Source organism: Pelecanus crispus, chromosome 11 (genome assembly GCF_030463565.1).
Source record: "Pelecanus crispus isolate bPelCri1 chromosome 11, bPelCri1.pri, whole genome shotgun sequence".
Lineage (NCBI taxonomy): Eukaryota > Metazoa > Chordata > Aves > Pelecaniformes > Pelecanidae > Pelecanus > Pelecanus crispus.
In genome coordinates, this window is record NC_134653.1 from 25,844,588 (window position 1) to 25,988,766 (window position 144,179).

Below are 144,179 nucleotides of genomic sequence, written 5' to 3' on the forward strand. Positions count from 1 at the left end.
ACGGAGATAGCCTAGCTGTGAGGTGTAGTGAGAGCATGCAGGGTTAAAAGGGCATTGCATGAGCCGGGAGACCCCAAGTCCCCTTCCGTATAACAGGCAGCAATTTTAAGCAGTGCCAGGAGAGTTTCAGGAAATCATTTCTCCTTGAGACCTTCGGGCTCCCCTGAGGCAGGATTAGCAGCCGCAGCAGCCCCATCGCAGGGCCTGAGCCAAGCTGCAGCCAGGATGCACTCATGCCCCAGTTTGTCGCTGGGTGGACGGAGCAGCGCAGGGGGGCAGAAAGGGCCCCCCACTAATTGCCTGTTTTTCCAAGGAGCTGCAGGCAGTGGCAGGAGGGCCCTGCCTGCCTGGGCGGCCCTGGGGTTTTGTCTCCCTGCCAGGCCTGCCAGCCCAGCTGCCTGCGCAATTACTGTGTTTTGCAGGGTAACAAAGGCTTCTCCCAGCACAGGCTGAGCTGGTGCTGAGAAGTTTCTTTCTCTTACAACACCTGGGTGCTTAGAGACGCTAATTTGGGCTTAAGACTTCCCTCCCTCCCTTTTTCCATCCCCTCCCCTTCCATCCTGCATGATTATTAACGAGTTTGGGCTTAATGAGTCAAGGAGGTGTGTTGTTTAAGTGTCACAGAAGAGGGCTAAGTGGAGCCAGCATCTGCTGGGGGAGGAGCTGGGGTAGAAAGAAATGCAACCCCCCCCCCCAGCTAAAGAGTAAAGAGTTCTCTACAGCCCTCCAGTCCTGCTGGCAGCAGGTAAAGGGGCAAAGCCACAAGTGGAGTCAAGTGGCACATGGTGTTCTGGTGGAGCTGGGTGATCGCCTTAGCAAGCTGTAAACCTGTTATCTCTTGGAAAATATAGCAGCGTGGGGTCTGTTTCCACCTGGGTGGTACGAGGGGAAGTTTTGTGCCAGGGGTCCCTTTTTCCCCTGTATCCTTCCTACTGCTGGTTCCCCTTGTCCTGTGCCTTCAACCCCCAAAACACACACCACCACCACCCCTGGCTTTTCCCAGTTCTTCATCCCCTGCCTTGCTCTCCGCAGGTAATTTGAGGATGAGGGTGGCTGAGGCAGAGAGCTGGGCACTGGTATGGTTAGTGGCTTGGTGGGGACATGTGTCCGTCTCCTGGGAGGCCAATTTCTAGGACATAGAGAAAACCATTCCTGGTAGGGCTGAGCAAATGCTCTAGGGCTGTGGTTGAGGGATCAAAGATGGGGTGTTCTTGCAGTGGGGTGCCACTGCCTTCCCTCCTGTGCTGGCCCTGACAGCAGCCCCTTAGCCATCGTCTACAGTGAACTCCCTTCTCGTAAAGGGCTGAAAACCTCATGCTTCTTCCCCAAAGAGTCTCTCCTAGTTTGATGCTGAAACACCCAGTCCTTGTGCTCCTCGGGAAGACCCGAAGGCAGAGATGGGAGCCCAAACCCCAGATCTACCAGTGTTTCAAGAGTAGCCTCATGCCCCTTAACACCCCCTAACACAAACATGCATCTGTAGCAAGGAAGCAGCAAGCCGGGAGGTCAAAAACTAGGAAAGAAAAGAAGAGGGGCTTTGTGCAACTGGTGTAAACATCAAATACAACTCTGACTTGAGTTCCTCGTGGCTGGGGATGGATGGTCGAAGCACCGCATCAGGGTCAGCAGCACCCGCTGAGCGTGGGACAGGAGATGACTCCAAGGGTTGCGCAGGGCTGATGGCAGCTCTCGTAACCGTCCAGCTGATCTGTGCTTCAAGGACTGCATCCGCTTGTACAGTCCATGGCAGCTAAATGCTCCTGGGGTTTCCCGAGCAGACTTGCGTTGGAGTAAACCTCTTAAATTATTTATTTATTTATTTATTATTTTTATTATTCTGTTTTTAATTGTATGTCAGAACGGATGCAGGTGGTCACTGTTACCAGTATTTATTTATTCTATTTTTTTTAAAAACAATAACTTATTTTTGGATCTATTTGTTTGTTTGAATGTATCCATGCCGCTGTTCTCACGTAAAGGTTTACAGCACTGGCGCCTCTCAGTGAGGTGGCTGGAGGAGTGACGGTCACTCCTGCTGCTGCTGTGTCCCTTTGTCTGCGCTCTCTGGAGCAGGGCAGAGAGCACGTGACGGACAGAGGGATGCAGAGCCAAGCTGTTTGTCTGTTTTCATGTTAAAATCTAGGGTTTCTCATTAGATTTGTGCAGGAACGCAATGGATGGGACCATAGAAACGGGTCTAGGACCTCACGGAGATGATGGCGAGGGTCTGCTCGCTGGCCAGCCAAGCAATGGGGTGTTTGCAGTGCTGCAAGGCAAAGTCTCGCCCCAGTCCGTGCTCATGCCGGGCGGGTGCCAGCTGGCCGCCGCTGCTGTTTCCCTTGGCTCCACAGCCAGTGCACAACCCGAAACTGAGCTGCTCTGCACAGGCACCGCTGGTTTCCCTGGGAGGATGCCGTCGCTAGGACTCCCCTGCTGTGTTTATTGCTGCGCAGTGACCCACCCATGGAAAAACTAAAGAAATGAGACCGTGAGAGAGTGATCCATGCTGAAGATGCTTGCAAAATCCAGCCTCTGGTGACAGGACCTAACGAAGTTTCTGTGTGTACGTGTACGTATATGTGCACATGTGCATATACATAGGAGTTTCCCTCTATTGTGGTATTTATTTTTTAACTTATTTAAGATTTTTTAGTACAACCTGGAACATCACCCTCCCTGTCAGTGGACAACTGGGTTTTCCATTGGTTTGTGAGAAGCCCATGAGCTTTTCTGTCTCTGTGCCTTTTGCCAGCGGTTTTTTTTTTTCCAAATGTTGTTTTGCTCATTCATTGCTTTTACGGATTTGTGCTCCGCATCCAGCATCTCAGATTGCTGCTGGCACTCTCTGCAAAGAGCAGCGTTCACCTGGTGGAAAGGCAACTCGGTCATTTCGGTGTTGGTGAATCGCTGCTAGCCTGTGGTCGGCCACACGAGGGATGCCCAGGGCCAGTCGCAGCCTTAAGGCTTCAGGAAAAATCTCTCGGCCATTTTTTGGAGGCCCTATCTCAGAGGGTTTTGCTTTCCTCAAACATAGAGGCTCTTTCCCACCCACAATTTTGTTTCCATCCCACAAGCGCCCCAGTTGCCTTTCCCCGGCAGCATCGCAGCACCAGTTCCCAAATGTTCCCTTGACCCTGGAGTCATGCACCAGCTCTCCCCACTCCTTGGATCTGCCTTGGCTCTGGATTTGTCCAACCTCTCCCAACCCCAGCTCTGGGGCCAGGCTTCAGAAAACCCAGCACAATCTCTGCAGGTTTGCTGGAAAGCAAAGATAAGGGATGTTTCAAAGCACTGTTGTGTTCTTTCTTTTCTTCACGGGTTACAGCACTCAGTTGAGCTTTGCTTTGTGGTGACTGCAACTTTTCTCAATGTTTTTGTTGTTTTGGGGGACTGAAGTTGTACCAAACTTGTCTGCAACAGCCAATCACTGTTATTTTGCTATGCATTGTACATATATTGAACAGGCTGAGAGGACTTAGCCTCTATTTAATATTTATTTCTTCTATTTATTGAGCATTACTTTTAAAAAGCTATTTGGGTCTTGCTGTTGGGTCCATGAAGGTAGGAGCCTTTGAGGTGTTGCCATGTGCATTGGAGAGAGGTTATCAAAGAGGTGAATTACTGAGGCTGTCACCTGCCAGCACCGAGGCATCTGGCAGACAAATTAGGCTCATTTGGAGATCAACCACCAGTGATTTAGGGAGAAACCTCCTTTAGATGGAGACGAGCAAGGCAGGGGAAAATCCTCCATCTTCTTGGACCAGCTTCTATTGACAAATCACAACCCCTTGGAAAGGCGCTGGGCATTCGGAGGCAACAGGCTAGCTGTGGCAGAGAAGTAACCCTGCTCTTCGTCCTCTGCCGCATAGGGCTGCTTGGATTGCCAAAGATCCCCGGAGACCTCTGACCTCCCACCACGGACCTCTCTTGGCTCTCAGTGGTTATTGGGGGAAGGGGGGACTTGTCGCCCTTTCATCAATGTGAGGAAGGGGACAGGGTTGAAGTGACTTGCTGTGGTCTCTACCAGAAAGCAAGGATGTCCACGCTGCCTCATCCCGAGACCATCGTCCTCGTGCCACGTGCTGCTTTGCCTCCTTCCCTGAGCTTTGTGCCAGAACCAGTAGCTTTGCCTGGATGTCGTCTCCAACATGAGCCAGAGCTTGCTGCAGGCATCTACCCTAGCTTTGAAAAAAGCATGGGATGTGCTAAAAATCACAATCTGCCCCAGTGTCATTCCACCGACGCTGCAGCCATCATCCTCTTCACCCGAGTGGGAGGTGTTTGTGCTCTGTGGGTAGAGCTGCCCGGGCTGGTGGAGGGTGGATGTGGCTCCGGCATTGGCAGGCAAGTGGCCAGCACTGGGCTATTCCAGTGGAGCTGCCCAGGAGCTGTGGGGTGCTCAGCCTTGGGGCTAACATGGTATCTGTTTGAGAAAGGGATGGATTCAGGTGCCTAAGTGAAGATGTTGCCCTTTAGTGTCCAGTGGGGTTTTAGTACCTCTGTCCCAGAGCATAAATCATTCTCATGTCTTTTGCTGCTACCTGGAAGTTTGCACATGCCTGGGAGGGTCTCCGCAGCACTGGTACATCCACTGTTGTAGCAACAGCTTCATGGTCAAGCATCCCGACTTTTGGGCAATTACCTAGAGAAGAACACCCTGACCCTCACCAGCCCAGGGGCAGCTCTCCACCTTTGAAACCCAGGGAATGAGAAGATCTAGAACAAAAGCCAAGATGGGAGAAAAGCTGCAAGGGAAATGGTGTCTCTGTTTTCTTGCCTGTTGGTCGATTCCTTACCAAATGACACCGGCACATCTGTTCATTTGATTTCATTGTAAAACTCCCTTTGCTCTCCATCAAAATGCATACTGTATTCCTTAGTCTTCCTGGGGTATTTGAGTTGTTAGCCTGGTTAGAAAAAGGGTTCCAATAAAGGTTCAGACAGTATTTCCTTCTCATTGCAGCCCTGTTTGTCATGTTCCTTTTAGATCTGACTGTGCGCGGTGGGATATTTTGGGTTGTTTCAGCTGCTCCGCAGGGAAGGCCATGTGCCTCTGCACCCAGCTGCCGAGGACCAGCTCCTCGGGGCACTGGCTGAAGCAAAAAACGTTGTAGGCTAGGATTTCTGGCAGCTCTCCCTTCCTTGCTGGGCCAGGCTTTTGCTGCCCTTTGCCAGGCATTTTGGGTTCCCCCCGGCCCCATTCAGGCACCGGTAGCCCCAGCCAGAAATGCAGCCGTCTTGCCATGGAGATCAGTGTTTGGGCTCGCCAGTGCTCTTCCCTGCCTGCACAGCCCTCGCTCCAAGCCCTGCACGGTGCTCCCTCACTGCAGCGTCCCCCCGCGGTCACCTCCTTGGCCATCTCCCTGTGAGCAAGGGGGCGGTGGGGACTCTTCACCACCCCAGATGATGCCCCTCACCCTGGGATGCTCTCCCGGACTGGCCAGGAACCCCATGGGGAAGCAGTAGCACTGGTTTGGGTCCCCCTGCTGTTCCCAGTGGGGCTCAGATGGGCACCCAGGAAAGGTCTGGCTGCAGCACAGGTGGATACTGGGGACATGGGGCAGCATCCCCAGGTCACTCGGAGAAGGGAGGCCGCAAGGCTGCTGCACATTCCCCAGAGCTGATGGCTCAGTGGTGGGAGGCAGCTGGGAGACTTGGAGTGACAACAGGAGCTAAATCGGGATGGCCCGGAGAGGGCAAGAGCTGGCAGGAGGGGATGTGTGACTAATGGGGATAAACAAGGCGACAGGGAGGATTCCTGGCTGGGGAGGGAGGATGACCTGGAGCTATGCAGGGAACTGCAGGACTGGAGATGTTGAGAGGCTCCTGGAAACACGGCAGGATCGTGGGACTGCCTGAGACCTCCTTGGAGCTCGTCCCCCTCTCCCCACGGGCCAGTGTTTACCTGAGCAGGTGCAGAGCTGGGTGCTGGGGTGATCCTGCTCTCCATCCAAGGTGAGAGTTGCCCAGCTGAGCTCAGGCTTGGTGTGTGGCGATGTCCCCCGGGACACCCTACTGTCACCCCCAGGCAGCAGGAGACCCCAGCCGAGCAGGGGCAGCCTGGCAGGACAAGGCGACAGAGGGGGATGCCCTGTCCTCCTGTTGGCAGCTGCCTCCCTGCACCCAGGGGTGCTCAGCCAGCAACTGGGACCTCCCCAAGCATCTCCAGTTGTCCCCCTCAGTCCCCAGGGAGACCCCCACGATGTCCAGCTGTCCCCCCAAGCATGCGGGGCAAAGGAGCTGAGCACGGGGGAGCAGCCCTGCCCCGCACCAAGGGGCAGCTCCCTCCCTCAGCGATGCGGCATCCGTCCAGCGTGATTAATGCCATTGGAGTGACCAGCGGCTGAATTGCTGTGCGGCCTGCACTGCATTGAAGTCTTCCTGCTGTAATTAGCTCCATCAAGTCTATTAGAAAAATTGCAGATGCTGGAGAGAAGGAGCATGAGGCAGAGCCAGGAGGGAGGATGCAGCATGAGGAAGTGGTCCCATATCCGGCATGACCCTCATCGATGACATCCCATCCTCCGGCGCATCCCATTGCCCACCCAAGCCATGCCTGGACCACCTCCGTGGGGAGCTCCTCGTTGCCTCCAGGTAGTCCCACTTGCATGGTCGGGGCCGTGTCGCCCCGGGTGGATGCTTGCCGGGAGCTCTCCCACCACCGCCGCCGTGTGCCTTCCCACGGCGTGCTGCCCGCTCCCTGCTGCTGCCCTGTAATTAGCCCTGCTGCCGCGCGGCTGTGATTACCGCCTCGCCCTGCCTGCACACGGCAATTGCGGCAGTGCCGAGGCACGCTGTGGGGTGAGGAGGAGAAGGGCAAGAAGGAGGCAGGTATTGAGCAGCGCCGCGAGGACCCTGCTCACCTGCTGCCCGGGGTCCCTCTCCTTCCCGCAGTTAGGGGACAATTCTCTGGGCCCACCTGGGGAAGGCGGCCAAGGAAGCGGGGCCGGAGACGGGCATCCCTTGTCGCACGGCTTTCCTCCTGCAGCCCTGCTCGTACCCGGGCTCTGCAGGCAACCCCGGGTGGCTGAGACTCCCATGCTCCTGGCCACAAAAAGGGTCCACCCCCTGCCCCAGCATCCCCCAAATATCCACCCTCAGGATCCTGCCACCCTTGCAGCGCTGTGCCAGGGTGCCACCAGTGACCCACTTCCCCATACAGTGGGCTGCTCGGTGGCACGGGGACACGTGGCTTTACAGTGCAGGGAGCAGCTTGGCCCAGCCCCACCAAGGGGGTATTTTTAACAGGTGACACTGGGGTGAAAGCAGCCGGCCCTGAGCTTGGGAGCTATTTTGGGTGGGCAAGCTGGGCCCAGGGCAGAGGGAGGGGGTGGTGGGGGCCAGGGCAGCTGCTGAAGCACCGTGGCCCCGTGGCAGCCGGGGTCCTCGGGCCAGCGGGAGAGGTCAGCTGCCGCAGCCCAGATTCTCCACGGCTGTTTCATCCTCTCCAAAATACTCGGCTGACAGGGCAGGAATTGCAAAACACACCCCCCCTCCTCCCAAATCCATATAAATAGCGCTCGCCCAGCGGCTGGAAGGTTAGAGAAGTTTCTCGGCTCCGAGCTCAGGCATTTATTGCAGCTCTAGCCTGGGAGCAGCAGGGAAAGTCGCACATAAAGTGCTGGGGAGTGAGAGGGGAGAGATAAGCTTTTTAATCTCAGGATATTAGGTTGGGGGTTTTTTTCCCTCTCCTGAAGAGAAGTTTTATTTTCCTCTCCCCGGTCCCTGGGATCAGAGCCAGACAGGAAGCATTTTCCCGTGGCCAGAGAGCTCCCTCCGTCCTTCCTGCGCTCCTCCGGCTCCCAGTGATTCAGCTCTGAATTGATTTTCTTCATCATCCCTCGCCTGGTGCCGGGGAAGGAGGTGACCATCCCCGCAGCACCCACCCGCAGCCGCACGCCCACGTCCCGCCTGGGGTGGATGCGTCTCCTCCGGGACGGGCTCCCCGGGGAAGTTTGCAGCCAGGAGTGGCCACACAGAAGCTGAGGCTCCGTGGGAGAGCCCCCGGGACGCGCTCGGACCCCTCTGAAGGAAGCCATGGCCGACAGCCAGATGCCCTTCTCCTGCCATTACCCCGGCAGGCGCAGCATCCGCGACCCGTTCCGGGAGCCCGGCTTGACCTCGCGCCTGCTGGACGATGATTTCGGCATGTCGCCCTTCCCCGGGGACCTGACAGCGGACTGGCCTGACTGGGCTCGGCCCCGGCTCACCACCACCTGGCCAGGTCCCCTGCGCGCCGGCATGGCCCGTGCCTCCTCCATGGCTCCTGGCTACAGCACCCGCTTCGGGGGGTACCCCGAGAGCCGCAGCCCCGCACCCTTTCCCCGCGAGCCCTGGAAGGTGTGCGTCAACGTGCACAGCTTCAAGCCTGAGGAGCTGACAGTCAAAACCAAGGATGGCTACGTGGAGGTGTCAGGTGAGAGTGAAGGCACTGGGGAGGCAGATGGGACGTGAAAGCAGCGGGTCCTGCCCTACCCATGCTGTCTCAAGAAATTACAGTAAAATGCAAAAATCACCTTTATTTTAAGCCAGCAGCAGCAGCCCTGCGCCCGGGAGCAGGGCCAGGAGCGCGGCAGGGCTTTGGGGCAGCCCCATGGGCAGTTCAGGGGTGTCATGGGGGGGCCAGGCTCACAAGCCATGGTGGTTTGCTGCAAAAATGAAAAGGACAAGCCTCCTTTGGGGTGAATCTCCCCGCTTTCCACCCCGGCCGGCCAGGGAGGCACCACTGCAGGCAGTGGCACCCTGCAGCGGGCTGCCAAGAGGGGCCCCAGCTTGGCGCAGTTAATTATAGCTGGGGTGAGGCCGGCATGGAGGGAGATTCCCTTTAAAGGGGCCGAGAGAGAGGCAGCTCCGGTGCTGGGAAGCTGGGCGCAGCTGTCCCACGACCCCCACCCCAAACCAGCCCTGAAAGGCCCCAGCGTGGGGACGAGCCGTCCAGAAGCATGAGCCTAAAAATTCAATTACTGGTGGGGACAGTGGGTGCAGGGTGCACCACATCCGGGGTGCCCACGGGCACCCAGCCCTGAGCATCCCTCCAGCCCAGCACTGACATCCCACATTGCCCCCAAATGCCCTGGGCCAGGGTCCCCAGGGAGGGGCTGGGGGCTGCCACGCAGCATGGCCCTGGGTATTTATTTGGGGCTCATGGCATCACAGGGGGAAAAATGGAGGTCAGGGGGGTCCGGGCAGCTGTCAGCATGGTTTAACTTCAGAGATGCTCCAGGCACAGGGACCCCCAAGCCTGACAGTGCGGTGGAGGGGAGCCCAGCCTGTGGAGCGGGACAAGGGGGGACGCCGCCACCTCCAAAGGTTTTATTACATCTGTGGACTTTTTCTTAAGCCCCAGCCCTTGGCAACCTGCGAGACCCCAGGCTCTCGCTGGAAATACGGGTGTGCTGCGTCCAGCATCTCCTTCCCCACACAGGAGAGGCTCCCTGAGCCCTCCCCAGAGGGAAGGGTTGGCACTGGGGAAGGGAAGCAACTCCTCTGAAAACTTTCCTGTTGGGTTTTATTGTTGTTTGTTGGGGAAAAAATAATCTCCCGGTGAGGTGATGACATGGAGTGTTGCCCTTCCCTGCAGGCAAACACGAGGAGCAGCAGGTGGAAGGAGGGATCGTCTCCAAGAACTTCACCAAGAAAATCCAGTAGGTACCAGCCAGCCCCGGGGCATTCCCCTGCCAAAGGGGCTGGGGTGTGGGGGGGCTACCACGTCCCCTCGACCAGCACCCAAATGTCGCTAGCCTGCTGTGGGACCCCATCCCTGCGGTGCAGGCAGGTCGCAGGAAGCATGGGGAAGCCACCAGTGGTGAAGGGCTGAGCTTTGCCAGTCCCTGCACCCCAGCTCACACATGCAGGGACTTCTGTGCCTGTTTTCACCCCCAAATCTGCCCTTTTGCAGCGTGTGCCTGGCTGGTTCAGGCCGCATGGTGATTTCCTGAGGGAGGTAAAAGAGAACGAGGTCTTTTTCTGGGTGCTTTGTCAGTCTCCTCCAGGCTCAGGGCTGCATTTGGAGCTAGCCAGGGTGGAGGGAGCAGGAGGGGTGCAGGGAGCCACGCTCACGGTGCCAGCACATCCCCCGGGGTTCAGCAGGGCACAATGGGCTGACACCATCATCAGCCCCAAAATACATCCCTGTGTGTGAATGTATATATATCTCTCTATCTATCTGAATGATGTCAGTTAGATTGCTATCGCGTTGACTCACCGCGATGGCTCACTTTGGCAACAACAACGGCAAAGGGCAGGGAGGAAAGGCAAATCCGGAGGCAGGCGAGCCCCGACCGCGGCGCTTCGCCCATGCAGGGGGCAGACCCCTGGCCACAGGGCTCGCGGGGTTAACAGGGAGAAGCAGCAAAGCCCAGGGCATGGGAAGGGTTTCCTTGGCTGGCAGCAGCTCAGCTTTGCTTTTCCACCCTAAAGGAGCCCTGCGCATCCCAAACTCCCACGGGAAAGCTGGGGCGAGCACCATGCTCCCTCCTGCTCAGCGTGTGGCGGCCGCGGCGGCTCCTTTTACGGGCAAGGCTCGCGGCTGACGTGGGCTGCGGCAAGGCGATGATTTACTCCCGCTTTGCAGAAGCCCGGGCGGCACAAGCGGTGGGTGACATCCCGTCAAACACATCTGCCGGGGAGATTAAACAGAGCGCCCACAGGGGCCAGACCAGCCAGGAGGGTGCTTTAAATATCCCCGGCACATTCCCAGGCGCTGCAGTAATAACATAGGCTTTGCCGAGCCCCGCGCTGGGGCTGCTGGCTCGGCATTGGTGGTTCCCCACGCGCTGGGGGTCCTGCGTGGGCTTCCCAAGGGTCGATGTCCACCAGGAATGCGGCACGCTGCAAGCTGGCAGCCGCCCTGCCCCCCCGGCTCCTAAACCATCTCATCTTTCCTTCCCTCCTGCAGGCTGCCCTACGAGGTGGACCCCATCACGGTCTTCGCCTCCTTGTCACCAGAGGGGCTGCTGATCATCGAGGCGCCCCAGATCCCCCCCTACCAGCAGTACGGCGAGGGCGCCTGCGGCAGCGAGATCCCTGTTGAGAGCCAGGAGGCCACCTGTGCCTGACCGGCCACCCGCCTCCCTCCCGCACCCCAGCATCCCTCCTCTCCTCTCCTCTCCCCTCTCCCCCCGGACCCCTGATCCCCAGTCCCCTGCGGCACGGTGTCCAGACAGCCTCTGGCAAGGGTGACGGGTGCTGCTCGCAGGGACGGCAGCATCTGCCACCCCGGGAGGGGACCAGGTGAGAGCCGGGGCACGCGTGCCGGGTGCCAGGCCACCGTCCCCGAGGGCTTGTAGCGGTCTGAGGTGCCGGTAGAGATTTTGTGCCCATGGGGGCGAGCAGAACGGATGTCCTCGTTACAGTTATTTTTTGCTCCGAGTCACTCGGATGGGATATTTATAACAATAGCAAAAAAGGGCCCTTTTTTCTCTAAAGTTGATGTGGAATCCTGTAGCCCTGTGTCTTCTCCTCCTCCGTGGGTTGGTTTTTTTTACATCTCTGCAAAGGACGTGCGTCCGGCAGCGGAGCTTGATGGCATGGCCTCCATCCTGAGAAACACAAACCATCTGTGTGTTTTGAACGTTGGTTTTTGGGTTTTTTTTTTCTTTTTTTCTGAAGAGAATTTGTGCTTTTACTTGTCAGACCTGAGGAATAAAACACAGTCGATGTTCTTAGCCTCCGCTTGTCTCAGCTGAGCCCGATGGGGTGGGCACAGGGCTGCAGGAGGGCAGCAGGCAGGAGGAGGGATGCCACCATGTGCCACCTCCTCGCCCAGCACAGGGTCCTCCCCATGAGGGGAAGGACAAGAGAGATGTGTGGGGATGTTTGCACCGATGGGCGGCTGAAGCATTTGCTCGAGCCTTTTCTGCAGCTTGTGAATGCTGAGTCCCAGCTAACACTGTGCCGGGGAGGCACCGAGCCCGGCGAGAACCACAGGCTCATCCTTTCCTTACCCTCTTGAGGGGTTGAAATGTTTTTCCTGCTTGGGGATGCTAAATCAGCCTCTGAGCTGGGAAAGTCGGGTTTGCGCCATCCCTATTTCCATCTCACCCTGCCAGTTCCCCACCGGCAGCTCCATGGGGAAGCACTTCGCAGCTAATGGTTTCTGCTGGGCTGTGGCCACAGCCTTAAAGCCATTCCCAGGGGCGAAGCACTGGCTAAGATTTGTTAACATGCTGCAATGCCCAGGGTTGGCAAAGCAGAGGTGCTGATGGGTGGCAGTTTTGCTGTCGATCTGTGTGGCACCTGGACCGGGCAGCTGGTTTTCCATGTCACCAGGATCTCGGAGTTAAAAATACAACCTCACATGCTCTGCTCCGGCTCATTTGGGATGCGGTTACCCGCAACAGCCCATCACGTACTGTAAACCCTGGTCCCGGCGCTCAGGGGCCACGAGGGTACCCGCATTCCAGGTCATGGAGGGGAACCTAGGGGCTCTCGCCCCGGTTTTATATATTATATTTAATTTTCAACATTGTTACAGAGCCTGGACCCCCAGGCAGTGCACAACACCCCCCACGCCTGTCAGAGGGAGCCAGCCCCGGGCTCAGCCATGACAGCTCTGCCAGGCACGGCTGTGAGCACAGCAATTTTTATGAATAAAATATAATCCTCGAAATGTAATACCAACACCAGGATGGCAAGCAAAAACGTCACGAGTCACAGCTCCAGCCCTGTGTCCTCGTACCACTTGGAGCCGTCATGCCCCGTGAGTGACACCTCTCCAGCACAAGCTGTCCTTCATCTTCCTCACCCCTTCAAAGAATTATTTTTTTCACTCTTTCAAAAAAACATCCCCAGCCCTGCAGGCTCCCCAGGCCCAACCCCAATTTTGTCCCCAGCGCCCCATCCCCTCAATGCACTTTTCATGGGAAGGACCCCAGGGGAAGCACCTGTGTCCCTGGGGCGACCCTCAGGCTCCGGCACCCCGGAGCAAGGGGCTGGATGCGGCCCCACAGCAGCCCTGACCATGCACCCCACGAGTGGCTGACGACGGCTCCCCTGAGCAGGGCTGCAGGTGCAGGGGACCAGCGGCGGCTCTGCAGGGGGCTGCGGGGGGAATTAGCTGCAGCTGAGCCCCTCTCCCACCCCCGAGGTGTATGGGGAGGTCCCCAGGGTGCACCTGCACCAGTGCTGGGGCAAAGGGAGCCCCAGGCTCAACTTTGGGGCTGCAGCACAGGTAAGGGCTGCTGCACTCAGATGATGGCTCCCAGCTTTCTCTCCTGCTGATCCTGCAGTTTGGGGGGAAGATTTTTTTTCTTTAATCACTTTCTGTTTTATTTGGTTCTGCTTTCTGATGAATTCCTTAATAACATCTTATAAAGACTGTTGTAAGATGCATTAGCAATAATTTCTTAATGGCTGAGGTTGGCATCAGCAATTAGCACTAAGGACCTCTTACACAGGCAATGTGCTTGGACTTGTGCAGCCAGCAGCTTCTCAAGCTGTTGGATTGTCTGGAGTATCATGTACTAATGAAATAATGGTGAGTGGAGATCAGATCAGCTTTTTTTTTTTTTTTTTAAGTATGACCTGATTATTGAAGTGAAGAAGATTTTAAAAGAAGTAATCCCTACCGGTGTTTCTGCAAATGGAAAAAAAATATTTGAAACACTGGGGCATTTCTGCATCAGCATGTCCTTCTGTGTCTGAGGAGGATGGGTGGGAAACGTGTTTCTGGGGTACCAGGGTGCTGCAGAGCCAGGGCCAGCGGGGAGCAGGAGCTGTTTGCTCATCCTCAGCCTGCATGTGAGATAACGGCTTGAAGCCATTAGACCCGTAACACAATGCTATAATGGCCGATCTGCCAATTACATTACATTTCATGGGTTTATAGCAATTACACCGCATCGGGTGGTGTCATAACACATTATGGTTTATAGCTTAATATTGGCTCTAACAGGGGGATGCCGTGCGCAGGACATGGCCGCAGGCAGGCATCCTCCGGGCAGGGAGGAGCCGGCTTCCCACAGGTCCAATCCCGGGGCTGGCCAAGGGGGCTCAGGAGGGACCGAAAGCTAGGGCTGTGCATTTGGGACCCCTCTCACATGGGGGAGAAGGGGTAGGATTGTGTTTATCAGCAATTCACCTTGCATGGGGCACCCCAGACGCAGCGGTACCTCTCTGCTACCTGTCAGAATCACTCTGGGAGGCCAGTGCTCCCTTATTTCTCCTTCTGGAGCAGAGTTAAACTTATCAATATCCACATCATTCAAAGCCAAATGATTTTTATGGCTGAAGGAGGTGGAGGAGTCATCCTAATCAGGCCTTTCAAATCCTGCTCTCAGAGCAATGCTGATGCTGCTGGCATGGGGCTGTGCCCCTGGCTGGGGAGGGGAGAGGAACAGATGTTTGGAAGATTTTTTTTTTTTCTTTCTAAGAAGTCAGTTCTGATAAAATACACTACCACATCTGAAAGGGGCTGGTGTAATTAGGCAGTTGGATGCTGGGCAATTTGCATTAGGCTCTTCATTGCCAGCGGTGCCAGCGTGTGCCTCACTGCCAGGCAGCAGCCAGAGCAAAGAGCGTGAGGAGCGTGTCTGCTCCGGGAGAGGAGATGCTGGGGTTGGGGCTGAGCTTGGACATCCAGCTGCTTTTGATGCACCTCAGGACCATGAGCTTGCAAGCTCAGCTCTAAGCCCCAGCAAAGCCCTCCTGGGCAGCTGGAGGGAAACGCAGGTGGTCCATGTGGCCTTTTTGTTTTGGAAAAGATTTTTCTAGCTTCTTTGCAGTGGTGATTCCTCCTGCAGCACAAGCAGGTGATTCCCGGTGCTGCAGACACAGAGCTGGGATGGGCTGATGGGAAGGGCTCGGGCCTAGGAATGCAGTGCCAGGAGATAAGGGGGCTGCATCATGGGAAACTGGCCTCGGGGGACCTGCTGCCCAAACCACCTGCTGCAGATAGGCCACAGGATGTGAGGAGATAAGGGTAAGGTCACTGAAGGACGTGAAGAGATAACGATAAGGTCACCCTGGAAGAGCTCGCAAGGTGGCTTAGCAGCAGGAGGCTTGGTTTGCAGGAGGCTGAATAAACCTCTCAGCCGTGTCCTGCTGTCTGTCCTGAGCTGCGGAGGAAGCCACGGGGGCTCTGTGGCCACCATTGGCCCTCAGCAAGGCAGGGGCATGGGCCAGCAGGGCCAAGCAGTTCCTGAGCGCCAGTTTACACCCCACTGGGGCTGGGCTGGGTGAGCGTGTGGCTCCTTGCAGGGCACCAGCTCCCAGCCTGTCCCAGAGGATTTATTTTCCTAAAATGGAAGCAAAAGCTCAATTGATTTATTTTGGTTGGCACCATGCAGAGCAGGGTAAATAATCCACAAGAAGCTCCAGAGCTGTCCAGATACACCAGGCATCTCTAGAGGCCTGGTTTCTTCCCCTAGAAGAACCGGGTTGGTTTTATTTTCTGACTCCCTAGCTCATGCCGTGGCAGGAGCCAGCTCATGCCCGGGCAGAGCTGTGGCCAACAGCTGGCACAGCAGCTCTCAAAGCTGCATCTGGCTGTGCTCTGGGCAAGCATTGCTCTTGCACCCATGTGTGCCCATGGCTCAGGACATGCTTGCTGGCTTGCCCCGCAGAGATGCACTTGATGTCTCTTGCTTGCTCCCAGTGCACTTTTAGATCACGCTGCAGGGTCCTCGGGTGGCCACAGGTTTCTCTTTGGGAGTTTCTCTTCTGTTGGAGACTTTTCTTTATTGCGGTTTTGATCTCTACTTGCAAAGCAAATCTCATCTGCTTTATTTTGGATGTCTCCAAAGAGAAGACTTTGCCACACTATGGCTGTGGCCAGAGAAGCAAAAACTTTCTTTTTCTCTAATGAAAGAACCCAATGCCATAGAAGTAACCCACCCTGGCTGACCACATGGCCTTTCTGTCTCTTTTAAATCAAAGGCTGGGAAGTTCAGCAGGAGCTCCTGGCCATGAGCTGGCACAGCCACCCCTGGGAGCAGACCAAGAAGTTCCTGAAGCTTTGCCCATCCCAGCAGAGAGGAGGGGAGACGTCTGTAGATAAAGCAATGCTAGTGGGGCATTATGGCATCATGTTTTGGATGCTTCTGCCTGTACCCATCTTGGGAAGGGACTGGGTATGCTTTGAGGCTCAAGCCCAGTGACTCCCACCAGCAGCACGGACTCTCCGTGTGTATGACCATGGTGTTAAGCATCACTAACCCCTTCACAGAGCTGCAGCTGCCCCTGGGCACTGCAACATCTTGTAGCCATGAATTCCTCCCTCGAATAATAAGCTGTAGCTTACTGGGGGCGGGGGACGGGGGGGGGAGGAGGGCAGGCATGAGACTTTTCTCCTATTTGCTTTCTTTTGTCAATCTTTAAACCCAGTTGCAAATGCTGCTGGTATTTAAGGGCTGTCTTGTCACTGGGTGACGTGCTGAAGTGCAACCTTGTGCTCCCGGCCAGATGCTCCACAGCAAACCCATCCTGGAGGAGAGACAAATTTCGTCTTAATTTTCTTCCTTCGTATTGCAAAAAAAAGCTTCCTATCCGAGGCGGCCTTGGAAACTGTTCCTTATTAAAAGACCTTCTTGAAACGTATTACAGCAGCTGAGGAGGGTGGGTTTGAAGCACAAAAAGCCTGCAGAAGAGCTCATTAAAACAATAAATTACAACTAATTAGAATAAATCAAGCTAAATCATCTCCAGCGTGAAGGTAAAATGAGGTGCGAGTGAGTGTTTTTAATAAGGCTAGTGCTAATCCCAGGTTCCTCTTAAAGTGATGGTGAGTCCTGCTACAGAGATGAACCTGCTGCTGGGACCAGAGCAGAAAGCAGACCCAGACAAAGGTGAGGGGAAAGTGGAGCTAATGGGATTTTTAATTGTTTCCCAATCTGAGCTGCTTGTCCCTAATTGCAGTGGGTTTGAGGGTAGCACAGCATCCGCAGTGGCTCGCAGAGGGGCAGGCACAGGTCAACGTGCTTGGGTTTGCTCACTTTGGGTTTTTTTCCTCTTTAATTTGCAAAGCACAAAGAGGCTGTGGGGTTTTGTTCCTCTCTGTCATATCACTTCATCACAGGCAGCCACAGCTAAATGACTTCTCTGCATAATTAGCAGTGAGATCATCGCAACCGCCTTGGCTCAGAGTTATTTCTCCTCCGGTCTCCAGAGAACTGCTCAAAACGGGGAGAGGAGAGAGCTGTGGGGAGAGGCAGCGGGATGGGTGCCCTGCCTGCACCCAGGCAGCCCCAGAGATGGGTGCTGGAGGGGGACACCTCAGGGATACCTTGGACCCCTGCCCCGGCACCAGCTAAGGGAGGTTTGGGAGATCTTGCTTGTCCTCCTCGATGAAGTTAACACCCAAGCCAAAGGTTCCAGGGAGCAAAGACCAGAAGCACCAGCCTGACCCGACAGGGTTTGATGCTGGTGGGGCACTGGGGAAAACCTTTTTTAACGTGTTAAATGCCCATGTAGGACATCATTGACCAGAAGGTCTTTGAGCTGCCAAAGCAAAAGGTTTCCTGCTGAAATGAGTGAGTTGCTTCTGAAAGCACCTGGAAGTGGGTTCAGCTCTTGGGAATGCGGGGCCTAGAGCCAGTGTGGGCAATGGTGTTACATCTGGGGTCAGCAGAGACACTGTGGTTTGAGCCTTCCCAGCTGGTGGCATCGCTGCTGCTTCCCCCCAAGGAGGGATGAGCACTACTGCCAGTGCTGGAGAAAAGTATTGGTTTCATTAAGCTTAAACTATTAGCTCCAGGCATTGATAATGATACTTAATGGATCTAATATTTTTTTGCGATTATGCTGTTGTATACAATGGTGTATATCATTAATAACTTTCTTTAAATCTCCTTGCTTTCACTGGCACTAATTACGTTCAAGCCCTTCTTATGCCTAAGCCCAATTAGCTGCCTATAAAGAGGTTTTATCCCACGAAGAGTGCCTGGCTGTGCCGGGAGGCAGATGCTGATGTCTCGGGTTAGTGGGCAGGAGGACGATTGGATTTGGCCACAGAAGCCACGGGCCAGACCCTGCAGGGTAGTCAGGGCAGCCATGGTGGGTGCTGCTTTCTGCAGGAGATGGTGGAAAGCCTCAGGGCAGCTCTGCTCTGCTCAAAACCCCTTTCCCAGTCACCCCTTGAGTTTTGCAGGGGGGTTAACACCAGCCAGGGCCACCCCACATCCCGGGTTTCATCACCCATTGGTGTCCGAAGGGAGATGAAGTAGGTGAGGGTGGTGAAGACAAACATTGCTTGCTATTTTTCCCAGGCAGTGATAATGAATGCATCGAGTATTCACTGTTTTCTCAGGGAAGGTGTACTTAAGCCTGGGACTTGCCTGTTACTGCTAGATCAAACCTGTGTGGTCCCCATGCTGGCTGTGGCCGGGTGGAAGAAAGAGCATCACCGCCATCTCCAAATGCTCTCTGAAACTTGCTGTCACCCTTGGGAGAAGCAGCCAGGCCTGGCTGCTCCTCTGCTCCTCCCTGCCTGCGCCTCCTTCCCGTCCCCCTGTGAGCTGATTAATCCATTAGGATTAACCTCTCTTTAACTCCTTGATTAGCTGCATTTTAAAACTCCATTTGTTTTCCATTTTACATCAAGCCAGAGCCAAAAAAAGAGGCCAATTTGCAGCAATACTGATTTACTGCAATTTCTGAAAATCAGGGCGAACGCCGGGAAGGCGTGCTTGGCATTTCAACTTCTCCCCAGCAAGCTGTGAGAGGCTCCATCCAGCAGGAGCCAACATTGCGAAGAACAAAATGGAACCAGCATCCACTCAAATTCCCAGGGCTGGTTTCTGATGGTATCAGTGCAAACCTGGAAGATGCACCCTGCATTTCAAGGACTGAAAATGTCCCGCTCTGTATCTTGGGGAAACCGAGGCCCCTGTGAAGTGATGTGCGTGGGGTACCAAGGCTGATCCTCAGCCCTTAGATGCCTTTTTGGTCCCTTAGGGTCATCCGTAGCTCCACTGGAGATGTCCCTGACTTCCCTGAACTGTTCACAGTGGCAATTTCTCAAGATTGGACTTCTTGCTTTAAGATCACACAGAGCAGTAATAACACAGTTTGGACCTGATTTGCCAGGTGTAGGCCCAGTCCTGGGTTTACCAAACCTGAGTTTAGCCCATGATCTCGGTGAGCCGCCAGATCCCTCTAGAGTCTGGGGGTGTTTGATGACAAAAGCTTTGTCCTTCTGTGCCAGGAGCTTGGCTCAGCATCTGCTCTGGCTTTGCCTGTGGAGCCAGGGCAGCTGCCTTCTGCCATGCAGGAGCCACATGGGAAAAAATCATTAATAGCTTCAAAAACAAGCAAATGCGCTAGATTTAAAACAAAATCTCTACTGTTCCCAAATGCCCGTCTTCCCCTTCCCAGTGTGTCCCCTGAAACGCAGGCAGCAATGGAGATGTAGCGGGGTGGGCAGAGCTGTGTAGCCAGTAATGGTTCTGTGGTGAGGGCTGTTTGGAACTCCCCAGGGAAGGAGCAGCGCTCTCCTGCCTTTAACCCCGGCTCTGTGCCTTGCAGCTTCACCCCTTGCAGGTGAAACCGGTGCAGCTCTGCAGCAGCCCTGCCAGCACACACTGCCCGTGCATGGGGAGGGGTGGCCGGTTGCTGCGCGTCCCATCTCTTGTGGGGCACAGGTCATCCCCTTGATGAACTGGCTGCTCCAGAGTTACTCCTGCTGTACTTATGTGATCATTAAGCTTTGAGGCAACTAACACTAACCACCTGCTGACCTGCACTAAGCCTTCAATTCATTCTTCAGTCACTTCCTCTGGCTGTGAATCAATGTCTGAGCATGGGTGTTTTCGGAGCTGGTCGGTGGGGCTGGGTTTCGGCTGGCTAAGCTGGGGGGAGCAGCACGCTGGGACGTGTGGGGGCTCGGCCTCTCCCTCTTCTGAGGAAGACATGGGGCAAACTGCTTTCATAAAGCTGGAGAAATCGGCAGAGCTGTGTATCCGCTGGTCATAGGTGTTTGCCCCATGATTAGGGGATCTGCTTGTGCAGGCAGGGGTTGAGGCTCTGGCTGGTGCTCAGCAAAGCCAAGGCTTAGAGCCACAGTCTGGGGTGTCCCGCTTGCCTGGCTGATGGCTGAGGGTCTCACCTGGGGCTGGGGCACTGAAGGAGATGGCTCATGCTGGCACCAAAGCCCCTCTCCTACGGAGCTGTGTTTTGGGGTCAGCTATCTGCAAGGAGCAGCTTTCCCTGCAGCAGTTTGGGGTGTCTAAGAAGGGCTGAGTGCAGCAGGAACATCACTAGAGCCCTTCTCCTCTACCAGGCTGCCCACTTGCAGGACGTTTATGAGGACCTTTCAGATTTCTCTAAGGTTTTGGAGTAGCTCAGTGTGTTTCTAAGCTATTTTGGGGTGCATGAGTGGGAAATACAAATCATGGACACATGCACCTTTGTGCACCCATAGGCAACAGCCTGCAGCTTGAAGTGTTTAGGCAAGCAGGTTCAAAGCTGTGCAAGGGAATCCTCTTCCCATTAGTGAAGCAAAACAAGGCAAAACCAAGCAGAAATTGGTCCAAAACCAAGCAGAGGGCTTTGACTCGCGGGACTGCAGTACCTGAAGCTGGGCTCCCCTGCATGGGCGGTGTTGGAACTGGGAAAGTCTCTTGGGAGCCGTCTGTGAGCTGGCAAAATATATCATAAGCGGCAGTTTGAGTTTTAAAAAACTTCACACTGATGCACAATTTAGGGGAAGCATCTTGCGTTCCATAGCTATACAACAAGATTTTCTGAAATTGCAATGATATGAGAAAATGTCTTTTAAAGTGGCACCCAGATGGCAGGGGAAATTGTGCTGTTTGAATTCTCTTCAGATAAATTGAAGCTAAAGTGATGTTAAACATTTAATAGGCTTTTTTCCCTCCTTCCACCACCTGCTACTGAAATGACACAAGAGGAGTCATGAAACAGAGCAAGTGAGATCCTTACAGTGCACCGCTTAGGAAACGGCCTCATCTCAATCCTGCATCTGATGGCAATTAACACCGAGAGATTCCGAACCCAGCAGGGTCAGGTCTGGGCTCCTCACCCGCTCCTCTGCAAAGTTGGGATGCACATGGGGAGCAGGAGGGGTTGCAGGATTTGGGTTCCTCAGGGCCTTTGCATGACCATGGTGTGAGCCCAGGGTGATGGCGAGAGGCTGTTGGACCCAGCAGAGCAACAGGTCTGGGGGTGTGGGTGAGATGCTGCTCCTTGGAGCCAGCCCCAAAGTAAGCCTCACCATAAAATTAGAGCCCAGGTCGATGCAGGCAACTTTCATGCTAACAAACCTCCCCACCCACTTCCCGGGAAGGTCACTCTCAGGGCTGGGATTTCTGTGGTGGAGGGAGTTGCCCAAACCCATTTCTAAGCAAAGAGAAGGAGCTGTAGGCAAACCCCGGGTGTCAGGGCTCAGCCTTGGGATTTGCAGCGGCTGGAGCTGTACTTCTCCTTAGAAAGCCATAGACCCCCAAATGCAAGGATGGAGCATTTGGCTATAAATCACCCCAATGCCAGCCATCCCCAGAGCTGTGCTGCTTTAGGAACAGGCTCCATCCCCCAGCTTCAAGACAATGCTGCGGAGCCTCCCCAGCATCGCTCTGCGGGGCAACAGGTACTCCCCTCACAGTTTTTTTCCCTTTTTCCCCCTCCTTGACATTCACAAGTGAGGAGCATTTTTGCCGCTGGGCTAAATATGTCACTTTGTCTTGTAGCGGCTGCCAGGTTTTAAAATGCCAGCAACTTGGAAAGCACCGAGAGGACAAATGCCAATAGTTATGCGCCGCCGTCTTTACTCAAGGAAGAACTGGGCTTTGCGGCTTTTTGCTTTTTGTTTTGAAAGTAAAATTAGCGTGTTTACCTGGTCGTTTACTTAAGCTGTTAGTCACGGCAAAAGAAACGTGTGCAGGCTGGTTTGTCTCCTCTGACGGGTCTTGCTTCCCCAGGGTGGGCTGGGGTGCTCAGGGGAGACCATGAGCAATAGCAGCAAATACGCAAGCCTTGGTTGCATTGCCTCTCAGGAAGGTGAGCCGGGGGTGATGGGAGAGTAGCCCCAGGGCTCCTGGGAAGCCTTTCCCCACCCATACCTCCTCAGCACTTGTGCTGGCGAACACCCATGGGGCGAGCAGCCACAGTGCCCGGGCAGCACTCTGCACCCAGGGTCCTCTGACCCTCTGCTGGGTCAGAAACTGCTGCTTCAAGCCCCATCCAAGCCTGGTCCATGCGGGGCAGCTGCCCTTTCAGCCCATCCCTGGGCAAGCTTTTATACATACACATTTTTATTATTATTTCCAGTGTTGTTGGATTCATTACAGCAGATGGGTCTATCCAGCAGGCAGGGTGATGCTCCCGATGGGTGGTGAGATATCTTTGTGCTTAACACGAAATGGAGGTTGCTGGCAGGGCATGTTGCTGTGTTTTTTCCAGTGTGGCAGACCACTTCCTGTTTGGGATCTGGCTCGAGTTTTGGCAGAAGAGATGCTGGGCGAGGTCCCAGCAGTGATTTCAATGGACCAAGCCCACAGGGAGCACCTGCTCGCCAGCAGCATGGGCTTTCCAACAGCCAGCAGCGCTGCAGAAAGCCATGAGGTCTGGGGCTAGGCATTTTTAAACAACCTTGGCCGGGCAGGCTTTGCCAGAGCGCTGCCTTTTCTTGTTATCTCTTCCTGCAATTACAGAATGATTCAGTGACAGCTATCCTGCGGTTAAATGCAAGAAGCTTCATGCAGGTATGGTGTGTGTAACACACAGCAATGCTTTCTGGTACGACACGGTACTGTCTCATTTTATCACAGCTTGAGGTGTTCAGCAAATAATTGGAATCTGTCCTTCAAACGCCAGGTTATTTTGGAGGGGGGTAGTCATATTATCTATTACACTTGCAAAAACAGATAATAATAGTAATACCATTTGGTGGAGCGCTGTTAATGCAACAAGGCTGTCACTTGTCACCAAGAATGCTGTGTGTGGCAGCCTGTTAAAAAGAAAGTCAAAACAAGGCTGGCAGCAGCCAGCCCGAGCTCATCGCGGTTGCTGCCGGGGCTCTGTGAGCGCGATCGTGTTTCCCCAGCGCCAGAGCCAGCGAGGATGTTCTGTACTGCTGAGCTATGTCGGCTTGGCTGGTGCAGCCCATGACGTGCTCACCAGCAGGGCAGCGGTGACGTCCTGGCGTGCTGTGGCTTGTAGAGACACTGATAGCACTGCCCCAGGTCTCGTGTTTGAGAGTTGTCTTGTTTTTGGCAGAGATGCTCACCCTGAGCTGGGCTGAGTATGCCCCTGCCGCCTGCCTGCCTCGCTGCCTGAGCTCCCTTCCAAATCCACGCACTGCTTAGAGGCCAGTCTTACCGAATGGACCCCAAATTTCTGTTGGGGTCAGTGGATGCTAAATCCATCCCATGGGATGTGCAGGGTGCAGGAGGAGTGGCGCGTGTGTGAGCCCCTTGGCTGTTCACCCTGCGGGACGGGCAGATGTGGCATCACCCTGATGCCTGGGCACAGCCGAACTCCCAGACTGGGCAGCATTGGCTTGCGGCTGGTGATACTGGGCACTCATCTTTCTCGCTTCTTCCTTTAAAAAAGACATTTCAAATGTAAAAGCAATGTGAAGACAGGCACAGCATCTGGAAATGTGTCATTAATGTAATACGGATATGAGAAGGTTTCTGTAGAAATTCATCTCCAGTGTATTTGCTCCACAGCGAGCCATAAACTTTCCAGCGTCACAAAAGTCTCTGTATTTTCTTTTCTCTTGAGGAATTTCAGCACTAACCCAGTGCACGCTTCCCCCAGCCGCCACCCTGTCTGTCGGGGGCTTCAGACCCTGCGTATAAGCAGAGCCTGCTGCGGGCAGGAGGATGCTCGCTGCATCCGCAACAAGAGCCACGGCAAAACCTCCCCGAGCCTCGACAACTTCAGCATTTTGCTTTTATAATGGAATGGAGAACAGAAAGCTCTGCAGAAGTGAAATGTCTCTCTCAAATCATCAGGTTATTTTTATGTGCATCTATATTTCATTATGTGTGTGTAAATACCTCCCCCACACACATACTTTTATCTCAAGGAGTGAAATAAAAATAGCTGGAGATTGAAAGGGGAGCAGGCGAGGGGGCGGTTGTGCTTTTTGGAAGAATCTCTTCAAGGTTCGGAAACAGCGAAGCCGTGGTGATAACATGATCTGACAAAACCTCAGCTTCTCCAGGCCTGTGAGGAATGGTGTTAATGAAAGAGATCTTAATGACTTTCCCTCTACATTTCAATTCATTCTAACAAGCCGCAGCCAGGAGCGCAGACTCAGTCTTGCACTTGAGGAAGTTTTGACAAGCTCTGAGGAGCCGGCTGCGCACGTGCCGGGAATAGCTGCTCAGGGGCTTGGAAAAATGACCCCCATCCCGCAGATGCCAGGATGGCACGGAGGGATCCCCCGCCTCTCCGGGCTGACGGCAGTGCCCGCTTTGCCCTCTCCGGCTGCGAGGCCTGGCTGCTTTCCCACACCAAGCCCCGGCCCCGCTGCTCTCCCCAACCCTCCTGCTCTGCAAGCCCAGGCTGGGCAAGTCACGGGGGAGATGCTGCGTGACACGGGAGGAGTGGAGGAATGCATTGCAGCTTGATACAGATGTTGTAGAGGCTCTTCTTTCATTTTTTTCTTCCCCTCTAAGTAGGACAGCAGCAAGGAGAGATTTCTGAGAACCCGAGCTCTGCAAAGGGGGGAGGAAATTTCCCTAGGGAATGCAAAACAGGGAGGGTTACGTGATCTGGCAAACCTGATTGTACACAACCCAGAGACCTGCGTGTCCTGCCTTAGGATCATTTATTGCCATTGCTCCTCTTTTTTTTTTTTTTTTTTAAGGATAACAAAAGAAGGATTATGAAATTCTTTGCTGTGGGAAGCAGTGTGGCTGGATGGTGGCGTGCATGGAACACAGTGATGTTTGTCTGGGCTGGGCCCCTCCGACCCTCGGCACCGAACGGCTGGAGCGTTTCTGACGGGACAGAACACATCCAGCGCCCATCGTGGCATCAGAGCTCAAACTGCAATAGCTGAACTTTGGCCGAAGCAGAAATAAAACCACCACATCTAATAATACCCGGGCTGCAACCTGCTCCCCAGTGAGCCTCTGCCAGCTGCTGCGGCCGGCTGGGGCGGAGCGGCGTCACGAGTCACCGAGACGCAGCATTGTGCAAAGTCACCGTCCCTGTCCTGACCTTGGAGGCCAGGTCCCGCGGGGCATGCAGGTCCCCTCTCTCAGCTGCTCCCTCGGGGGCCTTAGCGGGGTTGGAGTCACCGGGCTCGGCACAGGCAAAGCCTCCTCCTCCTCCACTTTGGGAAAGAGCTGGGAGGATTTCCAAATGCCTCCGCTTGGCACCTGATCCCCACCATCCCAGTAACATGCTGGAAGTCAAGGCTTGTGTCCCTATAAATCGTATTGCTGCTCGCCCTCCCTCTGTACAGCATCTCCCGGCTGCTGACGATGCCCGATCTTGTTAATTCCCAGCAAGACCAATGCTGGATGCAGGTGGGAGATGTTGTGTTGAAAATAGCTGAATACATTATCGCTATTTTTTTCCCTGTAACCTTCCTGGCTCCCACAACAGCCATGCTGCGATCTGCCATGGATAGCACAGGGACTTGGGCAACCCCCAAACGGTTTCTGCAAATATTTGAGCCTTCGGTGCTCCGTGCGTGGGCCTGTGCACTGGGGCAGTTTACAGGTAGCGTCTGACAAAGGCACATTGTTTTTAGAGCCAGCTCTGGGAGGGCTGGCAATGTTCCACGAACTTCTTGCTAAGCAAGTTCCTGGCAGCCACAGAGGCAGGACAGCACGGTGAGGTGCACCGTGGCCTTTGGTAGCAAAGCATTGCCCTGCTCTGTGTTTTGGGCACAGATTTGCTCAGTGCACTGAATGCTGTTACCAGGGCACGTCAGACCTTGGCCAAGCCACTGGGTGCAGTTTTGGTGGTAGGCTCTCCCGCTCAGCAGTCTGAGCCATTCCCTCTGTAGCAAAGCTGTTGGAAGTGCAAACTTAAGTCATTTGGGGTTTCTTCTTTTGCAAAAACTTTCTCAGCAGGGAAAAGCCCTGCCCTGGGGGCACAAAAGTGGGTGACAGGCAGGTTTCAGCTGTTTCGGTGAGCGGCAGCAGCCCCTCTCCCCTCCTCGCCCACATTGCATCAGCACCGTGAAGACACTTATCATTTAAATGGCGTGTGCCCACAGCTCCTCTGAGTCACGCTGTTAGCAGAGAGCTCGTAATTCTTCTTTTTTTTCAAGTATGAATGCTTTGAAAAAAGGCATTAAATAAAACACTTGACTGAGGTCCCAGCGGTGACTAATTCCCATGGTACACCCCGCTCCCGCATTAATCCTGCTGAGCTTACTGCATGCTGGGGGGGCTCGCACAGATCCTTACAGGTGGAGGAGCAAAGAAAAAGCTGAAGGTTGCACGAGAAGAGCTTGAAAGGGGCAGGTGTGGGATGCAGTGGTGGCACGGTGGGGACCAATGTCAGCGTGCTCCATCCTGGTGCCAGTGTTCCCTGGGGAGAGCTTCAGTGTGAGCTGTGCTCTCGGTCCAAAGCACGGGGTATATCAAAACCTAAAGCTTCTGCCCAAGAGTTGCTGGAAAGGTTTGAGGACCAGGGAAAACACTCTCCGTGGAAAAGCTGGGAGGGGATTTTTCTGCCCCAGCCGGGACAGGCTCTATCAAGGAGGTGGCAGCTCGGAGGACTCAAAAAAGGCGACTGTAAATCTGTATTAGTAAACATGCTGCCTCCCACGAAATAAAAGCTGGCAAACCTGGAGCTCTGCTGAACAATTAATGCCTCCAAGAACACCCCACAGGCGTGCTGTGAATACCGTACACCCAAACGACATGAAAACCCCTGGGATGTAGTAGCAATGCTGGGGAGAACCTGTAATGCCCCGGGACCACCACTGCCAAACCACAGCCCCCAGCAAACCTTCCCCGCGAGTCCCTCTGGACCTGGAGGAGATGGATAAGTGCAGATCTCCCCAGGGCCAGGACAGGACTGTTACTGGGACAGACCTTGCAGTGCAGCCAAGGGCTTAGCGCTGCCATTGCTCTGTGCTGGATGGCTCTGCACGGCCGCGCCAGCCACCTCCGGAAAACGACCCTGGCTTTGTTCGCTGCTTGGGTACCAGCTGAAAACACGACCCTCATAGGGGACTTTTGCAAGATGAAGCATCTCTTCCCCCCAGCTTTGCTCTACCCCTCTTTACCTCGAAAGCCCCGGGAGCTGCAGAGCAGGAGGCAGCCTGTGTGCACTGCCGACAAAACGGCTGCAGGACTGGGCATAACTAATTAGAGCCTCTATAAAATGACATCTATTTCCACAGATGGGAAGCTGCTTCCCCTTTTTATGGCTGCTTCAGTTAATTAGTTATCTCAGAGGTTGCATTTGCATTCCCGGCTTTGTGAAATACCCTTTTGTTAACTACTTTTCATATACTTTTATGAAGTCGACCACTGAAACAGGCTCATTTATCTCACCAGTGACAGGCTGAGAGGCTTGCCCAGAGCTGCATGCCAGATGCCGGGATTGTAAAATAATGTTTGGCTTGTCTGGTGTTTGGAAAGGAGACAGAAGGTGCAGGGCTGCGAGAAGAAAGTCCCAGGCTGCTAAAGCCAAAGTCTGGATCTTTACAACTTCTACAAAAATGTCCAATCTGTTGCTTTTAGGCAGCTTGCAGGAGCCAGGGGGGATGCTCTTGTCACCAGCCCTGGGCTTAGACATCTCCATCCTCATTCCCCAGGATGTGCCCACACACACGGCGTCCGAAGGGAGCAGGGTGTGAGCATCCGACCTTCTTGAGGTTTATCTGCTGCATTCCCCCTCCAGAGTGCTGGCTGCGTGCAAGTCCCCACCGGCAGGGAGGGCTCCTGGGGACACCCTGCCCACAGGGAGCCTGGGGACACCCCAAAGCTGCTGCTCCAGCTGAGCCTCCTCCAGCCACGCTGCACACTTACCCTCCATTAGCGAGATCATGAGCAACAGCAGCAATAATCGATCACTGTCATTATTGCTAGGAAAGGTTTGCAAAATCAGTGTTTCCTCTGTAGCATAAGCAATCAGGGCTTTTGCTGGTCGGCTGTTTTTCAGGCACCTTTCTGCCGTAACGAGTGGAAAATTCTGGATAACTGCAAAGTACGATGGGACAGATTTCCTTGCTCCTGGCGGCACAGCTGCCTTCGCTCCGTGCAAGGCTCTGCAAACACTCGAAGAAACCTGGCACGCTTCAGCGTGTGCTGCATACGGGGGGGAACCTTCCCAGGCCACCTGCATGTGTTTAAGGACTGTACGAGATGCCTGCAGGCATTACTGCAGGCGATATTTCCATTTGCCTTCCCCTTGCACCTACTGCTCAGGGTGCTGCTCACCTCCCCGTTGCTCCATGCCGACAATGCGTGAACATCGCTAAATGCTCAAAATGGGATAGAGGAACTGAGCGTGTGCTGCTGGCAGTGCCGGATTCGTGCTTTCAGCAGTTTTCGGTGCTTTGCGCACTGTGGTCAGCACGCCGGGGGCACAAAGCCCTACACCGAAGGGCATGGCTGTGTGGGCTTGGCTGCCCCAAGGCATTTTCCAGGGCCCCCAAGGGATGTTATGTTGAAAAAAGGGAATCCTGCCAACGGTTCAGCCATCCCTCTCTTCCAGGAGAGTTTTTTCTGGTGACAAGAAACCATACCTTTAAACTCAAACGCTGAAAATCCAGAGCACAGCCCAATGGGGCGGGGGGAGGGGGGGAATAAAGCCCAAAATACATAAATGTCTTTATTTTCTGCACCAGTGAGTTTGTATTGGCCTGTTAGTTGATGCTTCTGAAGGTATCTGCTGGGATGCAACTATTATACATCCAAACTGTCACAAATGGAAACATCGCTTTGAAAGACAAAGGGTAATTTATTGAGAAAAGGGTGTCATTTAGGTGGAAGGATGAAGAAAGAGAGACAGTCACTGCAGAACTGCCAAGAGAGAATACCGGATCCACTGATAGTCAGGGAACAGCTTTGAATTTCCAAGGCTGCCCTTGAGGGATAAGAAAATAAAAGCTAAGGACAAAAGAAAAAAAAAAAAGTCTTAAATACAGTGACAGCAGAAACCTGAAGGATCGCAGTGAAAAATGGGACCTTCTTCTCTGTAACAATAACCGAGAAAAAGATAGGAATGTAATTTGTAAAAGCTGTTAAATTGCCACCAAAAATTGTAAGCTGGATGGAGAAATGACACAGAAGGAAAAAAGAACAAATGAATACCTGTCGTTCCTGGAGTATTTCTTGAAAATGGGACTAAACAATGAACAGGGTGGAGGAGAAACGGAGCTGAGGAACGGAAGAGCTGTGAGAAGCCACCCAGCTCAGCTGGGCAACAGAGCTGGTCACCACAAAAGCTTTACCCGGGAGCCTCTGTGGGCTGCGGGAGGAAAATGGTTTTGTGTCTCCAAAAACACAACCCCATAGATCCATCTTTTTTGTTTGTTTCTGAGTAACACATCCTCCTCTGTCTCGGAGGGAGCTTATTTATATGGCAATGGCACTAAGGGGCCAGGCACAGGCAGCTTGCTCCTCTCCAAGCTTGGAGCTCCAGAGGGAACTTCTTGCCAGGAAGGAGTTTGCAGGATGGGCTCCCACTGACAGACTTTGGGGGAAACGAATTGCAAACAGCCTGGAGAAAGGTGTGATGATCTCTGCACGAGCCTTGCCCCAAGGCTTGCGCTTGCATGCTGCCCATGGGGTGCCGGTGCCTGTGCCAGTGGGACAGGGGACCCTGGCACAAACTGCAGGGTTGGGAGACCAGGAGAGACGGGGCGTCTCCAGCACCAGCAGGACATTGCCCTGCGCACATCCCCTCTGAGTCCTTCCTGGCTCCACTGGCCCCTGAGCATCCTGATGAAGCCAAACAGCACTTCGGTTATTTTAATGCCATTAAAAAATGGATCCACCAGGGAAGCAGAGTGTGGTTTGGGCACAGCTCCAAAGCATTACAGCATTCAAGCCTGCAGGGTGTGGGTGCAGGATGGCTCTCGCATGCCCACCCTGGTCCTCAGCAGCACTTGCAGCATCTGGATTGACTCAAGTTAAATAAGCAGAGGGTGCTGGGGGTTAGGTATCTCAGCCGGGGTCCTCCCGCTCTGGGACCCGAAGCCCCTGGCAGGTCTCAACCTGCTGCAGCCCAAGGTTGAGCTGAGGCTTCTTCAAATGCAAAGCAATCAGCAAAACCAATCAAGCACCATCTTCTGATGCAAAAGCATCACTGTGCGGATGTAGGAGCACATTTTTAGGCATGAAGGCTGCTTCAAAATGCCACTTTTATATTTTTCATGTTGACTAGCACATATTTCCCTTAAGTCCCCAGAGCTCAAATCCCAGTGCTAGATGAGATGTCGCCATTTGTGTTAGGGAAGTCATTGAAACGTTCTTTCTCAAATGTTTTAGTTGAAAACAGCTTGTACACCCAGGTTCAACAAAAGCAGGTGCTCAGAGGGTCGTCATTACCAAATTGTGATATTTCTCGTGGCTGTCTCGAACACTGGGTGTTGGAATATTTCTTTTCAGCTGGAAGCATCTATGATTAACCTGCAGCCAATGAGAAAAGTAGCAGAAATTGCATTTCCAGCTCCACAATTTAGCAGGTCAGTGGGTGAGCACCTCTGGCCTGGGCCACAGCGTGGATGGGAAGTTTCTCCTGAAAAACAAAGCAGCACAAGACACCAGGTTTTGGGGAACAATTCAGTCTGCAGGAAATACAAAGCCAGGGAGGAAAATGAGGCGGTGGGAACCTTCCCGGCTGCGAACATCCCCCACGTCCTCCTGCAGCCTCAGGACCGTGGAACCTCACAGCTCTGCTGCTCGGGCTGCGGCTCACCGCTTCTGCCCTCTCATATCTGGTCACATCACTCTAAATCAAAAGTTATAATAGCAAGGAGGTGTTGGACAGATTAAAATGCAGGGAAATAACACCAAGGGTGGTTTTTTTTCAGGGTTGAGAGGAAAGACAGGGAGGAGGGAGGGAGGAGGTGTTTCCAGATACCTTTAGAGAGCTCACAGGATTCAAATGGTTGGAGCGATCTTGACAGGCTAAAAACCCAATCTGCTGGAAATCATACACCTCAAATAATGTGCTATTGCTGCTGATCGTCTGTGTATTTTAGGGCTGAACAGATACAGTATTAAATTCATCTGGAGTTCTCATTTGCCACCAGTTACTGCTTGTTGGACAAGGTTTGAGTGAAGTTTGAAAGGCTTTTACTGAAAACGGTCGTAGGAGGAGTGAGGTTTGATGGGTTTTCTCAAGGGCTGAGCAGCACCTGCCTGAGGCCCCCGGGGGCTGCGGTTGCTCTGCCACGCGCCCCAAGCTGCTGCCCGGGAGAGAAGCCAAGAATGGTAATTAATTAATTGAAATACTGATGAGTATTGCTGAATTTACTGTTACAATGACACGCAGGTCTCCCACTTCACAGTGCTTTAACCGCTGAGCCTTCCAACAGAGCTCTGAAGTGATAAAGTTCTGTTTACCTACAGGCAAAAGACGTTGTTTGCGGCCCAGTCCTCCCTCAGCCACAAGCTCCGGTGTCCCTAAGCTCTGGGGGGACACCTTAGCTCGTTCGGCAGCTGAAAGGAAGGTGAAGAAACCCATCTCCACGGGCACCCTCACGCCTGGAGAAACCCTGAGCTAGCCGCTGCCTCCCGGTGACCCCCAGCCTGGGTTCCGCGGGAGGAATCCCCTCGCCACCCTCCCCGCCGGCCCCTCGGTGCTGAAGCAAGGCCCGAGCCGCAGGGCCCCGCAGCGCAGCCTCACGCCCAAGGGCGGAGCAAGGAGCCGCGGGGGGCACAGGGGACCCCGCCCCGCGCACGCGCCCCTGCGCGCCTCCGCGCTGCTCAGGGCCTCGCGCACGCTTCCGTGCGCGCCGGCCCCTGCGCGCGCCCCCCCCCTCTGCGCGTGCGCGCTCCTTGGCACGTGCGCGGGCCCCTCCGCACGTCCACGCCCCCCGTGCACCTGCGCGGCCTCGCCCGCGGTTTCCCGGGCAACCGAGTGACGCGGACGGGTGGCCGTTAACTGTCGCGCGGCGCCGCGGGCGAGAGCGGCGCCCTCTGAGGGGGCTGAGGAGGGGAGGGTCTGCCCTCACCCCCCCCCACCCCCCCCCGCGGCGCCTTGAGGGAGGAGGTGGGGCAAGTTTAGGCTGGTCCGCAGAGTTTGGGAGGTGGGGGGCCCTTGGCGTGAGGTGTAAAGGAAGTTTTATTTGTAACGAAACCCTTCGGAGGGAGGTGCTCTGGCTTTGGGTGTTCCCCAGGAGACGGGTTAGGTTTTAGGGGTCCGTGCCCCTTAGGATTTATTTCTGCTGTTTGAGGGGCCTGCTGAGGGGAATGAGAGCTCATGTAGCGTTAGTTAGCAGTAGATTCTTCTGCTGGGCTATCCTATAGAAAATTAAAAGACTTGCTTCAGAGTTTGGGTAGCAGGCATGCGTCTTCATGACTGGGGAAACCAGAATTTTTAATAACTTAGGGAGTTAAAGCCATCAAGGTTCCCCTTCTGGAACAATGCCAGCACCAGATGCACCTAAAAACCTCAGAGTTGAGGCACGTGTGGTGGCAAATGCAGAGAGTAGCAGCAGACTCAAGGCAGCTGTGGTACCAGATCCACCTAAGAGCAACAGAATCAAGGTGCTGGCAGCCACTAAAGCATTGAATCCTCGAGATTTTGTGTGTATTCAGGCTTTGCCTGGCTTTGCTCAGAAGGAAGGAAAGGTCTTGGCCAGAAGCAGAACGATTTACAGAAGCAGTGAACCTCCAAGAGAACAAGTGTTCTGGGAAAACTACTATAGGAGGCAAAAGCAATTCACTCAGGGACACTTCACCCCCCCTGGGAAGCCTTATCAGGAGCTTGGAGAGCTTCTCTACACAGATGCGAAGAAACTCACCCTCTATTCTTTGGGGCAGCTTGCACAGGTAGGCCTGACTTTCCTGGTTCTGCTTTAAATAGAAAAGGAGGAAGGCTTTTCTTCTAAGTAAATTGCAAGCCCCTGTTTCCAGGGAAAGGAATCATTATTTCTGTTTAAAGAAATGTTTGAAACAATATTCCATGCTTTCCTGTGAATAATCACAATCTAGTATAATATTTGATGATGGTACAGGACATTTGTAAATAAAGCGGGACTGCTTTGGTGTGTATATTGTGATTTGGGAACTGGCTTTTGAAACTGGTCTTTAAAGTTCTTAATGAGAGCACTTAAAATGGAGCAGAGACAATGGGCTAATAAATGAAAAGGAAAGCATGAGATAATGAGAATGTACTTAAGGGAAAATACTCAGGGAAAGGTAAAGTCTTGAAAATGGAAGGAGAGGAATCATACTGAGGGTATGAGGGTAAAGGATGGGTTAAAAGCAGGAATGATAAATGGAGGCAGTTGAGCATAAGAATAGTATAAAAAGTAAGTGTTTGTAATAAAACTTATGTAAGTAGGGATGGCGTTGCAGGTAGTGGATTAATTATTTTATATTTTACTTTGCATCTGTATTTGGGTTTCAGGAAGGTGTAAGGGGATTAGCCAGGAGCGTCTGTGACAGTTTGATTGTTTGTGTGGTTATTATCTCCTGGTCTCCTTAGTGCTGCATACCCACTAACTTGGTGGGTATTGAACTGTCTCAAGTTGCTTTTAAGTCAAGCTTGAATCATTAAGCCACAGGGACAAGAACTCCATCACTGATGCTTGACATGAGCTTGCAGTGTTCTGCCATTTCTTTTCCTCAATGCTGTTGGCTCACGCAAGGACATCTGACGTTCTCGGCGTTTTCTGTGCTGTTTTGTGCAGAGAGCAATTTTCCTTGTGGAAACAGAGTGAAGTCTTTCCAGCCTATCTGTAACATCAGTCTCTGTGACTTTGAGCCTACACTTTGCTATGTGCTTTCTAATGGAGTGCCCAGGGGATAGTCTCTGACAGCTGCAGCAGAAGTAGCATGGTTATTTTTCAGGGTAGTCAGAAAAGATTCTGTCCACCCACCACTTAATTTTCTGCTCTGATTGTGTGTGTTGCATTCAGAGCTTGAAGTTTTAGATCGAGTGTTTTAAGCTCTAAATAGACAATGGGTGGCATTCACTTTATTTTTACATACTACCTAAAGCAGCATCTTGCTGGCTGTCTTCATTCAGAGGCTTGTTTCTGTAAATTAGTCAACATCCAGCAAGTGTTGCCAGTGTTCTTGGTTGTTGTGGTTTAGCCCCAGCCAGCAACTAAGCACCACGCAGCCGCTCGCTCACACCCCATACCACGATGGGATGGGGGAGAGAATCAGAGGAGTAAGAGTGAGAAACACTCCTGGGTTGAGATAAGAACAGTTTAATAATTGAAATAAAGTAAAACAGTAATGATAAGAATAACAATATAGTAATGATAATAACAATAATAATATACAAAGCAAGTGATGCACAATGCAATTGCTCACCACCCACCAACCGATACCCAGACAGTTCCTGAGCAGCAATCGCTGCTCCCCGGCCAACCCTCCCCCAGTTTCTATACTGAGCATGATGTCATATGGTATGGAATAGCCCTTTGGTCAGTGTGGATCAACTATTCTGGCTGTGCCCCCTCCCAGTTTTTTGTGCGCCTGGCAGAGCATGGGAAGCTGAAAAGTCCTTGACTAGCATAAGCAGTACTTAGCAACAACTAAAACATCAGTGTGTTATCAACATTCTTCTCCTACTAAATCCAAAACACAGCACTATGCCTGCTACTAGGAAGAAAATTAACTCTATCCCAGCTGAAACCAGGACATTGGTTTAACCTTAACTTCTAAAACATCTTTCCGTCTGAATATTAGAAGTGGCTTTAAACATTTTTCAGTGGCAGATACACTCTTTAAAATTCTGATAATCCTGAATGAAAATGTTGGTTAGTTTGTAGTGGTTGTTGTTGTTCTCGTCTTGAAAAATTATGTCAGGATTTGATCCTTAAGGGTTCTCTGAAACCCAGTGGAACTCAGCTACTCAACTTGACCAAATTAAGAGTATACAGTTGATACAGAAAATAAACTATATGTAGGTCATTGGATGTGTGGCTGCAGCTTATGCTTTAGATTCATGAAGCTACTGGAGGGGATGTAGTCATACCTGCTGTTCCTTTTTGTGGAGAGCATAGCTAAAAGCACTACATAGTCTTGAAAAATCTCAGGCTAACCATTTTTTTCCTTTTCCTAAAAGGTAATGGTTACTAAGTCAGAAAACTAAAAAAAAAAAAACAAACAAAAAAAAACCCCAAACCTCCTGGCAATTAATCTGACATGTCCTCTGCTTTCTTCCATCCCCACAAACTGGGGAAGGCCCAGGGATTTTGTGCTGCTCATGCACCAGCTCTCACTATTTAAGCTGCCAGTGTGCTCTGCAGAAATCTATTTATGTGTTTTTCAGAGATACTAAAACAGAAACATACTCCTATTGCCTAATTTAAAAAATACTTTTCTATTACCTGTATTTTTGCTTTATATGAGTTATTTACTCTCATTGCCACCCACACCTAACAGTCCCCATAATACTTTGAATAGCTGAGAAGATTGTAGATACTGGATATGCCTAATTATAGGTGTCTGAGAGCATAACATTCCTGTAGTAAAAATCATGATCTCTGATTAATGCAGTTGCACTCCTCTCTGCCTTCTGAGTTAGCATTTCCTTCAGCCACAAGTACAGCTGATGATTTGCAGTGATGAATGACAGTAAAATTTGTAAACAGCAAGATGATGATAAAAACCCTGTGAATTCAACAGGACTTGAGTATGCTAATATCTGCTGGCAAATGCTATTTTCTAAACTGGTATTAAAAAAAATCGATTTTAAGAGCTAAAAAACATTTAGGTAAGTATGCGGGGATGGTTATACAAAATGATATGGACACAGGATATTAATATGTAATAATTGCACGTTCAGGATGCTTTTTTATATGCTTGATGGTAACAAATGTGTTCAGAAAAGCTGTATGTGGATGCTTTTTGTATTTTTAAGTAAATTTGGCATCTGAAAACGTAGAGCTGGGATTTGACTGTTCTAACTGTTGCATTGGAAATTCTGCTGTTCTGTAGTCACACAGAGAATGTGGTATCTGTCTTAGAGTGAAAACACTAAGTAAAGCTGGGTCAATGCAGTGGAAGAGTTGCATTCCACTGCAACCCACTGGAACACATTAAGTGCCTTCCAAACTATTAGCAATACCCGCAAGGGATGGGGGAAGCTCAGGAAGTGTAGCATTTGTGTTTAAAAGACAACCGAACACCACCAAAAAACCCCCCCCAAACCCCAAACAAATAACAAAAAAACACCAAACAGAAAACAAACAAAAAAAACCCCAAAACCAGCACCAAGGAGGCTTCTTTTACCCATCCTATACAGTATTATCCAAGTGTAATTGAGTGGACAGCTTTCACAACAACGTGGATTTTGTGACCCTTATGGCTTTAGATTGCCAATTACCCCAACTTCTATCCCCAGCAGTGTCTTGGTGTTTTCAGATGTGCTTTACATGTGCTGGCTTTCTACATGTGCTGTCTGCTCCCTGTCACTGTCTTTACGAGAAGAATCCGGAGAAGTTGAATGGGCCATGTATTTTAACCAGAGCAGCTACACCAAGTATCTTCCCCAATGGATTTCAGATTCTTGCCTTTTCAAAACTTGTTGGAGCGTTGGGGAAGAGACTCCCTATGGGGCTGCCTGGTTCTGTGTTGTGTTAGCACTGGAAGAGGTTGCCCAGAGAGGTAGTGGAGGCCCCATCCCTAGAAACATTCAAGGTCAGGTTGGATGGGGCTCTGAGCAACCTGATCTAGTTGAAGCTGTCCCTGCTCACTGCAGGGGGGTTGGGCTAGGTGACCTCTAAAGGTCCCTTCCAACCCAAAGCATTCTATGATTCTAGTATGAGTCCATACCCATACCGCAAGATAGAGCCCTTCCAGCTTCCATTACAAATAATTGGAAGTTACTTCATTTGGTTTGAGGTTTTTTCCCCTCTCTCTCAAAGGTCAGATGCGCATTGCAGACAGCACTGATTCATTGAAAGTCAAAGAATGTAGCTATCCAGACAGTATTTTTGATTTCCTAAGCGTTCATAGCAATGTGTTAAAGGTCTCTTTCTTATTCTTTAATGTAACAGTGCATGGTGATGTTAGTCACCTTTTATCATGTTTATATAGCTTCTTTCCCTTAATTGCTATGACAAATTCATTTGCAAAACCTCTGAGGTGGCTTCTTGACTTTTTACATGAAAGAAAGGTGGCCTTTCTGACCAAGCCCTAAAAACAATCCAAGTCCACAAAATCTTGGGTATTATTAGTGTCAAAGCTTGCTTTGTACTTGTCATAAAATTCTGTTCTGTAATTCTGTGCTTTGGGTAAATAGGTCACTAGATAAGATTGACAACAGCATCAGCAATGAAAGGTTTTAAGCTGGAAACTGGAGAAGAAAACAGAGCAATTTCTTTCAAGAGAAATTACACTGATTTTATTTGTTATTACTGCAGATAAGATCTGTCAGGGTTTCCAATTTAAAACCTTGCTTTCCAAAAGACGGACAATGTGTATTTCAAGGCAGAACTTGTAACGCAAAGAACTTTTTTCCTGTCAGCTCTCTGATGCAAAGGTCAGTCATAATTCCTTATCACTCTGTGAACAGCAGGAAAACATTAGTGGTGGGTTGTCTTCCTAGTATCTCTAAGATGGAGAAACTGGTCAGGCCAGACTACACTGGTGTGGTGACATCCCTAATGCTTTCCTAATTGAGTAACCACTATAAGGTCATTGATCAACCCCAGTCTCACACCTGCATCTAACAAGTGCTATGCCTGCGTAATTTTTTTAAAAACAAACAACTTCATTATAGATTTAGAAGAAGCTTCAAAAATACCTTGAAACTTCCTATTTGAAGAGAGTGAAATTTCAACAAAATGCTAGTGAGAAAGAGGATAGCACAACATTTCTTTCTGTTAACTACTCAACTGGCTTTGAAAGTGAAAAGCTATAAAATGCTAATACTTTCTAGAGTATTTTTTTTCCATATTGGCTATATGAGATAGAATATAAAGGTGAGTTATCACTGGGATGGCTGTTATTCCGAAGTGCCAAAGCATTGATAGAGGTGTTCAGATTCAAGTATCTCTTGGGGTATTTTGGTAGATTGTTGGCTGGTGAAATTGGACCCTTCCACATCTTGCCACTGCTTGCTAGAGGTAGTCTAAAAGTCTTTGTTGATAAACATTTGAGTATCTCTTTAACAAATAAAAAATGCATATTGGCAGCATGAAGTTGAGAATTTTGAATGTGCTTTGTTTGCAAGGGTTAATTCATATTTGATTTAAGGCTGGGTTGTTTTTTTTTTTCCTGATTGTATTATTTTGCCAGGCTCCTCTTGTCATGACAGTCTGTCAGCTCAGGAATTACAATGTTTATAAGGGCTGGTGTTTTGGACAGAAGGAAGGGAACAAGCAAGAAACAGGGAGAGTACAGAAGAGGTTGTAGCAGTGAGTCATGCTTTCAGCTTCTCCAGTGATCTGAATTTATTATGTTTGTCCTTCTGCATTTCTGATGGAAAAATTGGGAATTAAGATGAGAAACACAAAATTATGCCCAAGTTCTTTTTTCTTTTTTTGAAGCTGTGACGGTAGTGCATGCCCCCCCATACGAAAATCAGTGTGAAAACTAAAAGCATCTGCAAAACCACAAAATTATGCCCAAGTTCTTTTTTCTTTTTTTGAAGCTGTGACGGTAGTGCATGCCCCCCCATACGAAAATCAGTGTGAAAACTAAAAGCATCTGCAAAACCAGGTTTGTCTTTACCCTTCCATTGCAATAGCTACATAGATTGTGTCATGGCTTGCATAATCTTGGTTATCTGTTGCAGATCATGAACAAAATAAATTTCCTGAGTGCAACACAGTTAATATGGGGAAACTTCTAATTTTCAAGAAATTACTTTCTTTTTTTTTTTTCCTTGCTTTCTAAAGTCACAACATTTTACAGCAGGCCATAAGCCTACATGCTCTACATGCTAGAAATGCTCCAGGACAGAAGAGAGAGAAATAGGTTTTGCAAGAAAAGTCACTAGTTGGAAAACTGCCATTTGTCAATTGACTGCAGTTTATCACCTTGCTATTGCCAAAACATATCGGTGATGTTAAGTACAGATCATGTAAAACAAAACAAAAAAGCCAGTGCAAGCACATTGACACTGTGATTACAATTTCAGAGTTCATAGCGTCACGTTGTAAGAAAGATTCTACTGCTTGTTACGGAAATGAAAGGGTGCGTCATTTTATGCCTCTGAGAGACCTGGCTGAATGTACATTAAAGAATGTCTGAAAGACATTGTCATCAGTATGTGATGCTTCCATTTGAAAGCTTACCATACAATGGGTATACAGGTATGCCTAACTTAGGTTTCCATGGAGATTTCTTGTACCTAATTAACATAGGTGGGTTTTGCAGATAGTTTTTCTTTGGCTAACCTTCTCTAGTTTCCTTTTCTTGTTTTTAATAGGTAAAAGGGTGTTGTGGGTTCCCCCCCCCCCTTTTTTTTTTTCCTTCTCCCCCCTTTGGTGTTAACCAGATACAAGTTTGTTTTTTTCTTCTTTCTGGAGTGAACATACAGAGAAGTAGCTCTTCTGCTCAGTGGGGTGGGTGTGGGGGAACTAACTGTGGGTGTTACACCAATGACTTTTCCTACAAGCTCCATAACCTGTCAGTAACTTATGTGTGCAAACTCTCAGCATGGTAATCATCAGGCAGAACAGAATTCATGCACGTTATCCATCTGAGGTGATGTCTTTGCTTCACTTCTCATGATGAAAGCTGATGTACGCTTCTAGATTTCACCAGGGTCACTGCTAGCAGCAAGCAAGTGAAACTCTGGTTGTACACCTCTTATGAATAATGCTGATTTCCAGTAAATAGAATGAGTTGCTCAAGTATTTTTTTTTTTAACTGTCTTCTGTAGCCTTTAACTATGTTGGCAAGCATAACAATACACCACTTTTCCTTTTTTTTTTTTTAAATAGTAACAGATGCATTTCTTGTCGCAGAAGACAAAGTTGGAGGATGTTTGGAAATGAATGGCCTAATGGCATCTCTCTGTTGCTCTCATATATGACTTTGTTCTCACCCATCCAAGGAGGTATTGACCCACCAGACATTTGCAATGTAATGGTAATTTACCATTATATTGCTGCTTTTATGTACACGGTATTAAATGTTAGTAAGCCTGAATGCATAAGGTTTGAGGGCGTAGGAAGTGGTGAATAAGCAGAGTGTGGATAATTTGACTATGGAATAACAGAAAAGGGTATAGCTTTAAGTGACTGAATTAGTGGTCTGGAGCGCTAATTTGGTTATGTGAGAGTGGTACTAAAAGGAGGAGAGGAAAAGGAAGAAGCTGTGAGGTGATAGATAATGGTGTTGTCATAGACAGAGCCAGAACAGAGCAAATGATATAAGAAGGAAAGTGCAAACTTAGGCATTTTATCAAACTTGGATATATGCTTAAATTGCAAGAGAGGATAGTTTTCTGCCTCCTTCAACAAATGTTATGTCAGATTAGGCTGTTAGATTGTACACTGCCTACTGTTGTTTTTATTAATTAAGCTTATTCCGCTTTGTTAGCCTGAACCATAAATATATTTCTTTTAACTTGGGTTTAATTTTTAAGACACTTTACTAAAAAGTTGAAAAAGGCAGTCATGCCATTTTTTAGGAACTATTTGTGCATGTCCATGGACAAAATGGGGAAGTATTACATCATACTGCAGTAATTCTAACAAGAGGATAACAACCAAGTATTTGAGATTCTTTAGCAGGCATAGTGAAGCTGTTGTTGATGCAGAATTTCTGAATTTCATTTTTTATTCTTATCTGTGACTTACTCTGCCAGTGTAGTCACATCTCTTAGAAAATTCTTGGCTATTTTAGAAGAGCAGCAGTCCTTCAGTGCTGAAGTAGTTGGTTTTACTACTGTTAACCGTAACATTTAAGCACTTGTGTACCGGGAGTTTTGTTGAAATGTTTTTCTTCATGACCTTGTGAGACTGACAATCATTACCTTTCTTGTACCTTTAGAGAAGGTGACTTAGAAAAGTGAATTAACTTAGCTAATTGCATATGGAAAATATAAACCTGGTATTATAGTGAAGAACTTTCTGTTCCTGAGCTCTTGGATTTTCCTGCAGGTGTTCTTGCTTTGTCTTTTAGACTGTGAAACAAAAATGGTGATATAAATGAGACGAGATAGGGAATATGCTTACGGATGGACTTTTTTTATTTGGTTAAGAGTGATAGTTTTACTTTCCAACATGAGTATTAAATGTTAGGTGCTAATCCTGACCTGAGCCTAACTACGTGAAAATGTTATGTTCTATAAAAATAAAGGCTTTATGATCACTAAATTAGTTTGACACATCTCTGGAACAGCAACTAACTGGTAGGGTCCACGCAATCTCCATGCTGTTAAGTTCAGAACAGTCTAATCAATTTCAAAAGTTCAATTTCTGTTCCTAAAGGCTGCTTCTGTAATGAATTAAGGGAAGCATATCAAATGTAATAATGCATTGTTATTAAGGTTTTAGTAAACTTGCCAAATGTCAGGCTGCTGGTACAGTCATGGTGCATTACACTTCTGTGATTACAGCTTGAGTCGTCACAGCAAATTGCATCGCTCACCTAGGTTTGGGAATTGATCTGCAATATCATGCCTGGGGCAGGAGAGAAGAGCATTACAAAGATTATGCTTTACAGTGAATATTCAAAACACTAGATTTTTAACAGGTTTAATGTCTGCTTCTCTTAAATAGTGCATACAAATACTCTGTAGGTTGCTGAAAGAAATAGACTATCTGTATCTGAAGAACCTGGTGCTCCCCTGGCTGTGGTGTGGCTGTTAAAAATTACTTTTGTGAACTGGTAACGCTTTGTCAAATTGTTATTTTTGGGAGAGAATGGGGAAAAATATTTTGAGATCTGACTAGAAGTGCTATGTAAGAAATAAATGTTTGTTACTGTTTGTGGGTATGATCAGTTTAGAACTTGCACCGGACAGTAAGGTTAACACTCTGTAATTCATGGATGAGTTTCTGGTTCCTATTCCTTTGTGTCACTCTGAGAGCACAAAGGAACATTAATGCTGATCTTACCAGACACTGGAGGATTTCTCTAATGTAATGTTCGGTGGAGTTTTGTCAGGAATGAATGTATGTGTACCAGAAATGTAAGAAAATGTTTCAGGTGGGAACGCCAAGCTGTTTTGCATACGTGGAACTTGGGAACCTGTCTGTGTATGTGATCACTAGTAGGAAGTGGTAGGTATTTAATTAGGGGCAGGGGAGCATGAACATTGTGGAGATCTCTATATTCACATGAGGGGAAAAAGCAATCACAACTGATGTAGAAATGCAGGACTAGATTTGTAGATAGGTTGGGTTGTGCTCGTTTATAGGGAGGATAATATATTTATAGGTAAGTTTTACCCCAAATGATGCCAAAAGTACTTTGCAGACTGAATGTAGAGATCGTATCAGCCATCCCTGGTTAACTGTGGTCAACGGAGCAGAGCAGTACTACCTGAGAGTTCAGGATAGAAAGTGGTGAAGAATAATGTATGCAGTTGAAAAAGGAGAGGTGAACTTAAGTGAGCACAGAGCAGTTGAAGCAAGTTGAAGTTTAGCCAGGACACCTTGCTAATTCCCCCCAGACACTGCATGGCAGGGGGGGAATCATCCTTCTCATACAGAAAATAGTTTCAGGGTAAGTTGATCTGAATGCAAGAAACCTTTGAAACCTGTTCTTAAATTGGAATATTTTCCTGTGCAGGCAAAGTGAATGAAGGCATTTAGCAGTGAGGGGAAAAAGCGTCATAATTAAAGCTTGAGTTTGGCTTGCAGAGGAAAAACCATATGTATAAAATGAGATTGGTGGTGTTTCACTTTCCTTGAGACCGTAGAATGATGTGTCTTAAATTGCAGGCAGCATTCTCCATGGCTAGAGTAGCTTCTCATTATTCATTAAATGCCTATAGAAAAAGTGTTGAATGCACAACAGCAATGAGGGGGGGGGGAGGACTGTAAGCAGGGAGAAGGACATAATGGAATGTCACTACATTCCTTGTAGTATAATGTGACCTTTCCATTAAATTAATGTTATGCTATTTGCACAGAAGGAGAGCTAAGATAGAGAGTATTTTTAGGGGACAATAGTCAAGTTCATTAGGCAGCTATATAACTGTCACTATTTACATTAAGAGCTCAAAAGCAGGGTATGGGGAAGGAGGTAGTAACTCTAATATTAATTTGGAATCTGCTCTTTTTCAAAAGGAGTTTGTGTTATTTGTGAAAACTAGGCTGTGGCATTGTTTGGGGTATTGTAGCCTGGAACCTGTTTTTCTGGTGTATTAAGAGGGAGGTTTTAACTTAATTCCTTAATGACTTACTGCTAAAAGGTTTATGCATTCTCTCTGCTAATACAAAGGGTACAAAAGACAGATTCCACAGTCCTTACTGGTGTGGAACACTCGGGTATTTCATATGCTTGTCTGTCAGCCTCAGTGGAGTAATAATGGAGTAAAGCACAGTTCTTTAAGTGAAACACAGCTAAATTTTGGTCTGGGAGCATTTAACTTCATACACACCTACACAATTTCATTTAAGGGTCAGAAGATGCTTCATAAAGCTGTTGTGATGTATTTAAATTTGTAATCACTCATTCATACACTGCATCCATTACAAATCTTTCCTTTTTAAGAATGTTTTTGACTTTTTAGTAGGTTTCCTTACTCATAAAAGGCAAGTTCTAGCTGGCAAATTCTGTCAGGCTCTGGATAACAATCCATATGTTTGAAATAAAGAGACTGCAAAGCTGTTAGGGTTATTTGTAGTATTTTCTCTGCTGAAGTTCAAGTTAGGTTGCAGCAAATTACAGAGCCCACTGAAGCCTCTGGCCAATCCTAGTCCCTGGGAGTGCACTCAGCTGTGTCTTTGGCCTTGAGCTAATGCCTGTGGAACTTCTGGGAGGGTGAAATCATATCATTCCTCATCTGTTAGAGCAGCCCTTGGACTGCAGTACTTCAGTCTGAAATGTATTTACTTCAATAGGTTTGGCCTCAGTGCTTCATTTCTCTCCCGCAGGTGCAACCAAGGGTTCCCGGTGATCAGATAGCCTCATGTGTCTGCCATTCTGAGCATCCTGATCTGTCCAGGACTCCTAGGTGGCATCACTTGCTCCCACTGTGTGTCAATGTTTCCCTCTCTGCTTCAGGAACCCTGAGTTATTGAACTCTGCTCTGTCTCTGTTGATTCCTCCCTCTCCCCTCAAAGTAATTTTTTAACTGCTTGTACCCCTTGAAGCTATTAGCTCCCAGTGCAGATAGAGGAAGACTTACGACTTTATTAGATAACAAATGATCCTCGTAGCTAATTGTTTGTCCTGCTGTTTGGGGAGCTATTTATTTTGAGAACAAATGAAGTTATAACTATGGTCTAAAAATAAAGTGTGAACATTATCTTTTTTCACTGGAGAGTTAAGGGCAGAAAGTCAAACCTGTCATGGCTGACAGTTTTAGAGTAAGGCTCACACATATGGTTCATGCCTTGAATTCCCTCACAACTAGACTGATACCTCATGTATTTGTGGTACTGTCTGACCCCAGCTGCCAGGTGCTACTGGTCATCTTGATCGGTGGTCTGCCACCTGGCTGTGTTGGCTATGTCAGAGAGGCTGTGACACAGTACTGCAGGTACTGCATATCATCTTGTGGAGCCTACATGTGAAACGTTCCCCACAAAAAAAAAAACCACACACGAGAGCCCAGCAGCAATGTTCCTCTCCTGTCACATAGCTTACTGCCAGACACATGACTACAGGGGAATAGGAAATAGTAAAGTCTGGAATTCTGGTCATTGGTAACTCTTAGGACTATTACTTTCTTGCAGGTGTAATTATGTTGGCTGCCTGGTGAAGAATGGTGTGACTGCCATCTGTTCACAATGGTCAAGTGTGACAACCTTAAGCCACAACAAGTGGCAGTTTGCTACTGACAAAGATTTTTTGCCCAGAACGGACCAAAATAGATGGATTGTGATCCATCTGCAGTGTAATGACATTGTCACAGCAGGATGGAATTTAAAGAGAGTTTATATGCCCTTCCTAAATGTTTTCTAAATCTGGTATTTACTGGTCTATTTAGTGTTGATCAGTTATGTCAGAGCTAGAAGTATTTATGACTTTTGTACATTGCATTTATTATGTTGACAAGATAATTGAAAATCTGTAACAATTGTCTTGTAATTAAAAACCAAACATATTCTAGTCCAATTCCATTGTGATGGTTCTAAAAACTTGGAAACTGATCTCCCTCTAGTTCTAAACCCATTTTCCAAAGTGAGCAGATTGTTCAAATAAAGGATCTGTTCAGTTGTACAAAGGAAGCCTTTTCTCTAAGGAAGCTTCTCAAATACATGGGACCAACACAGTATTAGCTTAGAGCATATGGTTAAAATATTCTGTCCTTTATGCTGCTTTACCTTATTGCTATTTTGTCTTAGGGTTATGAAATTTACACATTCAATAAACTGAGAGCCTTTGTACTATAACAGAAACACATTTAACTTTTCTGTTACACCTGCAGCAGGTGATAGGTTATCTACAGATATCTACCACACACTGCTTCAATTTTTTTTTATTAGGGTACCCTGAAATGTTAGAAATTAATTCCTGGAGTCAGTGTCAGCTAAACTGACGGTGGATCAAAGCTGTGAGACAAATTGCTCATTACAGTTCAGGGAGCTGAATCCTCTGTGCAGACAGCTGTACCGTCGCTGGAGGATTCTCAGGCACTTCACCCGCAAGCTCTGCCTCAACAAATGCTGCCATTGTTGGTGAAGCTCATAGGTGGATTTCTGTAAAATAAGCTCATTTTAAACTCCCATCAGAGGCATTGCTACATCTTGGAATTGTTATTTGTTTGGTTGGGCTTGTTTCTTGTCACTCTGTTTAGAGCTTGTGTCACTATGTAACAGTCTGAACTATAAACAATGATGTTAATCCTTGAAAAATGAGAAATTAAACCTTGGCAGGATCCTAGTGATCCCTAGCTATGTTCATCAGATTAAAGCTTTATTTTTTCTTTTTCTGGCTTTCTCTAAAAGCTTTGCAGCATGGAATCCATTCAACTTTGCTGTCTGACAGTCAGAAATCACTCTTGCTGACAGTGAGCTCACTTCATCTTTTAGTGACAGCAGATAAAAAAAAAAAACAACAAACAAACAACAAACCTTTTCCAAACAGTCACTTTGCTGTTTCCATTAGCTTGTCAGAAATGTTTGAATCCTTGCCTTTTAAGAAAGTTGGTTTTGGTAAAATACTGTGTATGTAATTTTTTTCCCCTTCAGGTATTTCACTTTCAGCTGTTTTCCTAAATTAATGCTAGCTTATGTTATCTATGTGAGATCTGAATTGGTGCATGGCAATAATTGGTAAGTCAGAGCAAGTTAGCTATGTAATATAGAGGCTCTGGAGTAAGGCTTGCCAGCACCTACTGGTTCTAAGAGCAAATTGTATGAATTTAAGTCTTTGTGCTGTTTTGCTCTGAGGTCAGCTGGAAGACACTATTGCTTGAAAGCAGTGATTTAATGGCAGTATGACATACAGCCTTAAAACTAATGGAATACAAAATAGGAAATCAAAACAAAGACAATGCTTAAGGAGAATGGGCCACAGATGTAATGCAGTCTGTGTGTGCAGCTGGCACAGCTATCACAAAATGCTTCTGAAAATAGCTGTCCTTTGGAAAGTCAAGTTTTGATGGTTTAGCTGTGGCTTATTCCCTTATTTATGTGTCAGATGTTAGCAGTTTGGACTGAACTTTTACAAGAAGTGTAGAGTGGTTCCTGAAAGAAAGTATTAATATTTAAGTCGCACATAAAATGGTATAGGGCTTTATTTGCAGAGAACCTAGTCAAATCTATGCTAGAATGCTAGCTAACTGAATCTGATGATCCAGGTACAAATGAGGGGGATGTGTGTGTGCATGCTTAATTTTTACTGTGAATTATAAGTAGACAATTGAAAAAGGACATTTTTAGTTCAGTATGTTATATCTAAAACCCATGCAGAACTGTTTGCTAGGACCTTGGTGTATATATACAAAGGGTATTTTGGACTCTGTATCAGGATTAAAGGATACTCTAATCTTGCTTAAAACACAGCCACTAAGATCCTCTTCTCGATATGTTCATCTGTCTCATATTTATCATGGATGAAGTTGGTGCCAGCCAGTCTGTGGATGCATGTTCATTCTGCTGTTGCGGTATGGACCAATTCATCCCTGTCAAAATATGGATTCAGTTAGGACCTTTACTCCAGCAGAGAATTTGACCCTTTAACAAAAATATGTTTGAGTGAAATTAGATGGTGGTTCAGACTTTGGTTATATTTTTGTTTGTAAACTTTGTATTTTCAGTTTATCTAGGGAGGATGTGCATTTATATAGCAACCATCGTATACTCTTTGTTTATTCTATTTAAACTGTTATTGGAAAAATATTTTATGAAATATTTAAGCATTTTAATAAACTTAGTCTTCAACTTGCATTCAGATATGCATGTTTGTTTTAGGGAAGCAACAGGAGTGGCTGCCTGGAAAAATAACAATGGAACTGTCAGTCCCATATTGTGACGTGCATGTGGTGAAAAGATGACTTTTTTAGGGCTGGCAGATGCACTCTGTTCATTTTACAGGTCATTAAATTTCTCATTATACAAACTCAATCATCTGAGTTTTTAAAATATGATTTAGAATATCCAAAAGATTAGATAGTGTGCAAGATCAATGTAGAAGTTTAAATTTTGAAAGACAAAACAATTTGAAAAAATGATAGATCAATTCCGTAATGATCTTACTATATTATTCTCATTGTCTAGCTACTCCATATGGAAGGTTACGTTCTGACCTTAGGTATATCACTGCATGCAGAGTAACACCAAACAAAAAATTTGTATTTGCCAGTCTGCTTAGAGATTCTGATTAATCTGTCTGCATTCTAGAGGAGAGAATCTGTAGTCATAATTTGTGCATTACGATATTATCTTTCTTGATGTGGCTAGAAAGCTGCATCCCTTTAAAAATACTTTAAAATGCTGTGATGATGGAAGAGAATTATGGTTATTAAACTTCTCTAACATTTCTTTGCAGGATTTTGGTTTTCCTAGTCACTGAGTCTTAGCTGTGTTTGGGGGGGGGGGGGGGGAGAGGAACAAAAAACCAAAACAACTTCCTCCTTCTTCCCTGAAGTGAATGTAATGTTTATTTGCCAAAAGCTCAAGATCTACAGATACCAGCTACCACTTTGGGAAGGAGAGAAAAAAAAAAAAGTGGTTACTTTTGATAACTATTTGGCCTGAGTAATAACTAACTTAGATTTCTTACTTGGAAAGTGATCTGCTAGCACAGCTCTCCTCCACACAAGTTTTCTTAGGAAAGCCATAGATGGGAGGAAGTAATGTTTAATCAGCTGAGCTTTCTGTTAGTGTTGGCTTTCCATTATTTTCTTCTACAGAAACATGAGTCACTGTGATCGTAGAATAACAGCATTTGGAGTGCCACTAGTGAGCTGGGAAGATACAAGTGAAAAAAATTGCTCTAACAAGCTCAGGCTTAATCTTTCCCTACACATTTGACATTTTCTTCTCCAACCACAGTATTGCTGTCCAGCCTTTCCAACACCTTCAGGCTGCTGTTACATGAGGTTTAGATACTACTCAGCAAAAAACAGAGTGATGAAACAGAATGTATTAGCTTAAGCATTTATCCCAAGACTAAGACACTGCTATTTCATTAGAATGTGTCAGTCCCACAGCTAATTCTAGACTATCCATATGTATTGTCCAGAAATTAGGTTCTTGAAATATCCCTAAGACTTCTTAGACCTTTAAGTAAAGTAAGTACAGTCTTTCACGCTGATTAAGACTATGCTAGACTTTATGGCTTCTTACAAAACTAGGTATGTGGACCAAATAAATTGTCTACTGCAACAGGGCTTCGGTAAGTGTGTGTGTTCATGTGACTGAATGCTGCTTAACTTAGTTCTGAGTAAATAAAATGATCTAAATTGGAGAAGTCCAAGATGGATCTCTTCTGCACAATCCTGAGTATGAGACCCTCAGTCTTCAGCATAGGAAGAACGTTCATTACGAAGAGACCTTTTAAAATTGTACTGTGAAAGTGGTTCAGTAATGTCCATTCTTTTTACTATATGAAAGCAAAAGTAAAGCCTAGGGTAGAGATGAAGATTATTGGCTTATTTTTTGTGTCCTGTAAGTATAAAAACGCAAGCAAAAACCACCATGGCTGTTCCAGTTATTCACAGCTTTTGTCTAGAGAAGAATCATGTTAAAACACACTATAGCATACTCCTTGCAAGCAAGCAGGGTCATGCAATCTGAAATGACAAAAAAATATAGTGTTTTAGACCTCTGGTTATCACAGTTCTAGCTCTTCAGTTGCCCACACACAAGCACCTAAACTTATTCTACTGTCATCTGAGAGTAACCAACTTTAATCATGGAAATGATGACTACCTTTTGTACCACTTTTACTTTAGTACTTTGCATCAAAATAAATGTTTGTTTGACTGTAAAGTTTGAAGTTTTGCAGATGCTGTCTGTGAGCAACCTGTGTCAGAGCTTTGGAAGCTAAAACATTTAATCAAATAAATATGTGGTTTTCCATGGCATTGCTGTTCCCATCCTCTTTAGGAACTGTTTCTGAACAGTTCTGAACTGTCCTTATATGCAGGGCATGACCTGCTTCTGGGTCTGGCTGCCCAGCGATTGGAGTTTAGCCCACTGTGAGGCTTCTAACAAATCATTGTTCACATCAGGTGGCTTTCAGACTTTGGTTTTGTCGATGTGGGGAAAAAATAAGTATACATCATCAGGTTGAGACATTCTAGAAATAAGTGCTGGGTAGATGCAAAGCTAGCTCACAGGTGGATACAATGAATTGTGATAAACCTTACTAACATAAGCTATCAAGTGTTCTGAGACACCAGTAAAGCAAAATCACCCACATAAAGCTGATAATTTTGAACTCAACTTTCTGGCATGAAAGAGGTTTTCTAAAAGAAATTATGAAAGTAGCTGTCTCAGAGCTTGAGATAGAAGTTCTTGGGACTGATCCACTGAGCGTTCTGTTTACAAAGCAAAGCTGGGATTGCTTATGCATCCCCAATTCCTTCCAGAGGTGAATTTAACCATAATTAGTTGTTCCTTCTATCAGTAGTTTTCCTGTCCCTATGCCAACTAAAAAGACTTCTTTTTCTGAGTTCTAGTTTGTTTGAAATAATGTTCTTTAGAAAGCACAGGCAGCTCTTTCTTTCTTGTGAGTCTGGTATACTTGGCCAGCTGTTGTTTGAGAAAATTGTGCCAGGAGCCTGTCATATTGTATTTTTTAATGTATTTTTCTTTGTTTTTGGGGTTTAAAATGAATTTAAATCTTATGAAAAATGCTCACTTAACAATCTTTGCAGAATAAGATTTTCTATTTATCAACAAAACCAGTAGGAGTGGTTGCATGTTTGCTCCCAGGACCTCTCAGAGAATGCATTTTGGTGGGAATGGATGCAGTGATGATAATGGTTTTGGCCCCAAGCCCCCCATTCATTCTTTAAGTGGGCTACAGCAACTTACCAAAAAAAAAAGACTCCGAAGCCAGTTTCTTTTACCTCAGGCTATATAACATATCTCACTGCATTGTCTGCATTATGTTGTCACTTGAAGTTTTTTCTATTGTAGGTCTGACAGTAAAACAGGAAGTTTTGAGATTTGGGGGGAGGGCAATCATGGTACTTTTAGTAGAAGTCAGATCTGTTCCACTGAAAAAGTAAGTAACTTTTTTAGGCATGTCTGCACTTTAATCAGACCTATGCAAAAACTGAGACACATATTCCTGGGGGGAAAAATTGTGTTGTAATATTGAATTTTCAGTAATCTGAAATTCTAGCTAACGTGACTGTGGTTTTAGAGAACAAAGGCACTTTATTTGCTGGATTGATCCTTATCACCATCCTGTCTTTTCTGCCTACTGTGTAAAGGTTACACATAGTCGGTGTTGGTGGGTTGAAGTACTACCCCTGTGTGAAGGACTTAGTCTATGCATGAGTTTAAGGTATGAGCTGGGCGGAAGAGGAAGAAGGAATTAGTTACTGCTAGGGCAAGAGTGTATCTTAAAAAGAGAGTTTACTATTTAAAAATCAGTGAGATATCACCATCTTCCTAAATGACCTAATTTCTTTACCTTGTTTGACTATTTAAGGCCTCTGTTTTTGCTAGTTCTAATTGTACTTTGTGAAACACTTATTTAAGCTATTCAGACAGCACAGGGTAGTGTGAAGATTATTACACAGTAGTATACTTTGTCTCAGGCTCCTGAGCGAGTTCAGCATTTTGCAATCCTTTGCAATCCTTGCAATCCTTTGCCATTGCTGGCTGAAGTAACTCCTGACTGTCAGGACCTGCGAGAAAGAAGCAGAGCAACATCCTAGAAAAACTAGTGCTCAGCTACAGGCCATCTTGGTGCTGTGAAATTTAGTTTCTACTAGACAACAGAACTTCATCTCATGCCAAACTAAACTTGGCTCTGCTGTGGAGCAGGATAAAGCAGATGATTACTGTCAGGGACTTTGTGAAGAGTTTGCTCTTCTTTGTCAGTTGAGCCAGTCATCTCAGCATATTTGCTATGAATCTAGATGCAGAATTCTGGAGATGGAAAATGGCCACTTTGCTTCCCTCCAAGAACAAATCCAAGCAAAGGTCACATCAGAGTGAAATTTCTTTTACTCAGCCCATAAAATAAACAGATTGTCCTGCTCACATATAAATGCCAAGACTTTTAAAGGAACTGTTGATCTTAAGGTCCATGAGGAGTTGCGATAAGACAGAAAGAGGTAGAGGGCATGGTGTCAACAGCACATCTGAAATCCACTTTAATTTCAGTGTTCAGCATCCACACGAAGAACAGCTGTGGAATGTTAAACTAAAACATGGTTGAGAAGAAAGGAGGAGGTTCAGAAATTTGCCTCCTTTAACATTCTTCAGTGACAGTGACAAATGCTGTAAGATTCAGTCAGACTGTGAGATGGGATCTGGGACTTCCAGACTAAGATGCAAGCTTTTGGCCTCACAGACCTGCTTTCAATACCCCACTCTTCCTGTATGCGTTATATGTGACCAGGGACAAGTCACTTATCTTGTTCTCCCTTCATTCTTCACATATACAAAGAGGATAATGCCACACTCCTACTTGACCAGAATATCATGAGGATTAGTGTCTTAAAGGTGGTAAACTGCTCAACTACTATAGTAAGGGGGACCAGGTAAGTATTACAGATAGATAGGCTTTGAAGTCTTCACTGCTGTGGAGTGCTGTTGTAGACCCTGTAGTCCCTCCACCTCTGCCTAGCCAGGAGACCAGGTCCCAGGCATCACACTCAGCCAGCCATGCTTAGCTACATGTTTGTGACCTCCAGGTGTGAATATTACTACTCATAGCTGGGAATGAAGCCAAAGGAGAAGTAAGATCTTGCTCTGTTCTATTAACACACTGACAAGAAAAAGTGCTGTGCCTTGACAAACTTAAATAGTAAATAATTCCTACCCTGATGTTTAGTAAATAAAAGCCAGCTTGGGAGAAACCATGGAAATTCAGAAGGGAACAGGAGGTCTTGGGTTTTTTGGGATTTTGGGTTTTTTTTCTGATCCCTGAGTAATGATGGGGCAACTTGAAATCCAAACATTGTGAAGAGTTAACAGTCTTCACAGCTGAGAACAGTGAGCAGTGGCCAAAAACAGCCATTAATTTCTGCATGCACTGCTTATTTGTTGCACTAATATTGCTCACCCTTCTTTTTTTTTTTTTTTTTTTTTTTTCTTTTCCTTCTGTAAGAGGGGAGTGCTTTATTCTTAACACGGCTCTAGTTTTGTGGTAATTTTCAACTTTGGTGTTCTTTGTCCTCTACCAGGTGGCAGTCATCATGCTTTTTATTCCATGGTGTTTACTGATTTGGTCAAAACTAATTAAAGAGATAATTTGTTCTCAATTACATTTCCTTGAATTTCCTGGGGCTGGTAATTCTGCTTTCCAGCTGTGTCTTGCCCAAACTCCTTCTCAAATTAACTTTGTTCTCACTATGAAATAAAACAGAATAGCATGTTCTTTTTTTCATTTGTTGCTTTTGGATTGAATAGAGACTCTGTGCTATAGCAGATATTGATCTGATAATTTTATTAGGTACTCCTGCCTTGGTTCATGAACTTTCATGTTTTTAGCGTAGCATTCCAATAAGAAATACTGTGTTAGACTAGCAGAAGAAAGAAACTATTTTTTTAGAGACGTTTATAGATGTTTCTGCTTTGAGTGTCCTTTGTGCCTAAAGAGTTCTTTTCAACACTTTTGTAATCTATTTTAAACTCTACTAAATGCAAGAAGGGAGTGAGCAGTATTGTGGTGCAAAAGGGTTTTCTTTTTCCAGTTTAACACTGATTACATTCATTTCTAGTAGAACGGATTTTTGGTGATCCAAAATGTCTTCAGTACATTTGGTCTTCTGGAAGAAGACCATGGGGAGAACACTTGGAATTCCGACTTCAGAAGGGGAAAATGTCTAGAAAACATTAGTTAGGGCTGATTAATATTTTATTGCCAGTATGCAATCGAAAATGTGAATAAAAGGCTTTGGGTACTGCATATACCTAAATTACTGGCATGCTGCCCACAGACCATGTAAATGACAGAAACAGAAGACAGAAATATAAGCAGCATAGAGATGACATAGAGAAGTGATTTTTTTTTTTTTTGCTTGTTTGTGTCCATTAACTTCCAAGGACACATTTCAAAATTTTCAAATCTCACATTTTTCAATTTATCTTAATGAAAAGAGTTTATGGAGACTATAAAGATGGCAGCTCAAATAAGGTAGTTGCTTAAGGGGTTAAAAGTAACTGTAGGGTAAATGCACTGAAACAATGGTATTATAACTGAGATTAATTTGATCCGATTATTTTTACAGAACTTACCAAACTCACCAGAATTAGGTAAATATTCTTTGGAAACAAGAAAATAAAAAAAGGATTTCCACAAGGAATATGATAAATGGGGAGAAATTGATGGAATAAACAATACCAAGCTATTCAAGCTGGTTTTGTCATGAAAACAAGTTCTTCTGTACATATGCTTTCCATCACTATAATATCTGAATACTTCATGAATGTTAATGAATGAGAAGTGTTGCTTTTCCCATTTCAGACACAGGGAGTAGAGGCACAATGAGCTGTGGAGTTTGTGCTAAAATTCATTGTAGAGAAAAAAAAAGCTTCTGCTGGCTGGGATAAGGTGTTAAATTTTTTATTTAAGATGTCAGAGGAAATTTCCGACAGAGGTGCAATTGAATCTACTTATTGCAAATCTCATGCATTCACTAGCAGACAACCTTTCTCTCACTTTTCAGCTGCCTCCTTCCATTTTTCTGATAAGTCTGTATTGACAGTAATGTGTTCACTGGAGTGCAGAAGGAGACCTAACAGGACTGGAACTCCCCTGCTCATTAAAACAACCCATGGCAAAACAGTGGGATGAGTGCCCCTTTCTGTCGATATCAGGACCATTTCTGACCAAAGACCAAGGAACAGAAGGTGCTGCAATAGCTGTTACCAAGTGCTCCCCTTGGCAACAGAGATGCTCAACTGCAAAGTGCTTTGCATTATTGATATGGTACAGCACAACCTTAACAAATCAGGTATCTTGTCTTTGCTGATATATGTTTATATCTGCAGGTTTAGTTGTGGCTTTTTTTTTTTTAAGCTGAAGCACTAAAATAGGATTACTCTTAAAGAAATCTTAATTTTCTGCATTACATTCTTAGTGAAGTCCTTTGCCTCAGAGTCTTTTGTGTTTAATTGAAAATTCCTTTTTGGTCCTGATGTCTGTTCCATGTTCCCACATTATAGTGAAAGGGCAGAAAGGGTCAGTATTGAGCAGCAGCAGTAAAAGAAGAAATAGGGAAAAAAAAAAAAAAATCCTGAGTACTTGGCTAGAATATTGCCTTTAAAATTCAACATTTTGAATCTCACCTGCAGAACAGCAGTAGTCACCTCTATATGCAGTGCTTCACAAAAGCTTTCTAAACATTTTTGTAAAATTAAAATATATTTCACCAGGTCGATCTTGCATTTGGATGACTAAATGTTGGATTGTGGTGAGGCTGTGCTGCTTTATTTTCATCAAAATAGATTCACAGCTTGCAAATGTAATCATAATGCTACTATTCAAGTGATATATTAGAAAGAAGAAGAATGCAATAGGTGTCAGAGGTGAACAATTTTTAATCTCCAGAATTATTTAGAAGAGAAAGTGGAAGTAGTTGAGAATTGTTAGGATAAAATCTAGAGTGTCTGCAGGCACTGGTTTGCAGCTGAAACAAGCTATTCAAAAGAATTTGTTCATCCAAAAATACTTTATGAGCCTTCAATTTTCCTTCTAAAGATGAAGAGGACACACAAAGAGCTGTCTAAGGCAGTAAGCAGGAATGCCAGGGCTTCCTGTGTGCCATTAGCCACCTGTGATAGCACTGGAAGGGGTCACCTCCAGGTTCACAGGAGCAGAGCTGTAGACAATTAGATGGCATCGAGCTCCACCTACTGCAGTATTGCTGAAGTTAATTTTACCTAGAGCTGCTGGATGTGATCTCAAGAAAAATGACCATAATAATTTTCATGGAAAACTTTTGGGTCATTTCCTCATGTAATATCACCTTCGGATGATGTTTCATATATTACTTTATGTTTTTTTGTTTTTTAAAACTATTGTTTCTTACATATGGAGTTGTATGAAATTTTGTTACTTCACTATAATGAAAGCAGCACAGTAATGATCACTGAAACAGGCCTTTTGATGGCTTAAAAGCAAATTAGATGAACTATGATGAAAGTCTTCATAAGTTGGAAACACTAAAAAACCCCAACACCCAAACTCCAAAGATTAAGATTGTCATGATAATATATTGTTGAGTTTAACAAATTAGACATAGCAGTATTGTTTTCTCTCTTTTTTTTATATCTGCACTGCAAATTAAAAAGATAGAGTTCTACTGTTCTATAATTATGTACTGTTACTGATTTAATCTTAGACTGCACCTTTCCAATACATGACATTGTAATGAAAGATAATGTGGAAAAGGAAGCTTTTCCCTTCTGTTTTCTGTGATAAGGCTGATTGAATCACATTATCCGTGCCTGGGTGGAGGAGGTGGCATATGTGATACCTCCCTCCCTGAACAACTGTGCAAAGGTTAGGTAAGTTCGGAGCTCTTTTTCCTCAGGAACTGGCAGAGCTGGCCGGCCAGTGGTAGGATGCAGGGAAATGTTGCACCTGAGAACTTTTCTTCTGTGCTCCATGGCATTAGACACTTGCAATGAATATAGCTAAATGGCTCCAGACCCTATGCTAGTTGGCAGTGTACTGGTGCTTTCAAACCATTGAAACCTTAGGGCTACATTCCACCACTCCTCCTTCCCTTCAGTAGTAAGTTATTCTGAGAGACTTTCAACTGGTTTTAATCATGTCATTCAAGGTATCACTAGCTATAAAAGCAATAGTATGTGGCCATTGTCAACATTTTGCTGCTTCTGAAAAAAAAAAAAAAGTGTCAGGAGCAAAGCAGACTAGAAATTCTGCTGTTCTGCTGAGTGCAAGATCCTTCTTTTCCAAGTCACGATCAGATTTCTTCTAGCTGTCTCTTTAAATACAGATAATGTGTACAATTAAAAAAAAAAAAAAAAGTCCCACCAGCATCAGTCTGCTGTGTGCTATTTCTGTAGCAGAGATGATGAGATAACTGACACAAGTTTATGGGGTTTGGTTTTGTTGCTTATTGCACCATGGGATGATGCTGTGGTGGTTAGCATTACAGATTACAAATAGACATGCAATGCGGAGAAGATAGCCATATGGATGGAAATAGTAACAGAAAAGGAGAAAGAAGATTAAAAGATGTCCAAATACTTCATTTCTTGGATTTTTTTATTTCTCAAAAAAAAATGTGTACCCTGATATAAGTTAAATATAGCACAAAATATGAAAACTTTCCCGATTTTAAACCCAGACTGTTCCTGAACCAGCTTCTCTGAAGGTGTTTCACCTACAAAGTCTTCTATTCCATCCATCTGGCATCTTTCTACCTTTAAGAGTACTCTGAAATTTAGAAGAGTAAATCAGAGGAAATAAATAGTTATTTGTCCTCTAGCATTATTTATGTTCTGGATAGATCACTTGTGTTCATGAATATACAGGAATGTAGTTACAAATATTTCAGACTTTTCATGCTGGGAATTATTTTGGTTTTTTTAAAAGGGTTTTGTTTGGCGACTCATTTCTAAAATCCAGTCTACTTTTGAAAGCCTGTTTTCACAGATAAAGACATTTAGTGTTCACAATCTGTTTCTTAATACAAATGGTTGAAATAAATAACTTTGATCTCTGGAAAATTATACCAAATATTGATGATTAAATTTATGTAATGACACATACTTAATTTTTATTTTCCCTATGTAACAGTCTTCTAAGATAAAAGTTCAGTGTAACAGACTCTCCATACTGAATGCATACTCATGCCCAGTAATCTCCTCTGATTAGCATTTCCTATAGGTGAAGTATAGGTGCCCGCTCAGGCTGTAAAATGATTCCTCTCTTGTTCAGTGTGTGATTGTGGTTTTCTCAATCACTAAGGCGGGCTCTCAGGTACGTTGGTAGCCCTCTGTAAGACTTGTGCTCCTAAGCAGTGTCAGTTTGCCATCTGTCTCTGCTGCTGACCAGTCTTGGTCAAGTGCACCCCAACTGCATGAAATAGGGGAGTCTTCAGACTAATCTGACATTTCTTTAGTTCATCCTTATACTGTGGCTGCAGAAAATTTTCTTTCCATTCCAGCTACTTTGCTCTGAGTACCATTTCTGGGTTTGGGTTTGCTTCTCCCCGCCAAGTTCTCTACTTGTTTGTGGGCTGCCTCAGTCATTATATTAGAACGTTGGTGTTTGCAGTTCTCCAGTAAGTGAAGATACTGTTCCTTACACTTTGAACCTTTGTTCTGCTGAAATGTTACATCGGAACATAAATCTGGAAAGCATTTTCTTCCTTCTCAAGTCAAGATTCCAACAAGCAAATGCTCTGCTCTTAAGTTTTTTTTCTAAATGCTTCAATATTTCCAGACTTTGCTCTGTTGTGCAAAAGCTATACAGCATAGCAAGTATTTCATCCACAGCTCTGAATCTGCTGTGCAGCCTTTTTTGTACATTGGCTTTACCCTGACTATATGGATGCAAAGCTGGAGGCCCTAGCAAGTCGCTTTGCTTGGCTTGGAATCAATAAATGAGCTCTTTGATCTAAAACTATTGCAGAAAGGAGTTACTGTTTTCATATCCTTTTAGCCTGAGCACCATACACTGCTGAGTGATCTGAAGTCTTTTATTAATCTACCTATACAATTTCTTTTAATAGAGGGGAATATGTCTTCCTTCCACTTGAATAAACTGATGGTTGAAGGAGTTATAAAAGTGTACTTGTGTTTGACTTCGGGGCTTTTTATGAGTCTGTGCCTTCCTTGTGGGTGAAAGCACAGACCCAAGAGTAGTGGTCTATCACAGTGTGTATCAACAGGGAAGAGCAATTACAGGTAAGTAATTTTCTATTCCTGGTTTTGGAAATTGGATTTTCTTTCTATGTTAGACAGAGTAGTCTATATAACAGTCTTCTAAGATAAAAGTTACATTTTCTAAGCATTTAAGCATAGTAATTTAGAGAGCATGTATGCATTTTGCACAGTAGCTTGTCAGCAGGTACTTCATATGAGAATCTTTGTGCAACAAGGTTACTTAGTGATGTTTTAAGTTTTTCTGCAATAGACTAGCCATTGGTTTTGCTTTAGTTTGCGTCTATGTAGGAAAAATTTATTTGCACCACTTAGTTTTGAAAATTATGACCTGCTACAGTACAGGTAACTAGCAGTGTTTCAAATATGGTTACATGGTTTTGTTCATTTTTTAGGAACCAGTAAAAAAAGATGTGCAGGAAAAAACACACAAAGAAGTGTCTGAGGTTACTACTAACAAGCACTCTTTCAATCCAGAGGTGAGACTACTGGTGAAGCTTTGATTCAAGATGGAGTTAAAGAAAGCAACAGACAAACATCGTGTTTTAATTATTCATATAGATATCTGTTTGCTGAATTCAAGGTTTAAAGCCCTACTGTACATAAGGAACCAGCCTTTTGCTGACTGATGAACATTTCATAGGTTTTATCTAGTAAAACTCCTCCTGAAGGTATCAGAAAAAATTGCTGATGAGTGAGATGTAGGGTTCTATTGTAATTTGGTAAAAATAGTGTTCTGAAAATTCAGCTTAGCTGTGTTAGCTATTCCATGTGTCGATTCTAGAAGACTGACCTTTAAACTATATTACAATTTAGCATGGAAAGGGCTAATACATTCACAATGACTTTTTATTTCAAAAATTCATATTTTTATTAAAGTACGTAGGTCAATATTGCACATCCTTAGATCTCAAAAACTTGAAGCTGAAAGGGCTGTTCCTTTGGGTGTTATGTAGAGCTGCACAAATTAACAGTTGTTGAAGGTCTAGCCTGGTTTTTGAGCCTCTGCCTGGTGTGACCTTAACCTACAATTTTAAATGTTGAAAGGCCTGGAGATAATTTTACTTAAATGCCACTTTTTGGTCAGCACAGAACAGTTACTGTGGTGAGTCTCTTCTAATTCATCCAAGACCACCCAAGTGTATGTTCTATTTGATGTGTACTTAGGCCTGTCATACAACAATGCAGAGTTACAGTGTAGTCTGTGGCCGTCTATCCCAAAGCAATTCAGACCTTTTAAATATAAATATAAATAAAATGTTGGAATTAAAACACATTTTAATATCTCTGTATGCATTTAACAATTTGCCTGAATTTTATTTGACAATCCAGTAAAAACATTTAATTTTTTGTCATATGTTGTCTTTGTTAGCTTATTTAAAATCTGATCCATCTCCTGTCTCTTTAGAACAAAACTGGATGCCAAGCAGCTGGTTTGATTATAAATTTGTTATAAGAGAAGAATAAAATGTAAACAAAAGAAAAAGGATGATACATTTGCAATTATATAAAAACTGAACTAACACTAATGATTTCTTTAAATTCTTTTTTAAAAGTTTTTCTTTAAGCAAGCAAGCACAAGTGTTAGCCCGACTTCAGCATCCAGTAATATGTCACCTATCACAACACAATATTTAATTTCCTTTTTTATCTAACTTGAATCAGTCTGTGAAGTATTTCAGATTTGTTGGAAGCTAACAAAGTTGAAAAGTAAGATGTGCTGTGGAAGTCCTGCTAAAAGGTGCAGCTGTGCCAGCTGTTTTACTGGCAGAAGCAGTCTGGCTGGAATACCAGAAACACTCCAACACATTTATCAGTTTTTCTCTTTTCAGTTCTCATTTACAATTACTATTTTTATCTATAAATCTCATTAATAAGAAGTCTTTTCTTTTGTTTGCACTTTTTAGAATGTTCTCTTAAAAACATGCTAAGAAAGGGTGAAGCATGCAGCTCAATCATACCATAGAAGCTATTGTCCATACAGAGCACCAATTGTTTCAGCAGTCAAAAACGGTACACTCAGATGTGCGTAAACATTTGAAATAAGAGTTGCAGCCTCTCTTGAGTAGGCAAGCATTTTCTCTGCAGATCCAACTGAGTTCTGCAATATCCTATTGCATACTTTCCCAGGTGCATAATAAAGGATCTTCTTTATTTCCTTTACTGGGAGTTTATTTTTCTGGACAGCTTAGAACACTTATAAATGCATGGAACGGCCTCAAGGAATACCTTAGGCTGCACCTCAGTCTCTGCACAGCAGCACTATGCCTCCCAATGGATAGCAGTTTAGCCATGCACTTTTTGCAGATTGAGCACTGCCTCAGCTGCATATTTTATTACCTAACACATGCAAAAACACTGCATATGCACAGCATGCAATCATAATTCTATGAAATTGATGCTGCTGTTCTCTGGAAACCCCAAGGGTACTTCTAAGCCAGGGCTAGTTCAACAACAAATATAAGCTTTCATCTCCCATGTATTTGAGTTCTGTAGCTGCTCAGAAGCAAAAATGTTGCAGGCATTTCGAACAATGTACTAAGTACGTGATATTAATTCCCTTACGTAAAATTGCTGACCTGGTTTGTACGCTCTTAAAAAATAAGAGAGAAAGAAAATAATAAAACCATTATGTTCTGTGCTCCAAAACCAGCTATGTCTGTGGAGCTTTTCTTATTGTTTTGTTTTTTACAAATATCAACCTCCTTGTTTTGAGTCTGATTGAAAATTTTTCTGGGTTGATAGGTCTAAAAGATTTCTCTCCCATGCATACTTTTTGTAGTTTGTTAATGCATAAGCACTCATAGCAGTCGTTCCTTAAGTCTAGGCCATTGAACAATCTCTTCTTCCTATCTTGTAGTTTGATGAAGCTCATGGGTGCTTAACTGCCTGTAAGATCTCTGTCAAACTTGAAATCAGCCAGTGAGTTAAAAGCTGTTGGAACACATGTACACATGGGTGTGCACAGCAGTATCATGTAAGACTTGTTTACATGCTTGCGAAGTGACACAATGCTGTCTCAGATGATGACAATCTCAGAAAATATGTGGTGATTAAAACTGAACCCTGAGACTGCACATACCTTCTCTGTGCTAAGCCCTTCTTAATTAATACCAGAATATTTATTTTCAGTTTGATCACTTTCAGCCTGATCCACCGGAACCAGTGAAGAGGCTCTCCCCATTTAGAGAAACAGGAAAGGAGCTGAGGACTCTTAGTAAAGCTCTAGCTCGCTCAAGGTAAGGGAATCCAGAGCACACAGAAGTGGACCAGTCAAGGCTAAAGCAATCTTTGGTTCTGCAGTGGCAGAAGTTGGATTATAGGTGAAATAATCAACTGTACTAACAGCTTAGAAAAGATCATTTACAGTTCTTCTTTTATAGGCTTTATGTATACTCAAAATGTTGCCAGTGCTGTATGAGCAGTGATTGTTTGATAGCTCTGTCTATATCAGTACTGTGTTGTTTTAGTGTTCTTTATAAAGGTGCTTTTTACTTGTTCACAGTCTTTTGCATGACACAATGTTGTGCCAAGATTAAGTAGTCATCATAAAGTAGTCAAAAATGAGCAATGTTAGGACACAATGTCCATTATGTGATGGAAAATCACAGTGACAATATCTACCCCTATTATAGAAATACCTGCATGGACTCATTTGGAATATACCAACTTGAGTCTTAGGAAGATGCTGACATGGAAGGAATAGATTTTTGTGCCCCTTTTCTGATGGATAGTGAGCTGCTATAATAGGACATGGATTTGGGATCCTATATACCTTTTAGCCAGCTGAGTTTGGACAGCAACCGTTATTTGGTTTATGGGACTGACTACAGAAAGTAGCTGGGTGTGCATGCTTTTCCTAGAAAAGTATCTTCTGTTGCCACTAGACACAATAAACTTCTGTCCCAGCAGGGCATTTCTTATGGTCTTATTTAAAAAAAAGGAAAAAAACAAACAAACAAAACAAAAACCAGGGAGGCCTATTGGGAATAGGCTTTAGCAAAGAGTACTCTCCCATTTAAGCACTTATACTCTTAAATGTAGTTAGGCTGGGTTGTCACCCATGTTTCACCATTGTCACTGCAGGTGGTGCTTAAGTTGATAAGATTGATGCTTCAATATGCTTTGCTGTTGCAATCACACATGCTGATTGCACTCCAAACTTGCCTACAGAGACCATTCACTCTTATTTGCTCAGTGTTAGCTTAAACAGTTGCTAAACTGCATAATAAGCCTTGCAGTAGGTGACTCTAGGGTTTTCTAAATTTTCCTGGAACCTCCTAGCTTTCTTGATGTGTGTGTTATGCTAAAAAATAAGACTGATTTGCAACTGAAACAGCAAGCAGTATTACAAAAAGATGATTTACATCTGGCAAGGTTTAGTTACAGCCTGCTGCAAATAAAACTGACAAATTGCCACTGCCAGCCCCAGCAGGGTACAGATTACACAAGTGTTTACAAGGTTCCTAGACCTTAAGTCTTTGAAGAGCATTCACTAGATAGAAATAGTTGAATTAAAGCAAGCAGCAATAAGACAGACATCTACATAAAAACTTAATAATTAGAATCATAGAATCATTTAGGTTGGCAAAGACCCTGAAGATCAAGTCCAACCGTAAACCTAACACTGCCGAGTCCACCACTAAACTATGTCCCTAAGTGCCACAGCTACATGTCTTTTAAATACCTCCAGGGACGGTGACTCAACCACTTCCCTGGGCAGCCTGTTCCAGTGCTTGACAACCGTTTCAGTGAAGAAATTTTTGCTAATATCCAATTTAAACCTCTCCTGGCGCAACTTGAGGCTGTTACCTCTCACCCTATCACTTGTGTGGCAGTCAGGAGAACACATGATATTGTATCAGCATAATCTGTTGAAGACACATCAGGCTCTTGCATTGTTTGACTAAGATTAACTGCATAAAAGTCAAGGAAGTTAGAGAAAAGTAGCTTCTTTGCATGTACTGCTGTGGAGGAGTCAGAACTTTACATAATGTAGTGTTTTTAAATATTCCCAAATTTTTACATCAGAGCAATTTCTAAATTTTATACTAGTTACTTGTGATAATTAAATTTCATATTCTTCCCTTTTATTCTTCTCTGCCCCCAATTATTTTTATTACTCACTTACTCTGTTAACTCACTTCTAGTGAATTTTCACTTGATAAACTTAGCCAAAAATAGAATCATAAAATCGTTTTGGTTGGAAAAGACCTTTAAGATGATCAAGTCCAAGCATTAACCTAACACTACCAAGTCTACCACTAAACCAATTAAGGGTAGAGTAATAATTAATTTCATGTTTCCTGGCTTATAGTAATAATCTGTAAACAAAATAATAAATGCTATGTACTGTGAAGGCTAGATAAGCCATTTTAGTAAAGCATGACTTGTTTTTGCCGTAAATGCACTGTTAGTTATGTTTGACTGCCTGCGTTCATTGCTAAGTTTCAGTGGGATTGTTTCCTTGAGGTCAAGTTCTTTTGATGATAACCTGCCAAAGATCAGTTTACTACTTGATATATGAATTGCAGGTGCTTGGAGCTTGCTTTTGGTTGCTTTACATTCTTCATTTTTCAAATGAGTAGGACAAAAAATACTTGCAAGTGTTTTGTAGGATGAAAATTACCATCACCATTGGTACTAAAAGGCTTGATTTTTTAAAAATATTAACAAATTTATTTGTAGACATTTGGATGAAGCAAACTGGACCACTCATTTCATTACAATTTACAGTTTGAACAAATGAAGTGTCATTTTGTTAGTAGGTTAATGTGAGGGGGTCTTGATTTGATACTTGTTGGAAAATGCGCTTTTTGAAATGCCATTAGGAGCTCCATGGCACTTTTGTGTATGTTGGCCAACCTAGAGATGTTTAGGATTAGCTGAGCTTTTCTACAGCATTGAAATTCTCTCCAGTTCAGTAGATTAAGAGTGAGTTTCTAATCCTATAATTGTAGAAACCTATGAAATCAAATTTGATTTTATAAAAATCTAGATAATCTTCAAGATTATAGTGAGTAACATGACATAAGACTGCTTTTGCAGAAGGTGGTGTTTTGGGCCCTTTATGTGAGGGACTAAATCTGAAGGATTCAGTGGCATGAAAAGCCAGGCTTTTCAAAGTTAGCTTTTTCATGGGCTAAAAAGCGCCATGTAGGATAACAGTGGTACAAACTGAAGCTGGACGTGATTTGTCCACACAGAAGAAGGGAAGAAAGTAGATTGCCTCTCTACACAGTTGGTTTCTTCTGCTCCCTGTTTCTGAGTATAACAGTATTGTGCTGAGTGCTATATGAGGAGGTCAGAAATGCTGTGGATGGTGGGTGCGTGTCAGGGGGGTGTCAAGATATTGATCCTAACCCTTGGCTGAGCAGCTAACTTTTTATGTACCTTCGTGCAAATCACTTGACCCCTCTGCAGCTCTGTCAAGTAACTTTTGTAGATTGGGATTGGAAACTAGGCAATGTATCTGAACTAAACTCACTACATAAATGTATAGCTTTTAAATTGGCATGGATGGCAGAGTGTGAACAAAGATTGATTGCTTTTGTTACTAAAAGCAAAAATTTTTTTACATATAGGGCATATTTTTTCTTACCATTTTCATTTAAATTATTTTTAAAATTTTTAATCTTATTACCACTATCTTATGCTTTTAGGGATGTTAGTTTGATAAATCTTACAATGCCTAGCACTCAACTATATGCAAGCATTGTCTTACTCATCTCTGCAGCACTGCTAGGTCTTAGGTGGATAAATATTATTACTCTTATAGGTAAATTATGAAAGTCAGATTGGGGATGTAAGATTAATTATCCCTGGAATGGCTACAATTGGAATGCAGGTGTCTCGGGTAAGTGCCTTATTCTTCTAGACTTCAGTGATGCCTCTGTTTCTCTGATTTTTTAATTTTTATTTTCAAAATTGTCTACTAAATTAGAAGCTCCAGGGAAAGACTTAAGAGATCCAGCCCATCACTGCGAGTGAGTGCAGTTGTTTCCTATAACAAATGAAGTGTTTAGTCTAGCCTACTTTTAACTGAAGACATTTTTGTTTCCTGCACCATGTTATGATAAATGGAGATTTGCCTTCCACTGAATTTTTAATGCTAATGCAATTTGCAAAATTATTTTAAATGTAGATTTTTAATGATGGGAATAGATTTGATCCTAATGTGTTTTAATGTAATATCTTTTCTCTGAGTGATTAAAACCCCAGATTTTAGTCTTTCTTCCCTTCTTACCTCCAGAAGCCAATACAGCTAAAGGGACAAACGATTATATTCCTTTCTGTATGTATTATCAGCATAATTGTCTGTTACATCCTGATCAGTTGTACCTGTACCACACCCGCAGAGGATAGTGATGTTGTGCAATTGTTCTTAAATATATAACTTGGCTTGCAGAATCCTTTTTACTGCTGATGCAGAAGATGAAAAGAACACAACTTAACTTTAATATCCCAAGCAGAGTTTGAAGTGCTGATAAGTAAGAAAATACCTACCAGTTAAAGCATCTCCAACTCTGCCATTTTTTTTCTAGTCCCATAAATTTAATTCACAGTTGCATTCAAAACTAGCTCCCTGTTATTTCAAATGCCCAGGTGGAAATATTCCTGGCTGCAAGTTTTCTGTGACAATTGAAACAGATGGAAGATGAAGAAAGGGAAGACTTAATCTTGTGCTACTGCGCAAATAAATGTACATTTACTTTTTACGTTTACTAAACAGTAAATGATATATTCACGCACACTTGTTTTTTGAAGATCAGAAGTTTAGCATGATCAGAGCCTAGTCAAAGCTGCTTAGCACACTCGGGAGAAAAGTGCCTTTTTGCTCTTGTGTAAGCAATGGTCACTTTAATACTAGTTTCTGGAAAGCATTGTTGTCTGCATAAATGCTAAAATGAAGTTTGCCTGTCAGATCGTGTAATCCATACATTCTTTACATTGTAATCCCAGTAGTGTTCCTGTAACACACCTAATATAATTTATTCTGTTTACTGTGGCAATTAAATCATGAATCCCACATATTTTGTATTATTTAAAAAGTGAAGTATGATATGAGCTAGAATGGCCATGGAGAAATTTGCTTCAGAAAAGTCAGGGAAACAGATTTTTTGAAATATGAACTCACTTTCTCTAATGCTTTCTGAAATGTTGTCGTGGTTTAGCCCCAGCCAGCAACTAAGCACCACGCAGCCGCTCGCTCACTCCCCCTACCCCGCTGGGATGGGGGAGAGAATCGGAGGAGTAAGAGTGAGAAACACTCCTGGGTTGAGATAAGAACAGTTTAATAATTGAAATAAAGTAAAATAGTAATACTAATAGTAACAGTATAATAATGATAATAATAATAATGATACACGAAGCAAGTGATGCACAATGCAATTGCTCACCACCCGCCGACCGATACCCAGACAGTTCCCGAGCAGCGATCGCTGCTCCCCGGCCAACCCCCCCCCAGTTTATATACTGAGCATGACGTCATATGGTATGGAATAGCCCTTTGGTCAGTTTGGATCAACTATTCTGGCTGTGCCCCCTCCCAGTTTCTTGTGCGCCTGGCAGAGCATGGGAAGCTGAAAAAGTCCTTGACTAGCATAAGCAGTACTCAGCAACAACTAAAAACATCAGCATGTTATCAACATTCTTCTCCTACTAAATCCAAAACACAGCACTGTGCCTGCTACTAGGAAGAAAATTAACTCTATCCCAGCCGAAACCAGGACAAATGTACAGTAGCCAAATGACCCAGTATGCAGAAAAATATCCAACAGACTTAATATCTGGAGATCAAAGCTTATACGTTAACTGGGTTTTTTTAATTTCTGTTGTGTTGTGTAAGCCTGGAAATTCTTCAAGTGTCTCTGTATGACCTTTTAACAATGAAAATATGCTAGCCATTCATCTTGAGTGTTTGCACAATGTTACTTTGACTAATTCTGCATGTAGAAAAAAGAACAGTAAGAAAAGCAAAGAAATCAAACCCACAGACTTTTTAACCAAATATTGAGATGTGAAGTTGCGGGAAAAGATACTTTCAAGTGAGAATGACTGCACTGCTGGTTTGGACCAAAGGACGTGTCAGCAATACTTCTTAGTAACATTTTCAGACTATAGAAAAGGAGTTACTTTAGGAAAAAGAAGCAGAGTGGAAAATGCAAGAAAGAAAGAAGAAAACAGGAGTTTTCTTCTCTGGGGCAGCAACTTTTAATTTCAATTAAAATGCTAATCCATACTGCATGGAGTCAGTGAATACAAATGGCCTCTGTGGATTTGGTTTTTGCTGCTTTTCCTCCTCCTGATGGAAGAGGAACACCCAGCAGTTGTCTTAATTGGACATTAATTGATACATATTCACAGGAAGTAGTGCCTGTGATCTTGCAGCTTGTTTGTGTGAAAGAGTATAATGGAACAAACTGTGAGGAAGTTTTTTAATGATCATAGTGACATAGTACAGCAGTATGAATTTTAAAATTATCTCAAAAATGTTTGAAGAGTCATTACTGGAACAGACTTAGCTGCATTCATAAAGCTTTAATATTCTACCTTACACATTAAAAGCATAATTAAACTGAAGATAAACCTTATAATTATGACCTCATATCTCCTCTCAGTAATACTCTCTTATACTTACTTGAGTCCTCATGATGATATAAAAGAGGATGACGACAGAATGCAGAGGTTGCTCAAACTACTCATCTTTCAGAACTATCAGTCACTAATCCCAAGCAGAAAGTTGTACCACCTCTTCCCTACTGATGAGTTGTACCCAGTCACTTCAGGGAGACACCTGTCAGCTCTCAGATATCATTTTTACCTAAACGCAGCATTATGTAGCATGAAGGAAGGAATTTGCTTATCTTTGTGCAGCATAAAATGAAAAACCATTTGTGAAATCTGTAGATAATGATCATTCCTCTTCCTTTGTAGATCAATACATCTTACTTCCAGTGGAGATTGCCCAAGTAGACACAAAGTAGCTCTGACTTACTTGACTAAGTACTTCCCAGTGTCAGATTCAGTGGGTGGAATACAGTGTGGCAGAAAAGACAACACCTGGTCCTTGAGCATTCAAATATCTTTAGCTTTGAGCTAAGAATTATGTTTTCATTTCTATTGCTATTCTTACTAAAACTAAGCAAACTCAAGCAGCACAGCCCCTTTGAAATGACATCCAGCTCTGAGGGAGATCCTTTCTTGTTGCTTTGTTCCAATGACATTTGTAAATGGGATGCAGAAATAATGTTAAGTAATCCACACTTGCATGAGGATGTATTGTATGAGAACCAAGAAAGTGGAAGTCTTTATAACTAGTAAATTGTAGAAAGATGTAGGAACAGTTACACAGCAAAAGAGATTACCAAAGCATGGGAAGCTTGTAGTTGTTAATCCATAATAAAAGCAGGTTGTCATATATCATTTCTGTAGACTAATTCAGCCCACCAAGACCATGCAAGTGTACTGGAAATACTCTTGTTGTTAAACATTGCCACGAAAAAATAGTACTTAAAAACAAGTATATTGCTTCAAATTAGACTAGCTGAAAATACTTTCTTTGTGTAAAAGGGAGGTAGGAAAGGTGATGGAAACTGTGTAGTGACAGTCATCTAAGCATAGGTGCCTATTTAAAAATGACAAGTTGTGGTCATCCTCAGCCGATGATGTCTAGGAACCCACAGCTTTGAGCTGCAAGCTCAAAGGGGGAGTGTCCATGCCATTTCATGAGCCAGTCAAGCCTTTACTTGCAAAAGGATGCCCCAAAGGATGCATCCAAACGGATGCTAAACCTCTGTATTGCATTTCCCATAGTTTGAAGAAAATTGTTCCTGTGCATCTGTTTGTGCTGTGCTAGTTAAAGAAAACTAAATGTCAAACTACTGGCAGTTTAACAGTATTCAACTGGCTGCTTGTTATGCTTTAAATTGGAAACTGGATGGCTCTTTAAAATGGTTCCAGTTTCCTGAAGGCAGATCTCTAAAAGTCACTCTGCAGAAAGCTGAGTATCTACTAATGCATTGTTTATGCCTGCAACAACAGCTAGACTGACTGTTACCTGAAGAGCAGTTTCTACTACTTCTTTTCCTGCTAGTGGCTGTTTAGCTGACTTTAATACAAAACTGTTCAAATTTTGTGATTGAAATGGCAGCTACTAGTGGAAGATTTTTAAATGGCAAGAAATGTTTTATTTTTGGAGTTTTGGTTATGACCTTGTCTGTCCTTACCTGTGAATCTGTACCGATCCTATTCTAATATATACAGACAAAAAAGATGTTAGTGTTTAGAGATTATGATAAGTTGGTATTCCGTAATGCATACGGTTTACTGGAAGATACAGTGGAGTCTGTAAAAGCAGGGATGAGAGGCAATGTAGAGTTAAGAAGCAAAGAAGAGACTGAGGCAGTACTAACTGAGAAGGTGAAACTTTTATCTGTCAATATTAGTTTCCAATGTATTTAATGCTTCATAATGTCAGTTGCTTGGAAACCAGTGTTTTGTGCCCTTTTGCTGCTTGGCAGAAATCACTCTAATTGGCATGTTTCTAACATTGTCACTGCTGGCAGTTTGCATCTTTTTTTTTTTTTTTTTTTCTTCCAGAAGCAAAAATTTTCTTTTACGTGAATGATGGCTCACATTAATTAGCCAGCAGTCATGGGTAAAGACAACCATTTAAGTGTATAGATGTATGAATCATTATCTCTATCATCAATCACTGGAAAGACTGCTTTTCCCATCAACATTTCTGCCTTTCCAGGCTGTTCGTTTGGGTCTCAACCTCCTTTCCCTTTGTGCAAAAATATGTTTGTTTATGTTTGAAATTTCATAAGTGGAAATAGTTCATTGCTTATTAGATTTTACTGTCTATCTAAACACAACAGTCTAATCCCACGTATTGTGACACAAAAAATGACACATTGTCACTGAATGTTTGAACAAAGCTGACGCTTAAAATGGGTTTTCCATTACTTAGTAGTAAAATGTCATTGCTCCGTAAATACCTTTATGTGGTAAGGCAAGACACTAGATCATGAGGAGTGGTTTCTACTTTCACATGAAAATCTTGAACCAGCAGTATTTCCTGGTAGAGGATCAGGGACCTCAGTGAAGTTCCACTTAACAAGCAGTGAGGTTTTTATTGGTAATATGAACATAAAGTTATTATTGTACATTCTTACAGCAAGAAAATGAAAAGCCCAGAAATCTTCAGATGATTTTTTCTTTTGAAGTTTTAGTAATAGTTTCCCCACAGCTTTTTTGAGAAGAATTTAAAGCAAAGCCTTGAAATCTCACAGGTTTATTTTTCTGCCCTTTACCAGTACAAAGCTGTCTTCTCTGTGCTGCTCTGGAAGTACTTTCCCCACTCATCTTTGTTTATGTACTTCTCCAGAGACACCAACCTAAATGTGCCTACCACAAAGAAAACTTCTATATGAAGATCAACAGGAATGGGGAGTTGCAGCATGGCACAAGTGGAGGGGTGGGGGTGTGTGCATGTTCCTGTGTTCTGGGACTACTTAAAGAGAAATTGCTGCCCCCCATTCTTTCTAGGTCGAGAAGAACACATTTCCAACTAAAAATAAGTCAGTTTTTTGGTATGTTGGTTTTTTGTACCTCCAGGTAGTCAAATATGTTTGTGCTTCTCAGTGTTAGAGAACCTCTCCTCATTTGCAAAGTAGAGGTTCTGCCTCATTTCACAATGGAAGCAGCATCTTCTGTATTTTAATGTCTTTGTAGTTAATTGAAAACCACTCTGAGATATCTTTAAATATGCAGTAATACGTTTACCTGGTGACATCTTTTATAATAGTGCGGGGTGTTGTTTTGACTATTGAAGATCCTTATTTCCTGCTGCACAGCCTTCTGTGAACATACCACAAATTTACTCATGTCTTATTTTAACTTTACTTGTTTCTTGGCTTATTTCATGGTCAGATTTTTATGTGATAATATGCATCTTTCCCATTATGCAGATCCTGGTTTTGTTTTTTAAACAGAGGCATTTGAGTGCAGAATATTGTACTCATCTACAGGAGAATCTACATCTGAAATAATGTGGGTATTTCAGATTGTTTGTATGTCTTCAACGACTCGACATATGTTGGTATGGTACTACTTTAGTTCCTTGCCTAGAATGGTTAGTACCTTCCTAGAATGGTTAATGGTTCAGTATGGTAAATGGTCATATATGTCTAAGTTTCTGTGGGTTAGTACTTACATTTAATAGATTTTAATGTCATTATCATGTGGTCTTCACTGAATTTAAGAAAACTAGGTGTATGAATATTTACCCATTTGGTTCTTACTGTGTAATTACTCAACCATTAGATAAGAGTAGTAACCAGTGTGTTCATGATTCTCCATTGCCTTGTGTGTATATGTTTGCATCTCTGGCTTGGCTGTAAACACTACCGAACCAGAATTCATAATTTACATTAGTATCTACGTATTAATTGTGAATAGAATAGTTGCAAGCTTTTTCTGTCCACATGCTAAGCTTTCAGGATATGGCCCAAATGTGGAGCTCAATAGTAGGACTTGCTAGCTCAGGCTTACCACCATGTAAACTTTGCTACATGGCTTTTGGTAATTTCAGAAGGTGGGTAGTATGTGCACCCTGCAATAACTGCAGTACATTCAGTGGTGTATTTTAAGCGAACAATGCACTAATTCTCATTTACAATGAGACTGCCTTACATCTCTCAGGAGAGGTGTGAAGCAATCTTAATGTAAATAAATTTGGGACATACTGGCATAGATATACATTACAACACTGAATGTAAAGCACTAAAGAACTGAGTGAAATGGTCAGCAGCTCCAGTGTTTACTGATAAGAGAATGGAACAGATTCTCCACTGGTATAAATCAGTATCACTATTCACAATTTACAAGAAATGCAGAGTTTGCTTTCCTGTTGTTCTGTGTGTGCTTTGTAAATAAGAAAAGCACTGCATGCATATGGATTTTCTTTCATCTTGGCATTTCCTGCTGTTTCACAATTATTAGCTATTTAGGTGTTACAGCACCTTGTCAGAAAGTTAAGGGGCATGTAAGAATTACTGCAGCTATTAGAATGCAGCAACAGCTCAAATGGAGTCTGAAGTGTGTTAATGCACATACACACAACATAGTATTTTGGGGGACTGGAATGATAAAAAAAAAAAAGTGTCCTATTCCAACTGAAACAGCAGCGAGGACAGTAACATTTAATCAATTGAAATCTGATAAGAATGCAGGTGTTAACGCTTGTGCTCCTGCAGAGATTACCATAGGGTCCTTAATAATTTCAGGTTGTCAGAACTTCCGTTTTATTATATGTTCAAAAAGACAGACCCTCCAGTACCACAGTGCCCCCTAAAACTAGGTAAGGGCATAGATTTCAAGTTTAATCCAAATGAAGCAACCTTCCTGCTCTGACCGCTTCCTTCAGTGGATATTTGTTTGAATTCTTCAGGATCCAAATACTCATTAGCCTCATTTGAGATTTGTGATGGGGTCACAGCTCATGATGACATAGCTGCAAATAATGCTAAGTGTTCATTTGGAAGAATTGTACTTGTTTTTTAATACATAGGTTTAGTCTGTAATGTTCAGAATACAGTTTAGCTGTATTTACTGTAGTTTCAAAGTTATTGCCGCCTGTGCTTTCCGTTTTGTACAGAAATGGATTATTGTTGTATTACTTTTTCTGCTATAGAAAATATTTACTCAGAATGTTTTTAAGTGGCAGTGTGCATAAAATCGCACTTGCTTTTCAGCTGGGAAGCCTTAGCTCAATATTCAGTTTGTCACTAGTGCAACAAGTTAGGCAGTGCCCAGCTGATAGTCACCTTGCAACACCCTCGGCAGGGTCTGGCCTTGTGCCCAAAGAGGAGCTTTCACTGGTCTAGTAGGGAGTGTTGCAGATGCAGATTGAAATGCTTTTATGAAAATATAGCAAATGGCATTTAGAAAGCCTGTGCTCTCAGTGGCTTTCAGAGCAATGCTATGTTGGTTTCGTTTATATTTACAGTTGGCTATAAGCCTCTGGAAAAGGCTAAATTCTTTCCGTATAGCATCTGGAGCAGGAGATGTTCTGTCATTAGCTTTATTGATATAAAGGCTGTATCTGTTAAGATAAGAAAATTGAATAAGCCACTTTATGAAACAGTGGCTAACAGTTTCCATGATCAGAGAAATATGTATGTAGTTAAATTGTTTGATAGATACATAGTTAATTTACTTAAAGCTCACAATATTTGTTCACCATGATCATAATATAATCTTTGACCTTAGAGAGAATCAAGGTGGTATAAATAGACTGCAACTTCTTTGCACCTCAGGGAATGGGACAGAGGGAGATTAGCAGGAAGAGTTAATGAGACTGAAGCACCCCGGTAACACCACCCACTGCATTGAACACAGTCGCTTAGTAGAGGGATAGGCACACGGCATGCAGCCTTCTGCCTATCTTTCTAGCAATTCTGTTCAGGCTGGAGTTATACCAGCTTACCTGAGCAAGAATTTGGCATCGCATGTTCAGGAGTGCACATCATTCTTTAGTAAACCATCTCCCACCGCATTTGTTTGCGTACACAGTAGATCTAAGGCCGTTAACTGTAAAATTTGATCTTCTGGGACAAATACATCCTTAGTATGATTCCTCTGAATTTAGTGAAGATGACCCAATGTACTTAAACAAGGTATATTTAAACAGAGTGTAAAAAAAAAAACCTGGTAAATATCTAGCTTGTCTTTACCCTGATGGAAAGGTTTCTGGCATTATTATTATTATAGCTTATTAATGTTTTTCCAGCACCTAAATTTTAATTCAGACAAATTCATGGTTTTACTTTGTGAGTCATTTCTAACTCAAAGAAAGTCACCAAGAATCCCAAAACTTAGCAGTAAAAGTTCAATTCCCCAGTACTTTAGTGGCCTTGTATTACAATTAACAGGTGACCTTGAGTCCCTAAAGGATTTAAAGAGTAATTTAATAAGTACATAGTTACACCAAGCACTAAAAATAGGCTTGCAACCAATTTTCTGTACGTGTAGTACACTACCGGGTCACTCCTTTGTGCATGTCATTGATCCTTATCTATAATATATTCCTGTAGAGAAAACTTGAAATATTCCATGGTACATTATTACTACTTGGAAAATGTCTTAATTTTCATGCTGATAAAGATATGAACTTAGAAAAATAAGACAAATCCTTTTGTCTGAATGGCAGTTGAAAATCTGTGTTGTGACTACAGTTGACTGAAGCTCAATTATTTTAATAAATGTATTCCAAATTTCATCTCTATTACATTTGCATTTTAATGAACAATTCTCACCTACTTGTCATATAGGCAGCCCAGCTAAATTTGTTGTTATTGTATAAACACTGTATTGTGATGCCAGAATTTAAATGGAGACATATTTGATGTCCTATTCCAGCAGTATACTGTAAATCTATAGTGTAGAAAAGTACATTGGTCACCTTTGTATTTTAAATTTGGATTTACTTTACTGTTTTCCTGACAGGTATCCATGAACCTTTAGGGTCATTCATAAATATCCCAAAAATAAGTCTATGGAATTATGAGAGGATTTTTTTTTGTTTAAATCAGGTAGTTATTACAGCTCTTCTGCCGTACAGCTGTATTTCTGTTAATTCTATTTTATTTCTTTTTCTGTACTTGGAGACTGTAGAGCTACTTTTTGTAATACCTGGGACTTCAAGGAAGTCATAGGCTAAAAATATTTGTTCACAAGTGTGCATAACATTTCCTGTTCCTTTTGGTATATGAGAGTGGTCATTGATTTTTGGTATACACATATAAAAGCCTTCTATATTGGATAAACCTTAAATAAAAAAGTACTGATTGTACTTGCCATTTATGCATCTTTCTCCAGTAATACTGGTTATGACTGTTAGTGTAAAAGACTTTCTAGTTTATAATTATCTTTCTCTACCACTTGTCTTTGATTCATATAATAATGTCGTTCACTATTTGTGGCATTATAATACACAGCTACAGTAGGGATCTTTAAGACGGAATGCTTACATTAGTCCGTGCAGAAATGTACAAGAAGCACTATGAAGGGAAAAAATACTTTTACGTACAAATATCTTGACAGTTGGCAGAAAGGAGAGAGAGAAAAATACTGGAAAAGGACATAAAGCAAGAACTCAAGGCCATTAAAAGTTTTCTAGTATTCCAAGAGAAGTCTGTTGTGCAAAGTACTAGGTTCTTATGAAAAACATTAAGCCAGTCTGACACAACTCTGAAATCCTTATGTTTTTCTAAAGCATGCAGCATTTCTTATCAGGGACATCTTATTTTCTTATCCTTTTTTTTTTTTTTCCAAAGTTAGTATAGAAATATCTAGCAGACAGATAACCTACCTGAACAGGAAATGGTTTCAGGCTTGTATTTATAGTTGCTGGACTTAAAAAATAATGTCAACAAAACCCAATCCCAAAACCATTAAATTGTGCAAGTGATTTTCCATCAAGGGAAGCAAGGAGGGAGTAAACTGCTCCCCTTGAGAACTAGTGAATTTGGTGCCTGCAATTTGCACCCTGTATGACCTTCAGGTGCTTTAATATATACCTGGTAAAAAAAGGGAGTTATTACTTGTCAGTAAAACAAATGAAGCCCAGCTTTCAAGCCTAGATTGTGTTTGAAAGAATCAATACAACCTGATGACACTTGATTCAAAAGTCAGCAACACATTAACTTAAAGGGATGTGTCCTATGCCTGGATAGTATGCTCATCTGACTTGGATCAGCTGCTACATTCTTGCTAACATTTTAATCAAAGGCTGATCAATGAGAGTAATGGTGTGCCATAGCCCTTTCAGTGCCCTAGCTCACTTTTTTTTTTTTTTTTTTAACCTCTGTTGTCATCCTACAGGGAGTGCATTATGGCATTATGGTTTCTTTATTTTCTTCTCTTGCAGTAATACCCTCCCTGTTGTCTTCAGCTCACTCTCAGGCTTCACTGGCATCTTCCCTGTTACTAATAATGCAGCCTTCTGACAGCAAGTGGAATTTAGCAGCTAACAGGTAGCTTCAGGGCAGTGCCTGTCAGGCTGTGATAACTGAGTTAAGACAGTGAGGGGCCCAGTGGACAATTGGCTGCTATAAATTAGAATTAGGCTGGGAGTTTTTAAATCAAGTACTGGACAAAGTGATGCTGAGTTCAAGTCATCCAATAGTTAACCTGTGCAGTGCTGAAAGAGATAAGGGAAAGATCTCCCAGTTCATATTGGGGAATTGTTGTCCTTTGTTATTATATTGCAGAAGGAAATACTCATGTTGAACTCTTGAATATAGAAGAATGTGAAACTTCTGTTAAAAATTAAGTTGGTGGGCAACGGAGAAATGAATCAATTTGATAGTGTATGTTTAGGACACTGACCAACTTGTGATGATTTTTGGCAGGCATCATATCAATTCTGTGAAGCAAGGTGGAGAATACTTTCATATACTTCACCAAGAATCACTGGTGAGGAAGAACATGCTGAAAGCAGAACAGGAGGATCAGGGCATGAGATGGCGACCTGAGTTCCAGCCACCCAAATACGCCTCTCATGCGGAGGAGTCAGAGGAAGAAATAAACATGTAAGTCAACTCGGAGGGCTTTTGGTGGTCTGAGGGCAGTGGTTTTAAAAATGACAGTTTCCAGTTTCTGTCATTACTTGGCGTTGAGGCAGATTATTACTACTTGTGTGAACTAGAAAGAGAAAATGCTTAAAATCTGGGTAAGTGAGCAGCTGTAAACTTAGCAAGCACAGAAAAAAAATGCTTGAGGTGCTGTTTAAAAAGGAGGAAGTTTAGAAGGCAGAAGATTAGTGAATCTCAGGAGAGGTTTCATAGCCAATTCAGAACTGATTCTCTGAGGAGAAAAGGAGGAGGCCTGGGGAGTTTGTGCCATGCTTTTGTTCCCACAATGGGACCACAGCATGAAGATTAAAAAAGAATTGCATTCAGCAGAATAAGTGGTGTCGTGGTTTAGCCCCAGCCAGCAACTAAGCACCACGCAGCCGCTCGCTCACACCCCCTAACCTGATGGGATGGGGGAGAGAATCGGAGGAGTAAGAGTGAGAAAAACACTCCTGCGTTGAGATAAGAACAGTTTAATAATTGAAATAAAGTAAAATAGTAATGATAAGAATAACAATATAATAATAACAATAATAATATACAAAGCAAGTGATGCACAATGCAATTGCTCACCACCCGCCGACTGATACCCAGACAGTTCCCAAGCAGCAATCGCTGCTCCCCGGCCAACCCCCCCCAGTTTATATACTGAGCATGATGTCATATGGTATGGAATAGCCCTTTGGTCAGTGTGGATCAACTATTCTGGCTGTGCCCCCTCCCAGTTTTTTGTGCGCCTGGCAGAGCATGGGAAGCTGAAAAGTCCTTGACTAGCATAAGCAGTACTTAGCAACAACTAAAGCATCAGTGTGTTATCAACATTCTTCTCCTACTAAATCCAAAACACAGCACTATGCCTGCTACTAGGAAGAAAATTAACTCTATCCCAGCCGAAACCAGGACAGTGGCTTAGCTTGCAGAGTGGGTTTCTTTGCTAGTTCAGACCTATTACTTACTACCTTCTTCAGGTTTTTTCTCCATCTGATCATTAGGTAGTCTTCAATCCTTTGTCTCACGCCAGTCTTTTCAGTGCACCTCTAATGCCTGTTGTAATGGTGTAGTTGTCTTCCATTTGTCAACCCTCACTAGGTGATGAGATGATTAAATATTTGTTCAGCAGGAGAGAGTAGCTGTTCTAGAGATTATACACCTTTGGAGCCTTGTTGCATCAAAAGCTCATCCATCTCTAACAGTCTTTTCTCATCAGTTTGCTGTGGCTTTTGTCACTCCCAGGTACCAGCTTCCACTCATTCACCTTTCTTCCATGAACTAACTCTCAGCTTGGAAAACTCAGTCTCCAGAGTCATTTGAGATGCAATCACGCCCTAGTCAGACAGTGGGACAACAATATATAACCATTATTAAAAAACAAGAAATAGAATCTTTCCTGTTAGTATGAAACCCAGACCAAAAAGCAAACAAGTATCACAGGCTGAGAGATTCTGAACAAAAAAGTATCATATTTACTAGAGTAACATTTAATATCCAGCATTCGAAATGGTCGCTAACTGAATAGCTAGAAAAGGTGGGAAAGGAATAGAGTATTACTGAGGGATAATATTATGGAAGGAGAAAGGGTGTAAGGTATTAGTCAAAGTATTTTGGAATCTTAGCCTCTAATGTCTGCATCATCTAAAACTTTCTCCTTACTTAAACAAGTCACCTACAGCTCTTATTTAAATGGCACTGTGAAGCACTTTGATCCTAGGTTAATGAAGGCCACATGAACATTTTAGGTAAACAAGATTATTTAATTAAAAAAAAAATTGAATACATAAGAACCTCCCTGAAAGCTTTTTGCAAACTCCATGCTTATTATTCTTTTTGATATGTAACTGTTCTATCTAGCCATAACTCAGCTAATCCGCATTTATTGCAGACAAATAATTTATTACACATATGAAAAATACCATTGCCTTTATTATTGTGACCATTCAGATTATTGAAGTAATTTATTTTCTTCTGTAAGGAAAGGCTTCTTTCTTCAGCAAGGCTGACCTAAAAAGATTTAACGTTCCTTTTTCCTTTATGAAGGTATACATGCATAGGCAAAATTATCTTCATTTAGGTACAGCATCTCCTAGCAGTAAAAAAGCTTTTACTGGTGCAGAGTATACCAGGCTTGTGGGTGAATACTGACAAAGCCACTTTAATCCTACATCTGCACCAGGGTTTTTGCCAGTTGTAAAAATTTATTAAAAAAATCTTCCAACTAACCTAAAAATCTACACTAGCAGAAGTTCCTAGTGTAAACCTAATATCCTTCAATATTTTCACTGTGTTGCTTAAAAATAATATTGAGAGTTTAACTTCATTTTTAGAGGAAAGACCTCTAACATCTGCCAATGTTCCTAAGAGGCAAATCATTAGACTTATGATCAGATGTCAAAATCAGGGAGTCTTATGAAGAATTTTCTCAACTCCAGGATGTGTTGGGTGGGACAGGAGTACACAGTGAAACATGTGTAAAACAAGAAATGCGTGACTTTGATAGGTGTGCCTTTACTCATTCAAACTGTCCCATGTGATTCACGCACATGCAGGAACTCTGCCAGCACGTTAGTTCCAGTTGTGTGCTGTTACACATATGTTTGTCTGCAGTAGTAAACAGTTCAAAAGGCATGGGGGGGAAGCCTAGATACAAAATACAGATCACTTTCTGTTGTGGAGACTTACTTCACTCCTAGATTTTACAGTGCTGACTTCAAAAAAATTAGGAACTTCATGGAATAAGAAAAGCTCTAAAGCAGTGTTAAACTGCTGGGACACAAAGTGTCTTTTTAACAGATGATGTCTGGCTTCAGCCTTTCACAGTGGCTGAAACTGTTGGCATGGTTTTATATGCACAGATTCCAGTGATGGATGTAGGCCTTTCCCACCCCTCTTCCTCTTTTTCCCTGTAAGACAACAGCAAATATTAAGCCTCTACTGGGACTTTTTTACTGCTGTTACATAAGTTGTAGGATTTAATTGTGTTATCAACTACTTTAAATGTATTGATATGCTAAACTTTGTAACAGCTTCTTATCTTAAGAGTAGACAAAGTAGAAGTAAAGTTTAGTTATCCCTCATTAGTAGGAATATAGACTCTGTCAAACACTTCAATGTGTATACAATGGTCCCACTGTCTATTCTGGCATTCTGTTGTTCATTAGGACTACAGAAAAGAGAAAATTGGAAGTGTGATTTGGGGAAGCACAAGACAGACATAGAATCATAGAATCGTTTAGGCTGGAAAAGACCTTTAAGATCATCCAGTCCAACCATCAACCTACACTACCAAGTCCACACTAAACCAATCAAGGGTAGACTAGACTAAACCATGTCCCAAAGTGCCACATCTACCTGTTTTTTGAACACTTCCAGGGATGGTGACTCCACCACCTCTCTGGGCAGCCTGTTCCAATGCTTGGCTACCCTTTCCGTGAAGAAATTTTTCCTAATATCCAGTCTAAACCTCCCCTGATGCAGCTTGGGCCCATTTCCTCTCATCCTATTGCTAACTACTTGGGAGAAGAGACCAACACCCACCTCACTACAACCTCCTTTCAGGTAGTTGTAGAGAGCAATAAAGTCACCCCTCAGCCTCCTCTTCTCCAGACTAAACAACCCCAGTTCCCTCAGCTGCTCCTCATGTTGTTTTGAACAACAAAGTCTGTGGAATTCATGTGCCCTATCATCTCTAATAAGTACAAATTTGCAGTTACAATTTATCTTGGATAGCTGCATGAAGAAAACCACTTCTTGAGGTTTTGTGTAAGGAATTTCTTTTGGGACAGCAGGACCACCTGCCAGCTTATATCTTTGTTAGATATCTCCTTTGTTAGACAAAATGATATGTAAGTTTACTAATTTTTTAATTAGCTGAAGAAAATAGACATGTTGATCTCTATTTAGATATAGTGCTGAGATGCCTATGTCAGTGTTATATGTACTATTTACAGTTGCTGCTTTGCTTTAGAAAATTTGTACCAATGGAGTGCTTGGGGTACACACTCCTCAACCCTTGTTCCATCTACTTGCTAGTTTATAGTAGGCAATAGTAAGCTGACATCCCCAAATTGCTTCGAATCTAGAAAGGAAATGTTAATCCAGAATCAATCATTCATTCATCTAGGAAGTCTCTGCTAAAGAAGTCTGCACATAGCTTTAAGACTCACCCACCACTCAGATCTGAGTTAACCTCTCAGCTATTTTTTTATGGCCAGTATCATTTGAGTTTTGTACTAATTTATAAGCCAGCATACAATAGTTCATGTTATATTTTCTATGTGGACCTCCTGTCTTCTGTATGCCCTCAATATATGAAGGCTACAATATCTCACTGTGCTTATTATGCTTGAATCTCCATTGTCTTAACACCAGGTGCAGGTAGCTATTTACATTTGGGAAAAACAGCTGTAAACATTTCCTTTTCTTGCTTGGTAGCATTTTATAAACACTTTGCACAGGTGTAAATGGCCAAACAGGCTCGTAGCAGTGAAGAAACAGTGCCCACAGCCTATAAAGACCTCAGTTTTCTGTTACATTGGTTTGGCCAGCACTCAAGACTCTTTTTCATTGGGGTTGTCGTGGTTTAGCCCCAGCCAGCAACTAAGCACCACGCAGCCACTTGCTCACTCCCCCTACCCCGATGGGATGAGGGAGAGAATCGGAGGAGTAAGAGTGAGAAAAACACTCCTGCGTTGAGATAAGAACAGTTTAATAATTGAAATAAAGTAAAATAGTAATTATAATAATAACAATGTAATAATAATGATAATAATAATATACAAAGCAAGTGATGCACAATGCAATTGCTCACCACCCGCCGACCGATACCCAGACAGTTCCCAAGCAGCAATCGCTGCTCCCCGGCCAACCCCCCCCAGTTTATATACTGAGCATGATGTCATATGGTATGGAATAGCCCTTTGGTCAGTGTGGATCAACTCTTCTGGCTGTGCCCCCTCCCAGTTTCTTGTGCGCCTGGCAGAGCATGGGAAGCTGAAAAGTCCTTGACTAGCATAAGCAGTACTTAGCAACAACTAAAACATCAGTGTGTTATCAACATTCTTCTCCTACTAAATCCAAAACACAGCACTATGCCTGCTACTAGGAAGAAAATTAACTCTATCCCAGCCGAAACCAGGACAGGGTGAATCTTTTCAACTTAATCTTCATTGTTTTCTGTGCACACAATATATTAACCCAGGAAAAATTGAACAGGATTTTACAGGCATGTCTTGAAACTTTGGCCTCGTGTGTATATAATCCCACTGATGCCATTGGCATGATACCAACAGAAAGCAAATGTAATGGAATGTAAGCAGTATCTCAGCATCTTTTCTCAAACCAGTCATGTTTTTTTGTGTGCCCCCAAATTTAATTTCACAGAAATGCTTTATTGTTAACAATAAGTAGTAGTATAAACATATAAATACAAGTAATACCATATTAATAATTTATAAAGTACCATAAACATATTAGAAATAAATAATAATTATATATCCTGGTAAACATAAATATCAGGTTTGTAATATTAGTAGATAATAATAATGCAGTAATTAGCAATTTAGAAATACACCTAAGTGTTTTTTTTTTTTAATGTAAGGAAGAGAAGAGAGAGTGTGGTGATGTGAGCACAATTAACAGCTTTATTGGCAATGTCTTCATTTCACGTACTCCTTTTTTAACTTCAGTCTTTATCCTTTCCTACAGTCGCTCTCTAACAGGGAAGAAGAAAAAAAAGATGACCTTACGGTCTTTCGCTCCTGTTTATACCAGTGTCTTGATTCCAAGCCCCCCTGGAGCAAAAAGGTATATTTGAAGGTAGATTTATGTCCTGCCCTACTTGGCAGGACATAAACAAAATTCACAGCAACACAGATGTGTAACACATATACCTAGAGCTGCTGTTCAACCAGTAAACACGTATCCTGAGAATTTCCGGAGTTTACAGTGAAATAGTCTGTCTCTACTAAAAGCAACAGTTAAATTCTAACTTTAAATGACTGAATCCTAATGAGTTACTGAAAAGTCTGTATGTGCACATGTATACAAACACACATTTGCCTTGCTGATCTTGACTCAGCAAATTCTAAGTTGCATAAAATTTGCTTATGTGGTGTAGCTTTCAACATTAGGCTCGTCTTAAGGAAAGGCTATCAAAAAATTTAATTTGCCTAGTTAAAAAAAAGTAGGCCTACAAAAGAGAGAGGGAGAAGACAGTATGTGTACCGTGTACACTTCTGTATATTTTGTATTAGTCACTAATATACACTGTCCTGTTCTAAGCTCATTAACCCAATTGCTCACCAAAAGTGTCTTTATATATTTACATTTGCATGTGGAATAAGCCAAAATGCCAAAGATAATCTTAGTTCGGAAAAAGATGGGTCCAACGTTTTAAACTCACACACTGCTTTTTCTTAAATGCAAAACTTAGAAGCTACTGTAGAATCCATACCATAAAGGGATAAATGCTGCAATACTCATAGGTATGAAAGCACCGAGCACATCACCAAGATGAGTTCACTGAAAATTTCACATCCAAAAATATGCTTCCAGGATTCAGAGTTATGTATTAACATTACAAAAACCTTGGGAGGTGTCTAGAATTGACTGGAACAATGGAAAAAAAAAATCTGCTACAGAAAGGCTTAGATGTATCTATTTCAGCCAACATGATGCCAGTTTGACTGTTTCCCTGACTCTATAGTATAACACATATGTTTCTCTTCTTTGCAGTGAATATCTTTTCCGACAGCTGTGTGCCATACACTGGCTTTTGGAAGCTTTGACTCTTGAATCCAACAGTTCGATGCATTCCATATTAACCTGTTGGAATCCAACGTATGTGCATGATACATTATAGTAGATGGAATGAGGAGTTTGGGATCTTTTGTCCTTTATATGTTGTTGTTTCTCTTCTTTCAAGTAATAACTATTTGAGTGAAATGTTATTAATTCTGTGCCATGCAACATAAACAAATTTTACATCAACTTTGCCCCCATGCAGTCAGCAGGGAGTTGTACAATCAAATCAGTAGCACAGCATGGTCCTCTATTATTGCAAGTTGCAGAACTAGGAGAAAATACTGAGCTATCCCAGCCAAATTTAGTTGTGTTTTCTTTCCTTTTTCTCTTTTTGGTTAATAATTATGCACATTAAATACATGTAGTAATACATGTACGTATATTCCCATAGCCTTCCCTTGGAGGGTTATCCCAGTGAACTCAACAGAAATTCCATATACATTACAATTACAGAACAAAGCTGGCTATTAAGTGATATTTAGTAGCTGGGTTTATTCTATCAATTATGTATGACAGTGATGGGTACTTGTAAAAGATGCATTGCTTCTGAACTTTTATACTGTTAAAAGTAAATATTAAGTTCCCAATGTTTTTACTCAATATAATCATGTTGACATAAAACGTATTTAAATTATTCATGAGTGTTTAGTAAAACAGTGAACAGTTTATGGCCTGATTTGCAGGGCAGAGCTCTTCAAAGCTGTTCTGTTCTCTCTGTATATTCTCAGTCAAGACCAGTTGTGCCTACATACAGCAGAGGTGGTGGAGTAGCATTGTATAGAATTAGTTGGATAAATTGGAGGGGAGAATCAGTCCATTATGTATTGTGGATGGGGTTCTCACCCCTTTACATATAAGGACCAACCAATAGACTGGGATAAAAGAAACAGTTTCTCAGCAAGTCTCACAGATACAGGCTGATAGCAGAGTATAAATGCATAAGGCTCTAGATTAATTTCCAGGTGTTCTGAAGTAGTGCAATCTCTTGTTGCATACTTCCTTCTGTTCTCTGTTACCGTCTCTAACCACCCCTCCTCTCCCTTAATGTCATTTGAACTGATCTGCATACACACATTCTTCATCACACAGAAACCATGAAAAATTAGGCTTCTATTTAGTACTTTTATATCATATAGTCTCTGTCTGCACAAAAAGAGGGGTTTTGTTTTTTTTTTAAATGTGGTGAAGGAAGCAAGCTTAGAATGCTAATCTGCTTTGTAAAACCTTTGACTGGTTAGATAGGGATGAATGATAAATGAGACTACCTCAGCAATGACCTGTTGCTATACCACAGCTGCAAGGACTGCAGCTTCCACATTTAGCTTTGTCAGCATGATGTAACATTTAAACTTTTGGACTGGTACAGGTCCTCACTCAGCCAACAGCACTGAAAAATCAAACTTAATATGAACCTGCTGTCATTTGTATCCATGAAATCTTGCTATACTGGACAGAATTCTTCAGTACTTGCACAGCGGAAGTTGAGAGCATAATCTGGCCTAGTACATGCATGATAGCTTGTAGAATGACTGTGCTTTCTTTAGGTGGTTCTTCACTTGTAACTATAACATACTCATGGCTTATATACCTTGCATTGTCTTTCCATTTCTTATAAGCAACGATATACATCATAGTAGCAGTCAGCCACCATTTACTCTCCATTTATTGCATTTCTTAAAAGAACTTACAATAGAAGCAAGATACTTCAAAATGGAAGACTAATTACATTGTTTTCACTTAGGGACCCTGGCGGTTGTAAAAAAACAGTAAAAGAAATCAAAGAGGAAAAGTTAGCAACATGCATGTGGGAGCTCTTTATTACAAACACAAAGGTAACTTCATTGTTAATTTCTTCCTTGGGACTTAATGCAACTTTTCAGTCATTTTTTCTGTTGCTTAATTGAACTCCCTGATACCACATTTTATGCTCTGGATCTTGTGACTACAGAGTACTTGTCTTTTTAGGTTTTGAAGAATAACAATTTGATACTAGGTAATAGGAAGAGCGGTATGTAGCTGATTGAAACTGTGGCTTGGTCTTAGTGATAAGTACTGATGTGGGAAGAATTCAATATTCAGTTGAAACATAACTAGCCCCTTGTTTGCATTTGACCCCTTTTTATGACCCAGAGTCATGTAGTGGTACTTGTTTACACAAACATGTCTTTTCCAGTCAAATGGGGATTTCAGACTGGTATCCTGGAGGCCTTATTCTAGTAAATTCTAGTCATTATTTGCTTGGTTGCCTTTTTACACAGAAATTAAAGCTAAATTCAGAAACAAATTCCAAATGTTGAGGCCTTTAAAGAAAGCAGGATTCACTTGCCACAATCAAAGCAAAGACAAGGAAAGAAGAAATCAAGCAATTCAGATGAAAGCCTTTTAAAAGAAAAATAAAGTTAATACCCTAGAGGAAATTAAACACTAGAAAATTATCTGTAACACTTGGTAACCATTTTACTATTTTTCTGAAACCACAAAGATTTGTCTTTTTGAAACTGCTGAAGTGACTGGAGGAAAATTAAGGGGGAATGAGTGATGCTGAGGAGTATAATTAGGAGAACTCAATAAAGAACCAGTGGGTTTCTCACTCTGTAGCATATCATACATTATGATCTTCAGCAGTTTGCTTAAGGTTTTAGTTCCTTGCTTTGCCCCCTATAAGGCTAAATTAAACAAGTTTTGTGAAGTGCTTTTAGAACCCCAGGTGAGGTGCTCTTACAAATATGAGCTGTTACATTCAGGCTATTTGGTCTTGTTATTTGTAAACACCTGCAGCTCATACCCTCATGACATAATAATTAAAATGATTCAATAGAAGATTATGACTTCTGTTGGGGAATAAGCAGCGAAAGTTGTGAAACTTAAAAGACAAAGATTGTGTTTTTATGGAAATATTATTCCTGCTGTTAGCAAACAAAGTCAGCAAGTCACATAAATAACAGAGTTGTTTCTAAATATGAGGCTTCCTGATTTTTCCATACAGTCTTACCAGTCCTCTAAAGTCAGGTGCAAATGAACACGAGCAGAAGATACCAAAGTGCATGTCAGTTCTGATGTGTCTTTTAGCATTTATGTTACTGAGACTTTTATTTTTTTCCTCCTTGAATTAATGACAATTTCCTTTCTGTCATTTACACTAATAATACTTGGAGACTGCTTTTCATATTTGGTACAAAACTTCTAGTGGCAATCTTGGGTTCCTTCAGGGGCACTTGCTTTATAATACATATTGTTCTGATTATCCAGCCTGCAGAATTCAGTCTGTTTTCAGACTTCAGTTTTACATTCCTGACACAGGAAATTCATTTGCCAGGTTATTGGGTGTTGGGAGGAGACCTGAACATTTATCAAACCACTTTGACCTATTCTTCCCTGTACATGAGAAGGTTGCTCCATTACCAACCCTCTCTGCAGCTGCAGTGTTACTCATTTACAAAATTAGTTTAATCTGTTGGCATTAATGCTAAAGCAGAGGAGTATTGAAGAAAGATAACAAAATGAAGGTGGTCCTACCCAAGAAATCACTACCTTGTTTGAAGTCACTGGAGAAAAATCTATGAGGTTACAGGAGGACCAGAGGATCTAATATTGGAATTAATTACAGAAATATGATTCTTTGTTGTCAAATTGCTATGGAAAACTCCTCCTTTCTATTCACTTTTTCTTCCATGTACAGAAATGCATCTGGAAAGCACGATACAGTCCACTCAGCAGGAAGGTAAACAAGACATCTACTCCAGGTATCTCTCAGCTTAGCAGTCAGTCATCTCCCCGTGGTCAAACTCCTTGTGGCAGTGAAACTTCCACTGTACTTTGCTCCGAAGACAATGTCAAGATTAACATAGCTTCGTCTGATGTTATGAGTGAGCCAGCAGAAGCTAAAGAACAACCACGTCTTTTCCCCTGTAAGTTCCTTTTCTTGGCTGCCAATATCAAATGGATTTGCTTTCAGCCTTGCTAGGGAAAGCCTACATCAAAGATTCTGCTAGAGGTACCAGTGTATTTCTCTTCAGATATATTGAACTTTGTACAAGTCTCTCTGTGCCCTCCCTGTTAGCAAATTGGTTTAGGCAATATAATCCCATGTGAATATTAAGTAAGAGTTTTAATTAATACTCAGTTACAGCAGTTGTATAATCGGACTGTCCTCCACATGTGTAAGGTCCAACAGGCAGTGAAAACAGTGCAGCTGTTCTCTGTCATAACCAACTGATCCACTGAATATGTATCTGTCTAACTTAGGGGGTTTTGTTTAACTTAGGGGATTTCTGTCTTTGTATTCCTCCTACTCATCCATTAGTGATAACCTGCACTTGATAGACCTGACAGAATAGTTTGTTAGCTCTGCAATGCATTTCAGTACAAAGCTAGGTAATCTTAAGTCTTTTCCCTTCCTTCTAAGTAAAGCTGGACCAGAAAAGCATGTTAGCATTTAGTACTGCTAATTACTTTTTAATTGATATTTATATTATCATTATTAGGCTGTCATCATGCTCTGCTAGACTCTAAATTAGCACTCAGGAAGGAGCTCTTGAGTCATTTGGGATAGTTCTATGAATGTTCAGTAGCTATCAAAAAGGCAAGAAGAACCCTAAGAATGAGGTGGAAGGCAAAGCAGAAAACATGTTATGCAAAAATACAAATGTTTTGTATGTGCTTCTTCCGTTCCGGTCCTTCCAATTCAGACAGGATGATATCAGAAGTAGTAAAGTTTGATGGGGAAAAAAAAAAAAAAAGTGGTGAGGTATGTTAGGGATACGGAATAGCTTCCAGATGAGAACCAATGAAATAGACTGGGGTTCTTCAGTGCAGTAAAGAAACAGCTGAATACAAGGTTATGATAGATCTCTGTAACATCATGAAGTGCATGGAAAAAAGTTATTAGAGAGTCGTTATTCACAAGTTCCCTTGACACCAGATTTATGGCACACCAAATTAAATTATCTGGCAGAAAATTTAAAGCAATGGGAAGTGTTTTCATGCAATGCATGATTAAACTTAGGAAATAATTGCTACAATATATTGCTGGAAGTATATTCAAGTCCAAAGGCAATTTAAATGAACAGAAGAAAATTAATTGCTCTTAAATGTTACATAAATGTAAATGAATGGGCACATTCTCTGGGTCTGAAACATCTTTAGGATCAGACTGCCAGAAGCTGGGTGCGTATATCGGGGAGCTTGCGCTAATGTCATATACTACCTACGCAGCTGCTGCTGCCCATGGCACTGAGCGCAGATGAATGGCCTTCCTATGACATGAATGGGAGTAGTGGAGAATTCAAACCTATAATTTCAAGCAATTTGTTTACAGATGTAGGTGAACAATTGGTTTGTGTGTGAGATGAGATTTGAATCTTGAGAGCTGTAACAGCCTGGCGCTTCCATTTGCTGTGAGACATAAAGAAATATCTTGCTGTATGCAGGATGTATGGGAAGGATGTTCAGTGTACCCTTTGGAACATCTATCACATGATTGCCTGTGATTTCAGGGGACTAGCCTGAGTTACCAGTCTGGTCCTCTCAAGGATTATGTTCCTAGCTCAAAAAAATATGGGAAGTTAGTTTCTGCAGGGCAGCTCTGTAGCAAAGTTTGGATTCTGTAATGAATTCTGAAGCTGCTAGAATCATGTTTAATCCAGGATGCTTCATAGGATGCTTCATGGACAAATCAGAAATGGATTACAAGTACAGGTGCCCTGTAGCCTTATACCCCAAATTCACAAAGCTTCATGTAACTCATACAAACATAATTTTGAGAGCACACACAACCCTAACCCACATGTATGCGTGCATATATATATATATTTTTTTTTTTTTTTTTTTTAAGAAGTGGGAAAGAGATTCTGTAGTAGGCAGCTATTCAGTAGATACAGCTGAGTGTGACTTACAGAAAGATTTCTTTTAAGGAAAGAATTCTTAACTCAAAGCCTTTTGTCCAACTGTAATTTAGATGCTGTTGTTTGGGGACTGCTGCTGTAGAATGTCTGCTTATACAAATTTAATTTTTCAGTGCTGTGGCTGAGTGAGGACCTGTACCAGTCCAAAAGTTTAAATGTTACATCATGCTGACAAAGCTAAATGTGGAAGCTGCAGTCCTTGTAGCTGTGGTATAGCAACAGGTCACTGCTGAGGTAGTCTCATTTATCATTCATCCCCATCTAACCAGTCAAAGGTTTTACAAAGCAGATTAGCATTCTAAGCTTGCTTCCTTCATCACATTTAAAAAAAAAAAAAATTCTCTTTTTGTGCAGACAGAGACTATATGCTATGAAAGTACTAAATAGAAGCCTAATTTTTCATGGTTTCTGTGTGATGAAGAATGTGTGTATGCAGATCAGTTCAAATGACATACACTGAGAAGTAAAATGTGAGACCTGTATCTGAGAGATTAAACACTAACTGGATTTTATCCTCAAAGTTTTTCGGCCAGCAGTTTAGCTTTGAATTCTCAGACAAAAACATACTTTTAAAAGAGAAGGTATAAATATTTGTGCAAAGGATCTTCATTATAAAACTTATACCTGAACTTGGGGCTTTTCTTTGGGATTGGTCAATGTCTTTTCAATTGATTTATCATAGTTAGATCCCTGCAAAACAGGTGAATATTAGTACCCCATTTCACAGATGATTAACTAAGGCATAGAAATAAAGGTCAGGTGAAATTACTACGTTCTTCTTTGCTGTTTTTTTCTTTTCTAATTAATGTGTGACTAGCTCACAGCTATGGAGGTTAGTATTTCAAAAATATTACAAATATGGACAAGCTTGAGTATTTGTTTTCCTAGTTCCTCCAGATGGAGAACTGGACCAAGTTCTAATGCTGCAAAATGGAGAGCAGAGATGTATTGTGCCCTCTGTTCCTGTTGATCAGCCAAAAAGAGGAGCTATGTCTTTGTGGCATTAGCCCTGGTTTGCTTCCTGTCATCTCCCTCCAAAATCTGCCAACAGATCTGCTTTCAGGACTGGCTTTAGACAACTCAACTGATCTTGGAGAAAACATCAAATGCAGCCACTGCTTAGTATAGCCCTCTTCCCCCAAAACACCATTGTCTGCAGAGTAGATGGGTTTCAGATATTCAGCTACTCAATCTGCCCAAATGGCAACCATAAATAGAAAGGACTGGGTTCTTCTAAGAAGGGTTCTGACACTGCATGCCAAGAACAGATGAGATTTGTATGCAGTCTTAGCTCAGTTTGAGCAGAGGCTCCCTGCCCATATTGATGTCAGGTTCCAGACCCTGTGGGGGTCAGCCTTTGTATTCAAACTGCTTCTCTGTTCTAGAAGGTCCAGTGGCATAGCCAGCATCTTACAGGCTTACACTTTGAGACTAGTAAGAGTCACAGTGGAGCCATCAGTAGAACCAGTCAGTGCTAGAACTTAAGAATTTCTGACTGGGACTGTGTCACTCTTGAAACTCACCTGGTCATAGCAAATAGATGATCTTTATTATAAGTATTGGTTCTTAAAATTTTAGCCCATTAGCTGGTGCCCAGCAACTTGTTCCATCCATGTCTTACTTTTATAAATTCAGAGTATAATATTCTGTACTTCTAACAAGTAGAAATAGTTTGTGCTGATATTTAACACAGTCAATGTTCATTAGTCATTTTCCATTATGCTATATGAGGTGCTTCACAAAAATGTAGGAAAAGGACCTTTTGAATTTGGGGATTACAACTTCAAGGTGTTGAGTGTTCAGTAAAATGTAACTTATTACCATGTAGGACATATTGAGCACCTCAGAGGATGACTTAGAATTTGACGGCTAACACTGGGATTTTTTATAACAAGTGTGACAGTTGGTTTACTGCATGAGTGACTGGAGGGAATAACGCAGAGAAGATGGCCATCTCAGTGTCTCTCCAGGGGTTTGGCATCAAAGCAGGAATGAAACAACAGTGGGAAGGAAAACTGAGATGTTTGAAGGAAAACAGTGAGTTAAATTGGCTTTCCAGGTATTGAAGAGAGAGGAGAATATAACCATTCACATTACACTGGAAGGCAGAAAGAGAGTAAAGAGTGTTAGTAGTGAGAGAGATCTGCTCAAGGGTGGATAATTTGGAAACTATAGCCAATAAAGGGCTACCTGAGGACATGTCTTAAGTTTTAGTGGATTCCGATAAGGAGACACACAGGTAATTAGATACCTGTTGATGTTAAACGTATTAAGTTCCATATGATGGGATTGTTGAGCCTAGAGAAGAGAAGGCTGCAAGGAGACCTTATTGCGACCTTCCAGTACTTAAAGGGGGCCTACAGGAAAGATGGGGAGAATCTTTTTAACAAGGCCTGTTGTGACAGGACAAGGAATAACGGATTTAAACTAAAGAAGAATAGATTTAGACTAGACATAAGAAAGAAATTTTTTACAATGAGGGTGGTGAAGCACTGGAACGGGTTGCCCAGAGAGGTAGCGGAGGCCCCATCCCTGGCAGCATTGAAGGTCAGGTTGGATGGGGCTCTGAGGAACCTGATCTGGTTAAAGCTGTCCCTGCTCACTGCAGGGGGGTTGGGCTAGATGACCTCTAAAGGTCCCTTCCAACCCAAAGCATTCTGTGATTCCGTGTTTAAAAGAAGAATGGCAAAGTGATACAGTAGACTTAGAAATTCAGAAGACGTAGCAGTTATGCCAGTAGAATGCTAACAGCACAGTACAGGAACTGAAAATAGACTTTCTGCATAGTTCAAATCTACCTGTTTTTCTAATACGCTATTTTTATAAGCATCTAACATAAAAAATATTTAGTATCTTCTATTTGATGGGGTTTTTTTCACAGCTGAAAGAACAAAGCTCATGTTTTCAAAAGCAATTAATGAATTGGGTGCATTCCTGTTTGGGTACCTATCTTGAAACCTCTTTAAAAAGCTGCTTTTTTTTGAAGAAACTTTAATTTTTAGAAATACTAAATAGCAGGTTTCTTTAGGATGTCTCATTCAGGCCAGCATATATGGTATCCTCTCTGCAAGGAAGAGAGGAGTGCACTATTGAGTTGGCATGTTTTTACAGCAATTTTTTTATCAGCCCTACAGAAAGTCATCGAGATAACACGTAAAGAGGTGTCAAAAGATGTCCATAAGCAAGAAGATATGGTTAAGAAGACTGGACTGCAACAGTACGTTACCTGATGGGTTTCTGAATGACTGGGAGAAGCAACTCATCAGGACAGAGCTTATGCTTTTTTTTTTTTTTCTCTCTCCTTCCATCCCCCGCCCCGAACAACTGAATTCAGCATTCGGTGAATTCAGATGACATTTACATCTTTTGGCATGGGTGGCAGAATAGCGCATTTTACTGCTGTGCAAGCAGTATGTATTTTCTGGAAAATACCCCATTAATCTTGCCTTTGCAAATGGAAGAGACCTTATGCTCCAACAGCTTTGTAGAAAAAGCAATATTCTATCTTATTCCTGTAGAATTGTTTTTGTTTCTACCATTGCATTTTTCAGTTGTGTCTCTATAACGTTTCCAGCTAAGCGTATATTAGATGTGTTCCCTCATTACTCAGTTCTGTGGTGGTTTCCACAGCTATAAGATCAACATGACAAACCATTCTTACAATTAGACTTTGCTGAAGCATTTTTTCCCTTGAGTTGAGGTCAAGAGAAATAAATTTTGTACCTGGATAGCTCCAGCAAGTCTGCAATATTAAGAATGTTTTATGTAGAATTTTTCACATTCTGGGGAAGCCATACTGTATGCTATTTTAAACTTTGTTGTGTCTTACAGTTTGTTGCTAGTGGCTCAGAAGACTTACAGAGTAAACATGCCATTCATTAAGGACCAAGAGAGTATAATATCAAGGAAGCAAAGGCCCAGAAGGCAGGGGTAAGGGTACAAGTTTGGTTTTGAAGCACATTATATGCTGTATAAACTCAGCTCTATCTGTGGAAAGCGTTTGGCATGCAAATGTCAGAGAGCATTTTATTACAGGAGACCAGAGCAGGCCAGCAAAACCTTGCAGCACACTTAGCACATTTCAATGCAATGTGAAGGCACTTTCCTGGAAGGATGGGACTGGGATGAAAGACAGTACAAATGCAAACTTAACATAATTTACAATTTTTTTATTTGTAAAATTCTTTCATAAATTTGGTTAATTTAAAAAAATGTAAATTATATTAAATTTGGATTTTTACTGAGAATAAGGAGATCTCAAAATTTATGTGGGCTCACATTGCTGTATGTTTGAGCAACACAAGTGCTTACCGAAAATGGTTACTGCAAGATGTTCATTTGAGTTTTCTGTGTTGTTTTAGTTGCAGCTGCAATATCAGCTCTTTCATTAAAAGGAAAGCTAACTTGTGTGCTGATATGAGGCAAAAGTTCATAGCAGTACGTGAAGAAGCAGCTTGTTGTTTACATGATACTCTAGAGCGCCTTGAGAGGTAGGAAGAGACTGTTTTCTGTATACTCTTAAAATACTACACACCTTGCTTCTGACCAGATTTAGGACTTGTCTTCAAGCCCTTTAAAGATGCATTTATATGGATTGACATTAAAATAAGAATATAGGGGTGATGATAGAAAGTTTTATGACTGTGTACAAAAAAATATATTACAGGTTAAATATTTACAGCAGTGTTTGGGATGTTTCCGAATGACTTTTCTGGAAGTAGTTTGCTAAAAAAACATTGGATATATTTACTTTGGACATTGTAGTCCTTTTCATCCAAAGACAGCAGTAAATTCGGTCACATACAATATATATGGCTGTCTTGTGTTTTCAGTTCAGAGATCACTGTATTGTTCTTCAACATTACTTTGACCTTCTTATAGTAGCAGTTGCAATGTCTTCTTTCAAGGCCTTTTCCTAGATCAGTGACATTTCTACCTTGTTGACCAGCCGAAGCCTGTCATCCTTTTCCTTTCACCCAGAAACATTAATCTGTGACGTTTGTGCAAATTCTTTTGTCTCAGTAAGCATCAGACCTTCTCTACATTGCTGTTTTGAAGGGTGTTATAGGCAGTTTTCTTTTGCCTCTCACTTATTCCTTCTTAACATTCTTCTGTTCCATTTTGTACTCTAGATTTTTTTTTTTGTCCCCAGAGCTTTCTTTATCTGGAGCTGGGTCCTTGTTTTCTTCCCTGAGCAGGTGCTGTGACTGCATAAGGAACTAATCACTCCAGCATCCTGCGGTATGGAAGGACAAGTCAGATGGAAGCTTACTACTTGCAGCTATTTTACAATTCTCCATACAGCCCCACAAGCGTATTCTGTTTGATCGGCATTTGGAGATGAAACCTCAGTTTGGCAGGATATAGTATAAGTAATTTAACGGAAAGAAAAGCAGATGGGTTTTTTTTGTTATAATACAGTGGTACTTTTTGTAGGAGAAGAAAAGCAGATGGGTTTTTTTTGTTATAATACAGTGGTACTTTTTGTAGGAGTGCATACGTAAGCCCAGTCTCTGGGTCGAAATTCTAGCTTGGGTCACTCTATTCCACCTCTCTTCTGTTGTATTTTAAATAATATTTTACCCTAAATCACTGTGCAGTATTCTCTTTGTTTTTAAGCAGTGGATACCTGATAGAAATTGGAGGTTGAATGTCAGTTTAAATGTTTTGATTCTGAAGTTTGTTTCTTACCTACAGCCTAGAGTTGATATAAAACATAAACACTTTTTAATATCTTTGTAGAAATATGAATGTATACAGAACACTGCAAAAGCAAAAATTGTTATTAGTGTCCACAGACTGAACATACAATGTGTTCTTCACATTCATTGTTTTCTGTTTTCTGTTTCCCAGTCAACTATGCAGAAGTATGGTAATGTTTAAAACACAGCTTTAACTTTCAACGTTTTTTTGTAGGAGGCAGGAAGAGCGATGTTGTCAAAAATACCAGGCTTTGAAACAATTGAAGTGTTTTAGAAGAGACATGGAAAGAATAAGACAGCTGGGCCTGAGAGCCGAAAGAGAACGTGATGAAGATGGACTAAACTGGTAAGGAGTTTACAGAAACCCTCAGTTCAGATAAGGTGGTCAGGGTCCCAGAGTTCTGTCTTTAGTACAAAAAGCTTTTTTAATTTTCTTTTTTTCTCCCCAAAGCAAAGTAGCACTAGAAACCATTGAATCAGTTGCTGGAAATGCAGGCTTTTCAAACTGGTAGCAACAAAAATATAGATAAAATCTCTAGGAGGCAGATCTCAGCCTACCCAGCAAATCAGTTAATTGGAAATGGTAAGAAAGGAGATAAATAAGAGTTCCTTTCCAGTTATATTGGGCAAAAAGCACTCAGTCCTTGTATTTGCACACCCTCTCCAGCATGTAGCTTTATAGGACACTTCTTCCAGGAAGTATGTAAAACACGCTGCATCCGGTGTCTGCAGAGTCATTCCTCTCACATATTCTCACTTCTCACTCCAGCTGCAGTTTGTGTCCTGGGTTGGTTTCCCGCGGCCCCCACCCCACCCCCAACTATGTTATCCCAGAGGCGTGACCACTGTCACTGATTGGCTCAGCCTTGGCCAGCAGTGGGTCTGTCTTGGAGCCATCTGGCATTGGCTCTATCAGACGTAGGGGAAGCTTCTAGCAGCTTCTCACAGAAGCCACCCCTGTAGCCTCCCCGCTGCCAAAACCTTGCCACACAAACCAAATACACAGTGTTTATGAACTGCACATGGATAATACTGCAACACTTAACAAGGGCAAGTAGAGTAATCACCTAAATGCTTCCCAGTACAGCAATTTTGCAGATTACTAGTGTTTTATGTTTGAAAGGATATTAGCTGTATCCAGCGATCAGCTTCCAGATACACACCAGAAATAGCTTCCCAGAATACCTCAGCAAGCTCACAGCATGTTACCTGCTGCCCTGTCCATGAGAACTCCTTGGACATGGGATTACAGAGTATGTAAACTGCATGGAACTTTTTTTTATCAGCCTGCCCTCTTTTGCTCTCCTTGCTAGTAAGCCTTCTGTCCTTCATAATTTGAGATAACAGAAAGTCCATTTCTAATCTCAGGTTCAAAATACAGGTGGCCCAGGAACACGTCAGTCATGTGTTAATGAATAAACCTAGTCTTGGCCTATCTAGCAGAAATATGATTTTAATTGTCAAACATATACATTCCCACTGTCCCCCAAATTTAAGATCTAACATGTAAATAAGCCCTGAAACTGGAGTGGGTGTGATTTTGCTTTCATACTTAACAGTTCTGCTAGAAGAAGCCTTGGGCAAAGCTCCATGAGTATAAAGGAGACCATACCAGCATGGCTTTTTACTTTTCCCCCTATGCAAGAACAGTACTACAAGTCTGCTGTTCCTTCATGTGAAAATCGTGCTTTCATAGCGAGGAGGCTGTCTTGCTTTCACTATGCCAACACAGTTAGACAAGTATAGCTTTCTGTGCCAGGCCTTTTCTGTGAAGTGCTATTCACAAGAGGTATGAAGAGTGAAATCTCTGACATGGCTGGTCAACCCCCTTGTGGAGACACAAAGCCATGACAGAGAAATTGCTTTCACCATACTACTTACTTCATTTACAATAGGGCTCTTTTTTCCCAGTCTTGCAAACACTGCCTTGCCAAGAAAGCTGAATCACAGTAGGAACACTTTACTAGTATATGCTGCCGTCTAGTTGTCTTGTCTCTCTCATGAAGTGAGAAAAACCAAAAATGATATAAAATATGAACAGTGAGATATAAGAGTACACTGAACATAAGGTTTCTTTCTCAAATAAAATATCTTAATGTATGGATGGGTAATAAAAGGCCTGTGTGTGACACGATTACAGTAATCCGGGTAATCTAGCTGGTGATAATAAGGAGTTGGCTATACAGCCATACCCATACTAGCAGTGTACTACTGAGTGTAGAACTGGCCCTACTGAAGACATAGAACCTACATGTTTCCTTTTTTACTGGTTTAAGGAGGAAATTCCTGACCCTGCTCCTGCTGTCCCAGGAACATGTATCCTAAACTGGAGGGAGGCAGCACTTCCTACTGATGTGTTTCCCAATCCTCAGCCCTTTGCAATGAAAGCCACAGCACACCCCAGTCATGCACTGTCTAGAAAGGTTTGGAACGTCAGTCTCTAGGACTGTCAAAGCAGCACTGCAGAATTTACACGGAACATTTAAAAAAAAGACAGTCTTTTCACAAGAGTTTTATTTTTATTGTAATGTGTAATTCTCCTTCTGTATCTCTATATTCAGAGTGAAATGGTAAAGACTGCGTGTTACAGTACACTTGTGTCAGCACATAGAGATTTATGTCAGCATAGAGAGAGGAGAATGGTGATAGCACAGGGAAAAGGGATAGTGAAGAGAATCAGAAAGTGTATCAGATCAGGCACTGATTGCACTGCACAAACTGTAGAGGCTAAACAAAAGATGAAGAGGACAAATCTGTAGTAAAATGGAAACATGTTAGGATTTTATAATTTGCTTTCATACCCAAGTTTGTCATCCAAAATTTACATGAACAATGAAGAAGCATCTATTTCAATGCCCTGCAAAGGGAATTGGTGCACAAGTCCAATAAAATAAAGCTCTTTCACATTATTCACTCAGAATTATGCTCAGTATTGCATTCCCTGAAGAGCCATTTTTTCTGTGGAAGCTATGGAGGTGGTGAAGTGGCAGAAATGCCAGGCAAACCCAGAGTTATTAATCAGGTATGCATTTGTTCCCAAGGCTTCTCTTTTATTGCTGCTGTTCTTTCTGCTAAAGGTTTCCTGTGTTGCTTGCCAGACTCCCAGAGTCTGTGAAGAGTGACCATTATGTACAGAAAATCTTAAAGAAACTGGAAAAATATGGCAAGATTCCTGACTTGAAAATTCATCCAGACACCTTTCTTAAGGCTCTGGCTGATCTACAGGTGTGGGAGCTGTGTTCTCCAGAAATTGCTGCAGCTGTGGAGGTGAGATGAGTCCAGTTCTTGATTTTCTGTGTGATGAGAGTGGGGAAAGCAGGCACCTATGGGTGAAATTCATGCAGTGGAAAGTTACCAGATTAAATCATTTAGGATCTCATTAAATAAAGACGCTATTATTCACCTTTTACGAGGTACTTTGAACTCCTCAGAAGAAAGATGTTGTGACAAGCATTGAATTATTGATCAGTATCATTTTATTATTATGTCATTGTTGATTTACTGCCATGGTGAAAGTGACATCTGTCATAAATTCTTAGGACACTCAAAGAGAAGCATTCACTTCCTGTGCCCTGAAGAGGCCTGTCATTCCCAGTAGTTACATCCATGAGCTATTCAAGTAATGTATTACATCACTGATTCAGGAACTCTGCAGATATCTTTGTTTTGCTTCAGCAACATTAAAAAAAAAATCTGCTTCTCAAGATCTTAAGTTGGCTTCAACTCTTGTAGTTCTAGAAACAACTGGCAGAAACAGAAGGACACAAGAAAGGGAAGAGAATACATTTAGAATGTATACCGCTATGTAGTCTAACCAGGTAACTAACTTACAAAAATGGCAATGATGCCACCTTGTGTCTTTTGTTTTCATCACAGTTATTTCCCCTAATCTACAAGACCAACAGAAATCTCCAAGAGGCAGCAGATTACTGTGCTTCTTACATATATCGAGTGTTATCATGCCTTACAAAGACAAAGGTTTTGCATCCAACATGTTGAGATCAGACTACCTGTATTTTCTTGGTGTCTTATAAAAATAGCCGTTTTGTCTTGTGCCCTAATGTGCATAGTCACTAACCAGAGAGGCAGCCTTGCCTTAATGTTCAATATATGTCTCTGTTGCTTGCTGGTTTTAGATCTATTCTTTGCTGTTTCCATTCTATTGCCTTTGCATTTTGATCCCTCATATTAGTGCAGTAGTAATAGAGAAAAACACGTGAGCATGGCTGAATCTTCTATCTACTTATTTATACGTTTTTCAAAAATAGCCACAGAGGAAGGAGGACCTTGGTGCTCCTTCTAACTGGAATAGGTAAAGGAAACTTGCATTTCAGGAGCAAGGAGAGCATCACTGAACATGATCTGGCTGCTACTAACAGAGATTCCAGATGAAGCTCTTATTGCATTTCAAGTTGCTTTAATGTATGTATTGCAGTGGTAGGTAGAAGATAGCTGCAACTTTAAAACACGAAGACTTGACTTGGAAGGATTCACGATATAAATTACAATGAAGATTGTAGAGTTTTCATTTTACTTCATTTTAGAGCATATACAGCTCTTCTGAAAGTTGCATTAAAAATGTTTTGGTGATGTAAAGCACTATACTAACTGTTTGCAGAAGCCATTAGATTTGTTCTGTTGTCATAATGGTCAGATTTTCCCACATGTTATCTCTCTCTCACACATAAATCAAAAGCTCAGGAAAGAACCTTCTTCTGTTTCAGTTTGTACGTGAGAGTATTGTGCAGATGCCAGAAGAGGATTTCAGCAAGTGGTTTCAGACAAGAGTAGCCCCTCTCGGTGCACAGTCCTCCACCCTTTGATCAAATGGCCAGATGAGATGGTTTTCCAGCTACAACTGTCTTCAAGCAGAAAATTACTGCCTGTTGAGATCTGAAACTGGGGAAGGGGAGTTAACTTCAGGAAGTCCCACTGACCACTCTTGCACAACTGGAATTTGTCCCTCTACAGTGCTCCACTGGCCTTAGTCAGGCATGGAAAATAAAAGCAAAATATGGGTTGCTCCTTTCTGTATGATGTCTTGGACTCACAGTCAAATTTCAATCTTATCTAACCATGTAGGATGAAGACTGAGTTTCTAATCACAGGCCAGGTCGTTCTTCAGACATTCCTCTAAGAGTACCTCAGTATAACAAGCATCTACTCAGTACAGATGTACTGATTTCCATGTGTAAATAGCATTGTCTCTGCTCTTCATTTTAGCTCTCCTTTATAAAAAATATCCCAAGCGCAGGGTAGTTGTAAGCTTTAAGACAATTCTTTTTTTGCATTAATTCATTTTTTGTAATTTGGATGTTTTATTTTTACATTGAGTTTATTCTGTAGTTATTCTGTGATTACGGATTAATTCTTGCCTTATTAAAATCAGTATTGAAAAATCAAGCACCCTTAGATGCATTTCCCAGGTTTTCACCTGAAGATATGTTTTCCCAATGACCTTAGCATATGTTTGCCATTACTCTGCTGGGTAAGACAGTAGAATGACATCCCTGAACTCACAGACAGTGATAAATACATGACCTTTGCGAACCTGCCTGGGCTTAATCGTGTGTTTCGTGGTGGGTCACAATGGCTGGGTGATGGAATCAGTGACCCAGTGACCTTCTAAGCTGATGATCTTAATGAGCTGCTTACCTGCCTGTCAAAGCTTCCAGAGGAACAACTGGGGAGAAATGCTGTTGATCCTTCAGCCACAATAAGGGGAAACAATGCCAGCTTAGGGTCCAGGTGAGTACAGTGACCACTGATGTGTAATATCTTATTGATTAATGGCCTTATTTTGTCACCTTTCTCCTTATCAAGAAATAAATGTTTTTCAAGGAAAAGAGCCAAGAACACAGATTTCTTTGACTTACAGCCATCAGAAAAAAGTAAGCTCTTAAAGTTCTGTTGTACTCCCACTTTTCTCATTCTGTATGTGGCAGTGATAAGCTAGCATTTGTACAGGTAGTGAATCATAGAATGAAGCCATATTTTCCCCTTCTCTTTCCTTCCCTCTCAAAATCCAGTGGCAAACTTTCCTCTGAAACTGTGGGACTGATCTAGCGCCCAGTGAAATTGGTGGCAATGCTTCTGCCAGACGAGCAGGATGAAGTCTCATTCTGACCTGTGAGACCTCAGTGCCACTGTTCACTGTGTTCTTCCTTTTTTTTTTTTTAACTTCCTTGCAGTCCTGCAGATGTTTTGAGAAACCCTAGTTCTGCTGTTCTTTTGGGATCACAATCTGAGTCAAGTTTCAGTGTCAGTGCTTTTGTGTTACTCTGGTAACAGCTGATATTGCATACAAACAAAAACAAATATTAATTTAGCAGGTTGGGAGCTCCTGGTTCAACTGTGGTTACACAAAGGGAAACTTTTATATTGGTCCTTCCTCACTATATGGAACTGCAGATAAAAGGTTGTGAGTTTTCCTTACATATAAGAAGTGGAAACAAAGGGGCTTGTCCTCAGCTGGAGTACATGAGCCATGCTGCCAAAATAAAAACTTTATACCAGCCGACCATACGACCTAATGTGTCTTCCTGCATGTAAAATGAGACGATTGTGCCAAATGTAATTAGCTAATGTCTGAGCAGCTCTCTGAGCTCCCAAAGCAGGATGCCAGCGGTGAATGTTAGTGTTGTCCCAAAGATGGGTTCTTTACCTGGTGTGCAAGAACCAATTCACACACTGAGTGGAGATATTTGCTTTATTCCATTTCTGCACAGAAATGGGTACTAGGTGGTAATTCCACAGAGCTAGCACACCCCATTATCCTTGCTTCACATATTTATACAATTAAACAAAGTCACTACTCCTACTGTTAACACCTACTTGTTAGTCATTGGTTATTTCTACTTTCGCTTCGATTTAAAGACAGAGCTCCCTTTAAAATCACTACGCATGCTCAGTGAGTAGGGGTTTCCCTTTGGAGGTGGGTAGTTCTTCCAACAGAGGTGTGGTTTTCATATTATAATTAGTTGGTTCACTTAGGGGACAATAATTAGTGGATCTTGCTGACTAGTAAAAGAGGAGTAAAGGGGAGTTTTGACACTCAAAGATAGATGTTCCTTGTTTTAGAGATCTCTTGGCCTTCGCTCCTCATTATAGATATTCTGGTGCCTATTATCTTTAGTACATTCCTTCCACAGTCAGTTATCATTAGGAGTCTCTAATGTTTTTGTGAATTATGAAATATCTTAAGTATGTATTTGTTTTAACAATGCCTCTTCTCAATCCTATTGCCACCAGGTAGCAAAAGGAATTTCTCCTCTAAAAAGAAAATAAATCATCTTTTCTCCTCCTCCAGCACCAGCCTAGTGAAAAACTTCTTGTTTCTTTCACTCTCACGTGGAGAAGAGCTCCTCTGGAGCAAAATAGCCGCTTCCCTTTTCCTGGTTCCTGACAAACTTACAGTTTTGTCGGGTAAGATCCTCAACCTTACTCAAGTCTTTGCCAATTTAAAGGACTGAAACAATATGAAGAGGTGAAAGGTCCATACCCAGGTAAAAGAAGACTTTTATCTTTAAACTTCTGGGCTTTTTTCCTGCAGATATCTTGGATTCTCCCAAATGCTTCTGTGAACATCTCACAATCTTCGACTCACTGCTTCTGTAGACCCTTGCAAGGTAGGTTCAAAGTAACCCACTTAACACATTGGAGATGGATGCACCAAGAGTCCAAGCAATTTGCTGAAGATGAACAAAGTATGTGGTAGAGCTGCTGGATTAGCATTCTGTCTGCTCATCCTTCCTCCCATTCTGTTCTGGTCCTCTGCAATTTCGGCTAATGGGCCAGCCATTCACAAATTCCATTAGTCAAACTGTGCAAGCTTGGGTTGGTCACTTACTTCACTCACTGGAGGGTTGTCTGGGGGATGCAGACATTGAACTCACAGAGAGAGAATCTTGATCCTGTTTCCCACTGCCTGATGTGTTCCCAGTGTCATCCAAACACCACCCTCCTCAGATCACACCTCTGTGAAACTGAAGTAAGAACGTTTACCTGGGTCTCACTAGTAGCAGGGCAGAAACTTGTGGTTGCATGAGAATTGCTTGGACGTTAGGCTGATAAGTGTTACAGGAAAACTCATCAATTGAGAGAATAAGGCCTCTTTCACCATTCACCCTTCCCTTCCACTTCACAATGGTCATTAAATTGTTATCTCTACACTCTTTTCATAACAAAGATTTCACCATGGTAGAAAAGAAGCCAACCATCCTATTATATCAACAACAATACTCCACTGTGTTTTATATTGGAGATAAAAAGCGGCATCTTATAAATAGGGATTATAAAATTAAGTTACATTATTAAAACATCTCTGTCTTTCTTGGAGATAGACTGTTTTATTGTAAATGTCACAATCATTGCAGGTGTATTCAGAAATCGGGGTACGTCTTTCTAATTGGAATTTCAGCTTTATGTATCACCACTCTATTCTGATGTCTTGTAATTAATGGTACCATGCCAGCATGTTAAAGAGATGGAACTATATTTGGCCTCACACATTAATAACAGTGGTTCTTTTTGCAAAGTTTTAATAAATATCACTGTTATAGCATTGCAGAAGATAAAAGCTCAGGCTAACAAACCCCAGGATATTTGGGACCAGCTCCAGCTCCTATTAAGGTCAGTGAAAAAGTTCTTATTGACCCTGTTGAGTATTGATTACTGTAAAATCAGAATAGGTTGTTAATGACAAGTGTAAAGGCTGATCTTGTAACCAGCAGCTTGATCTTTGATTCAAGGTACTAACTCAGTGTTTGTAGCCATACTTTTTGCTATGTAGCAAGCCTACACAAAGCAAAATAAAAATACACTTCCGAGTAGGAAAGCTGACCGACCACCAAAAGAAAGTGATCAAAGAGAAAAAAAGATGTGACAGAAGGAATGCAGCTGGGAAGGATAGTCAGATACCCTAACTGTAATAGATTTCCTGTCTCTGGTGAGATTCCTTTTCATGTGCCTAAAAGCAGCTTCCAAAGAAGGTCAAGTGCTGGAGTTGTACCAAGGGCACGAGGTCATTGATCTGGACAAATCCTTTAGTTGTTCAGTGGCAGAGAGGTTTCTGCACAGACACATTCTTCTTGCTGAAGTCCCCATCCTACTCCTCTGTCTACAGACTTCCAAAGACTTGATTTCCTCTTTCTGGATGCTAAAATGTTCAGGGGCCCCTTTAAGAGGCATTTTACTGGGAAGCATGTCTGAATGATGGTTTAATGATTTAGAACTATTAAGGGCTGGTTTATGGAAAATACCATCAGAGCTGTTTTGAATCATCAGAGTAGAAATACTGTTCTTCAGAACAGACTGTTCTTCATCCACTGCCTGGAGTGCAATGAGTGGAAGTAAAGCTTAATCTTTCGCGCTTCCGCTGGAACTGAATTGCACCTTTGAAAGTAATAGCCAGCTCTGTGTCAGGGAAGGTTACCTTAGCCAGCCTGCAAGGCTCATCATCTAGAGAAGCTGGAAGAACAGTTATTGGAAGCAGACATCTTCCCCTCTCCATTTCTGTTATAACCCACACAAGGGGTGGCATGGCTTGTTCCATCCCACCCCTCAGTTCTTCTGGGTAGGAAATGTAATTTCCTTCTATTTTTAAATTTGCAGCTGTGTATCTGGGTGTTTGTTTTTCTTTAGCAAAACCTTGGCTTCCTTGATTTAACTGACTAAAAGAAACTGACTGGCTGAAAGAAATCAATGTGTAACCTCCTTCTGAAAAGATCATAAACAGCTGATTGTGAGAAGCTGAGAGGACATGCTGGGGTCTGAAACACCCTGAAATTGCCCTGTTTCTTTGCCCTCTTTCTGTCATTGGCCAGTGTCAAAGATGGGATGTAGAGGCATTTTGGTCTGCCTGATACTTGTGTTTTATGACAAAATTGGAGAGGGAGGGAAAAGTTGGGACTGTTGGGTAACAGTCCAACATACCACTGTCAGTGTAGCATGTTTGAAGTTGTATTTGTCTATTCATCAAGGTAACAGGAAGCAGAAAGGATATTCATTCAGGAGCCCTTTGAACAGTGAGAAGCAAGGAATGCTGTTTTGCTGCTATGCCAGAAGGGCAGGGAAGCAGCAGCATTCATCCCATTGAATCAGCCACTGAATTCCATATTTTGAGGATGCCGCCACAGCTGACTGTGGCTCTTCCTCTTTGTGGTAAGTGGCTATTTCCATACTAAAGTGCAGTCTTGAGGAATAAAAGGCAGATCCTAGGTTATTCTGCAGTCGAGAAGGGAAATAAAAGGCATAGCAGAGCAACCTCAAAGTTAACTCTTTCACATCAGCATAAGCCTTCCAAAGTTGCTGGCATGCTAAAGCCACACAAATCTGCAGGCTTTAGACCGATTACTGCATCAGCCCCACACAATTACATTATTTTCAGTGGTGTCAGTCCTGATTAACAATGTCAGTTTTCAAGATTCTGATTTTCCATTGTTGAACTAGACTTTTGCAATGCACTTCACAGGGGCAGGATTAGACCCTAAAGGAGGGAAAGGGTAAAAAATAAAGGCTTTTTTCTTTGTTGACATGTTGTTGTGGTTTAACCCCAGCCAGCAACTCAGCCCCACACAGCTGCTAGCTTACTCCCCCCCGGTGGGATGGGGGAGAGAATCGGAAGAGTAAAAGTGAGAAAACTCATGGGTTGAGATTAAGACAGTTTAATAGGTAAAGCAAAAGCTGCACACACAAGCCAAGCAAAACAAGGAGTTATTCACTACTTCCCATGGGCAGGCAGGTGTTCAGCCATCTCCAGGAAAGCAGGGCTCCACCACGCGTAACAGTTACTTGGGAAGGCAAACGCCATCACTCCAAAAGTCCCCCCTCCCCTTCCTCCTTCTTCCCCCAGCTTTACATGCTGAGCATGATGTCATATGGTGTGGGATATCCCTTGGGTCAGTTGGGGTCAGCTGTCTCAGCTGTGTCCCCTCCTGACTTCCTGTGCACCCCCAGCCTGCTCACTGGTGGGGTGGTCAGAGGAGCAGAAGAGGCCTTGGCTCTGTGTAAGCACTGCTCAGCAGTAACTAAAACACCCCTGTATTATGAACACTGTTTCCAGCACAAATCCAAACCATAGCCCCATACTAGCTTCTGTGAAGAAAATTAACTCTATCCCAGCCAAAACCAGCACACGTCTTTCCTTTTTATCCTGGCAAATGGTTGTTTGTTTTCTATGTGATTTATATAGCTTTTTATTAGGGTGGCTATATTTTAGTACATTATATTGTAAGTTATACCCAACTATATATGATGGATTTAATCATTGTGCTATAAATTGGAGTGGATTTTTAAAAGAACCCATCATGGTTGACGACTGGGGTATCTAATTTATTTCTAGTGCCATATTACTATAAGAGTCATTAAAACATTGTCTTGCACAGATAGTTTATTAGAACATTTCCCAGAATATTCTAACAAATACTTACCTTTAAGAGGCTGTTTCCAACCTATAGTTCTTCAAACCATGTTTACAAAGCAGGGGAGGTTGCAGCTAAGGGAAATACATATGGTCTATAATGAAAACTTCACACAAAAAGTATGGAGGGAAGATTACAATGTCCAACTGTTCCCATTTGTTGTAGGAAAAGAGGAAGAACTGGGACCCATGTAATCTAAGTGGCTGAGATAAAAATGACAAAAAAGCAAGCTTTTGCTCTTGAAAAAGGATAGACTTGGTTACTGCAGGCTTGCAGTGCATCCTGCTGCACCCTTGTAAAAAGAATCCAGGACATGAGCAAGGACTGAATATTGTTGAACTTTTTTAAAAGCCCTCTCCAAGTTCCACAAGAGAATTACCAGATTTTCTCATGCATGAAGTGTAAAAAGAAAATAGTGGAATTATTAAATAAAACAATCATTTAGTATGGAAACTGGGGGGGATGAGGAATGGGTAATCAGACTGCTCAGTCATAGGCAAGGAACATTAGCTAGCTATTCTTTCTCTACAGTTGTAGCCCCCTCTGTAGCTAAAGGGGACAAGAAGCCCTTCACCCACACAGAAATCCAGAAGTACCTACACCAATTAGTGTAGGTACTCTGGATTCTGGCCATTTCTGGAGAAGCAGTAATCTCGTTGTTAGCTATAGAGGGGGCTAAGAGAAATCACCTCACTAGAGGTATATGGCTAAAGCTCAGTTTTCTGAGTAGCCCCCCAAGGAGCATTTTTTCTGTGATAGTATTGCATCTGGATTTTTGACAGCCATGGAGCATAGCATGGCAATACTGTCCCAGAATAGAATATTTGCATATTTATCAGTGTGTGCTGGTGTCTACCCAATCAGTAGCTTTATCTGTACTGCAACTTGACATCACAGGACAAAAGTGAACACTGAGTTTAGACATTTGAACAGTTTTTTTTGAATTGTGATAAATGTACTGTATAAATTAGGAAAAAAAAAAATCATGTCCTGTTATGTCTACATCCAGGTCATTTCCTGGTGGGCTTCTTATCCCAGAAACAATGTCTCAGTTGCTTTTTTCCCATTAAATGATCTCCTGATGCAATAGTTAAATGAGTTCTGGGCCACGTTCACCAGTGCGCTCTAGGCCACTGCAATTACATTGAAATAAAGGCGGGGTGGCATTGATCAGTCAGATCCAAGTTTGATGACTGTTCTAATTACTGTATTTGGGAATCCTTAATGAAAGGAGAGTACATGTGTATATGTGTGAGAGAAGGAAAGATGGTTCCTATGGGATGCTACACAATGGAAAAGTGCTAAGTATATTAATTATTTATAAAACAATTAGTATTCAGCTTATCCCACAAGTTCAGATCTGAGTCCAGATCCAAACTTTCCCTAATGGGTGCATCTAGCCTTTTGGTTCAAGCCCTACCCTGCTTGTAAGTAAGATAACTAGATTAAGATTTAGGTAAGATTACCTAGTCGAGCCACAGAACAATATGCATAGCCATGCCTGTGTTTTGCTCTTGTTTGCATTGTGTGAAGCTAGAGCTGATCCAGAGAAGTCTAGGAAGAGATTCCAGACTGACTGTGGGGTGAGCAAGAACTAATTAAATTCATTGTCTGCATCAAATGCCTAAATTAACAGAATAAGATTAAATAATAAATAAATAAACCTGAAACACTTTCATAAACATTTGAATTTATGAAAATTATTAAAACCAGCAATTTTCAGTTATTTGCTAGTACAAATTATTTTGCAGTTTCTTTAATAATACAAATACCACTCAAATTGGCAAAATTGTTCAAATTCTGAAACTAACAGGTCTGTTATAAATGCTTTCAGGAACTCCTAGAAAAAAAATGTTCATTAATATTTCCAAAAGGCTGAATTTACAGCTCTGCATTGCACAACCACGTCTGAAATGAATTCTCATAGCAGGAAATCTGAAAAATTAGGTGCCCAGTTTAAAAGAAAGAAGATATAATTGAGAAGGTATCTGCTGTTAAACCTGCAGTAGTAACTATTTCTAGAAGAAAACAGGTAGAAGTAGATTTAACGTAGTATAGGCTGTCCCCACACAGTGACAGAGAAAGAAATATGTTTTCTTTATGATGTATTTTAAATAAATGCTATATCAATGTTGGTTTTAATTAGATTACATAAATGATACTCTCCACCAGAAACTAGTACTGGAACCTCAGTGTGTGATAAGGTCTAAATTTGAAAAACACTACACTTCTCAGCTGTAGAAAAGTTTCAAAACATAATCAGTCTATTTTAACATATTGCAAATACATTCAACTAAACTGCTGATATTTCAGTCCCTTGCAAAACATGAGCAGAGCACAATGAAACTTGCATAAGTATATCTAAGAGTTTTAATAACTGCTAACTCTGAGCAGCAAATCCAAACATGAGTTCAGTCAGGCAATAAGTACACACGAAGGTCCATGGGATTTTTTCAGAAAAAGTGTCTCCTTATTGCCAATGTCTAAGGAAGAGGGCAGGGTGAGAGCGGGAGTCAAAGCAATTAAGTCAACATCAGCAATTAAGTTAATGCCAGTAGAGTGTGTGCACCACTGGGTATGTCCCTGAATATTATCTCTCTTTGGTCAAAAAGCATGTCCCCATCCCTGATCAGTCAAAACTTAACAGTACAATGATGCTTTTTGGTCTTTGCCTAGCTGTCAGATAGCAGGTGTCAACCAACGTACAAGTGTACTGGCTGCACCCAGTCATCCTGTATCCCAGACAGGCCCATAGTAACAAGGGACAAGCCTACCGGAGGAATAGCCACCTGGCCCAAGAAGAAAGGTAGTGAGGACACATATGCTAGATGCCTTCGTTAGAGGAGAAGCTTGAATGTTCTTTTTGCGAGGGCTCTTAGTCTCTGCAACTACTTCTATTCAGCACAGCCTAAATTTTCTAGCTTTTCAGGCATGCTACAGAAGGCAGCTGCTAAAAACACTTCTTAGCATGGTAATAGACTCAAAATGTGCTTTAGAAGTGACTTAAGCAAAATTTCTGCCCAGGATTCATCTCCCCTAACTTTTAATTGTAAGGCATGCAAGCTCACTTTGTGTGCATTCTTCTCCACATGCATTCTGAAAGAAATTTGACTTAGCTGAGCTGTCATGCTCTGTTTTCAGATGGTTAAAGCGAGGTAAGATAAATCCTGCCATTTCAGTGCTACAAAGGGATTGCTACAACAGACTGTCTTGTCAGTCAGAAGGAGAAAAACTTCCAAGAACGTGAACTCATTTGCAGGGAAATGGAACACTGAGATAAAACAAGGCCTCCTCACAACACAGGTCACCCACAGCACTGAGCAGATGCCTGTTGCTGTCTGAGCTGGCGTAACAGATCCTTTAGTACCGATATATGACTAAATCACCCAGGTCAGAAGCCAGGAGATAGTATGGAAAGGGATAGATCATGAAAAACATATAGAGACATCTTTGCATGTGCTTACGCGCTAGCAAGTTTGCACAGTCAGTTTATTTATTGGTTTCAAATTATGACAGTTCATTATCCGTGAATGAAAAAACAATCTCGGACTGTGAAGGAAACTTTCATTTTTATCTGAACATTTCCCTGTTCGCATAGTTATTTACCATGAATAATTTACTGAAGTTAACAGCTCATCATGGACCTTTGATGTTTGCAAAGCCGCAGCCCACAGTTGTAGCCCACAAGGAAAAATAAGAGTATACAGCTGCAAGGGTAAAATTGCAAAGTTATGTTTAAACTAAGAAAGGCATTTCTCTCACGATACCTATTACAGCATTAGCGTACACTAATCCCAGTGGTAGAATGCATCAGCCCCACAGACACTGCTGACTCAGTAATATCCACAGAAATACAGTAGGAAGAAGAGTCTTGATCCACTGTTTTTAAGGAAGGGAACATGCATCCTTCCAGCCATTACACTTTCTACTATTTAATACACCACATATTAAACTCTGTCCATTTCAAAAGCAAGAAAAATGAGCCATGCCCCTGTTGTGCCTTAACTGGTTATATACTAGAAGAAATAATGACAGTGATATGAACAGACTTAGGGAAAGGTCTAAATTAATTCTTGAAGTGCAATGTAATGCAAATATATGCAAGTTGGAAAAAAAAAAACCCAACAGTTCTTGCCCAAAACTTGAAAACCCCAAACTGTAGAGGTATTTGGGTTTAAGGTCTATTAAAAAAAAAATAATAATAATTAGACCGTTTTCTGCAGCTGAAGTTCAGGCAGAAGTAAAAAAGACAGTTCACCTCAGTTCACTATAAATAGAGGCTTCTAAGCAAAGACCTATCAGTGCAAAGCAAATTTGGACACTGAAATGTACAAAACGTACAGAAGAAAGGACTGATTTAGCAGTACGCCTGCAAAGAGGAAAAGCTGGAGACCCTGGAGACACTGGTTCATTTGGCGTTGCTGACTGAGAACAGACAGGGAGTCCTTTCCCTCCAACAGCTGCTTGGGTGACACATTTCTTTATAACTTACTAGCAAGAACTAATACTGCAGTTCTAGCTTTGTTCCTTCATAGCCACGGTCTCTGAGTTTGTGAAGAGTTGCTAAATGGCCTGACAATGATGAGAATGAACAGCAAGCAGAGAAGGGATGTTCCTGCATACTCATCAAGACTAGAATGACCAGATACAGAATTGTCCTTAAAAATAAAAGGGTGGCTTAGTTTTCCCCTGCTCCCCTGTAGAAGAATACTTCTGTACAAGCAGTTATTAAAACAAGCTGAAGTACTACTTTTTGGAATATGGGAGGCCTCCATCCAATCTCATGTGTCCCATCTCCAGGTGATTCCCCTTTTGGGGGAGGGGGAGAGTCAGAGCATTGAGCTACATGACCGAAGTACCAGCCCTGCTGTGTATACATTGCCTTAATCCCTGTGGGCTTGCTTGTTCCATTTGTAAAACAGGGATGGTTTTTACTGTCATGAGATAACTGTGATGAAGTATATGAAGAATTTTAAATTACTGTGCAATGGATACAGTATGAGAATTTTAGACATTTAATTACTTAATTTCCAGTTTATAGTTTTCTCTTCCCTTGGGATTGCAAGGTAGCCAGGTTTACTGTTCTCTCAGGAAGGATAAAGTATGGCTAAATGTTGGAAGGCGCTTGGGAGGATTTTTTCTTCAGATAAGTAGAACTCAGCTTGGAGCCTTAAGTGGCCATTGACTGTTACTGTGACCTCCTTCCCTGAAAGTGGTGTTTAAGTCTGGTTGGAGAAAGGTTCCTGTGAACATCTTGTCTGCTGTATTCGGAAAGGCTTGAGTCCATGATCTAGCCAGAGAACAACTTTTCTTTGGAAAAGTATAAAAGTGTTGCTCACAGGTCTCCTTTATTATTTCTATAGTCCTTTTTTCTGCTTAGTAACCCAGAAGGGTTAGAAACAGAGGCAATGAATAGGCAGCTGTGTGACCATACTGAGAAATAACAGATAGTTTGTTTTAGAAAAACACTGTCTGCATTACTGTCAGGTCACTATTCCTCTGCTGGGCACACTGCACTCTCTTAAAAATTTTCAGTTACTCTCTTTTTTTTTCTAAGAGTAGTTGGGAAAGAGCAGTGTGTTCATTTTTGCCAGAGAGCATGGTCTGAAATTAGGGTTGTTGAACATCACCAGCTCTGCTGCATAGGGATTAACTGTGCTAATCAAACACAGTCCCATGTAAGGCCAGTTTGGTGACACATTGCCACATTGTTTCAGGAAGAACTGTGATCTGGAAATGCTTCTCTCACCTTACACCTAGCTAGGGAAGCCTAGCCTAATTGACCAGTCTCTCAGGCCAGTACAAGGCCCCACCAGTTTCTTCTAGCATGACTCTACACTTGAGAAGAGTTCATAGTGCTCAGGATTTGCAGAGACTCTGCTCTCTTAGTGCTGTGGAGAACCAGTGAGGAAGCTCCTTGTATCGTGTTGTCTGGACATATGTGTTAGTCCCAACTAACCTCTGAGTGTTAAACTACCACTTTTGATCTTTATGTGGACTTTGACTTGTGTGTGCAGACACTGGAACTTCTTTCCAGAACCCCTGCGAGCATGAACATGCCTTTGAGGAGAGTCCTACCAGCCAGCAATACAGCAAAGTGTGGTGGAGGGACCATATTCTGCCTTACCATGAATCCTGCTGTCAAGCTATAGCACCCTCTGAAATCAGGGGAAGACGACCTTTAAAAAAAAAATCTTGAAACTGTCATGCCTCCAGCCCATCTGCTTTGCTCATTATGATAAGCAATTTATCCAGCATCTTGCCTTACTCATATCACAGGGAAAATCTCTGCTCTGTGCAGTGATCAGTTTCTTTTTCAAGACAGCTTGAAGTGCAAGGCTGCAAGCAAGAATATTGGGTACTCTGACTCATTCTCTTGCAGGGCTATTTTTATGATTGTTCTCCATGGAACTACATCTTAAAACTCTCAGTTAATGTTCTTAAATAATTTTCACAGCTTTCTGCTGGGCCATCTCAGCACAGTGGTTCTTCCCTCTGAGGTAAGAACCTTTCCCAGGTTCTCAGGAATATAACTACCCTCCATCACTGCAGTCTGTGAAACCAAACTGTTGGCTGAATACCTCCTTCTTTTTCTTTACCTCAGTAAGTGGCTACAAGTCAGTACCATTTAAAATTTAATCAATCTTGTCCTAACAGGATATACGTCTTGGATTTTAACCCATCTTCTACATAAAACAAACCACTAAATTCAGCTACAATAAATGCCTCATGACAGAACCTTTGTCTCAAGAACCTCTTAATGAGCTCTCATTATCGCAAATTGCCCCTGAATATCTATAATATCTTTTGTAGCTCCACACATCTTGCCACTTCCTGTCTCCTGCTTTCTTTACAATCCATTAGCATCCCTTACCAGCCTCATTTGAACAATTAGACCTTACTGTTTCTAGAAACACACAAGGAACCCAAGGTTCTACTATTAGGTCTGTGTCTTTGAGAGACCTGGGAAGGGATTCCCATGGTCCAACTTAACAGAGCCCAGATTACTCCTACAGTTCATGGTCCTCAGAGAAAGTTTTAGTGCAGGTTGTTGGCCTGATGTGACTGGTAATTCCACCAGTCTCTGAATCCACCCTCTTGGAGGTCCCCCATAAAGGCACTTAAACTAAATCACAGAATGACAGAATGCTTTGGGTTGGAAGGGACCTTTAGAGGTCACCTAGCCCAACCCCCCTCCAGCGAGCAGGGACAGCTTTAACCAGATCAGGTTCCTCAGAGCCCCGTCCAACCTGACCTTGAATGTTTCCAGGGATGGGGCCTCCGCTACCTCTCTGGGCAACCCGTTCCAGTGCTTCACCACCCTCATTGTAAAAAATTTCTTCCTTATATCCAGTCTAAATCTACCCTCCCTTAGTTTAAAACCATTACTCCTTGTCCTGTCACAACAGGCCTTGTTAAAAAGATTCTCCCCATCTTTCCTGTAGGCCCCCTTTAAGTACTGGAAGGTCGCAATAAGGTCTCCCTGCAGCCTTCTCTTCTCCAGGCTGAACAACCCCAACTCTCTCAGCCTGTCCTCGTAGGAGAGGTGCTCCAGCTCTCAATCATTTTTGTGGCCCTCCTCTGGACCCGCTCCAACAGGTCCATGTCCTTCCTGTGCTGAGGGCTCCAGAGCTGGATGCAGTACTCCAGGTGAGGTCTCACCAGAGCAGAGCAGAGGGGCAGAATCACCTCCCTTGCTGGCCACGCTTCTTTGGATACAGCCCAGGATACGGTTGGCCTTCTGGGCTACAAGCGCACATTGTTGGCTCATGTCCAGCTTTTCATCCACCAGTACCCCCAAGTCCTTCTCCGCAGGGCTGCTCTCAATCCCTTCATCTCCCAGCCTGTATCGATATCAGCGGTTGTCCTAACCCAGGTGCAGGACCTTGCCCTTGGCCTTGTTGAACCTCATGAGGTTTACACAGGCCCACCTCTCCAGCTTGTCCAGGTCCCTTTGGATGACATCTCGTCCTTCCGGTGTGTCAGCTGCACCGCTCAGTTTGGTGTCATCTGCAAACTTGCTGAGGGTGCACTCAATCCCACTGTCTACGTCATTGATGAAGATATTAAACAGCACTGGTCCCAGTACGGACCCCTGAGGGACACCACTCATCACCGGTCTCCATGTGGACATTGAGCCGTTGACTGCTACCCTCTGGATGCAACCATCCAACCAATTCCTTATCCACCAAACAGTCCACCCATCAAATCTGTATCTCCCCAATTTAGAGAGAAGGATGTTGTGGGGGACTGTGTCAAAGGCTTTACAGAAGTCCAGGTAGATGAGATCCGTTGCTTTTCCCTTGTCCACTGATGCAGTCACTCCTTCATAGAAAGCCACTAGGTTGGTCAGGCAGGACTTGCCCTTGGTGAATCCGTGCTGGCTGTCTCGAATCACCTCCCTGCCCTCCATGTGCTTTAGCATAGTTTCTAGGAGGATCTGTTCCATGATCTTCCCAGGCACAGAGGTGAGGCTGACAGGTCGGTAGTTCCCAGGGTCCGCCTTTCTTCCCTTTTTAAAAATGGGCACAACGTTTCCCTTCTTCCAGTCAGCAGGGACTTCACCTGACTTCCATGACTTTTCAAATATGATGGAGAGTGGCTTGGCAACTACATCAGCCAATTCCCTCAGGACTCTGGAATGCATCTCATCAGGTCCCATAGACTTACGTATGTTCAAGTTCCTCAGGTGGTCACAGACCTGTTCTTCCCTTACAGTGGGAGGGGCTTTACTCCCCTGATTCCCATCTTGCAGTCCCTTGACTCAGGAGGGGTGAGGAGGCTGCCAGTGAAGACTGAGGCAAAAAAGTTGCTGACTACCTCAGCCTTCTCCTCATCTGTTGATACTACGTCACCATTCTTGTTCATCAGGGGGGTACGCTTTCTTTAACCTTCCTTTTCTGATTGACATACCTGTAGAAGCCCCTCTTGTTATTCTTTGCATCCCTTGGCAAATTCAGCTCCAGCTGCACCTTGGCCTTCCTGACACCATCCCTACACAACTGGGTGATGTCCCTGTACACTTCCCAGGACACCTGTCCCTGCTTCTACTGCCTGACATTAGACAGTAAGAATCTACGTCCTTTCCTCATACCCCAGTTTCAAGTCTCCCTGGCTAATCTCTGCACATAACTTTGCCTTCTCTATAGAGTTGATGTTCCAGCAGCTTTTTGTTGTGCTTGTTTATGTCCAACATTAATGGCTCAAACTGCCCAATGTGAGCTGGATGTTCTCATTCATGTGCCTGATAATAGGTTCTTTCTTACCTGTGAGTGTCTCAACTACAAGCAGACAAACTCAAGTTCAATAAGCCATTACAATGTTTCCCAGAATGTGTTCTCAAGGATTAAAGGCTTGAGTGGCCCTGGAAGATGCTGATCCCTTGCAGAGGGTTAAGTCCATGGCCTCCATCCCTATCGAAATCCGTTCTAAAAGTAATTGTGTGGTGTGATGTGAACTGTGTTTTCTGAGCTTGTCTGGTGACTGTGTTTAAAGTCCCCCGAGAACAAAGATAGCGGAGATCTTACAGCTACGAAGAGCTTGTGCCTGAATGCTAATGGGTACATTGGCAAGCAGATGTAACTTTGTTATTTCTCACTCTTTCCTAAAGATAGAGAATCTTTTCTTTTGACATTTTGACAGATCAGCAGATTCTCATTCCATGTTGTATTCCAGGCATGCAGCTGAGAGATTATGAACGTCTATGAAAGTAAAAATACTGCACCTATATTTCTTATGTCTTTACTGTGTTGGCTGCATTTTATCTTCTAGGATGACATCCAGAAATGGGAAACTGTGGCTACATTCAAGTCAATTGCAAAACTCACAGTGACAAAAGTAGCTCATTCATAAAGCTCTAAACGCACCTTACTGGTTTTTTGTAACTTTAATTAATGGAACGCTCTCAGGAGGAGCCAGACAGAGCAAAATCTCAACTCCAACCTTCACCCAATCAGAAGTTTCTCCATTTTGCTGAAGCTCCATGCAGGTATAAAGTTCTTTTTTCTTATATCACATGGCAGAAACAGAGCCTGTTCTTTCTGGCTGCAGGCTGTCATACTTTTCCTCACCAATTTCAAAACTATGATGAAAGCAGATCTTTACTTACTTGTTTTGTGTTGGGTGGGGTTTTTTTTGTTTCCCATACAGTAGGTTTTGGAAATAATAAAGATTAATTTCCTTGCTCCCCTCCTGCATCCCCCAAAGTGGATTTCACCTTACAAATGTTATGTTCAGGAAGGACTGAATCACTTGCTAAAAACTGGCCAAAATACTCTGGGCCTGAGCCACCAAAGTGCTTTAAGTTGGTTATTTGCTGTCAGTCTTTCATGGTTTTGCTACATGTAGCAAGTCAACGGGGTTAGGGGTTGACAAATTCAGCCCAGATCAAAGGAAATGCCTTTGCAGCCTTTACGCCGCTTGCTGATGGAGCTCGCTGACAGTAGAAGGGGGAGTCAAAGAACACAGCGAAGTTCTCCCCGGGGGCGATACAAACTCAGTTAAAGTCGTTTAACTGCAGACAGCTAAAAAGTTTCGGAAAAGACCGGCACAGCCGAAGGGCATGTGGCTCCGGACCCCGCTGTGCGGGGGCGGCTCCTAGGGGCAGGCAGGGATAGCCCGGGGAACCCCCGGCCGGCCGCAGCCGGGTCGCGGTGCCGGAAACCCTCGACGGCGTTCGTCTGCTTTTCCTTTTCTTTCCCGTGCCTCCCGTGAACTGACGCCGGGGCTAAAAGGCTTCGCGCAAGAGGCGCCGTCGGCGGGCAGCGCCCACCCCGTCCTGCAGCGCTGCCGGGTGCCCGGCCCGGGGAGGCGCCGCGCCGTGCCGTGCCGCGCCGTGCCGTGCCGCGCCGTGCCGTGCCGTGCCGCGCCGCGCCGCGCCGTGCCGTGCCGTGCCGTGCCGTGCCGTGCCGCGCCGTGCCGTGCCGTGCCGCGCCGTGCCGTGCCGCGCCGTGCCGTGCCGTGCCGCGCCGCGCCGCGCCGTGCCGTGCTGTGCCGTGCCGTGCCGTGCCGCGCCGTGCCGTGCCGTGCCGCGCCGTGCCGTGCCGTGCCGCGCCGGGCGGCTCCCTTGGCTCGGCGCCGCGGCGGGGTCACGCCTGCCCGGAGCGCGGCGCTGGGCTTTCCGAGCCGCCCGCCCGCCGCGCCGCAGCCCCATGTCCGCGCTCCCCGCCGGCGCCGACATCAAGAGGGCTCTGGAGAACAGCCCCGAGACCAACATCGAGGATGAGCTGCCCGACGGGCCGCCGCAGCCGCGGCCCACCAACTACCTGCTCCTCAGCATCCTCGCCTGCTTCTGTCCCGCCTATCCCGTCAACATCGTCGCCTTCGTCTTCGCCGTCATGGTGAGTAGCACCCGGCCGGCCGCCGAAGGGGTGCCGGGTGTTTGGCGGGCGACCTCCGCGCCGGCCCGGCCCCAGCCGCGGCGCTCCCGGCCGGTGCCGCCCGGGAGCTGCGGGAGCGAAGCGGGGCTGGAGGAGCCGTCGGGGAGCGGGCGTCCAGCCGCCTTTTCAGCACTCGTCCCTGCCGCGTGTGCACAAACTTCAGTGAGGCAGCGAGCCTGAGCGCATCCGCGGCTCAGTCAGGGGGTCCACTTAGCTGTCGCAGCAGCAGATGTAAAACGTGGAGCGAAAGACTGTTCAAATCGAGTTTTCAATATCGGGCTATACGAGGGAGCGGGGTTCATCCCCGTTAACGGGGCTTGCTACATCAACTAAGTTGCACGCTGAGTTGGACATGGTATCTATGTGTGAAAGTGGCAACTGGGGAGCAGAAATCAGATTTGCAAAGAAACAGATGTGGTTTCTACTTCAGCTAATCAGATGTGATAGAAGTGCCTTTTTTCCAGTGAACAGGTTCTTTAGCCTGATACTATTTGCTAGAACGACACACACAACAGTAATGATTGTAGGTTGTTGGCAAAAACCCTTATAAAATTGAGTATCGAGTACGCTGAGAAAACAGCCTTACTCCTATAAGCTGTAATTGATTTGCATAGTCCTTAATAATCCAGCAATCCTGTTAACTTCAAAGGGATCGTTAGAACAGAATCTTCTCTGAGTTAAAAGTTGCAGAGTCAGATCCAGACTTTTCTAATAGGATACATGATCAGTGTAATCAGTAATACTGCAATGTATTTCTGTTGTTTAGGAGCTGAAAAGGGTTTAAAACATGTTGTGTGTTTTCATCCTTTTCTCTGACAGCCAGGCTGAAAAGGTAAGTAAAAATATAGTTGTTTCTTTTTGTAATTAAGTTTAATTACCTATATCTAAAATATACTAAAGCACACTCTTTTAAAAAAAAATAGTGAGATTGATCAGAAATCACACCTAAATATTGGGATACATGCTTAAGCTTTGAAGTTACTTAAAGGAGCTATTCCAAAGCCATCTCCACAACTTTTTTTGTCCAGATAAGTATGAGCTGTCATTTTATTTTCTTTCTACCTATTTATTTTCTTTGTTGTTAACTTAACTGTATGATATGCTCTTTTCCTTGATTTGAGAAGATTTGGTTCTGCTGGCACCCAGCATCCTTTCTGTTTGTGGACACTTAGGGTGCTATATAAAGTAATGAGAGCTGATGATCCAGGGCTGTGAGCATCTGTTCACTGTGACAATGCTTTCACCAAAGCACTGGGGCTGCACAGAAGTTAACTGTCAAGGACAGAATTTGGCCTCTAAAGATTTTTGCACCCCATATGGAGAAATCTCCACCCACACCCTAGTTGAAGTTCATGCAGGCTTTTGGAGTCAGGCTTAAGTAACTCTCACAGGGGATATGTAGAAACCAGGGTGGGAAGAGCACTTCCTGAATGCTAAACAGTCTGTGCAGGTCTCAGCTGCCCACTCCCTTAACCGGGGGGGAAACAAAAACCAAACCAATAATCTCCACTGTATGTGAATGCCTTCTGCTTGAACATCATTCTTACCTAAAACCTCTCCTTTTCCATGAAAATAACATGTCCAACTTCTTTCCCACAGCCTGATTCCCCTGCCTTTTAGAGCTGCAACCTGTAACTGCTCCATTAACCTCAACTCCAGGTTCTGCATTTTAACCTATGCCAGTTTTATTTCCACTTCTGCTGGGATCTGTGTCCTCCCTCTCTTTCTCAGGTTGTTTCCTAGGTTTGCTAAGGGTTAACACTGAGATACAAGAGTGTGTTATTTTCTTTTCTTAAGGAAGATACCTTTATAGTCTGTAGAGCTTGCCTGAGATCTTGCGTCAGAAGAGACAAAGACCCATGAAAGTGGAGTTCTTTATAAATTTCCACTTCCTAGAATGGGCCTGGAAGGAAAAGTTGTGTTGGCTTCTAGAGGGGCATGGTTCAGTACGCTGTTTGCCTGTGTCATGTCCTCCTTAAGTGCTCTCAATTCAGTCAATGTTTTCACACTAAAAGTAGAGCCTGGGCTCTAGCACACCCCCGAAATTAAATGACAGATTTGTCTTCAGTCTCTTCTGTCTCTTCTGCTGCCCCACTTACAACTCCAGCACTGGTTTCCTCACTTCTTTCTCACCTTTGGGGGCACAAACCTTACCATTTCAGATCTTCCCTCCTTGACTCTATTTTTAGAATCAATCTCTCCCAAGTTCGCCTTGTTGTGATAATAACCTTTTCTTGTTCCTTACCTCCTTTGTGAAAGAAGTCTATTTCTTGTGACAGGGCAAGAGGATAGGTAGTGGAATGGACACTTAATAGCATCAGTGTGCTGATACATTGGCATTACAAGAGCAGCCCCCTCAAACTAGTTGCTGGTCACTTGCAGATGTGAGCATTGCTTGGGAGTTTTAGCAAATGGAGATCTGTTTTCCCCAGGGTCCTGGCCAGGACTCCTGGCTGTAGGATTACTGTCCTCAGTACTCTTCTGCAGTTCCAGCCAGATGCCATCAGTTCTCCTGCTTCCTGTTGCTTCCAGAAGCTGTATCATATTGCTGTACAATTAGTTGCCTCACTCAACCCCAGAGGTGCCTCACTCAGACTTCCCTTATTCTTTCTCGCATAGGTGACACCGCAGGCATGAGGGCAGGAGTGTGGGGTGCAGGTACCAAGTCAAGAGGCTGATGTGACAGAAGAGACTTCTCTGGTGTGAGGCTGTGCCTAGGCGATGTGTCACTGAGCTCTTTGGCTCCTTATCTGCAGTCATGTCTTTCCCCCTGTCATGAACCCAAAGAGCACTTAGCTGGTAGTGAACTGGCTCTTGTATCTGAGAACTGGCTCAGGGGGACTGGCTGTGTCTGACTCATGGAATCAGAGCTAGAGGGAGGCTGTGGGACAACTCTGAAAAATGAATCAGATATTTCTGATACCAGCACTGAGGTCTGATAGCTGAACAAACCTTGTTGGGCTTTCTCAGTACAGCACCTTCAGTTGTCTTTATTTCAGAGATCTGTATGTCAGACTAGTCATCTAAATTCATAGGGCCTCAGATTTGTAACGATTTCAAAACAGTCTCTCAAAAGCTATTTCTCCCTGATTGTTTGCTCCTAACTCCCTCTTTATATTGACACATTTCTGCTTAATCATTTGCATGTTTCAAACAACATATGTGGTCAAACTGTGACAATCTTGGCTCATCTGCCTCTGATAGTAACAAGTTCTTTGGCTGCATTTGTTGCCCTTGGATTCAGATGCCTTGTCTGTATATTAGTTTCCCTAAGTAGAGACAATGAGCAAGGGGGTGGTAGAAGTCATGGGACAGCAAAGGATGGAACTTGCTTTCTGAGGGGATCCCCTCTTCTAATTGAGATCCTAACGAGCCACGTACAGGGTGTTGGCTTTGGTCAGGTCAGTGACTAGCATAGTGACTGGTGTTCCTGTACAGCTGTACTTCTTTTTAGTTAGAAATTTTATTTGGAAAGTTTATTATTTATACAGCTTTTTTTTAAGTAGCTTGTAGGTACCTGGACACCTAATACCGTATGGGACAGCCTGTACCTACTTCAGGAGTATTAAACAACAAGGCTCAGGAGCTGTTCATAAGTATTTTTGCATGGCCCTTATCTTTGCAAAGTGGTAAGCTTTTCCTCTGCAACAACACTTTCAGCCTGTCCCCAGAGACGCAGAAGTCCAGCATTTGTTTGCATGCTGCTATACAGCCTGCAGAGCAAACTCCCCTTTCATTATGTCCTGCTCATCACCTGCCTGTTTCATTTGCCAAAAAGGAGAGATCAAGCCTGGTTCTGAATTGCTCCCTGAGTTGCCTCTCTTCTTTCTCCTTCCCTGTAAGTTGTTCACAGTGAGGAGTCATACTGAGCCAGCACATCTCATTCTTCCTTTGGTCTGAACTAGAGAGTGTCTCATTTCCAGACACAGCCAAATAAGGTTTGTTACAGCCTGGCTCATGGAAAGCACAGAAAATGTTGATCGGAGAACCTCAGTCTGGTCTGCCCAGATTTGTAAGAGATGTAGGGGAGGATTTCTGAAGTAATTCAGTATTCTTTCTGCTTTTGCCATAAACACTGCTCTGGGAATGTGGAACAGAAAATGCATATTAAAAGTGATTAATAGTGGGTAGCTAATTCAGCAAATTTCTGTTCATATGAGGTTAAGTTGCTTCATTGTTGAACTGAGAATATCTTTTATAAATAGATCTGTGTGAACTTGGTGAAGTCACTGAGATTGCTCAAGTAAATAAGCAGCTGTGGAACTGTGGCTTTAATTTAGTTTATGACTTCATAGTGAGTGAGGTATCAGCAACCTGAGAAATCATATGGTATTAGGCTGAAAATGGCTGAAATTTGTTTTAAAAGTTGGACAGACCAAATGTCGCACACAGATGCTGTGTTCTGTATATATTGCCTAGCCCTTGGAAATAAACAGATGTAACATTTAAGGCTTTAACAGTTAATGTTGTCTACGTCTAATGTTGAAAACTGGAAGTTTGATCCAAGGGCCCTTTGAAGCAGACGGAAGTAAATGAATTTCAAAGAGCTTTGCATCAGACCCCAACCACCTCCCCAAACCTCTTATTTTCTCTTGAATGCTAAGTTATGCCATTTAATTTAAACCTCTTAATAAAGAAACTCGTCTCCTTCCTGTGTCTCCCAAATCCTCTTCTTGATCATTAATGCTGTTTTCCTTCTCTTCATCATGGATTTGTATCAAAATGACATTATTTATTAAAGTGCACAGGGTGAATTATTTATGCAGTACCTGCAGAAATCACATGGACATTCTCCAGACTTCCTCAAGACATTAGTAAAATTGCACAGAACTGTAAGCTGCTGCTGCTGTGTCATGCTTACAACTCTGTCTCAGTCTTGAGACCACATGTATGGGGAACTGAGTTTAGACTGTTTGCAGAACCACTCTCTAGATGTCATGGAAAGTGAGTCCTTTGATGGGTGGGGAGAACAAAGTCAGGGCTGGGGTGTCAGTGATGCTTCTCCATGTTTCTCCCTGTAGCCACAGTCACACTGATAGCTGCTGACAGAGGCAGGAGGAGAAGTCAGCCTGCTCAAGACCAAGCCAAGCCATGTTTCTCCTGATACTCCTTTTATTGACCTTCCCAAATGTATTTTGAGAAAACATAAGCAAGCTCTTCTCCTGCAGGCAGGACTGCTGAAAACAGTGGAGTAACTTAGGTGAGAGGAACTGTGCCAGCCACCCTTTGTAACAGGAGGCCACACTGGTGGAGAATCAGAGGTGACATCATCCTATTTGACTATGTGTTTGTGCCCCTTTCTCATTTCCATCTCGTCCCTCTTTCCCCACTATATCCTTTCAGTCCACTAGCCAACCTCAATGAAATTTAACAGCACAGCAGAGGTATTAGCGATATTCTTTAGGGAAATAAAATAGAGAAATATTTAGGCATGTGGGCTTCCAGGAAGAGAAGACATATATCGGTGCTCTCTTTAAGGGCAAGAGTGCATCAGCAGCTCAGCCTTTCGTAGATACCAGAGAATAAGTACCTGCACTTATCCTTGAGGTGCAATTCTAGGAATACAGGCTTCATTGCCTTGGGACTGTCTTGGCACAAGTGATCTTACTGCAGTGCTAACAGCAAGGATGCATCTAGCCCATTAACTTCTGTGTGCTCACTAATCGACAGAACACACACAGATAATGACCCTAATTATTTTTCTGCTTGGGGAAAAAAGGGTCTACAACAATGCTTGGTATCCTCTGAAGTTCATTCCTTTCCTGCTCTCCACAGTCTCAGACCTTCACTCTGTTGAATTTGCTGTTGTTCTGTCTTTGCTACAAAAAAGTGATTCATAACTAAAGCACTTCTGTAATAGCATTTGGCGATACCTCATGCAGTCATTTTCTAAAGACAACCTGAATTATTTAGTCCATTGAACAGTTAATTTGATCAGGTCCCTGTATTTCTCCCCCCACACCTCCCATTTCTGGGATACTTCCTGGAACACTTACGAGATACTGAAGAACAGGTTATGACTAACCTGATTCCCTGAGGACGTGTGCTGAGATAGTTCAATAGTGCAATCTGATAAAGGAATCTGGACTCAATGTCATGGTTTACGAACTCAAACTCTCCTGATCTTACAAAATAATTCTTAGTAATAAGACTCTTTTTAAAAATTCTTTGATAGCATCTTATTCTTTGGAAAAAATGACTACAAACTGTGTTAGACTTGTTTACTGGAATACTTCAGTGTCCTTCACTGAATCTTTTCTTTAAAAAATATGGTCTGGTTAAAATAAAAATTAATTCAGAAAATCCTACAGTCTGTCTCACAAAACACTAGAAGATCAGAGTGGTTCTATGACACCTCGCAATCTCTGCATGTAATGAATATAAAGCATCTGCTAAATCACGGGTGGATAAACTCAAGTCTGTTGAGATATGATATCCGTATGTCTGATGCATACCTCGGGATGTATATGATAATAATTATCAGTGTGTTCCAAAAATGCAAAGGGACAGAATTTCTAGCCCACGAAGATGGCACTCAGATATTTTATTCAGATGATCTATATTTCTTTGGGTTTTTTCCACCACCAGCAAACTACCTATTAATTCTTCAAACTTGGTTTTGAAAAGTAAAACGTTGGAAAAATAGGAAATTAGTAAGCTTTTCTTAAGAAGTTTTCCTGAGGCTTTCTGTAAAAATGCAGCCTATTTATGCTCCTTTTCATGCTTACGGTCCTATAAAGCATAAGAGTTTATTTCACTGCTAGTGAAGGGGCCAACTAATAGTTCACATATACTACAAAAATATTTCCAGAGATAAAAGCTGCTGATTTATGCAAGTGGGTGGATTAGAGTTGATTTGACAGCTCTTATGCTGGTGTGTACAAGAAAACTCATCATATGAATATAGCCTCACCACTGAAAATAAAAGAAGTGTAGTTGCAATGAAATGTACTGAAAATGAATGGAACAGAAAACTGGACTCCTGCTTACCTTGGACTGTTGGCAGTGGATGTTTATTTTTACAAAGCAAATCACCATCTTCTGAAGTCCTTTCTACAGTACCAACATGCACAGAATTTAATGTTAGTTCAAAGCAGTCACATTGGTTTGTGTACAGATTTCTGTTTTAAAAAAGTCACAAACTCTCTTTCTCTTCTACAGGCTTTGAACAGTTATAATCAAGGAGATATAGAAGGGTCAAAAAGACTGGGTCACAATGCACTCTGGGTTGCTGTTGCATCAATTATCATTGGCCTTGTCATCATTGGAATCTATTGCGTAGTTCATTTCACAACGGTAAGCAAAATGCTACTAGTTCCAATGCAAGCAGTTCTCTGTGCACAGGCTTCAGAATAAGAAACTAAAGATTGTCCGAGCTACTAATTTTAAAATTTAGGGATGCATGCATGTTTTCCAAAAGAGCAATTTTTACTTATTTTGCAATTTAGAAAATTCTGTTGTCTGTGGTTAAATGCAAACGACTGTGTCTTAGCAGCAGTGGATTTTCTAGAAACTCTTGCAGCCCCCACAGGTTTTTCCAGTTTAGGCCAGTTGCTTTTTGTTTATTTCTGTCCCTCAGTTTCACCATCTGTAAGACCAAGTGCATAGAGATCCTTAGATTTCAGGTAATAGAGTTCCCAGGTGGTAATTTTCAGTCTCATAATCTATCCGATATATCTTTTAACTTTGCAAGGAGAAGATGACAGTCAATTACTATTTTACTGTTTGATATTAAGGTGACCATAACTGTACCAAAAGTGACCACAAATGTAATTTTGACTTGGCTTGCTGTGGGAGAAGGTCGTTCACTCTCAGCGCTGTGTAATTGACCTGCCTTTGTACACCTGGAACAATAATCAAGAAGCTTGACAAATGAATCTCTGTACACACAGTGGTTACCCAGATGGATTATAAGCTTATTTGGAAAAGAGGACAGAAGTAATTAGGGTATTGATATCCTTTCTTAAGGTTATGCAACAATATGTTCTTTTCTCCATAGAAATGCGCACTTCCCATTAAAATAACCAATTTAAATCAATTTATTATTGGCTGTTTTGGTTGGAGAGCCTTTCAGTGCACTGTACAAACTTATGCATAAACTATAAAGAGAGATCACCTCATTCACCACTGAAATGCAAACATCTCCAGGGAGTGGAATAGAGTAGCTGGCTAAACATGCACAACATTTTCAGACAAAACTTGAAGTACGCCATATTGAACTGCAGGGAAGTTAGTGGAGATGGGGTCCATTTCTGTTGGATATTAGTTGGTGCCACAGAATCAGAAGCTTACTGTATACTCATTAATTTCCCATGCATTTTGCAAGCATGAATTTCTCTTGGTTCAGCTTGTGTTCAGTTTGTTCAGCCCTCACAGATTTAAAACCAAGTCACTTCAGGCTGGGTGTGCCAAGTTTTGTAATTGACAGCAGCAGTAAATTCCTCTGTTCGCTTCTACTACCTTACTCATCACTTCTCAGACAAGGATAGCAGCTCAATAATTTTTTTTTAAGTAGGAGGAGAGAAGGGCAGCATGAGGAGTGACAGATAACACTGACCTGAAGCATTCACATTAACCAGGGCACACTACCTACATTTAGTTGTAGTCAACATTTCACTTCTGCTACAGTAGGACCCTGTGTGCTGAATGTGTGAATGCTTCTTCGTGCCCACTGCCAGATACTAGTGGTAGTTAGCACTTTACATCTAGCTACTGTTTGTAAGCACCTCTCTCTCTCCTACCCTCAAGGAAGTAGGCAGCAGTAAATCAGTATAATATGACTTTATGGTTTTTTCTCAAGTTTTGTCTTTTGAGGATTTTTTAAATTGGCTTTGGTTTTGGTTTTGTTTTTTTTTTAAGATAAAAATCTCTGTTAGATGGAAGCATTGCCATGTGCCTAGGAACCCTCAGCACACTGCTGAGATATTAATTTCTGTATTCAGTGAATAGTTTCCATAGAGGTCTCTTGGCCAAATGGTACCTTGAGTTTTGTGAGGACTCAAGGTTTACTGGATTCACCCTGCTCTCTGGCTTTCCAGTGTCTTTACTACTGCCCTTCTCCCTCTCACCTGTCACCCTCCAAACAGCCCTTGCTTCTTAAGAAAGTGTGTGATGGGAGCAACAACCTTTATTCTTCTGACGTGAAAATGAGTGAACAGGAGCACCCAACTGGCCTTTCTACCCTCCATGCTTACCCCAGTTCCCTTTGTTGCCTTACTCTTGGACGTTTATATTTTATGCTAAATTGTCTCTGAGTTTGACATGCCACTGGTGTAGATGACATTGTATGCTCTATGCGGTCATCTCGCATCCATTTGTACCTTGGTCATGATTATTTACTAGTAGCCACTTTGTACTCTGCTAATGTGAAGTGAGTTACTTCTAGGCTAACTTTAATATATATGCTTCAGTATTAGTAAGACAGTACAAAATAACCTTAATAGAATAATATGGCAGTCAGCCCTGTAACTGATTTATTTGATTACCATTAGGCACAGATTTGATGTTTCCATGACCTACACGTGCATTTTTCGTGAAAGTTAATTTAGACTTCAGCAATATATATGAAAGCTTGACCCTTCCGAGATTCATGACTGTGTGGTTTACCCACATGAAATTCATCAGCTACCATATTACCCCATTGTTCCTGCTGACATTTCTTGTGACTTCTTTTGGTCTTCAAAGGATAACAAGTCTCATTGCAAATTACCATTGGGCACACCCCCTTGTATTCTCCTTCCGTATTCTTATGTATCTCTCCCTAGAGCTTGTTGTTTACCATCCTGCCATCCCATTTAGTACTTTATCTGTTCTCCCATGACTGTGAGAGCTTCTCACAGAGGGTGTGACTTGAGTATTCATAAACCCTTTGATAAATTTCACCAGCTCATTCTGATTTATACATGGTTCTGCTGACAGTATCAAAGATGCAAGGTGTAATGAGTTTGAAAGCTGGATGAACCTTGGTAGTTATTTCACAACATCCCAGGTCTGCGCTTCTGGAAAGCAACAAAACCGAGACATCCAAGTCAGGTTGGCAGGAGGGAATCTCTATCAATTGTTACACAACTTTTCCTCTTGGTACAGAAACTTGGTTCAGGCTCGTCTGGCTCTGAAATGTCATTCAAAGCAACTCCTCACCTTCTCCCAGGGGGCTGACTATACCTGTCCTGGAAATGCAGATCTGCAGGCCACGAAGGAACCTTCCTTCTCCTGCCAGAAGTCACAAACTTAAGGCTTTCCTGATCATGGAAGTCTCTGTTGAGTTCTCGTTCAAGTGTAGTCTTTAGTTGTTCATCATTTGCTTTGTGGTTCTCAGGCACTCTGCTCTCCAGAGTCTCTGTGAACACCCTGTTGGTCTCCTGTTTACACCCTGATGGTCTGCGGACTGCTCACCTCCTCCTGAAGCCCTTTTCCCTGGAGACTCAGTGCTTCAGTCAGAGTACAGCTCCCACCAGAGAGGCCACCAATGTCCCAGCCCCAAAGACAGGCAGCAGGCACTCCCTGCAGCTGCAACCTGGACAGCTACATGCTCCTTCCAAAGCTCCATCTGGGTTAAGGCATCCGCTATGATTGACCAGCAGGGTTAGCTCAGTTGGTTAGAACATGGTGCTAATAACGCCCAGTTCACAGGTTCAATCCCTGCTTACTGCAGGGGGGGTTGGGCTTGATGATCTCTCAAGGTCCCTTCCAACCCAAAGCATTCTATGATTCTATGATATGCCAGGCAGCTGCTCCAGCAGTTTTGGGGACGGTGCCCAGTGGCTTATCACCACCACTGTTGCACAGTCCCAAGCAGTCCCTTGCTGTCTTCAACAGAGTTTCTAGGTCTCCTCCTGTGCAAACTCACTACTTAATTGCTAAAAATCTTTGCTGCTCTTGAGCATCTCTCATTGAAATCACTGTGAATTGAACACTCAAATACTTCTCCATCTCTGGACCCAGATTCCTTCAGCATTCACTGGAAAGTAATTTCATCTCTATGAATGGTGTTTCTAGAAGAGCAGTTCAATGAGGTCAGTGCCTAACTTGCACTGCACACGTGAACTGAAGTTCACAGTAGCCTCTAAGTATCAAAAATCCCATGCCCTATTAAATTCCAACCAAGGTTATCCATTTGTTCCCATATCTCCTCTTCTGGCTTTTCAGTACCCAAACCTACTATGCATTCCATCTTGCTTAGGAAAGGGGTTAAGTCCTGTGCTTTAAGCAGAGCTGAGGAGGGCTCCCATGGTACTCCACATGCCTCAGCCAGAAGAAAAACATCTAGTCAGGGGTGTTGAGGGTAGAAATGGTAGAAGCTGCAGAGAAAGGAAGTGCAAGAAATTCCTGCTTTGAACAAACAGTGACATTATACCCCCAGTAATGCCCCCGATAATACTGGTAGACTCGGGAAGAGGAAGACCCTTTCCACTTTTCAGGAAAAGGGGGCTCTGAGCCCCGAACTTCCTTGCATGCCTTCTCTGGTTTATTCAGTTGCAGAGCAACGGTAGCACAGGAATAACAGCAGGCGACACCTACGTCTGCATGGAAGAAACAGCCTTGACTGTTTTGAAGATTTACTCGGTGCTAAGCCAACTTGGGGCTTCTACTGCTGCTTTGGAGAGCCTCATTTGTCTTTAACACTGGCATGTTATCTTTAGCAAACATACATTAAGATATACAGTGAGATATACATATATATATATATATATATATATAGCCTGGAACAGGGCCCACCCAACACCTGGGAACCATCTACCTTCTGCAGTCATGACCCTGAATGTAGACAAGGGGAAGCTGTCACTTGCATCACTGGAGTTAACAGCCTAGCAATAAAACTTGTCTGTCTTGATCAATATAAACTGGTGTTTTCCTTGTTGTGCTGAGGAATCACTGAGTGTTAAGCTGCAGTGTGTGCTGAATCAGAGCTGTCCCTCATTCCACACTAGGCCAAATTTATTCTTACTCCATTCTGTAACTTTTACCCTGACCTGTCAGCTTCTTCTGCACTGCTACATTGCCAGTCCTGAACGCTGAATTACACTTCCACTGCTTGCTCAGATGTAACTTAAACCAGTATTTGTGTCACCACTGAGTCTAGCCCTGCATATGCACCCATAGGCATGTTATCCATCAAGAACTGCAGTGAGAAAAGGGGCGTATTTGTCTTCCATAAGGAGACGTCACTATGAACTGAAACAGTACAGAGCTGTGTGCCATAGCCTGTATGTGGCCTTAATCGGCTGTAATATGCCTGGTCAGAGAGTGAATGGCAAGATACCTAATGACAGGCGACACTCAGCTGTGAACCACATCCTGAATCCTGCCTCTAGCTCTGATGTCTTTGTCTTAAGAAAGAGGTGGTATACATGCACACAAAGAGAGAGAGAAGGGCTGCAGGGTATGAAAAAACCTTTATATGTGGACAGACAAAATAGACACAATCTCTTTGGCTTGGGAAAGAAAGACTTAGGAATTGGTAATTAAAGGCACTGAAAGAAAGAGTCATTATTTGTTGTCTGTTATGAATGAGATGAAGGGGCATCAGAGGAAGGCAGCTTTAAACAAGAAGGAGGTACTTTTCCATGTGACATACAATGCAGCTGTGGGACTTATTCCTTCTGGTTGCTGTGGATACAAAAAATACAAATTATTTGAAACAGCAATGAGTGAAGTTACAATAAAAAGCTTAAATGCAACGATGCAGATATAATCTTAGGCTCAGGAAGTTTCTAAGCTGCAGATTGCCAGAGCTGGAAGGCAGTAAAGGGAGAAATAATCAACCTGGATGTAGCCTTTTCTTATACAGTCCCTTTAGGCATTTGTAACACATCACTGTCAGAGATGGGATACTGCAAAGATGGCTGTTTGCTCCGACCCAGCACCACTATTCTTATGCTCCTTCATGAAGCCTGTTACTAGCCTTTCCACTGACTTGAATGGATTTGGAGTCAGCCTTCCTGTCTCTTCCTAAGTATTTTAATCAGCAAAAGCTAATAATTTTGTCAGTGAATGAGAGCTCTCCAGTAGTTCACGATCTGTGTTTTCAGAGCAGTCTCCAAATTTCTGGAGCAGATTCCAAATTCTGTTTTGTTTTGCTTTTTGATAACACAAGATGCTTGGTGCCTTTGGATTTTATTTGAGTCCCACTGGCAGGATTTAGGGAAACATAATCCTGGGCTGGAACCTCCTTCCTTAAGTGAAGACACCCCAGGTATTGCAAACCCTTTTCTTAACTGGATCTCAACATGTCATATTCTACTTCATGCTACCATGGGAATCATGCATTCTTACTCCATTGCTGGGTTTGCTGCATAGCCTGTTAGTAGTCTGAAACAATAGGCAGCACATACTTTTAGACTATGTCTAGTGCCTGAGTGACGCTTGACAATGCTGCTCAGGGCAGAACTAGAGCTCACATGAGTTTCACTTCCCAACTGAGCCACAAAGCATATCATATAAAGCCCATGTCTTTTGTGCACCTCTCTAGTGGTTCTCTGCAGCCTAGGCAAGTAGGAGTGAATCAAGTAGAAATGTGGAGAACTAGTAAGAGGTGTTAGAGTGAAGTAAAGACACAAGCTTTTCTGTAGAGCTCTGACTGAGAGAGTGACAGTTTTGGTATGAGGAAGGGTAGCCAAAATACTGAAGGAAAGGAATGCAAGAAACTCCTGCCAATGGACCAGTGTCCAAGACTTTTTTTAATTCACATCAGAAGTTCATTGTCTTTGTCTATCTTGAACCTCAAGGCCACAGGCAGGGTAGAATTATCTTCTGGTAATAACTTATGTGACAAAGGTAGTCATGTTTGATGACTTTGGAATTTAATGTGAACCGTTAAGATATTTTAATGCTTTCGTAGAGGAGTGTGAACTTCTGACCCCTTCTTTAATCTCACTTGATCTAGAACTTCACCCCAAGGAAGTCACAGAAATACCACCTGTCAGCATGGCTTCGAAGGAAGACAGAGAGACAGCCAGGCTGTGCGGAAAGTACTAGCTTACACTGTTTCATAATCAGTAGGGTCTTAAATCAAGCATATGTGCAGTAATGCAACACTGGTAATTACTGGTAGGAGGAACAGGAGTAATCATTTAGACTGTACACCAGCGACAGATGTGTATATATATTTTTTTCTTACTAACTTAGAAATAATTCTTCAGGGGGAAAAGGCCTGCAAGATTATTTTTAATATCTCTGCTGTCCCCTTCCCGAGGCTCTCAAAAGCCTTTGCAGCCATTTCACTGAGCGACTGTCTCTTTTTCAGAGACAGAATAAACTGAGGGCTAGTAAGATGACAGGAATTACACAGCCAGCCTCCAGATCTTTACATTGCCAATCCTGTTCTCTGTACCTTACCACAGAAAAAAAAAGACTCAAGGAAGACTACCTGCCTTTTGCTGCAGGGATTGACCTGCCAGTAACTGATAGAGCACAAAGTCTGAAGTCAGGGCCTTCCTATTGTCTTTTACCCACATTAATTCTTGGTGTCCACCTAGCTAGTGAGCTCATACTGCTGCTTTTGTATCAGTAAGGGTGCTGATTATCTCTGTGATAACCTACCTCTTTTTACTGGATTCCTAAAAATGTAAGAGCTTAAAGTCCTCTACCCGTCTATCAAACGTGTTCAGTCAGCTCAGAGGCTGAGTAGCAGGCAGACACATGTAGATGCACAGAGGCAATATGATTACATCAGCCTCATTTCCTTAGCAAACCACATTAAAAATTCTGGTCCAGTTGTTTCATCTGTGCATGGAGGAAATGTCCCCACAATGGATTCTGCCCATTGGAGTCCTGAGTGGCATCCAAGAGACAATCAGCAAAGTAGTTAATGCTGTCTGCAGGATATATTTACTGTTTAGTGCTTCATGTCCTAGAGCTCTCTTTAAGGAGCTAAAAGGTATCTGCTTGATGGAGAAGATAACTCAGACTCCAGCAGAGAGCCCAGCATCCAGGGACAAGCCAGTGAGATCAGTACATCCATGGGTAATGTCTGACACCTACCCCCAACACAAGAATTTGAGGGAACTTCTCAGATCTTTCCTCTCCTAATGCAGATGCACAAGAGAGGTTACCCAGTCCTTTTTAAATGTCTGTCATGTATTGCTGTTGTATTTACCAAGTTGTCTACTGCTGAAAGTGTTGTTCTTGCCTGTTTTATGTACCACTTCAAGAAAGCAGAGATGCTGCTGACCTCATGAAACTTTGTCAAATAAGAGCCCATTTCCTGGCAATGAAAGATCCTAACTTGCATTGATTCAGGTAACCCAGTTTAAATATTCAGTTCAGATTGACAGATGACCGGTGCCATTAGAAACTTAGCTCTTTGATTCAAAACTGTATTGAACCACTAATCTAGAGGGATGTTTGTTAAGAGAGCGAGTGCCACTAATGTGGCATAATGTATCCATTAGATCTGTAGAATTAATAATTTAAACTCACAAGAAAAACTCTCTGTCTTTTCCTCCTTTAAAAATACATATTTCTGTGTCCTTGCAGCATGCTATCTGAAGTCCAGGACTGCACTTGGAGGATATCATCATGTAAATCTCGGGAGGGGAAAAAGAAGAAGAGAAGGAAACCCTTCATTCCAGACTGTTAGATTTGACCCTACAAGTCTGCAGAGGCATGTTGCTGGTGGATAAACTGATAGTCCAGTTAGTTAATCAGCATGGTGTGACCAGGCTTTCAAAATTATTTATCTATAAGGAATCTCGGTATAAAGCAGCATTTTCTCTTTTACCCTAATGTGTAATGAGATCTTGCCCTAACAACTCCCTTTTCTTTCTCATTTACATGGAATGTATGCTGGATCCATGATGTTCCCTGGCTGACCCTAGCCAGACAAAGCCAACATATCTAGACTGGTTGTAGTGCAGAATGTAAGATCTGATGCACAGCCCACTGGAGCTAGTAGAAGAACTCCTGTTGCCTCCAGTGGGTTTTGGATCAGGCCATTAACAATTTTTTTATTACTTTAAAATAGTCTCAACATAACATAATCATAACTATGCATTTGTGATTTTATCCTGCTATGTGATTTTATAATGCCGTGGGCGTACTCTGACTCAGCAGCTGCTTTCTTCTGTCATCCTCAGCTTTTAGGTCTTTATCTTGGATTTTTAACCACCTGGGACCGATTTCAATCACTTGATTATTAAGAGACACTCTTCTTCCATAGCATCCATATTTTTCTTAATGATTTATTTTTGTTTTGTTGTCTTTCGTTGTTGAACTCCCTTGACTTAGCTCCAGTCCTGCATTAAAGTTGCACCGATCATATTTTCCTCTAACTTCACATATGTAAAAAGTTCCTATTTTTTTTATCTGACAAAAGATCTTCTTTTTAAATAGATGTTCTTCTTCATCCCTTTGTTATTGTTCCTCTAGCAAGTCACATAGTTTCATTGTGTTCTGCTTTGTTCTTGTCTTTTTTTGTTTAGTTCATCCTCTCATCTCACTATGAGTAGTCGATATATCAATGCAGTTAGAGATGGACAGACTTTTGTATGCTTACATAGTTACATACACTCTTGCTGATCCTAAGATACTACTCAGTGAACAGCCTTAGGTTACAGAATTGATGGCCTCTCAGTTACTGCAGTTTCTTGATACCTTATGAAAATTTAGCAAGGGACAGCTGTTTTTTATTAGCTGAAAACTGTTTGAAAGAATATATTTGTTTTGTCACACAAATATTCCATGTTAAAAGGAGTAAGCTCTGGTGAACATTAAGACAGATGGCTACATCTTCAGCGGTTGTTGCTCCATTTGCTTTAATTGTTACTAATTTTTAAGCAAGCTATGCCAACTTACACTTACTCTCCTTGCACTAACATAAATCTGGACTGACTACACAGAAGTGCATGGGAGTTTTGCAGGTGCAAGTGAGATAATTATCATGCCTGGCAGGAGTACAACTACCTATTGAAAAAAAAAAAATCTCCCAGAAACCTTTACCTGTTAAAACATATGCCTGGAAGTAGCATGTATTTTCTGTGCCTTGATATTATACTTCTAATGTGCTTTTTCACTTTTCTTTCTGCCAAATACTGTTTTTCATTGAAGTCAGTGATGCATCGCCGATCCTTAATTAAACCAGTATAAAACTTCACGAACACTGGTGAAATCAGTTGATTTCTTCATCATTTACACTGATTGAATTTGTCCACATGGGAATCTGCCACTGATTCTAATGATCCCAAGAACTGGCTGTTCTGTGAACTCCTCTTTGCTTTTTGAATACTATTTCAATGGTCTAATATGTCTTGTGGGACTTTTAGTAGCTTGCCTTATTATCAGATATGATAGAACTGTTATTGAGAAGTGGAATAAAGTTACTTTTAATTCATGTCCATTCTGGTATGTGGGAAGTGTTTTGTTGCCTCTTCTGTTTTAAAAAGTAATATTCCTTTTTCTAACCCCTTGGACAGTTTCAGAATAAAGTGAATCAAAGCAAAAGCAGGATTTCTGGCCTATGTGATACTATACAACCAGTCTGTACTATAGCTAGTACATTCAGAAGTTGCTAGAGATCAGTTAATGCTCAAAATATCAGTGAGGTATGCTCTTTGCTTCATTTTCAAAATAGCATTCAGAAAGAGTGTTGAGGCCTTTTCAGAATGGTCCCTCGGTGGTTTCTTTGGGCCTTTCCTACCATGAGGGGAAACTGGTCAAATGAGGACACCAATGGAGGTCTCTCAGCAGGTAACAAGAGGTCAGATTTCTACCACCTTGAATTGCTTGCATCAAAGTAAACACTGCTGCATTGCTATAGTAATAGTTTCCTACATCAGTGTACTAAAAATCAGAGTGTGTACAAAAGGTTTCATCCTTCTGCAAAATATTAAACTCCAGTACTGTAAACTAAACCACAGCTAGTGGTGTGAGAGGGGAGAAAGATTTCCAAAGGTATTTGGGCACTAGAGGATAGGGACAGGCAACTTGAAGTATTTTTTGGAAGTGCCTAACAAGGATTTAGATCGATAGGAGCTAGACACCTGGCTTGTTCAGATGCTTTTGAAAACCGTACTGGAAATCTAACTTGCATCTAGATGCTCATAAATATCTTTGAAGTCTCGCTCTTAATATAATTGAGAATTGAGCCATTGTGTCTTCAGTGCTTCTGAAGATAAATGGTGCTACCTTACAGTGCTATTGATTGGTATAAAAATAAAGGCTTTATATTAAACTACTTAATGTGACAGAGAGGGGAAAATGCAGCAATTCCTCTAATGTCCTTTAGTGCTTCTATGTCATAGGTAATCTTATTTTTTGCTTTACTAATATACTGGTATCAGTTATCTTCATTTATTTACCTTTACATAAATTTTCAACCATGTTTGAGAAATGCAGTCAAACACAGCCTGTGCTGGAAATTAATATGGTCCTTGTACAAGCAAATCATTCTGTTGTAGGTGTGACAGACCCATACAAAGTGAGGTATCAGATATAGGGAAGCTAAATGACATTTTACTGCCCAAATCAGCAAGACCCCTGGTGACAGCAGTGGGTGTGGAAGGCAGCATGCAGTTGTCTGAGGAATTAGTGCCTGTTTTATATTTTGAGGAGCCTATAAACAAATTTCATTATCTATGACAGGCTCTGGAAATTACCTGTTCTTCATTGTCATGCATCTAGATTTGGATTTGGCCCACTATTATTCTGCATTGCACCTACCATTTTTTTTTTTTGGGGGGGGGGGGGGGCGGGGAAGAGCTGTCATATATATGCGCTGAATGATGTTATTTCATTAAATAGGGGGGGAAGCGTAAAACATATTTCAAGTAAGCATCTGTGAACAGAATCTTCCTTCCACAAAGCTGCTCCAGGCTTCCATTTTTTGATGCAGTCTTCCTGCATGCTGAAGGCACCAACTAATGCCTGAAGTCCAGCTCTTTTCCTTCCTGCATGTATTACAGGCAGAGACAGATGGAAACTTGAAATTGCTGGCCTCAGCTCCTGGATCATATTAGCATCTTTTGCTTCTTACAGGGCAGCTGCATTCTGCAAAACAGCAGTGTGCATGTATCTTGATATGTAACCCTAGAAGAGGGCTTCTAAATATAAGAGGAGTTTCTTTGCTGCCGTATGAAGGGGGTCAGCCAGACACTTGAACAACATGCAGTGTATGTTTCATCAGATTGCACAGCAAAAAAAAAATCAAGGGGACAATATGAAATTAAATTCTTAGGGTGCCTCCCTGCAGGCACACCCAGGAGTTTACAGCTTGTGATCTGAAGATCAGCACTGGCTCTTCAATTTATGTGGTTGCAACCACAATCCATGAACAGTGTGGCTCAAGGTTCCAGAAGCTGTTGCTTTTGTACCTGTATCTTTGGATATGTGCTCACAGTGTGAACTGTGTTCTGCCTCTCAGCCTGGAGATAGGTTGTATTTGATTGCTACGACAGTGTCCATCATTCTCGGAATCAGTCAAGATGCATCTGCTGGAACAGTGTGCACACATCTCTCTCTAGGCTCATTTCCTTACCTGGACCCTGATTTTTGTCTACCAGTTATTTAAGATGGATGTTGTTACTGATTTGCATCAGTACGGAAGAGACTGGGTCATCTTCCCAGTTTTTACTCTGCGTGCATTGTGTGTGCACACATGCACAAGAGGATGCATTTGAAGGACTGGATTCCCCAAGGCAAGTAAGATTTAAATATAAAGTCACTGGACTGATTTGGGGCCAAGCTGGTAAGCCACATCCTGGTTACATGACAGCTGTTCAGCAGCCTTATAGAACATGTTGTTTCATGGAGGGAAGAGTCCATATCATCAAACCTTCACTCATGATAACGGAGTAAACTAAGAGGAAGTTGAATAGATGTGGAACCTGCCCTGACTTTGGAGGAGATACCTCCAGGCAAAGTTAGAGACGTCAGAAGCCCTGTGCAGGGTAGTCTGCATGGCTGCTGCCTAACCTGCAGCTCTTCTGAGACTGAGCGCTCAGTCTTTCATGGGCAGTACCTTCAGGCTGAAACACTACTTGAATGTTGGTTTCCTCTTACTATCCTCCTATCTCCAACCTCATTTTTAATTAGTAGGTCTCTGAAGGCGTGCAGTGTTACATTGGAGTAGAGGAGCTGAGAAGGGGTGCAATGGTCTATGAGTGATTTTTTATGTGCACTCACAATTTTCCGATTCCCAAGCACAACGGCATGTTCTGCATGCGCAGCAACGGTATGCGTCCCTGAAATGTGAGTGAGCCTTTAAGGAGGCTGCCCAACTTCCTCTGCATCACTCCCTGGCAGCCTGGCAAAATGGGCTAAATTCAGAAGTGACCTAAAAGAAAGGAGGGGGTTTGGAAACAGATCACTCAGCCAATGTAAAGATGGAGGACTTGGGAGCCCAAGGCAGAAAGGAAGGTTATAGCAAGAAATTTAACCAGAAGGTTTCTGCAGTTAAATTTATCCTGTCTTGAACTCTAGGATAAGTTCTGCTGCTGCTACCACCTAACTCACTCTCCATGGCACAGAAGCTACAAGAAGCACTTGCTCATGTGTCCTTTATAATGTGATTTATGGCATGTCTGAATTTGATCTACCAGCTCATGACTAAGGATGGCTCTTCTGGTTTTGTCATAGCTAGCTGTAGGGCTGAGTCAGCTTCCACTTCGCTTGCAATGACTTCTCTTTGGCTAAATAAGCTTGCATCATGTCAAAGAGAAGGAACTTTGCCAGATATCAATGGATTCATCAGGACTTTAAACTGCACAGTCTGAAACTTCAGGCTGCTGCATTTCTTTTTCAACACATACTCTGGGGTAAGAGAAGGGGAAACTCCATTGAAATTAAGGGATGCACACCAGAGCAGGCTGTGTGGTAATGGTGAGCCATGGCAGCCTCGTGTACACATATCTCAACCAGTGTTCAATGGGGGCTTAATAGCCTTTTGATTTTAATCAACTCCAGGAGATAATCCAAAGAGAGAAAATGAGATTCTGGCCTACAGCACAAGTGGTTGGTGAGTGCCATCCCTTCCTTGGGGCTAGCACAAGGGTTTAGCTTTGTGCCTGAAAGGTTTGTAAGGCCATTCTTCACCCCATTTAATCAAAGACACATGACCTAGCACAGGTCTCTCCTGACCTCGTATCTATCCTGTTTGGTCCTTACTTTCTTTAAAAATGAGTCAGCTGCTGAAGAAAGATGGTAAGTGGTATCTCCAAGGGGGCAGAATGACTCAGTAGGAAAGAAGTTATTTCACTTGACCCCTCAGCCTGTACAGCACCGAAAGTGCTTTGTCATGATTGTTAGAACTTTGACAAAGTCTGCTGAGACTCATGATCTTACGAGCCAAGAACCAAAATGCCTTAAAATTAATTTCTGAATAAGATGCTCTGTGTGAGTTTTAATCGTCAGGCCAGGTCTAGTTCACATTTATTAAAGAAGGCAGATGTGAGTAAGAGGAAAAGGAGCTGTCCTTTGCTTGTGGCTAGTGACATGGTAAATAACAGAGAGACCATGTAGCTCTTCACATCCTGCAGGTGTTTGCAAGCATCTCCTTTTAAAACCTCACATTGCTCTATGAGGTGGTGTAGCACGGTCGTGACACCTGATAAAGCATTTAATCAATTACTGTTATCTTGTTTTGTGAGTTGTGGAGAGTCTGAAAGTGGACTGTGCTTTTTTTTTCAAGGGAATTTCTTACTCAGAATTACTCAGTTACATTTTCCCCTGATCCTTTTACCGTCCAGCCTGCCATATGCAATTCAAACTGTTGTTGTGATTCACCATACAATTTCCATGATACCACTTCTTTTTCCTCAGCAGACAACCGTAAATCCGAGGGCATTCACATTGTTGGTGTGATTGCTAGTATCAAATTTTTGTATTTGTTTTTGTGATGTCTAAATTTAATGTTTACTTAAGGTGAGTATTTGTTCCATGGAAACGTGGGTAGTGAACACAAGCAGGGTCCTGAATACACCAGAACAAAATAATCTGCAGTGCTGAATCTGTATTTAACGAAAAGATTTTGCAATATTCACCCAACCTAGCATCACCTGCCTTTGACTGATGGAAAGCTAATAGCTAAAGGCAAAAGTGATTAAGAGTCCTCTTGAAGGTCATGCTGGCAGTTAGTGTCAGAGGCAAGAAGGAGGTTTTTATCTAATTCTTTCTCTCCTTCTCAGTGAAAATGCTGTCCACATCACAATTTAATACCAGAACTTTAAACTGAATAATGCTTGGACCTACCATAGACCAGTTACCACAGCCTCATGAGCTATTAGCAGTCCTTACCCTGCAGTTCATTACCTATCTGTGGTTCTTAGAAGTAACAAAAACCATTGCAAAGAGGTGAGGATGGGCCCCAAAGTGAAGGTACCATTGCTTGCAATGAGTCTGGCTGGCTGCTGTGCACATCATCGCAATGGTCCTACTGGTCAAGTGATGGACAAGACACGGTAGCGTGTGTCTCCAGCCTACACTGCAGACAGTTCTGCAGACATAACGAGCACATGCAGGGGCATGTGCATTGTTGCTGGCCAAAAAAGAACTGGGGAGAACAAAACAATCAAGTTTGGAGACAAAGAATTTAGGAGTGCTAAGCTGTGTGAAATATCAAAATAGCAACAGCTGCATTTTATAGCAGGGTAACTGTTCTGCAGGGACTGGGGAAGAGCTGCTCACACACGTTCCCCTCACACCCCCAGACAGGCTGTCCCGTGCTGAGGTATTCTACCCATGAAAGACAAACGAGGAGCAGCTGTTCCTCAAAACATACTGCGGGAGCCAGCCGGGCACTTGCGATTAGGCACGGTGAATGTCTGTCCCAGCAGAATTCTTCCCACAACGTAACAGCACGCCACAAGGATACACTTCGATTTGGTGGGAATCCTTCTGTCTGTCTGCAGGTTGCTTCGACTGGTTAAGAAAAAACCAACAATTTCCTTCTGAAGAGAATTGCGGACCCAGGAACCTGCAGTCCTCACAACTTTCTGCCTGTTAGAAAAGTAGAAAGACAGCAACAGCTGATGCAGAGCAAAAGGGTAAAATGAGATAGTGTCATTGGAAATTGTTAGAGAAATATGTTAGAGAAATACATGAGTGTAGTTTAATTTGGGAAACATCAGTTAAGGACTTAAATTTCCATCTGTGCTTCCTCAGAGGGAAGAGAACCGTGCTGGTGTTTTCACAGTCTGCTTTGAGCACCTATCAGCCAGCATCCATACCGCCGGCTCTTGCTCCCCTTTCACGACGAGGGGAAATGAATTTATTGCCTAGGCCCAGCGTCCCGGTGCTCACCACCTGCAATTCTCCTGAGCTCATCCAAAACCTCCTGCTGGTGGCGACTTGAAGAAAACGGCTGAGAGAGGCAGGCCAAGAGCCGCCACGCTTCGCTACCGACCTCGCCCCTACGGCAGCAGTTTAGCAGTCGCATTAAGTAGGTGTGGGACAGTCGGCATAGCGCCCGGCCTCGGGGGCCTGGCGGAGCCTGCCCGGCCCCAGCGCACCCAGCCTGGGCTGCTGCCGGGCCCGGGGGCCGCCTGCCGCGGGCCTCGGAACCTGCGCGCCGGGCTCGGGTTCTCCCCGGGGCGGCAGCCGGGGCGCGCGGTCGGGCGGAAGCGGAAGTGGCTCGGCGGCGGCGGCGGGCTCGGAGGCGGGAGGTAGGTGGTTGGGTGGGCGGCGGGGAGCGGGGCCGCGGGGAGGGGCGGGGGCCTGGCGGTTGCTATGGGGACGGTTGCTACGGGGACGGCGGGGCCGCGGCGGGTGCGGGGCGCCGGTGCGGTTGGGCCCGGGGCCGCTGTCCGGTGCGCGGGGGTGCGGGGCCGCCGGGCGGGCGCGGCCCCGGCCGCCTTTGTAAGGCGCTCCTGGGCGCTTGCGGGGAGCCGCGCCGTCCGCCGGCGGGGAGACGGGGGCGGCGGGGCAGCGGCTGCCCGCGGCGGGGCGTGCGGTTGCTCGGCAGGTGAAACGCGCAGCTGCGGTTGCTGACGGGAGCCGCGGCGGCTGTTCATTCCGTTCAGGCCTTCCCAAACGCCCGCCTTGCACAAGCAGCGGGTCGCTATGTAAAAAAAGATACGGAATGCTCAAAGCTGTTGTAGTTTCACATAGCCGGTTAACGTTTGCGTGCATGCCTGTTTTTTATCGCGCCGGTTATTTATTTGTTTAGCTGTTTATTTGCTCAAGTCATGCACGCTGAGACCGGTTTCAGGTTGTGACTGAGCTGAGATCCCTACAGTTGAAACTTGGGCAATGTCCATAATTTGAGCTTACAGGAACAGGGCAATATCCCATACACGTACCCTGCTCTGCGCTCTGCAGGGCCCCGTTTGTTCGGTTCCACGCGGCCCCCTTGGCCGCCTCTGAGTCGCTGCTCTTCACCTGTAAGTGGTCTTTCAGATGAGACGTGGCACGCGCATCCCGCCTCATCCCGCCTCATCCCTCCTGCCTGTGGATGTGGCCTCAAGGGCTGTGGAGCGGGAGCGTTGTGTTTCTTGCAAAGCAAGCAGGTCCCTGCCTCTCCCAGAGGAGAGCGGAGACTGGAGGAAGCCTGCAGTGGAGCATCGGCGGGACTGTGCTGTTTGTGCTTTAGAGCCGCAGCCAGCCACTGTAAGGATCCTCAGTAGCTTGCCACCTGAGATAACGTTATATTCTAATGAAGGCACATTTCTAGTAGGCTGGTTTTGAAGCATTCTGACAGAAAGTTCTACTGATGTTTCAACTGATGTAGTAGGACATTATATGCATCAGTATTCAGAAGACAGAAGAAAAAACACTTAGCTCAGGAGGACAGAATGCCAGGGTGCTGCAGTGACAGATACCTGCTTGGTCAACTTTTAGAGTGGCTGAGTCTTGCAGAGATGCTAGGATATTGAACTGTACTGCGTTATTGAGAGTAGCTAAAAATTATCATTTAGTGTCTTTGTTCTGAGTGTGGTAAAATTTTAAGATGGGTTAATCAGTTTCGGTTAATCAAGTTTCTTAGGCTTAATCAAGTTAATCAAGTTTCTTAGACTCTTCAACTCAGAGCCCAGGTCTACTGACGAGCTTGCTTTCCTGCCTACTGGTGTTCTGGCTTCAAAAGTACATGTGCGAATCTGGCTGTTTCTGCTCTTTTAGGCCCTTAAAAATGGGGAACACAAGCAGCGAGAGAGCTGGACTGGAACGTCATGGGCATAAGGCATCCCGAGGTGACAACTCAGGAGGAGCCATCAGTACGAAAGAGGGTGATAGACCAAAAATTTTAATGGATAGTCCTGAAGATGCAGACTTGTTCCATTCAGAGGAAATGAAGGTATTGCTGGTTTGTTCTTATCTTCTAACACTGCTAGCTTGGGAATGCTGTCCAGTTGTGGTGCTGTTAGCAACCTTCAGTAATTCTGTCATTGAGTCTACACACAAAACTGTTTCCCTTGCTTCCCACGCTAAGGAGAGATACTGCATTGACGTTCAAGCAGATGTAATGAGTGTAATGTTATGGTTTCCAGCAAGAATTAATTGTAGAAAAACTAAAATGTAACTGGCTCAAAGCTTTTCCCCAGTTCTAAGTACAGTGCCCCACCTTTCTTTGGATCCTTAATGCTCTTGCAGTCACCAGTGACATTTTACCTGTCTGTTATTTTCCCTATTAAAAGATCTGTTAACTGGATTTTTTCTTGGTATTAGATGGATTGTTAGAAACGTCTTGCTGTGTATCATGTTTCATAAGAATATCTAACAGAAAATTGCACTTAGGTTTTGACTGTTGGACAGACCTGTTTCCTATAGACA

At 43.4% G+C, this 144,179-nt stretch overlaps 4 protein-coding genes across 5 annotated transcripts in view; all 4 read left to right on the forward strand.

The window, feature by feature from the left end:
- Window positions 1-8,037: 8,037 nt before the first annotated feature.
- On the forward strand, window positions 8,038-11,057 carry HSPB8 (heat shock protein family B (small) member 8). Its single transcript, XM_075718780.1, has 3 exons — window positions 8,038-8,416; window positions 9,581-9,644; window positions 10,898-11,057. The coding sequence occupies exons 1-3, from the start codon at window positions 8,038-8,040 to the stop codon at window positions 11,055-11,057; spliced, it is 603 nt and encodes a 200-aa protein (XP_075574895.1).
- A 21,417-nt stretch (window positions 11,058-32,474) lies between these two features.
- Window positions 32,475-100,506, forward strand: CCDC60 (coiled-coil domain containing 60). Its single transcript, XM_075718946.1, has 14 exons — window positions 32,475-32,882; window positions 59,035-59,118; window positions 61,787-61,878; window positions 77,059-77,238; window positions 82,981-83,079; window positions 84,010-84,114; window positions 85,820-85,910; window positions 87,758-87,986; window positions 93,108-93,198; window positions 93,813-93,911; window positions 94,349-94,471; window positions 95,898-96,029; window positions 98,761-98,950; window positions 100,408-100,506. Exons 1-14 carry the CDS (start codon window positions 32,475-32,477, stop codon window positions 100,504-100,506), a joined length of 2,022 nt encoding a protein of 673 aa, XP_075575061.1.
- Window positions 100,507-118,253: 17,747 nt separating this feature from the next.
- Window positions 118,254-135,701, forward strand: TMEM233 (transmembrane protein 233). The gene is given in 5 exon segments (XM_075718781.1): window positions 118,254-118,442; window positions 125,643-125,777; window positions 130,088-130,091; window positions 135,513-135,607; window positions 135,609-135,701. Coding segments are annotated over 5 exon segments (516 nt in total).
- A 6,356-nt stretch (window positions 135,702-142,057) lies between these two features.
- The window catches only part of PRKAB1 (protein kinase AMP-activated non-catalytic subunit beta 1), a 9,847-nt gene continuing 7,725 nt past the window's right edge, over window positions 142,058-144,179 (forward strand). For both annotated transcript variants that reach the window (XM_075718777.1, XM_075718778.1), the window contains exons 1-2: window positions 142,058-142,075; window positions 143,529-143,703. In XM_075718777.1, coding sequence (XP_075574892.1) covers window positions 143,539-143,703 — 165 coding nt within the window. In that variant the 5' untranslated portion in view covers window positions 142,058-142,075; window positions 143,529-143,538. The remainder of the gene's footprint in view (window positions 142,076-143,528; window positions 143,704-144,179) is intronic.

Coding starts and splice junctions, on each gene's coding strand:
- HSPB8 (XM_075718780.1), top strand. CDS start 8,038: ATGGCCGACAGCCAGATGCCCTTCTCCTGCCATTACCCCGGCAGGCGC. Junction 8,417..9,580: donor TGGCTACGTGGAGGTGTCAG/GTGAGAGTGAAG, acceptor CCTTCCCTGCAG/GCAAACACGAGGAGCAGCAG. Junction 9,645..10,897: donor AACTTCACCAAGAAAATCCA/GTAGGTACCAGC, acceptor TCCCTCCTGCAG/GCTGCCCTACGAGGTGGACC.
- CCDC60 (XM_075718946.1), top strand. CDS start 32,475: ATGCCAGCACCAGATGCACCTAAAAACCTCAGAGTTGAGGCACGTGTG. Junction 77,239..82,980: donor TCAGAGGAAGAAATAAACAT/GTAAGTCAACTC, acceptor CCTTTCCTACAG/TCGCTCTCTAACAGGGAAGA. Junction 93,199..93,812: donor AAGAAGACTGGACTGCAACA/GTACGTTACCTG, acceptor TGTGTCTTACAG/TTTGTTGCTAGTGGCTCAGA.